General features: G+C 41.5%; 1 protein-coding gene across 8 annotated transcripts; it reads right to left on the bottom strand.

The window, feature by feature from the left end:
• Positions 1 to 15,840: 15,840 nt before the first annotated feature.
• CAMK2D (calcium/calmodulin dependent protein kinase II delta) lies at positions 15,841 to 136,319 on the bottom strand. 8 transcript variants are annotated; one of them, XM_083862461.1, is made up of 22 exons: positions 136,227 to 136,319; positions 135,702 to 135,960; positions 134,988 to 135,082; positions 88,426 to 88,485; positions 68,506 to 68,560; positions 62,227 to 62,292; positions 59,656 to 59,728; positions 54,084 to 54,186; positions 50,424 to 50,507; positions 49,341 to 49,435; positions 48,914 to 49,036; positions 48,202 to 48,285; positions 47,472 to 47,514; positions 43,702 to 43,739; positions 38,290 to 38,349; positions 36,665 to 36,706; positions 34,107 to 34,155; positions 23,461 to 23,536; positions 22,782 to 22,876; positions 21,954 to 22,182; positions 18,416 to 18,464; positions 15,841 to 17,883 (listed from the first exon to the last, which is right to left on the bottom strand). In XM_083862461.1, the coding sequence occupies exons 2-21, from the start codon at positions 135,764 to 135,766 to the stop codon at positions 18,458 to 18,460; spliced, it is 1,542 nt and encodes a 513-aa protein (XP_083718587.1). In that variant the 5' UTR covers positions 135,767 to 135,960; positions 136,227 to 136,319; the 3' UTR covers positions 15,841 to 17,883; positions 18,416 to 18,457. The 8 variants fall into 8 exon arrangements, with proteins under 8 accessions (XP_083718587.1, XP_083718586.1, XP_083718588.1 ...); XM_083862460.1 differs by having other exon boundaries at positions 15,841 to 18,464; XM_083862462.1 differs by lacking the exon at positions 18,416 to 18,464.
• Positions 136,320 to 136,851: the final 532 nt, after the last annotated feature.

Below are 136,851 nucleotides of genomic sequence, written 5' to 3'. Positions count from 1 at the left end.
CTTTCCCAATTGGCTCTCTAACCATGTTGTTATTTCAAGTTCTGTTTAGTTGTGCCAGATCTTGTCCTGTCCCAAATGGAGGTCCCCCTGAGTGTCAACCTTCTGCAGCTCTTCCTGCTTGCCAGCCTTAAAACACTGACCAGTGGAGGGTTCGTCCCACAATCGACGACAGACGCCTGGGTCAACCAGTCGTCTGCATCCACAGCACCATCAAACACGGTCGGCGGTGGCAACGAAAAGCTTGAAGACTGGCTGGACGAACTTTTTGAGAGCTGGGGACTTTCTAAATGGGCAGGGTCAAGAATCAAAGCTGGACTTTTAATTTGGATTGTCCTTGTCTGTATTTTATTTACTTTTATTTTGATTAGACGTGTAATTGTCTGTTTAATTTCCAACACCACTACACCCTCTCAAGTAAGCTAGGTTTTTGTAGTAACAGCTCCCACAAATAGAGAAGATCCAGAAGGAGTCATTCCATCTGAGGAGAGTGACAATCTAAAAGAATGGTCCATTCCTTCAGAGGAATGGCACACCGACCAACAAAGGGACAAGGATCTGTCCTTCGAGTCTGAGTACCCCTCCTCTCGAATGCAGCCCACATCCTTTTAAATAAAAGGAAAGGGGGAGATGTAGTGGTTTTGGTTTTATCAGTTTTATGTATGTATTTGTTCCTCGTTTTAAGTTCTTTTTTATAAGTTATAATGGTTTGCCCCACGTCACCCATATTCCACCCTTATTGGTTTTACCCCAATCCCAGTTATATGTCAGTCATAAGTTATACAGCCCCTGGGTCTTGTCTGTCACTTTGGGGTCTCTCCCAAAAGTCTGGAAAGTTCCAGTAAGGACCCCAAGTGATTGGGCAAGACTTCAGCTGTCTCCCCACCCGAGTTATTGATTTGTTACAATGTGTGTCATTTACCTGGAGAGCCACACCCCCTTGGCCCCTGATTTGTCCCCAGTTAAACTCATCCCTGAGTTCCTCCTCCCAATAAAAGGTGTTGCATTGGGGGGTTTCCCGCTTTCTTTCCCTCGCTTTCCCCCCCCGGCTGCTTCTGCTGAGGGGTGTCTGCTGGGGCAGATACCCTGATGAATAAAGCCAGCAGTTTACCCAGAACAGCCTCCCTCTTTTTTCCTGCTGTTGTTGCTTCACTCCTTCAAGTAAGACAAGAACTCACAGTGGTCGGTGAGGTTCATCCTGCTACCAAGCCGTGCCCTTCACTGTCGAGGTGTCAGGGCCGGCCAAGGCAGAGACAAAACACCTCTTCAGGGCTGCACCCAGCCCTCCCTCCTCCATGCAATGCTACCTTAGCTCCAAGTTGCACAATATCAGGCTGAAGGGAAAGACATCTAAAGAAATATGAATCCCACACACCTAAAGGAGCATTCCTTGAAGTAATGCAAAGTACTGAGTCAGTCCCAGCCTTTCTTGTGCACCAACAGTCTAAGCTATACAATGGAAAACCACTGGTGCTAATCAGCAAGACTGAGCTGATAATATTGAGTATTAATCTGTCATAATCAGCAGTAAGGACAAAATCCCCAACCCTTCCTCATCCACTCACCCCAAACACACAGAGAGTAATACAGAGTCATAAAAATAGGTACTTTCAGATGCTCTATTTTCAGTGCTAAAATACAGCTTAAAGAGCTGGTTGAACCTCTGTGAGGTCAGAAATAACCTCCCAGCTTTCTCTGAGCAGAACTGACCTCACCTCCTATTGAACACCACTAGAGTGCAGCAAACCATCAGTATTTCGTAGAAGAAAGCAGAATAATACTCCCAACAAGGTTTTTGGGGTTTTTTGCAGTCAAATACTATTGGCACAAAACTTCCCATCCGTTATTCCAAATTTTAGAATTCAAAGACCATATGTAATTATTTACACTCAGAGTGCTTCCCTGTTCCCACCCTTCACCTGATCCTAAGGATTGCAGCTGCAAACAAAGAGTCTGTGCTCTGATCTGTCTAGAACCACTGGCTGAAACCCTATGGGCTTGGGGTGTTTAACAGTTTTGGGGATTTTTTTTGTTTCTAGTATTTTCTTCCTAGTCTGTAAAGCTCCCCAAAAGTTTCTTCCTTTTTAAATTCATTTATAGTCACACAAATATGTACTCTGGCCAGCAAATAATGTTTAAAAGAAATTAAAAAATGGAAAAGGTGAACAGTTTCTGCCCTCCTATTTCTACCTTAGCTGACTAAACCCAGAGAAGGTTGTAAAGGTAAGGCACAGGCTGCACCACCTATGGGCTTCAGAAAGTTTTATACCAAACCAAAACTGCTGCAGTTAAACTGTTCAGTGTCTCATCAGCCATGCTGGCAAGCAGGACTTAGAGATGCTGTATTGAAAATTCTCATTGATTGTAAAGTTAAAATACTTTCCAGAGACTTTTTCTGTGGTTTTCTACAACAATAATGGTGCTTATATAGAGTTGCATAAACTGAGAAATACACAGAGACCACTTGCAGTTCAAGTTTGGGAGACCAGGTTACAATTCCACAGATTTGATATTTTCCGCTTTGCTATACAAATTAACAGGCTAATTGTGGGTGAAGACTAAGAACACAGTTCTTAATCTCATTTTCCACAGAGCTATCTTTTATGGAAATACATAGATTCATTAAAAACTCCATATGTAATGTTATGTGCATTACATAACATCCTTTGCTGATAAAAATTCACTCAAATGCTCCTTTTTCCTCACACACCTCTGCAATCCATGATAATCCCATCTTCAGAAAAATAACATCACAACCATTTAAATAACATTTTTAGGTTTTTTTGAGTTTGTTAGAACAAAATTAGAACAGTTAACTAATCAATACAACTAAAAACCAGTACCATATTTTGTTCAGTTGGTATTTCAAGACTCTTATCAAACAAACCATTTGAAAATAAATCAAAAAAGGGAAGGGATGCAACCCCCAGCATCACTTTCTCTGCCCCTATTTCCTCCCTACAAGTGAAAACCCCACTATCACTGCTTAACAGTCACTTCTAACAAATAACTTTTCATCATGTTTTTTGCAGTCTGTGAGTTACTGAACAATGTCAGATTCTTTTCAGTTACAAGGCTGAAATTAGGCAAACATAATACAAACCATAACATATTTTTGGTTATTTATCAGATGGAGGGAGGAACACAACTCCTACAGGACTTCAGTGGTGGAAACTGCAGCATGGCTCATCTGCTTCACCCAGGAGGATTTCAACAGGCCAAAATCCAGCATTTCAACTTTACTGGCAAAGCAAATTATTTGTTCAAACAATAAAACTCACATAAGCACATCTCAGTCACAGGCACACCTGAGAAAATGAGTTAAAAACTTCCATCTGAGCTCAGTTGTGGCTTGATCTCTCCACGGTGGTACCACAATAGCAATGACTGACCTGCCATTGCCAGTTGAGAGATCTTTTCAGTGAACCTCACATAAAACATCACACTTTTATAACCACTCCAACACAATTAAGTATTTCAGCATTTATCAATCCATGAAAAAATCATGAGAAAACAAAATTTAATGTAAAAAGTTATTTTCCACAATGAGTAAGCCACTACTCTTACTCTGATAACAAAGATTGATTTTCACACTCTTGCTTCCTTCTAGTGTGACCAGGATGAACAAGAACATGTATCAATAATCAACAGCAACTAGAGCATTTATATTATTTCTTTAAGCTCTACAAACACTCTAATCAGCACCTTTTAAGAACCACACAAACCTCCAAAAGCTCCATTGCTTTTATCGAAGTGTGGACAGTTCTGAACATACTAAAAACACACCAACAATAAAGTCCTGGCAAATATCCAGCAAAATTCCTAGGAACACTAAACCCCATTAATCTTGTAAACTATGTTTTCATACAAGAGGAATGTTAGCAGCAGCACCTTTGTCACAAAAGGACACCTAATTTCAAGCCTGTGAAAATAAACCAGCACATTTAACTAAGCTGCTCTCACACTGTGACTTGTATATACTTGGAAATTCCCAAAATATGAGACACATCATTTCAACAGAGGCCCATGAGCTCCAATTGAACATCAAGAGCAGCTGTGTCCCAACACAGGTGGGAGCTCGCCTAGCAAACTGATACTTTCTTTTCCAGACATAAAACACACTTTAAAAATTAAAGCCCCTTCCTCACAACACAAGAAGCAAAACAAATCAAACCACATTCACTGGCAGATCCCCTCCAGGTGCTTTTCTTTGCTGTGTAGGACACAAGGCCCCAAACCCCCTCACACACGAGGTCCCTCTCAAACCCTCTTACATGTGATGGCCCCAACCTCCCCTCACAACAAGGCACCCCCTCAAATAAAGCCATGAAAAACCACAACTTCAAGTTTTTACAACAGAGTAACCCCTGCACAACAAGATCAGACCCTTGCTTTCCTACCAGGAGCTCAGATCAGCAGAATGTGAACTCTTAAAAGATCACCCGTGGAACTTCACCAGCTTCTGGCAGCCTTTTCCCCCCACTGCTCTTTGCCCCACCATGTCCCCACACAATGTACAACAAGGCCACTGAGGCTGAGACTCACAGTTTGTAGACCACTCATAGGAAAATCTGCTTATTCCCACCAAGGCCTCAAATTCCACAGCAAATTCCTGGAAGTTTCCCCTCAGAGGAGTACAAAGCAAATCCCAGAGAATGGGTGACCAACTGCCCTCAGGGAAATGAGGCAACTGTGCTCCCTCCTGATGGGAAATGAGGGACACCTGGCACCTTATCTAACATTGCCACACCCAGGTGAAGCCAATCCAATCCTCTAAACGAGGATCAGGGCTAAATCACCTTTAGAGAGCCAATGCAAACCCATCTATAACTCAGCTCATGGTGTGGTTATGTTTAGTCTTCAGAATGGTAAAGGAGAATAATAAAAAATAATGAAAAACCCCACCAAATGCATATACATGTGAAGTTACTGCAGAAAAGGAGTTACGAGAAAGCAGGAGAAGGGCTTTTGGCAGGGCTATGGAGTGACAGAACAAGGAGGAATGGCTTCAAATGGACAGAGAGCAGATTTAGATTGGATATCAGGAAGAAATTGTTCCCTGTGAGGGTGGAGAGGCCCTGGCACAGGTGGTTCAGAGAAGCTATGGCTGCCCCATCCCTGGAAGTGTCCAAGGTCAGGTTACACAAAGCTTGGAGTAGCCCGAGATAATAGGAGGTGTCCCTGCACGTGGCAGAGGGGTTAGACTAGATGAACTTTAGGGTCCTTTCCAAGCCCAAATTCACGTATGGTTCTTTATGAGTCATTTCTAACTAGTGCCACAGGACATATTTACTCTCTGTGTTTTGCTTCCAAGAGCTTTGGGTCATTCACTTTGATATTCAGCAACTCAGCTCCTCTTGGACAGGAGGTTTGTGGCCCTGCTGCAACCATTGTGCCACAGACACCTGCCACCAAAAACAGTTTTCTAGGCACCCATAACAATAACCTTGTTACTGCTGTTGCTATTATTATTACTATTATGATTTCCTCTAGGTAACTATCAGAAATACCAAGTGTGGCTATGGATGTACTACAATTAGGATCATCCAGGAAAAAGTCATCAGGTTATTAATTCAGGAGGGGACTGAGGCAAAGCAAGTGAGGTAGAAGGATGGCAAAACAGAGGCCAAACAATGGGAGAAGGGATAATACAGACCTGGGGCCTGAGCTTGACCACAGCAAATGGAACAGGACAATGAAACAAAACCTGTGTTCCTGACCAAGTAGTCAAACCAGCTCCTATGTCCAGGAGGTCCAGAGGGGAGGGAGGAAGGCAGACAGGATGAATCCCATCCCAGAATGGCAATGGCCAGACAGATGGGTCATGTTATCCTGTGCTACAGCCCATTCCCAGCCAGATGGTAAGTGCCCACTACTTCCCACCACACTCATCCTTCCTCCAGCACATCTAAAGGCTCTGGATTTGGGCTTGTCATTCCAAGCTGTGCTGTCAGGCCCAGCAAGGGGCCTAAAAGGCAGTTTAATTGGTTCAGGCTGGCCACAGATGAGGCCTCCCTCGTGGGCAGAGCAGAGTGCTCTGTCATGGCTGTGTAGTGAGGTGCAGTGCATTCCCACTGCCAGCAGTGGCACATTATCCAAACATTCTCAGTTCCACAGGAAACTGATGAGAAGACAAAGCTTGGGTCCTTGACTGTCTCCTCAAACCATTTCCAATTATCAAGGTGGTTTGGAGTGGCCCCTGAGCTGCAGGGCTCTGCTTAATAGTGCTTTTATTGATAGCCCTTGGCAGGCAGGCATGATTTTCCTTGCTCCCATCTCACCAAAAGCCAGACAGCCCAGAAATATGAGTCTAAATGAATGAGCCATTAGTGCCAGCTGGCCATTTCCAATTGAGTTATATCTTTTCTGTATTATGTTACATTGTTGCCTAGAGGTCTTTGCTTCTGCACTAAATTTCCCGAGCTCACTTATTTTATTATCTGAGTATCATGACTGAATAGTGTACAGCAGGTTTTGTGCATTTATTCCCAACATGCTGAAAAAGAAATTGCCATTTCTCTGAGGCCTTTGCAACAGAGACTCTGAATTACACTTTTTAGATGGTGGCATTTATGGCCTTGCCTGACAATTGAAAGGTATCAGAAAAGGTGTTGCAGATCCTGGACATTAAGTCACTGGAATATTGAATGGTCCTGGTTGGTTTCTGACTGGTCTCCTGGACAGACAGTATTTCAGTGTTGAAGAGAAAGCCCTGTGCAGGGACAAAACTTACAAATAAATCTGTTTCAGAAACAGTAAATGCCTCGTCCCATAGGATGTGGAAATACTTCTGTAGGAGGAGACTGGCAAAATTGCATATGGGAATTCAGACCTGGTTTGATACCGACAGGACCTCTCTATCCCTGACAGCTTTTAAGCTCTAGCCTATATCTGCAACCATCTTCAGCATCATTTTGCTATCAGACTTGAATTATATGCAACAGAATTTTTTTCTCATTACAAATCACAAAGTACAGCTCCAAATTTATACCAAGGACTACATCAGAGTCGAAGTCCCTTCATGTACTAAGCCTGTGCCAAGTCTTTGCACCACTCACGCTCAGCACTTCTTTACCCTCCCCATTCCACTGATTACAGCAAGCATTTTATCTACTTGTTATGATTTCTGATGCTGCCTGAACTGTTACATCCCTCATTAGGAGAATTTTTACACTGTAGGTTGCTACTTGCATAGTCCGTGCACACCTTGAAGTATTGCCCAACTCACAAAAAAATACTGACCCTTAATTGGGAATAGAGATGAAAAACAACCAGGTGGTATTTTTAGGATATGTGAGCAAGAAAAATGCTCAGACTTTCATACCAACTTAGAGAATGTACTTTCACTAGTAATGCTTCTAGTATCATTATATGTGTCTGACAATGGCCAAATGTTAACTGGGTTTATTTCATTTACAATACCTATAAACTGTTGGTGTTATTCTGAAGCTTTCTTCTGCTCATCAGGAGGTAAGATCCTTCACATGGTTAAATGCAGTTCAAAGAAGATATCTGTAGCAGAAGAGGATGACTAAGCCTATGCTGTGTTTATATCATCTCTATACTCTCACCCGGCACGAAATACACGTTTTATTTTTTGACTGCAAAGGAGAATGAAGGGGAAAATTATAGTCCAAACAGGAAATGGAAGACACAATATTTCTCTCTCTCTCTCTTCTCACTCCCATTTTCTCTCTACATAGCTGCTGTTTCATCCCCTGAAACCAAACTCTTATGAGAAGCTGCAGCTCATGCATAAAGAGTATTCCAGAAACTTCTCAAATCCTGAGTTATGAATCAAAAGCATCTCATTCCTCAGTCATCTGACCTACACTGACTCCTGAGAGGAGACAGACTGGCTGGCAACAGTGAATCAAAATCAATGTTTCTCATAAATACAAATATGCATTTTTCTAGGTTGTGCTCAGATTCTTCATCATCACCATCATTGTCACTGACAATAACAAGTGGGTGCTCCAATAACTGATAACAGAAATGAGGAATGACTCCTCTGGGGTTATCTCTGTGTGATGGTGAGACACCTGATCACACCAGACTCTTGCCAAAGTCTGCATTATTTTACAAAAACAAGCAGTTGTGGTCAAACTCATTTGTGCATATCCCAAACTGTGGCTGTACGAGCTGTGCTGTGGACATCTCAAACTGTCAATCATCTCAAAGGGACTTAGACCCTAATAATATTTGCACTGAAAATCCAAGCCTTGTTTAGCTTGTTTCCCATTTGCATCTTTAAATTTGCTTTGAGGAGCCATATGAAAAATAGGCCTTGATGTTCTTCACGTGCTCCCTGAAATGTGATGGAAAGCCTAAACTGGAGACATTTACTTCATGTCATATGTAGGTAAATTCTGTGTCCTGAAAAAAGGATGTAAGTGGAGGGAACTGACTCCAAGAAGTAAAAAATAGACCCAAACTCTATTATCTAGTCCCTTTTCTGAAAGGTAATGAACTCCCAGCACTAACCTCTGAAAGCAGATGCTAATGAAAGGGTGAAGGACAGAAGTTTTTACAATCCTGAACTCCCCTTTTCCATCACAGCTAATTACAAGCTGAGGACACCACTTACCTGACTGGTCATCTCTCTTGTATCAGCACACCGTGTTTTCTGCTCTTGGAACAGAGTGAGATCTCTTTGTAACCGGGGCCAAAGGACAGGATCAGGCAGCAATGGCCTGGGAACAGGTTGTCCAGAGAATAACTGTGGCTGCCCCATCCCTGGAAGTGTTCAAGGCCAGGCTGGATGGGGCCCTGAGAAATCTGGTCTAGTAGAAGGTGTTCTTGTCCATGGTAGGGGGTTGGAACTTTCAGGTACCTTCCAACCCAAACCTTTCTGAGATTCTATTATTCTATGAATAATAGAGATTTTTTGTGCTTGTGGACCTGGAGTGACTAGGAGTGACCTAGGGTGACTTAAACCAGGACAAGTAGCTAGTAGCTCTCAGATATTTTGGTATCATCTCCTAGTACAGGTAGTGGAACTATCTTGGGCTGGTCATTAAATTTCATTTACCCCTTTGTCAGCTCTTAGGTTCAAAAAGGTCACCTCTGCAAAAATATATAACAACACCTTTTGTTGTGTCCCAGACTGTGTGTGTATGCTCGGTAGCATCACATTTGAACCAGTCACTGTAAAACCAAAACCTTGTAGTTGTATCTTCTCCATCATTCATCACCATCTCAAATCTCTCCTTGTCTAACTGCCAGCTCAGAAATATTCATCTAGCATCTAAACATAAGATCAGGTTCCTTCTCCTTTTCTAGGTCAGTATCAGTGGCAAAAATAAAAAAGAAACCCTTATAGCTCTGAGGTTGTCTTTTTCCTGGGAAGGATTTTTGGTGGTTGTACTTTTTTATTTCTTTGCGTTTTTTTCTGAATATACAGAGACAATATAGTGCTAATATTTAACAGCTGTCTTACCTTTGAATTGCTGAGAAATGCAGGGGCCAGGTTTAACAATATAATTAATTAGTGTGACATTCAGAATCCCAGACATTCCTGCTCTGTGAGGACAACAGTGTGTGGCTGCTGCCCCCAGTTCGAGTATTGCCCTCAGAACAGTGTGATGTGCCTTTCATCACATTTGGGAAGTGCTACAGAGTTCCAGGTGCCAGGATGGATATGAACCTGGGTTTTAGAGGGACCTCACCTGGGGCTAGTGCCAGGCAGTAAGCGAGAGCATGAGACTCTTTGAGCTCTCTTTATAATTCTGGCCATAAATCCTTCACAAGCAGCCTGCAATCACTGTCATTCAGAGAAGGAAACTCACTCCTGGACCTAGAAACCCCTGTCATCCACTTTGTGGCCTTGGGCAAATTACGCACTGCCGGGATTTTAGGCTGAAAGCAGGGAGGCGATGACACCGTGAGGAGTAATTAGTTAATGGTTTTAAAGAGGCTCCCAGTCAAACACCAGGGCAGGCAACACTGCTCCCAGGAACACTGCCTATTGTCCCAGGCCCAGTCCAGGGAACGGGGCTCACATAAAAGGGACACACAAAAGAGAAGTGGGAAAAAAAAAAAAAAAAAAAAAAAAAAAAAAAAAAAAAAAAAAAAAAAAAAAAAAAAAAAAAAAAAAAAGAAGATGGGGGAGTAGAGTTTCAGCCATACAAGTAAATGATTCATTCCAAGGAGTGGCACGCATTGCTTTCAATGAGATAAACGCCATGTGGTAAGAACCTGAGGGTTTCACGTGGGAGGAAGATGAGAAGGTCGGGAAGAGAAGGAAAGTGGGGCAGGAGCAGCAGGCAAGGCAAGAGGCGAGCATCCGAATGGAGGGGCACGGAGCAGCAGAGGGGAATTTGGATGAAGCACTGAAAGGAACTAACAGAAGAGAAGCCTCCACCTGCTGTCTCCTCTTACCACCAACATGTTTGGATCTTTGTGCCAGCTACTCCTCCTCAGAGATGAGTAGTGTAAGCTGCTGAGACCTCTTAATGAAAACTGTACTCTTCATCCCCCGGCTCTTCCACTCTCCCAAATATCCCCCTTACATCCTTTTGGCAGGCGGTGTAAGACTCGTGGGATGTAAAGTAGCTCTGCCTTGTCATGTGTGAAAAGCTGGTCTTAACTGGGAAGCTGTTTACAGAAAGGTGTGAATGTGGTGAGACACAAATACTGAGATCCCCATTCAGCTACAGAGAAGAAACACTCTCAGTGCACCTCAGGGTTCCAGCATTGGAAACCCACTGCAAAGGAGGAATCAGCAAAGCACTGGGGCCTTTTAAGCCTCAGTTTTTCTATTTGTTCACATATTGAAATCCTCAAACACATCCATTTGTTTAAGGAAAGAGACTTGTAATGTTTCTCGCTCTCAGCTTTGTGTTAATCAACCCTCAGCATTTTTTAGCCTTTGGGGCACCTTCTCTTGACAGATGCACAGGGAAAGGGATCCTTCCTGCTGTTGTCAGGCAGATTTTGACCATTTTTAAAAAACTGCATCCAAACAAAAATTAGATCCTTCCCTACTTATTTTTCAGTGAAAAAATTGACAAAAATTGTCTCAGATATTCACTCAGTAGTTATGGCACTGACCTTGCACAAGGAACTCATGCTCAGATTCCTGGCCTGAATGCAAAAGAGCAAAACCTCCTACTCACATCTTTCAGATCTCTGTCAGTGGACCAAAATCCAGGCCCTGAAATCAGCCTACTGCTGCTGTGCTTATCTGGCTCAATCACAGAGAATTTAACTATTTAATCGCAGGGCTTTGGTCCCAACAGGAGACTGAAACAGTGCCTCCCTAAACCAGACCCCACAACGATGTGCCAACACCCTCTCAGATGCTGGAAAGTAGTTAATTTTCCCAGATTCTTCAAAATACTTACATGAAGCGTATTTAAGTCTTTAAGAGAAGGTTACTTTGATCATTGTCACAGAACCCTTGAATCCAGAGGTTCTCCAGAGTTTAGAGAGAGGGTGTGCACAGTACCCTCACAAAAAATAGCAGTGAAGGGCTGGAAATGGGAATTACCACATCAGTCTGCAACTGCAGATCGACACTGTATCCTCCAGGCAGCCTGAGGCCACGCAGAGGATCAGAAACAAAGCCTGCAAACAGAAGGCTGGCCATGATACCAATCCCTCTCACTGTGTGTAAAGGTGCTCTACAGTGTCCAAAATCCTGTTCAGAATACCTTTTCAGTAAGATTAAATTTATCTTTGATTAGGTGTGTCTTTGAAAACTCATGGAGAAGAGGAGTAATGGAGGAAGGCCAATGTCACCCCAGTGTTCCAAAAGGGCAGGAGAGGCCAGCAGGCTGTGCTGCCATTCAGCCAGACCTGGACAGGCTGGAGAAGAACTCAGGGAAGCTCAGCTAAACAAGCGTGGGGTCCTGCAGCTCAGACAGAAACACTCCGTGCACCCAGGCAGGTGAGGGTTGACCTGCTGGGAAGGGGCTCTGTGGAGGACAGAGCACTGGCAGGAGCTGTCCAGAGAGGCTGGGGATTCTCCTCTGGACATGTTCAACTCTGCCTGGACATCACCCTGGGCAACCTGCTCTGGGTGAACCTGCTTTTAGCAGGGGGTTGGACTTGATGATCCCCAGAAGTCCCTTCCAACCCCAAACATTCTCTTTGTGATTTAAGGAGTGCTGTCTGTGGGGGTTTCACATGGAGGCTGCTATGAGAGAAGAATGCAAAGCTGTCAATTATTCACTTAGAACATATATTACCTCTCATTAATCTCCTTTCTGACTAATTTCCAAATTACTTTAATAAACAATCTTCCTCATTTACTAAATTATATTACTTAAAGGCAGCTACTTTTGATCAAAGCCAAAAGAATGCCTATATAACAGGGCAAATGTGCATAAGGTTAAATTCCACAGGCCTTCCTGTGTTGGTGAAGGACTGATTTGAATTACTGGAAAAAGAAATGTGCACCTTTACAACTTCTGATTGACTCTATCTTGGCTGGGTGATCCAGTGACTGGATGATTTAGAATTTTGGTAACATAGTGGGATATATTCAAGACTTTTCAAACATACTTGTTGTGTTTGTTTGGGATTTTTTTCATTGTAAAGTCTTGCTTGGAGTTGAGGTATCCACTTCAGAAACTTCATCCATTCATGAAGGTTTTCCGTAACTCCATTTGCTACAATGAACAAGGCAGGTAAATCTTGGCATGGCCCTACTTTTCTGCTTTCCTCTCTAAAGTTTTGTTCAGGAAAAAAAAACAGAAATCACCACTAGTACTTAGGGAGTAGATGTACAGGTGCCTGTTTTGTCTGAGGAACTTACCCAAGTACCTTAGACTGAACTCTTGCTTCTTGCTCTGCTGCTTACCTCTTCTTGGTGGACAGGACCCAGCAATGATTCAATATGATGTTCATTCAGTTGATGAATTGCTCTACACATGACAGAGGTGGGTGCTTGGGAGCACTCTCTTCTCCATCCCTACTAAGGGTTTGGTTTGTGTTTAGGTACCAATGTTCAGCAAAGCCTTTACCAAATGAGTTGTGTGGCTCCCAAAGGCAGGCTCTTACCTCTACTCTCAGGCTGGCTGTTGCTAGCAGGGTCCCTTGGTGTCACTCAAAGTCCTGTGAGTGCCACCACCCTCGGCAGCTGTCCTCTCTGAGAGCCAGCCAGCCCTGGATGCCTCAGCAGGGTGGGAAAAGGAGTGGCGAGGGAGCTGAGGAGTGTCTTTTCCCCAGGGCCGTTGTGTGTGCCATGAGCTCTCTCCCAGTGCAGTGGGCTGTGTATTAATGAATTCATACTCCCCTCTCCCCTGCACCAGCTTACTGACTCCTGGGAGTTACATGACAGTGAGCAGGGAACTCTGTGACAGACACTGTTGCCAGTCCTGTCCTGACACAAAACAGCACCTTTCCATTACGGGCTGACTTACAGGAGAGAAGAGCAAGGCTCTCAGCTGTAGTAAGGTGTGTCAGGTTCCCAATAAATGCTGTGCTGCAATTTAACACAACTTTTCAGAGGGTGGCTACACACACTCAGCCCTTGCTATTCTAAGGAAGCAACCCTATCTCAACCACTTATCACATTTAGCAATTTAACTTTGTTAACTACTCAGAGGTCACTGTGATGAAAAAGGTTATATGGGTCTAATTCCCAATTAGCTCCTAAGATGGGCCAGCCCTGCAGCTGGGTTCTGGCAACACTTCTGTAACACAGAAATGCAGCTCTTCTATCTCTTTGCTTTGGAAATCCTGTATCAGTTTGTCTTTTTTTTTTTTTTTTTTGCACTGATTTTCTCCCCTCCACACTGATTAAATGTTCTCTTTTCCAAACTTAGTAGTCTGCAGTGCCTTTGGCCTGGGCTGAGTCTGGAGAGGAACATGCTGGAACAGGCAGCCCTGACACTGCCATTCTGAGGCATGTGCACACACAGAATTCCTGCCTCCTCCTCCTTTCACATGCACAGTGCCTTGGAAGCAGATCCTGCAGCCTGTCCTGCTCAGCCACAGGGATCTGTTCTAGAAAGGGAGGGGAAGGGAGGGAAGGGTTCTGGTCTACTCTGTGTAGCTCTCCTTTCCTGTGGGGCCTGGAGAGGCTGCAGAATTACTAAGTCTCCCCTTTTGTGAGCATCCAAACCTCCCTATACTCCTCTACAGGGGTGTCAGCCCACAGCTCTCCCTGCAGGAACCAGGGCTTTAGCAGCTGGACCTCGCAGCACTGAACTCCAGTTCACCCACATCTGTCTTTCACCAATAATCTGTAAGGAAGAAAGAAGCTGAAACTCCTGAAGCAATTTGGATCAATTCCTCAATGACTACAGTTAATTTTTTGACTAATGTTGTTTTCTTATGATGGGTTATGTATAAAGTATGACTGCACAAATTTAAGAGAAAGAAAAGCCCTGAGAAGCATGAAGTAATTCTGTTTTCTGAGAGAATAGCCCAAGGAGATGATAAATTACCAATAACTCACTGAAGAAACAGTAAAGTTAATCCTAGACACAAGGAACTCTGGATGTAATACAGAGCCCTAGGAGATGTTCCTTTTCTTCAATGTGTCCTGGGAGGTCATTTTTAGAAAACAGAATCAATCTGATTACTTCAGGTGTATGTACAGGGTATATTCAAGACCCAGGAAATGGTAGTTTTCAGGCCCTGAAATACTGTGCTCCTTACTCAGAGTAAAAAGTGAATAAATTAAAGCACTGGGTTCCCTTCTGTTCAGAACAGCTTCTTCATGTGCACTCCTAAACAGAAAACAGTATTACAAAGCACCAGGAGGCAGCAGATTAAAATATTTGTGCTACAAAGGAACAACCATTAAAAAACCCCAAAGCAGCCCCCAAACCCTTCCCCTCTCCCAAATCTTCAGTCTGATATGGAGGAAATGGGTTCTCCCATGCCCCTGCTGAACATTTTGCTTTATCCACTGATCTCTCTTCTCTGCATACCAGAAATCAGTAGCAATTCTCCTGCTATCAAACAGATTTATGCAGGAGCATGGTTAAAATGGAAACCAAACTGATTTCTGGAACAGCACTCTCTGGAAAAAAAAGAGCAAAAAAGTAAGTAAAATTATATGACAAAATAAAGGATCTTCCAACAGACTGAAGTGCTTTTGCTCCCTCTGGGGTTTACTGAAAAATTCCAACCCCCTGAGCTCTCTCCTGACTCCCTTGTATCCAAAATGCCACCCAAGAAGCACTGGAATTGTGACCAACCCAGGAGAGGCTCTGGCTCCCTGCCACACCAATGCCACTGCTCCAGCTATGCTGTCCTGGCCCTGCTCCAGCTCTGCATTCCCTGACCCAGGAAAGCTGCAAGTTGTTTCCTCTCCTTGGTCCTTTTTTTCTGCCGGTATAAAAGACTGTCCTCAGTTGTGGCTCAGCATGGTTTAAGACAGCTTGAAATCACTACAGACATATATGTAAAGCTTTTAAACTGGTACATTATTTTAAATCCTAATTATATATAGATGTAAATGCATTTCATATTTCTCTATGTATGTTTTTATATTACTATATATATTTTATGGCATTATATAGCATACAATAACTGCTCTTACAGAGTCTTGTGTTACAGGCTGAGCACATATAAGAAACACAGCAAGGAAGCAACAGAAATGTTGGAACTACCTAAAACATTTCTAAATATGGCCCTACAAGCACAAGGTATGTGCACAGTCCACCAAAAGAGCAAAGCATGAGCAATATGCAATTGGCCCTGGGAAAGGCACTTCAGAACCAACCCAAGGACAAACCACAACAACAAACACTTGTATTTTCAAACCAAAAATTCAGCCCCTAAGAAAGTGCATCTGTGCCTCTGGTGTCTTAATTCGAACAGACACTACACATTTTCCACTGCAAAGATCACAATTAATTGGGAAATTAAAATGCAAGCACAATGTCAGCAGAAATCACAAATTTATTAATCCTTAAATATATCAATCATTTACCATTATGGCAAGAAATATGTACACTGTGTCCCATGGTAAACTGCAGTGTTCCAAAATGACAGAAGTGTATAATTCAGTTGTGGCGGAGAGAACAAATCACAATATCCTCACGTCTTGGTGTGGAAGACAAACTTGGTCTACAGTAATACGTCAACACCACATGCTATGTTAGAAGTATAAAAAAACACCCGACACCTAATTTGTTAAATTTAAATACAGTTATGCCACTTATAGCCGCTTCACTAAAAAAAAAAGAAAAAAAAAAAGAAAAAAAAAGAAAAAAAAAAAGAAAAAAAAAAAGAAATTAATGAGAAAAAAAATGAGGCCATTACTTTTTTCACAGATCCCATTGGCAGGTTAATATGGCTCAACACATTTATTGTAGATGCTTACTTTAAATATATATTGTTTAAAATCATGTAGTAATTATCAGAGAAGCTTAAGTCCATTTACCATACATCCACTATTAACAACATCAACATGTTTAAGAACTGCTTCTGATTAGTAATCAACACAGAAAGGTGAAATTATACAAATTAGGAAGCTTTCCCATTTTAAAAAGTTCTGGCTGCCGAGTAGTAAATTTTGGATGGCTAAAAAGGACACTGACTGAGATACCATGCACTGTACAGCGCTGCAGGGAGCAGGAGCCTGCTGCTAACAGAATCATGGGGAGAACAGGAGCAGCCCAGCCCGGGTTTTCCTGGAACAGTGGAAAGGAAGAAACTGAAATTGTTGCGAGGGTGTGTTTTTACAGCAACGTGAGGGAAGGTGAACTAGTCCCTGTTGCAAAGCTGGCGTTGCTCAGAGCCAGCACAGTGTTCCTCCCTGGGCCCAGAGCCGGGACAAACCCATCGGGATCGCCGGCCTCAGCACCGAACGCTGTCAGGGGAGCTTGAGAAACCAAGGGCGGATTGAGGGGAGGAGGGGAGACACAAACCTGTGGTAGAGTGTTCGGGTCCCATGAAAAACCGGTGTCTCCCTAATTCAGTTCCAGAGAAGCAAGAGCAGCAGTGCAATGTAAGTAAACTCTTCATACTTAGCTTTAAGGCCTAATATTTCTCGAGCATATTACCCACACAACTGGTATATACATTAACCCACATAATATATTTTTTAAAGCCTCCTTAAAAAATTTACAGTACATCCTAAAAGCGATAAAAATCTTTCTCTTTCCTTCCATTTTAATCCTCAGAAACTGCCTCTCAATTATCACTTAGTTCCTTACAATTTTTAATTTTGCTTAATCATCCAACAGAACCTTTCAGTTAAGCAAAGTAAGAAAGCGAAAAGGACTCAAAAGGAAAACGGAAGCTGCTGACTCACCAGAACACTGACAGTTAATTCTAGGGTGGCCAAGCCAGCAAATGAGGAGATTTTTCCAGTTTACATAGACTAATAAACTAAGAAGGCTGCAGCTGGTCCAAAGCCAAGATATTAACACTTCCACATTTACCAGTGATTTTGTCCATCTACGATAAAAATCTGTTTTACAGTAATGGAGCTGCCAGCGGAAATCCTAATCATTCCTACCAGAACCAAAGCAAAATCCTGGGACTCAGGAGAAAAGGAGGAGTCAGAAAACAGTTCTTAAAAAAAGAAGGTAAAATATAGTTTTTCTTTTTTTTTTTTCTTTTTTTTTCTTTTTTTTTTTTAAATAAACATGATAGATTTTAAAGTTGCCTGTCAAAACTTGGCATAAATGGAGCAAGTGACAAATGTATTTTGTGTCTACTGCTGTCCGTCCAATATCTCTTTTTGTCTTTTACACCTTGTTATTCTCTATTTGCATGGAACATCACCTTCATTGAAATGTTAACAGTGTACAGATGGAATATACAGCAACGTGGTGCATCACAAATGTGTTACATGAAGAACCTTCACAACTTCATGCACTCAGAAACATGCATGAAGAGAACGGGATGGCCAAGATGGTAATCAACCAGGTGCGTTGGGTACAGAAAATGCAAGAGCGGCACCGCTGATATTTTTAGCTAGGAGGAAGGAGAAAAAAACAAACAGATTTCCATTACTGAGGTAACATCACCATCAGATAGCAACACATGCTCAAGTGTTAGCCAATGCTATTGGAAAAAAACCTCTTCGAGATCATGTAACACGATACTGGGGAAAAAACAAGGGAAAAAACCTCCACTCAGGCAAGGCGTTCTTTTATTTCTCAAACCACTTTACAGATATTTTCCATCTTTACAAGATGCCAGAGAGGCTCTTAAAATAAAAAAGGAAACTGAGGCAAGAAGCCAAAGTGCCTTAAGGGATTCCTTAAGGGAGGGAGGGTGGAATTCAGCCGCGAATCTCTGAGTGTAACTGAACTTCCTCAGCATGGGCATCGCAGGCACTGCCATGGACTGAGGCTCTTGCACAAAGATTGGACCAAGTGACAAGGAAGAATCAGGTGTCATTCACATGCAAGACATGCCAGAGCTGAATGCAGAGAGAAAAGGAAGGGAAAGGAGCTGGAAGCAAGTATGGAGCTAACTGAGGTTGCAGCATCATTTGTATTACCGTAGCATCTAGGGGCTGGAGCCGTGGTGGGATCCCTCTGCGCTAGGCACTGCACAAACACAGAACAAACTCTTTTACTCAGCATTCCTGCTCTCTGGCACTGCGCTTATCAAAGTACAAGAAGCTGTGAGCTGTGATCATGGAGGGAACATAAGCCTCATGGAGGATGAAGTTGGGTTAAGGAGTCACTTTCAGGCCCAGCAGCCCTTTGGCTGCTCATATTGGGCAGGTGGACTCTCTGAGGACAAGCAGACACAGCTCTGCAGAAACACACCAGCACAGGTCCCTAAGAACATGCATAGAGAGCAACCTCCTACCATCACTCCTGTGACTCAGAGAGAAACAGTGGGAGAGAAAGAAACTCAAGTTTGCCTCATCTCACTCACAGCAAAACTACAAATAAAATTTATTTATAAACTAAATACTTTGTGCCCATATTCTTTTTCAAGTAAGTTCTTCACCGCAAGGAAACATTGCCCTATACCTGTAGCTACCAAAGAGCTCAGTTCTATCCTTAGATTTATGCACACTCCTTCCTGTAGTCCTGAAAACAAGGAAGCTACTGTGCTTGCAGCAACTGATTTAACATCATCTAGGATACTGTCTGCAGAAGCAGATTATAGCTATAATCATTTTTGCAACTTTATTAGATTTGAAATCCATCTTCAGACATGATGTGTAAAATACTTTTTTATCATGGAAATGCCATTATTAACTACTGTGCGTTGGTAATAATTAAATAAGTAGCTGCAGACTGCATACACTTCAAATGAAGGAAGGATAAACTAGAACAATATGTTAATTAAGTTTCTTCTCTAGTTTTCCACAATGGAGTTATTGCTGCTCTGACTGGGAAAAGCAAAGGTGAAATTTGAGACAGTGTAAAAATGTTCAGGATGGGTTATGGAAGGTGATTCTAGCTTGGTGCTATATGGGAATCTCCCAGTCAGACTTAAGAAAATAGGGAATAAAGAAAGAATGGCAATGTTTGTGCTGAAAGGGGAGCTATCAGCCTAGAGGAGACTCACTAGACCTGAGCACAAGCAGTAGGAGTGATCTCATGTAGCATACTGACACTTAGGTGGAAGGCACTATAAAAAGAAAAGAAAACAGGAGCATTGTGCAAGGAGAACCAAATAACCTTGGGGGCTGGGTAATCAAAAAATATTACATGGAATAATACGAAGTGCAAAGCTCTGTAAAAGTTTCTATGTATTCACTGGTTGGAAATGAGAGTTGAGGATAAATATGTGTCTGTCTCAGATGTGCTGCAGATGAGTAAAGCGCAAAAATTGTGCCAGAACAGAGCAGGGAAAAGAAAGACACTGGGGAATTAAATAAAGCCCTGACCACAGTTGGACAGAGCATTTCAGAAGAAGCCAAGATAATGGAAAGGCAAACCTCAAACACAAAAAGACAGTAAGGAGATAAGGTAGAAGAAAATGGGGATCCTATCAGACAAAGCCATCTAGGGTAGCACTGGCTGTTTACTCTATAGAAGGAGGTGAGAATGATCTGATCAGCTTTCCTACAAACCAGTTCATGTCTGCACATCTAACCAGTGCAGAAGAACAGTGATGACATAGAAGAACAAAGCATAGACTGAAGATGACTAAATTTTACACTGGAAAATAAGGCTCCTAACCATCACAACAATGATATTTTGGAACAGTGCTAGGAGCAAATCCTCTGAATGAGAGCTAGTTATGGGATTCACGTGATATTCTTGCCAGTGCTACATATGTAGGGCTATGTTGCTAACTCAGGGAGTCTCTCCTTAATCCTCAGTCTGGCCCTAAGGATCTTCTGTGACCCCTTAAACTTGGACACCCATCACAATCCTGAAATCTCCTCTGTCTGACCCCATAGGCTAAAAACACTCAACAATACAGAAACCACCCTGAAACTTCAAAAATATTTCGCCATGGTGATTTTCCTTCTCCTTTCACCCCTGGCAGTCTCAGAAATCCTTATTTTTGTTAGAGAGCACAAGCAGCCACAAAGAGCTTCCTGCAGTACCTCCCCAAAAAACACAGAGGTGAAAAAAGAAAAAAAAAAATCAGAGGAAAAGAATAAATGATTCTCTAGTCCAATTCATGTAATTGTGCTGTAAACACTGACTGTTCAGGGTCTAGTGGGCCAGGTGAACCTGCTTCACTTGGGCTTTCTGGCTCTACACACACCCAGCTCAGATCCCTTGGCAAACACTCCTTTATGAAAACCTCAAAGATTTACCTAACACTGCATTTCAAGGAAGTGTAACTGCTCTTTGAATATTATCTGTTGAAACACTGGCAGTGCAGCTGGAATGTGAGAAACAAAGGACAATGTGGTGCCTGTTCCCACTGGTTTCACATTTTGAAATAAAATAGTTATCACTAAGTAATGAAATTTCTTTTTCCCTAAATAAAAAAATAATACAAAATCATCACCATGGAAGTTTAACACTTCATTCTACCTTATTTCTTACTTCATTGAGTGTTATTTCATATAGGAGAACAGCGTTGCAAGAAGTAAAATATGAGACATGATTAAGTTCAAAGGATGAAATTCAAGCCTTTACCATTCACGCCAGGAAATTCAGCCACTCTCCACATTAAGACACCTGACACAAATGGAACTGTATCCTGTACAGAGGGCTCACAACTGAGCAAAGCAAGGCCTGGACCAGTGCTGCCTATCTGGGAAACCACAAATCAATGAAGTTTGGGCTCATTAGCAAAGGCTGTTGAAGAAGAGAAGCCAACAGCCTGAGCAGAACCTCCTGAGAAGCCGTGACTCTGCCTCATCATGGCAACCACAAGTGTGCTGCCACTAGCCCTGGTGACAATGTGGCTCAAGGAGGGCATGGCAGGGCCCAGATGAACAGCACAGAGAAATGCTGATGGGAGAGATGCGAGGCTGTCCCGTGGGGATGTCGGAACTCCCACAGGGAATACTCAGCAGTTATGGATGTAGAGTGTGGGGAAAGAGATAAGAACATGAGAGGTACTGAGATGGCTCAATTTACAAGGCAAATATGTAAACTGGCTCAAACTCAACTTGCAGTGAACATACCTAGGCCTGAGAAAGTAGAGGTGGCTGGAAATCACACTAAATTTCACTCAAATTTCAGTTTTCCCCAATAGTGACACTTTTAACATGAAACTTTCTGGTTGGCTCTCACAGCTCCATGTATCCTATTGCTTTTTATTTTTCCAGGTTTTCCAGCAATTCTATTCCAGGTTTCCTAATCCTGTTTTGTGTGACTTCCATCAAGCTTTCTCTACACCCAAACACTTTCCTGCTCTTCAAGCTGTCAGTTCAGGGACCCAAGTCAGATCAGTGGGCATCACAGTAGAAAACAACAACCAAAAAAGCGCATCATTTAAAAAATCTTCACACCAATACTGTGCACACCAGTGCGTAGAATACATAACAAACAACCACAAGAAATGACACTACCGGAGGAGGGCTGGCAGTTTTTAAGGCCCAAAGCAGCTACGGGACTACGCGGTGTGCCTAGGAGGTGTGAGCTGGCGCTGGGGCTGTTCCTTACTTGATGGGGACGGTGGGTGAGCCCGAGCGGTGGAAGTGCACGTTCTGCCACTTGCCGTCGCGCCGGTGCCAGACGCGCGTCTCCTCGGACTGCATAGTCTTTGGCATGCCGCTGCCGTCCATGTACTGCGTCAGGCGGATGTAGGCGATGCACGCCGCATCCTCGCCCACCAGGTGCACATGTGGGTTCAGGATGATCGTGTGGATCGGCTTGTTGCTCTTGGACAGAGCTATGAGACACACACACACACAGACACAGGCAGGGGGGCACACACAGGAGAAATCACATTTGCTCTGGGGAAGCCGAAAGAACCCGTGCCGACCCCTTTTACGAACAGAAATCTCAGGCTTAGCAGATACAAACTCATAATGAGGGTTTAATGATAATCACGCCTGACAACTAAAACGCTTTGTAGAATGAGCACAATCACTTATTATACACTATTTAATAAGTAAATGTGTTTAATCCGTATACGGATTAAGTAAAGTGGAGGGCACGACCTGGAGTTTCCCAACATTTGTTTCATTGTTATGTCTAATAACCTTTGTACCTAGTATTTTCAGTTAAGATAATTCAGATCTTAACTCATTCTTTATTTTGACTTTTTAGTTCCAAATACCTGAAACTCTCCTCTGCCCTCTGAGGTGCCCTCTGATGTGTGAATGAGCAGAAGCAGAATGAAAAATACCTATAGCAGAACTCTGAAAAAAATAATACTCCCTTCCCCTGCCCAAGTCAATTAACTCCCAAACCAAAAAGCTCATTAGATGAGAAACACCCAGTCACAAGGATCAGATGAAGACTCAGAGATGAAAAGGGAATATTCACCATTTTCGAAGTAAAACCGGTGGAAGTCCATCCCTTCTACCAGATTACCCAAAGCTTCAGGTTCAAAAGATGTAAGGCCTGGATCACAGATTTTTCTATGGAAAAGAAGAAATTCTGCATGTGGTTATGGATCACAACTTTGAAGAGATAATTTTTAATTGTTCCTTTCATTCCTATTGAACGCTTCATGCCATCACACTGGAAAAGAATAGAACTTAACATGAGGAGAAGGCATGGGGTTCTGGTTTCAGCTCAATTAGTAAATTTGGCAGCTTACTTTAAGTGGACTGCATTTTATATAAATCATGTTCTGACCAAAAAAAGGCCCACAAGGCCCACTTGTTATTACAAGTAGGAATTTTTACTTGAGACTATGAAAACTGTGGCTGTGCAATGCAAGGAGTATTTTTATGGTATTTTTTTATCACATCATTATGTATTGAAGATTTAAATATTTTCTTCTAACTACACTGAAGTTAACCAGCAGCTCCTCTGAAACTGGTGATGTGTGAAGCCAGGGCAAAGCAGCCATGCACATATCTTGTGTTTGGTTGGAGGTATCTGGGAAGGCATTTCAACAGTACATAACTCCAAGCATAGGCACTCACATATAACAATGCATATTTACACAATGTCAAATACCCCAACTCTCCTCACTCCTTCCAACAGGAGCACTTACGTGTAAGCTTCGAAGTCCCCGTTGTTGATGGCTTCAATCAACTGCTCCGTCACCTTGATAATCTCCTGCTTACGAGCTGGGGAGAGATACAAACCCAGTCTTACAGAGGAAGGCAAAGTGGAAGGTGACAGCTGACAGGTATTCTGTCACTCCCCAGCTGGCACAACAGCCATCTCTCTTTCTTTCTACGACCAAAGGACATGATGTTACATTGTTGCTTCACACTGATTTGCCTTCAGCCACTCCTGTATCCACAAGGAAATTAAACACATGTCAAGATCAATCCACTTCCCCAGCACACTTCTAATTATCTTTCCTTCACTGGAGGATCTGCTATTATACAAGTAAAACAAACCAAGCCCCAAAATCTAAAACTTCAAACTCAAGGAAGCTGATTATTGTTCTACAGCCAATCCAGCTGTAGTAGCTCTCTTGTGCAAGCAACAGTTGAAATTCCCCAGCACACTCCCACACGTGGATTTGACCATTAACACAAACATGCCTGGAATATTAAAACCAGAAGTTCCAAGAGAGATCACATTGTTCTTCAAAAGAAAATGCTGGGCAGCACACAGAGAAAGAAACTTTCCAATGCTGTGCTCAAAACTGGCGCTGTAGTGTCAACCTTCTCCTAAGTGCACTCCTAAAGCACTCAGGTGAAAAGGACCAAAATGAAACCAGAAAGGAAAAATGTGATGGAGAAAAATATGGATATAAAGGTCTAGCAAGGCTTTTTGTGAGCAGCCCTTGACTGTTAGCACTCTGGCTAAGAGCATTTCAAGTACAAATTGCCTTATTTTTCTCAAGGACTGTGGAAAGAACAAAGACTTTTAATGAAGAGAGCAGCAATGCCTCCATTATCAACGGTTTAAATAACATGGGCCAGACAATGGACACTGCATGGCATTGCCAGCACCAGCCAAGTGGTGGGATGGCTGAGTCAGAAATAATGGTGCAGTCTTACAGAAGGCTGGCAAAAAGAAATCCAGAACAAGCAGACCTCGTGCAGTGAGGAAATTACCAGTTCTGCATGCAACATCTCACATACACAGAGCTGAGCTAAAGGATTTGATTAAATATCTCAATCAGAGATGAAGAAATTACAGACCATTAAATCAGACAGTGGGAAATGAGGTAAAAAACTCTGATCAGTTGATACATAATCATGAGCTCATGTTAGTGGATAATGTTATAAGCAATTAATATGTCTACAACAGTGCTGTAGTTTCCACACACAAAAGGCACAAAACTGCATGGACATATAATTCACTGTCACTTGGCTCAAGACAGTTGGCAATATTCCCTTTTTCACTAACATCAGTCATGCCTTTGCCGAGTTTTACCATGGTACCTTTGATGTTGAAATACATAAGATATAATTCCATTTCAACTCCAGAAGGGAGAAATTGAACTGTGATGCCTAATTGCTGGTTTTCCTGGGTTTAGTTCCGAAATGAAATTGCCGTGGAACATATGTTTTCATGAAGCTTTCTGACAGAAGCCACCTTATATTACATAATGTGGTTCCAGTGACATTTCTCTGGGCTGTACTAACATCCAGGAGAGCTGTGTCTGCAGATGTATCCATGGGATGTGAAACACATCCATCAGGAAGCTCTAGAGGCCAGCAAAGCCATCAAAGGAGATTACAGCACTTATCACTGGCTCCAATCAATCACTATCCAACTCCAGCACTGGTGTCAGCACTTGTGGAAAGAATTCACAGTTCCCAATGCAGACTGTCAGGAACAGGAATATGTTGCCAAATCATCTGCCTTTCAACTCAATCCTCAATTTTTCTACAAAATTACAAGCACTACATGAAACTATGAAAGCCACTATGCTACTCTCACCTTTCAGCGACACACAATTACACACATATTAGAAAATGATATTTCTCTCTATTCAGTGATCTGATACCCAGTTTCACTGGCAGTGAGCCACAGGGAGACGTGGAGCACAATTCCGAGATCGGAGCCCCAGAACTGATTTATCCTACTGTGCCTCGTTCCTAGCCCTTACTCAATACAAGAACAAGGCAGTGTGAAATACCAGCAGACATCAAAGCCTAATTCAAATACTCAGAAGCCACTGTGATTTTACACAAACCTCCTCCTCATTGTTTTTAGTTTTTATGCCTTCTCATATGGGTATTTGTGCAGGGAGCCAGACTAAAAACAGAGACCAAATGTTTCTGCTTCATTGTCATCAAAGCAGAGGTTTAACCTGAAAGGAAGTAAAGAAGAGAAAGGAGATGGGAAAATCAAAATACAGCAAGTAGAAAATTGGAAGGAGACTGGAAAGCAGCAGAAGAAAAATACAGCTGTGACTTGGTGGCCTCGTGCATCCAGCCAATTCCTTGCACTTACCCTTAGTGCAAAGGATGAAATAGGGAGGGCACTGGAGATAAACTAAGGTGAAATGGTACTGGTAGGAACAGTGTCCTGCTACTGCAGAAAGCATCTGATAGAAATAATTGGCAGTTCTTACAGTGGCAAAAAAATGACCAAATTTTCATTCTGAGTTTGATGGACTCCACATGACATGTGCTCTTCAATAACTCCATTTTTTCATCTAAATACACACTCCAAACTATACAAGGACAACACAAGGCATTACAGAAGAGGCATCTGGCCAGTTCCCATCTGCCAGATAACTGTCACTTACAATCACCATTTGCATTTGACTTTTTCATTATTTATTTTTTTATCCAATAGTAAACTTGGCTTGTATTGAATTCTAGGACAATTAAGCTGTTTGATGTACAGTGGCAATTTCATGCTATTATACTTTTCATTTGATGTGCAGTCAGGACTCCCTAAATAAAACTACAGAAACTAAACTTCCTAAACAAAACTGACAACTGTAATGAGATTCTGGTAAAACTGGTTCAGCTACTTTTTTCAGAGTGTGATGAAAATCAGTTCAAAAAGTAAAGCCTGACCCATCTATAGTTTTTTGGAATATAAGAATGGCTTTCCACAGCATAAAATTATATGTACACAAAGGAAAACTGAACAAAAATACACCTGGTATCTTTAAAACAACTGAGCTGTGAGGGAAGAATACTGTTGACAAGCCAAAGGTGCTGAGCCATTTTCCTGAAAGCCAATAAACAGACTGCAGACACAGCAAACTTGTGTGGAGAGGATGGTGGCTTTGACATTCTTTGCTCAGAGTACAGATGAAGTAAATACATTAGAGAAAAGACCACAGACCTGTTCCTTAAACAGCACCTTTTCCCTTGTAGGGTGAAGGAGTTAAGATAATTAATAGGTGTTTAGCAGTTAAAAAAAAATAAACTTGCTTTGGCAAGTGAGTAGGCATATAACTAATACAAAGGCAGTTCAAACAAAAATATTATGAAGAAGAGCTACGAAAAGACCAAACAATAAGAAAAAGAACAAACAAGAACATTTCCAATCACTGGCTAAAATGTTTTCTTCAGCACTGCTGTAGCACATATGTTAACTTTAAATGAGTCATTAATCTCTAGCTATATTTCACTACCTCTTTTCCCTTGCTCAGCTATAGGGTGAGGGATAATCTTTCAGAATTAAAGAACTCCATTAACACTAAGATCTGAACAACATAAAAACACCATTTAAGCAAAAAGCATCTAACACTATCAATACTTTCAACCTACAAGGAGCAATACCCCAGGTAGTGAAATCAAATATCACAGGAAAACAAAAGTACAAAACAGCAGCAAAACATGTTTTTCCAGCAGAGAACTCTTTTCTTCCCTTCCTGTAGCCCCAAGAAATATTTATAAACTCAGTCTACAAGAATCACAAAGAAATGATGGATATTTTGATTGCAAGAGAATGTGCAGCATAGAAATGACCTGCAGATATGTGAAAGCGAAGCCTTCAGAAATATCTGTACCTGAAACTTCATGTTTTTTGATGCACAAGGAAAGAGCCCTTGTAACTCATTGACCAGCATATTACCCATATTTTTCTTAAAAACTGCCACAATAATAATAAATAATAATTTAAACCACCTTATGCTTCATGCAGATATTGGAACATCGTTCCCCTGCCATCAACCCTTCAGATGCCTGGCTATGTTATCACTGTACTGCAATGCCTAAGCAGAGAAGCACCTTTCCAGAAGAACAAGGTAACCTTGTTCCAGATTTGCACATACACTTGGAGATGATTAAAATGATTTTGCTTCTGACTTGCTCACACGTTGTTTCTCAAGGCAAAAACCCTTGAAATTTTTCACCTGGGTACTCTTAACTATATATCTCGGTACACCTCAGATTGGATTAATCTCACAACATTTTAGATACGTATAAGTACAGACAAATGAGTTTGTTCTCTCAACTCCCCTCCCTTGCAGGCAAGAGAGAGAAATCAGCACTTTCAGGGCACAATTCATCATATCCTAAAATAGATTTTTAAGACAAGTGTGACTCATCTGACCTATTTGCACTGGCTCAAGGGAGTCTAGACAACCAGCTCAAACAGAGATATCTATACTGTGGAGGATGCTTAAATGCAGGGGGACAAATGCTCTCCGTGTTTCTGTTGTTTTAAAACAGTACAGTTGGTATTGAGGTGACAGAGGTCTGCTGAAATGGAAGAGCACAGCAAGGGGAATCTGGCCTCACTTCCCATCTGAACATTGTCCCAACAAACACCAGTTAGATGGAAAGCACACAGCCAGTCAAGTTATTTCTATGATCTGGAAATAACTGAAGTCTGAAAAGAAAGAGGAAGACACTACAAATTTTATCCTGTGTTGTATAACAACTGGCTGTGAGGATGTACCAGATTTCATTCAGCTTTACAGCATGGTCTGTTAACCATCATACCATGTTCTTCCAAATGATTCTCATGACATCAATATTTGAAAATTCTCTGCTGATAATTTTTCTTACAATTCCTGCCACAAATATTCCAATTAAATAATTTCTGAAAAGAAAAGATAAAAGATTGGGTTGCATGAATAAGTGACTCACTGGGCCTCAGATGTACATAAAACCCACCCAGACCATCAGATGACAAGGCATGCTCCAGAGGACTTCTCATTTAAGAAATTTATCAAGATTCAGTGTACAGAACACCAGTGCTTATCTCTTAACCCACACTTAAGCTTTGATATGGACTAAAACATCTGAGTTGTCATCTCACATGTACATCTTTTTCCTAGAGCCTGCTGATTCCAAAGGCTCACTCTGATTCATCGAATTAGGAAATGGATGGATGATCTACAGAATTTTGTTAGGGTTACTTGGTATTTTCCACCTATCTGAAAACTGGTAAGCTTGCTACTGCCCTAAAAAAATTAAATTCTTTAGCTATGTAGGCAAATATCTCAAAAATTATCCCAGAGCTTTTCCACCCTGTACTGACAAAACAGATCCAACAAAATTAATGTGTGTATTTCAATTAATGTTAAGCAACTTGTCACATGCCATACACAGTATATTTTTATTTATATGGAATCAATTATGTCTAAAGATGCTCTCTCTTTATGTGATTGTACTAAAAATTACACTAATATTTATAGAGCGCAGCAAATGTTGGCAAATGTTTATTTTATAATGACAATCACTGACAGTCTCAGATCAAAGCTGCATCATGGTCACTGCACTTACAAGACACTGCACTCTGGTTTCCCAACAGGTTACTTTAATTGTGGAATCTGGCTGCTGTCTCCAGTAATGTTGTCTGAAGTCTTGAGGAGTGAGACATTAACAAGATTTGCTGCTGTGTATATTTTTATTTAAACTGTGCTCCTGCCTAACCACTCAACTAGTTCAGAGAAACAGGATATGTGAGGCCACCAACATTCAGATCTGAAAATGCCAGGCACGTAAAGGATATTGTGTGGATATGCACCGTGGATGGAATAGAGCCTTATGGGACATGTTGCTGATGTGTCAACCCTCTGTGTTATACAGCCCAGATCTCTCCTATTAATTCCTCTCTTTCCCCAGGCCCTGGGCAGTTTGTGCTCACAGTATTTGTACTTCTAGTTTGATAGACACTCACCCATATATTGACAGAGCCTATCTCACTTCTCCTTTAGAATGAAGCTACACTTTTGGCATTACCTGGTGACAACTGTGACTGGAGACAGCCCATCCTCTCTGGGGCTGGCTCCTCTCCTACCTGCATTAGCTGACCCCACCAGAAATTCCACTCCTGTTTAAAATAAGGCCCAGGCCAAATACACACAGCCCATGTTCCCAAGGGCCTGCCTGGATCTCACTTTTATCTGTGAAAATGCCTGTTCTTACCACCAGTGCAAGTGCCCTTACACACACTGGCTGCAGGATCAGAATCTGACAAGCTGAACCCTCATTCCCAGGAAGTCATTCCCTGTTTCAACTCACAAGGTCTCGCCCTTCTAAGGAATTTCTGAAGGATTCCTGAGTTCATTTACAATCTAGAAATGCTCTACTCAGATCTTTTACATTCTACCAACACACTGCCTTTCCACTCTCATATTTTAACACTGGAGATTTCCTTTATGGTCAGTTGGTCACTGATCATTACACATCTCCTGAGCAGAGGAATACATTTCCCAGTTGTCCTATCAATGCTGCAAGTTAACACCTGCCACAGTAGCTTCAAGGCTGGTTTATCAATGGGGATGCTCAAGAAAGGAACTTCACATAATAAATGTAACAGGTAATTAATGCTGAGGGCCTATCCAGGATCCAAGAAAGAGGTGAGGCAAATCTCTCTCCCTAAGTTGAAAACTACTGCAAAGATTATTGCTTCAAGATACAGCTTTCTGAAATACATACATATTTATCCTGCTGTTACAGCTGATGAAAATATTTTTACCATTAATAACAAGAAAAAAATACCCTAAAAAAAATTTACTTTTGTAAAGGCTAAGCACAGGTCATTCCTAGATCAGGCAGATCACAGCATTGACCTTTTTTGAGCTTCTGTCAGATGATGGGGGGGAAGAGGAGAGACAAAGGAGATCATCTGACAGATGAGTCTCTCAACTTACATAGTACAGAGGAAGGAGTGGAGTGGGAGAGCTCAGACTCAAGCGATTGACTCTCTGAGTTTGCATTTCTCATGGACTTGCCCGCTGAATTGATGGAAAGAAACACAACATATGAACAAACAAAGATGAAGAGGTAGAGTGTGATCAGACTCCTCAGCAGGCACTGGCAGCAGGAGCGGCCTCTGGGGCACGGCAAGAGTGGTGACCAGTGGGATGAAGAAGCAATGGAAGAGGAGGAGTGGTGGGTGGAACTCAACCTCTCCATGTCCTCCTCCTTTGTGAAAGCTGTGTGAGAGTCAAGTACATGTGAAGGAAGAAAAAAAGAAGGCCAAAAGAAAAATAATGATAATTTAATTAGAAGCAGCAAGAACTTAGAAAATCTTTGAGCACACAAACAATGTTAATGATGTACTTTCAGGGGCAGTGTGGGTGCCAAAGAAAAGTTGTAAAGGTCATGGGTGTGAATGACTCTGTTCAGATGCCAGTGCAGATTTACCCCTGTATCCGGTACTCAGATACAAAGGGCTTTGAAAGAACTTTGAAAAAAATTGTTCTTAGAAATTTGAACGATTTTTAAGGAATGTACATTCCAAAAGAAATAGTTTAAACTGCTTTCTTTCTAATGTTAAATAAAATTAGGCCAACGGGTATAAAATGAATTACAAATATATTAAATATTTCGAAGCAATGTACTTTCCATTTGTATTAAGTAGCACAGATAAGTCACAATTTGTCAGACCTTTAAGTGTCTTACAACTCAGCAGTTTTCCCCACTGCCAACCATCATTCTTACTAATGCTTTCGTTAATTTGTCTCCAGGGGCAAAAAGACACCGTGAGAAATCCTAATCTTCTGTCCACGGTAAATTTAACAACTCACCTTTCTGAAAATCTGTGGACAAAAATAATGGTGCTATTCCATAGCATTACTTGAAAAAATCAAACCTATACCACAGAGAGGCTGCGCCATAGTTCCAGTCTCATTACTACAGAAAGAAGAAACCTCACAAGCAATCCCAGAAGAAGGCATTGCCTATAGTCCAGTTGTCAGCATGTTCTTCCTGTCCACTCCTGTCATATTTAGGAGGGATCACTGTCATGTAGATAAGCTCATGATTGATGGTTAATGTCAGAAATTATCTTAGCAAGGAACCTGAACTGCAGCTTCAAGTCATTTCAGACTCAAATGATATAATCAGCTTACTGCTTGAGTTATTAAAGCTCACTGTTGTTTGGCAAGCACTATTTCTAGCAAAAGAAATATGTTCCTGAGTAAGAGAAGTAAGTGTATATATAAAGAAGGTAAAGTTACAGATGCTAACATTTCTGGCAGATAAAAAATGAAAAGTAAGCCTGATTTTACTGTTTTCAAGTTAAATACCTGCCTTCAAAAGTGGAAACAGGCTGAGCTTCTGACACCAGAGGAAAATGCTCTATGCATCCCAGAAAGACAGGAGAAGAATTTGATCCTGAGGATACATTGATGATAGGCGATGTAAGACATTTTTAATTCCTTCCTGTCTTAATGAATCCTAACATTCACAACACTTGGCACAGACATGGACGTGAACCTGCTCCCACGGCGCACATGAGAGATGAGCGTGCTGGGCATGCTGTACCCTGTAACAGAGCCATGGGAGCCACACCTCTGCCAAGAGGCAAATCAACACCAGACAAAGCCCTTGATGCAGAGCTGCACATTTTCAGCCCTGGCCCTGGCTGTGCAGTGCAGGCACGGCGCTGGGATACCAGGAGCAGGAATAACGCGCACGGCCTGCATGCCTCTGCAGAGCCACTCCCTGGGAGGTGTGGATCACACTGCAATGCCATAAAACACAAACTAATACTACTGTCCAGTCACAGCCATGGCCCCCTGCTCCTTCCCTGGAAGGACAGAGCCTCTTCCCATGCTGTACTCCATGCTGCAAAGAAAAGCAAAAAGGTTTTAAACATTCTTTATCATCTAAGGTGTAAAACATTCTTTCTACATCCCAAACGTGGTGACGAACACCTTGAGTCATCTTGAGCATACGTGTAAAGAGCTGGAGAATTCTCTCTCCTTTCTCTGAAATCCACTTGTCCCTATCAGCATTTTATCTGCAGTGGCTGTTGCTGACAAGATAACAGCTGTTCTCCTACAAAATATACATTCAGGAGTCAAGTTTGGTGTGGGGGGAAATAATCTTTCCTAAGTGCCTTGCTAGTGCAGGAAGCTTCAGCTTACAATAGGTGCCAGGGTTGCAGGACTCTCTATTCCCTGAATCATTCTACAAATTAGACCCTGGGGGCACTGTTAGCTTTAATTTATAACAAAACAGTATGAACAACAGCCTCCAGAGGAAAGATGGGAAGTGTGAGAGGAATACTAAAAAGTGAAAACCGAGCAAGTTCATGAGCAATTAATAAGAGGGAGATTATATCTGTCCTTTAAAAAAACAGAAAATGAAATCCCTGTACACTGTGCAGAGAAAGACTCAAACAGGATCTTGTTTCTCAGAGCTGTGCTTACTGCAAGATCCCCTTTTCTGGTTTGGGAATACCATATATTGTGGCCATCCAACTTGCCTTTAACTATGATACTGCAGAATCATATAAAAGAATCAGGCAAAGTACTTTCATTGTTGTTCTTTCATATAAGTGTATCCCCCTGAGGTACAATTCTTGTGCTAAGCTTCAGACAGAATTTTCTAAAAATCTTACACTAATAAGACTAGGTTATATCACCACACAGAGGCCCTATAATTAAATGATTCATTTCATAAGCTTAGTTGTTAAACTGCACCAAATAGTTCAAAGGAAGAAATACAAAGTGTTATGATTAAAGGTAAATTACACTGTAATGTATCAATGCATCAGCTGCAGATCCCTATAATTGTTCTCTCCTTGCACACTAACTCAAACCACCACCACTTTGTTGCATCCATTCTCCCTGTTTTATTTTACTATCACCTCTGGCCCATGTTTCACCTGTACATATACCATTGCTGTTTGAGGCCAAGAGCCAATCTTTTTTGTGAATCAGAGATACACAAACCCAGTACTCCCTTTTTCAAACCCTTGCACTTTAAAACAAAATGCTATTAAAGTAGGTATGTGTAACATCACAGCATAATGTTTAGAGAGGGAAAAAATGGAAAAAAAAATATTATCCATGAAGCTACAAAACTAAGTTTATAAAAAAAAGTTTTGATGTCAGTTTTTTAAAGAATAAAAGGAGATTAAAATAAGTGGATGGACAGAACAAAAGAAAAAAATACACTGGCATCTGAACAGTATAAAAAATAAAAATGGTGACATGAAGAAAACCAAAAAAACAAAACCAAACCCAAAACACAAATGCATGCTAAAGATGAACTAACTAAAAGCTACAAAGCACTGACTTAGACTTTTGTAATCGACTTCTATCATTACTGGAACTAATATCTTTGTTAAAAAGCAGTAACTTTATACTCCTACTCCCAAAACATCATGGGAAATGGTGTTTTGGGAACTGAAAAGTTAAAGTTAACTCCGAAACACATCAAAAGTAATTTCTTCTAAAAAAGGAAGAACACAATTCTTTCGTAAGATACATTGGGGGTTTCTGTGTTTAATGGCCTACTGAAATACAACCACGAAACTCACATTACTGCTTCTCCAAACATTTCAAGTGTAAAATCATACCTTTCACATCCTCATCTTCGATGGTCGTGTTGGAACTCTCTGTTGATTCCTGTTGAGAAGTAAATATGAGTTGAATGTACAAAACAAGCCAAGCCTTACTTGCGTGCCTGGGAAAATGACAGGATTAGTTACAGGAGTCATGCAAAGCCTTGAAGCAGGGTGGGATGTCATTCACAAACAAATGGTCACACACTGATTGAGACGTTTCCACCTGAAACGGATGTCAAACATTGCCATTCTCCACAGGAGGGAAAAGAATCACAATTCCTGTACTCTGATGCTTTCAGTTCACAGGAATGTATAGGAAAGTTTTTTTTTCTTTAATATCCAACTGTACGAAGTCCATCTGAAATGTATGAAGTACCTCAGCCAAGTAGGAGAGCTTGCCATTTTAAGCTTAGTGATTAAACCGTTTAAAATAAGTCATTCCATTCCAATTCCACCTTCTAAATATGCAGGATTCTGCAAGCTATAATTTACAACTGATTTCCTGCCCATGTGACTTTTGCAATGTATAATCAAATGATGTCCCACAGTGATCTGAAGCATATTGGATCAGATTATATCTTTTTTATACTGGTTTTCGTGATTTTTTTTTTTTAAGAGATGGAGAATTCATGAATGTATGGTAAGAACTTTGACAAACTAAGGCATTCTTTGCAGCAGTATTCTTCAACCAACCAGCCATGCAGAGGAATGACTCATCTATCAGACAGTTTATTCTTAAGCCATAGCACTTAAAAAGGCAAGGATGTTGTATCTCAGTCTTTCTTAATTATCAGAAACATTAAATATAATGGGCAAATTCAACAGGGCACTGTCAAATCTAACAGCTGCAGAGAGCTGGAAAGTTTTAACTTAGATGGTTGTTCTTATCTCTATAAGATAAAACATTATTTTTTTATATTTGCAACTCAATAACAAAAAATATTATCAGATCTGCTTTTATCTGAGAGACAAGAAAGGACTGGTATTATATTTAATTCTTTAAAGGATTTTGAAATTAAATAATGAAAGGTAAATTTGTCAGTGCCCTTCATTTACTGTATCCTCACAAGGCTGAGCCAAAGGAATGTTCGAGAGGGCTAATGCATTACTCAGACTTTCAAAACCCAAATGTGCATTGACAAGTCAAACTAAAAGAATTAATTCACACACAAACAAAACTGAAGGAGCCACCATGCTGTCCCTGCGCTGGCTGTGTTAGACGTTCCACTCTACACGGCCATACCATGCTCTAGAACTTCAAATATTAGATAAAGTACTTACAAGTGAATAAAAACCTCACACAAATACGAGTTGTAAACACCATGCAAAGCTCACAGGGCAGATGTAGCCTCTAACACTGAAGCATCCACTCCAGTTGCCATACTACGAGGATCAGTCTTTCAGATAAATTTAGGAGGAACTCTCTGCATTAAGCGGTTTGTACCGTTTGGGACATTGAGTATCTTAGTTGCTGAGATTATGTAATAAAATCAAGTAGATGTAGTCACGCCAATATTTTATCTGGGTTTTCTGGGCTTTAGTGGACTTCAGCGATAAAGATCAGCCTGCTGTTCAAACACAGGCCGCTCGTGGCCTGTGGGTTTAAACTTGGGGAGCTGAAGGAGTAATAACATGAAAACACAAGTTCTCTGTTGGACAGGTGCAGGGGACATAAAGGATGGGGACACACAAGCACAACACACACCATCAGCACTTCCATGCTCGAGGAATGTCTGCATGCATTATTTCGTCACTCAGATCCACTCCTTCTCTTATGAAATAACCACAGGGAGTTAAGACTAGATAAATGGGACGTGAATTAAATCAGCACTGCAAACAGTGAAATTCTTGTTGAAGCGTAAATTCTTTTCAGGAAACCTAGGAACATGTGTTATATGTAAATGATGGCATTTCCTGGCCCTTTTCAAGTCCATGCATGAAAAAAACAAAACAAAACACGTTTTAGGGATCAGCTGCCAGACGCAAACATCACAATACATGAGAAAAAGAAAAGAGCATGAAGAAAACATGTAAAAATTCAAAAGACCTCTTTGTCACTTGAAATGTGAAATTTTTTTGGAAACTGCCCAGTGATGTTATGGAAGAAAACCAAAGTCCTGTGCAAAAGACATGTGATGACACAGTGTACAAGCATGCTGAGAAACAGCAGATGGGATAAACTGAAATGACATCTTTGACTGAGGTGATGACTGCACGTAAAACTCGCCGGGATCATCTCACCACGCTCTGAGAACAGCACTCTTAGGTTTCCCTTAGACTGCAGAAGTTTTGGCTGAAATGAGAGAGATGCTCCTGCTCCCCGAGCTGAGCTGCACAGGGCACTGAGCTCTGCCCATTGCTACAGACTCCCCCAAGAGCTTCAGGAGCTCAGAAGCAGCAGGACGCACGCAGCAGATGGACACAGATGAATACAGGCTCAAGAGACACTGGGTGTAACAAATGCAGGAATGAGATTTTCCTTCGCAAATTCTCAGAATGGGTCTATTGTGCTGTGGAATAGTGGATGGAATGTGTGGAAAAGCAAGATGGAGTTGATTCTTTCTGAATACCTTATTTCCATCAGGGTTGTGGATTACTGTAGTTTGGGGCTCCTGAGCAAGAACAAAATAAAGAAAGAAAGAGTTCCCATTGGTAAATACATTTTCACTGGTGTGAGGGAGTGCAAGAAGAGCCAGCTCACAAATGCTGAACATTGACAAGAGTTAAAACAAATGTTAACTGTCGCCAGGGGGTGAAACTGGATGTCTCTAACACAGATTTCCTCAACAGCAAGCCAGCAAAAAAAGGCCATCTCACCTAATGCAGCAGCATGCAGAGACCTTATTCAGGACCGGGGTGTGCAGGGCTTTGAAGCTCTGGGGACCTGCCGAGGCTCTTCTGGATGAGGGCAGGCCAAATGCTCCATGTGCTTTCCTGTCTGAACCTGGACAGGCAGGGCGGCCACAAATCTCAAAGCTTTAATAACCTCTTCTCTTTAATCATGTTTGCTTGTATTAGCATGAAGTGATCAAATCGAAATACAGCAGAAGTGATAAGGATTAAGGATGACTACCTGTGGATTGCCCTCAACTCCTGCCTTGGCAGAACTGCATAAAAGCAAGCGGAAGAGATCTTCGTGCCATTTAAAAGTGTAATTTCCCCAAATCCTTTAACTGAAAAAAAGGTTCAATAATCTCTGAAATGGCAGTTGGCCAGCAAGCTTTCAGCATGGGGCATCGGGCACAGCTCCGTTTGGGAATGGACTGCCATAAACTCCTGCATGCAACCTGCTGGCTCGGCCTTAGGAAGAACTTACAGTATGCCTTAGTGCCAGCTGCTCAAAAAAATTCCAGAGGAAAAATGCTTCCAAATGTGTGTGAACTACCCCATTTTCAAAGTTTTATATGCACATGGGAACCAACAGGGCACAACATGCGGTACTTAGGCACCGGCATTTACATTGGTGAGCCCCGTGACACACAGGTGCCTCAGAAATAAGGCTATTAATAAAAGTGAGACTGCAGTAAACATCCAGGAACATCACTTTGATTTTTAATATGTCCTTAGCAGAGCTTATTAATGACTAATGTCTCCTGCTGATTCACATGGAAGAGAAACAAGCAAAATGTTTAGCTCTAGATGCCTCTTGATCCCAGAGAAGACTTGCAAAGTCCTGCTGAGTTTCAGGAAATATGGAATGAAAATCTGAATAAGGTCTGTTTCATGGCAGCCTAGTAATAATCCTGTTAGCTCTCCTGGATATCAATACTTACACTAAGACAAAGCCAAGAAAAGAATAGAGCCAGTTTTTAAAAATTTTGTTGGTGCAAAAGGTTAGCATTAGAAGGTGGAAACAGTCATCAGGCAAAGAGCTAAGAGCAACACCAAGCACATTCTACTCACTTTCTGGCACAGCATGCAAAAAATTCAGCTACAGTTACAAATGCTACAACTCTACCGCATCCAGCTTCCATTTAACATTTTCTGTCAATAAACACGCTCTAATGGATTTCCTCACAAAAAAAAAGACAGCATAATTCAAACAAAAAGGTTTTCCAAAACCTGTTTTTAGAAAGCAAACAGAGTAAATGCATGAAAAAGCAAAAAAGGGAAAAAAAAAAAAAAAAAAAGGAAGAACAAACAGAAGACAGTCAAAAACTTCCAGATAGCATGAGAAGGAAAATTCCAGGTATACCAGCGCCGGGGTAGGAATATTTTCCTTGGGGCTGGTTACCACGTTGGCTTTGTTGTTTATCTGTAGGTATGCAGAAAACAGAAACAGACAGGCCTTAGAACTCATGGTAGGCACCGTATCTATATCTCCGCACACAAAATCTATAGACAGGTACCGGTATCTATAGATAGATATAGATATGGAAATAAAGAATACAGAAAGATGAACTTAGGAACTTGCAGGAACACTAACACTAGTTCTGGGAGCTGGCTGGCAGCTCCTCCTCATGGGCTGCCAGAGCCCTGCACCAAGGCCTAGATAAGGGACAGATGAGTTGAGCTGAGGCACTTAACAGAGAGCCCATAAGTAGCAGCTAAGCATGTCTAAGAAGAATAAAGAATTAATGCAAGTTGCAACAAAGTCCTAAATAGCCACTGCCATTTCGTGACATGCAATGGTATTAGGTCATTGCACCCAATAGTTCTTTACTTCTAATGAATTACCACTACCATAAATAATATTTAATTATTCGTAGCGCTCCAAGAATCCGTAATTTGTTCTACTGGCTTCTGATTCCACTTTGGAATAACTATGACTGATGCTAGAAAGAGACTGGTCCCCCTTTAGCTTTTTTGGTGCTATTTCTGGCAGAAAGTCATTGGCAGTTTCTGAGTGTTGGTACTGTGACTCAGAAGTGCAAGGTTTTCCACTACAATACCTGTAGTCTCACTCCAGCCATCAGCACCTCTCTGTTTAACTTTACATATAGGTCCTCATGATACTTCTTAAGCTTAGTACAGTGCTACACCTTCTGGCTTTTATCTGTACAAAATATTAATTCAAATTAAACTGCTCAGCAGGAACTTTCAAAGTATCAGATCCTTTAAATCAATTTTTTAATATTAAACTTTTGTTAATACCATGGGGTATGGGAAGAACAGAAATACTAAAAATAATGTAGCGAGCCACTTTTTACATGCACTAAGAAGCAAGATTCAAGTATTGTAAAACTGGTTTGAAAGATGTATTTACATTTTGGTCATGTCTAATTTTAACAAGGGTGGTCCGAAGCACCGTGCAGAACTACTTATATAGATACAGATCATCTGAAAAGACTTTGATCCAAAACATCAAGTTCTACTGAACCTTCCAGTCATAGTATGTAGTAATAAATGTGCAAAGCAAAACCAGAAATGCCTGAAATTGTTTTGTTAATGTATTTTTCTAGAAATGTAATTAATGTTATGGAATGAAAAGAAATGAAATTCCACACTCCATGTCCCACTTTTTGATGATTATTTTACTTCGGGCCAGGTGTGGCAGCTGACTTGTGGATTTCAGGAACTGAGACTACAGGTGAAGTGAATCTTACTTAGGATACATTCAAATTATGAAAATGTCCACAGGATTTGCAGTAATGAATAACAGACTGCAAATTTTCTATGTTTTAGACAGCATTTAACTGGCTTTGAAGAATATAAAGTAGTTTCGTTAATGAGGGAACATTATGTTGACACTAAATGTTATTTAATAATACTTGTGATAGAAACCAATTTCCCGTATAGAATAAAAATAATTTTCTTTGGTTTAAAAGCAAAGTTCACAATGCTCTACAGAAGGAGGATGAGGAGCAGTTATTTTTTAAACAACACTCTTTCAACAGAAATTGTCATTAAGAGAACATACGAGTCATTATTGAGTTGCAAGTGATTACAACTTGACTTACTTATTGTCAAATAAATTTCATTTCTCTGCCCAATTACAGCTGCAAGATGTAGGATTGTCTGAAGTCAGGACAGGGAGAGAACAAACACCTTTGTGCATAGTCTTTCATGGGGAGATCTAAGTATTGGCAAGTATTTTACTTGCTTTGATACTTATGGGATTCTGAGATGAGCAGAACCCTGAACTCCTTACTCAGGAAAAAACTCTAAAGAAAACCCCATTCATTTCAGTAAATGAAAGTTCTACTGGACATCTGTGGAAGAGTGGGAACACAAACAGGGCTGCTTGACAGCAGATTAAACCTTCCAAGCAAGACAAAAATTGCTCACCAAGCTGCCCAACTACAAATTCATATTTTTGTGACAGTGTAGTCATTGAGAGACTACAGTTAAAAAGACCCTAGCAAAAAGCAAATAGACATAAAGGAAAAACAATAGAGAAAGAAATGAAGATTTTGTCAGATTTCATACAGTCCTATTCAGCAGCAGCTTAATACAAAAACTCAAGTGGAATCCCAAATGAGTGCTTTTGGTTGAACACATGAGGAAAACAGGTTAGTGAAAGTTCAGTTCCTATTTTGCCTGAGTAAGGAGAGCAGGCCTGGGTTCATACTCCCTTGGTGGAAGCCTATGAAAATAAATAATATTCATTACAGCTACTGCTGAAAACTGCAGAAAATCTATTCAAAACTTCTTCAGTGAGATATTGAGAATCCAGCATTCATTAGGAACAGAGAGAGAAAATGTGATTCAAAATACAGTTTTTTCTTCCATGTAAACAGAACTTGGTAAAATCCTTTGAAACTTTGAGAGAAAACAGCAATAAGCTGTACATGCTTTCTCTCTCACAGAACAGAGACAATAATCTATGAACACATGGTGAATTTTGCATGTATTTTCAACAGCAAAGGGAAATAATTCCAAAAGTACTGCAATACTGTCATATGAAACAGTTACTTCAAAGTTTATTTGTGCTTAACCAGTGACATTCTGTTTGTTGTGAAGGAGAATGTTTTATTGCTGTATCACTTGCCAAAAGTCACTCTCTGAGGTGTGACAGTAGTGCAGGACAGACACACACACACTCCAAACAGCTGGGCACAACTGTAGAAATCATTATTGGCCTCTTTTCCACAGAATATGAAAATATTTTAACAAATAAGGCCCCTACCTTGGGGCTTTATCTTTCACAGGTTATTTCTGTAACAAAAAGTTAACGCACACCTCAGGTTTGGGATCCTGGCAATAATCACAGTGCACCTTCCCAGTGCCCCTCCTGTGGACGCCGTGGCTCCTGTCACTGGAATGCTGCATCCACCCAAGGAACAGAGGTTTTCCTACATAACTGCACGGCTGCTGGCACCTGAGCAGCAGTTTTTGCTTTCCAAGGAGGGAGGCTTCCCAGTGAAAGGTGTGGATGGAGGCTGCTTGCCTTCTCTCTGCCGGCAGCAGCAGCAGGCAGAGCCCATCCTCACCAGCACCTCAAAGGTCACATCCAGAACCACCATAAACAGCAATAGAGGGAGTTACCATGTACAGTCATGGAGGCCAAATGAACACAAGACTGGAGAGCAGGTTGAGGAGGAAGAATAGTTATTGAGACTGTCAGCTGGGACATCTTGGGACATAGCTCTGATCTGCAAAGGAAGCTGGCTGGGAAACTTTAGAGTAAGAAGGCTGGGAAATTGGCTTTTTTACTCCTGAGCATTTAGCATGGCAACTTGGGCTACAGTGGCTCAATTAATGCAGTACTGAATCACTGTGCAACGTGTTTTGTGTTACATTTTATGGTATTAATACTATTAGCTTTTAAAATAAGGAGGTTTTAAAAATGAAGAGAAGGCTGTTACAAGATTACTATTTTGTTACTATTCTTATTTACTAAGAACAGCTGCATTGGCTGATGTTACATCTACTTTTTTGTTTTTGTATGTCCCCAGGTTAAAAAAAAGTAAAGACTTGCTTGAAAGAATGGCTGAATGATTCACTGTGGATGGCATATAGCAACTGCAGGCTTAAAATTCACAAGGTTGTACTTTAAAGTCTTGCAGTTCTCACAGTATGTTAACAAAGCTAAATGCAACTGTTTGATTTCTAAGTGTGAACGTTTCACAGGAGGAAAAAAAATCTGTCGATAAAGATCCTCACCATCATCTGAACACTCGAACTGGACTTCCTTTTCTGAATTGACCAGTCAGAGAGAAAGGAAAAGAAGAAAACGTGACTGGTTGGATTTGCAGTAGCAATGCATGGAGTACAGTATATTTCTCTTTTGGCTGTTTTTGTTTTTTTTTTTTTTAATAAGAAAAAGCTACAGCTGTTGGAAGAGGTGGAAAAAAGCTACAGAGTATCTCAATAACAGCAACAACAGACTTCCCCAGATTTACATTTATTCTCTTTGCTCCACATGACCATGCAGACTAACAGCAGACACATAACATGTGCTGAAAACCAAAGAACTGAATCCCAGCAGGTGCAATTTAGGCAAAATTTTGGCAACGATTGTTTCCCATATTATAATTGAGATTGCAATAGAACAAATAGCATCGTAGACCTGTAGGAGGAATGATATTTAAAAAGGAAAACTAGTCAGAGGGAGTGATAATAGATAAAATTTATCTATTCCACAATGAAACATGTTCAGGGTTTTCCAGCAATGATAGAATTGTTCCAAATGTGTGCTCCTCCATGTGACTGGCATCTCCATTGCTTGGCAGTGAGAAGCACTGAGATGGTACTGTACTCATTTCTTTGTAGGTCAGGCTTGGGATTTTTTTGATCGGCAAAGTGTGCATATGTCAGACAGCAGGCACAAATATACTGTGAATCTGGTATTTAAGCAAGTATTTATAATGTTTTGTTAAAGTAAGATATTAAGATCAAATAGAAAATTAAAATTCAGCTGAAAGACACCCTTCTGCGTAAATACACAGAGCACAGAAGAATATCTTTTGAATCTTATAATGAAAGCTTGAGGCATTATATTAGTCTTTAAGAGTCCTCTGAGGAAAAAAAAAATACATTTTCTGCAGTGTGGTTTTTCCCCCTGCATTTTTTTCCAAAGTATTTATGCCAAATGTTCATTTGTGAAGCATCTCTCCTCCTGCAGGGTCTGGTGACGTGAGAACAGGAGCTCTAAATCATGTACGAAAGCTGCCAAAATGTTCCCTTCTTAGCAAGGTCTCTTAGCCAGGATGAGCTGATCTGAGACAGTAAACCCCTCAAGTTCTGCCAAATATAGCAAGTACATCTGGCAGAACACACCTCATGTGGAGCCAAGCCTACCCGTATACTTTTGGTCTTCCACAAAATCTAATGCAAAGTCAAGGGGAAACACAGAGGCAACAGAGCTGCACATAAACACTGATGCCTAAAAAGCCCACCACCAAACCATTATTTACAAGTTAACTGATTCTTTTGAGTCATTAATTACATAATCATTCTTCATTAAAAAAGCAAGAAAAAACATTTTCTCCAGTAGTTTTCTACCTTCTGCTTACTTACTGCTGGCTTTTCAAATATGTTTTATTTAATTTCTAAGCTTCACCTACCAACTTCAACCACTCCAAATAGCTAGTGAGAAACACTTAACTAACAGATTCTATGAAGGAAAGAAATAGCAATAATCAATTCTAAAGCCTGGCAGAAGTTACAGGTAGGTGGAGACTAAGAATATATCTTTGAAATGGAAAGCAGGTGTTTAACCTACCTTAACTCCATCCGGCTTTTTCAGTAAACTCTTGGCTGCTGTAAAACGAGACAAATAATTTCAGTGTCAGGTGGTTCCCCTCACGTCACCCAGCTGTGCAGCAAACCCCCAGTGCCTCCCAGCTCCAGGTATGTTCTCAGCTTTTACTTCCTCCTTTTGTTTATCTGAGCACAGGGAATAAAATCTTTAGGAAGCCACCAATTTTTAGGATTATCAAACATCTCTTTTTCCATTGACTACTGCCATAGGTTAACTGTACTTCTACAAGGAGAGAGCTCTTTGGGCAGCAGAGAGGAAATGGAAGCAGGGCAAGTGTAAAAGCAGCAGTTTTGGATAATTCCATTTTCTCACCTGCAATACATTTTTATTTGACACGACTATGAAAACGTATTGTTTGGATGGCAGGGACTCAGAGCAGGTGCCTGCAGTGCCCACTGGTACCTCAGTGATGGCACCAACAGGCACAATCCCCCTCTGGGGACTCCCCCCGTGACAGCATCAGCCTCCTTGCGTGAAAGGGCAGCACAGTTGCGAGGAAGAAAGGAAGGACCATTTGCTAGCGAAAGGCTGTGTCGGAAGGTTACCGCCTGCGAGGCAATAATAACAAATTCTGGGCTTTGCTTCAGCTCCTGATGAAAAAAACATGCTATTTTCTGAATCGTGTTGTATACTGATCAAATTTCTTCAAAATTTTATTTGCCATAACGTTATTCACGTGTCAGGCTTTAAATTCCACCACTGGCATCAAATTGGTCCAATTTACTAAATTTGGAAGGGTAACGTGCAAACAAGCACAGCACAGCTCTGAACCTGAAAACATTCATAGCAGAAATACGTGCTGGCTGACCTACCAAATCCATATAAACTATTCACTAAAGCGTAAATGCTTCATGAATCACTGCCAAAGACTTGAAGAATAATAAATTACACAACAAGCCTGCCGTTATTCTGGTTTTATTGTTGTTTATGGCCCAATCTTCCCATCAGAAAGTGTTCCACAGCTCAGGTTGTAAGAAATTGCCATTCTGGGAGACAGGCCTGATATGGAGCTCCCATCCTTAATGGCATCCTTATCTTAAAAAAATCACCCAAAACCCAAACCAATTGGACCTTGCATGCCCAAGGCTGCTCAGACTGGCTGAGGATACTGGAGTTATTGACTATGTGGTTTACATTTAAAGCTCATTCTTGTAATTGTGGATTATTTTTGAGCTGCATCTGCATTAAGTGCTCATTTTACAGCACAGAAAATGTAAGATCACCTCAGCAACAGTACAGAAATGACTAATGCCCATTATTGTGTAGTTTACATGAAATAAACCCTGGAAAGTGAAGCCAGGTTGATGTTTCTAACTTCACTCCAATCAGCCCTCCAAATGCAGTTTAATAACTGCGGACATCAGCCAACACTACCATTAGAATTCCCACAAGGCCACATCTCACAGCTAAAATGAACAAAATTAAGTTTGCCTGTATTGTGCAGCAGTGCTGCTGCATTTTTATTTGAAGAAACACGTAAGTAAATACTGAAACCAACTTTTTCTCCACATACTTTGGAGATTGGACACTCCCTGCGGCAATGTGTGCTTTCAGGACCTGAGGCAAGAGGGCCTTAGATTTTATATTACCACAAATATTGAGGGGACTCCATTAACTTCATGAATTTATTTAGGGAAAGCAAAGAGAAGGAGATATTTCTGAAACCTAAGGACAAAAAAAACCCTCAGAAGTTAATAGCTTTCAAAGCCTGTTTTATAGACTTACAAAAATATGGCAAAACATAAATTAATTCTTATAGACTGCTCTAGGTCCTTTCTCTAAATTTGCACAGGAAACTTCTGAGTTCTTTTTCTGCTTGATGAACACTTTATGTTCTATGTAAACAATTCAATGAGAGGCAGTAAATGAGGGCACCACAAGCAGCAGCACCAAGTATTCCTTTGGAATGTGCCCAGCACGGGTTACTGTGCACTGCTGTATGTCACAGGACATGTGCCGTGCCTCCGCTGGGTTTGGCCTGCAATGGGTTTTTAATAGTGCCTGCATTCATCTTTCTTTAATCACAGATATTGCACACAAATCTAATATTTAAAGAATTTGCTGGAGCAAAGCAATCAGCACATTCTAAATTAAGCCCACAATGAGAGATTTCTTGCGACTACAAGCGAGAGCTATAAATAAAACCTAAGGCAGTGCTACTAGGCCAGAAAGCAGACTGGAAACAAATGCTTTGTGACAAGATGGAGAAATTAAAGTGATTGAGGACAAACAGCAGTTTGGATTGAGAAGAGAAAAGAGATGTTCCTTTCACGTGATGAGGGTCTTACCTCACAAGAAATATACATTCCACATAAAAGGAAGAAAAAAAAGGAAAATAAAACACTTTTATAACCACATCATTATGGACAAATGACCTTCATAAGCATGCTTTGCAATGAAATACAATGAATAAAGAAACCGAAAAATAAAATGCAGTCAAGAAAAAACATGGGTTGCTATGGTGTAAAACAAGGGACGACAGGTGAACAAATCCAAAAAAAGCCAAACCCCCTTGTTTGCTTTTCATGCTGAAATATTGTTAAAAAACTACTTCAGCTTTTTTGGTTAATGGAAGCTGAATTTGACACTTACATATATTGACAGTGACAGTTGCGAAAAGAGATGAGGAGTCATTTGTTTGTTTGATATTTAACAGTAATTCATTTTTACAAGAAGTGCAGCCTACAGCCTTCCCACCTGCGAAATGAGTTGGCAGACACTGGAATTCATTAAGCACTAACTCAAGGTAATGTAGATAAATGCAGTCCTCTGTGTTTAGGTGTGTATTAGAGAAGGAAACTTAACTAAGAAAGAAATTGTATTTCAAGTACTATGCAAATTAAACAAGTTGTTCTTGCATTCATGATTATGTAATTTTTTTGGATGAGTCAGTGCTTATTATTATTCTAAACATGCCCAGAGCACTATCATGTTTTTGCCTGTACAGTAATTTATGTTACACTCCAATAGTTACATCACAGAGTAGGAGGATATGTAAAATCACTGGTTTTTAAATCTGGTGCTCTAGTTCACTATTCACTGGAAATCTTAAATGGCAAAATGAAAAATTCAACACAGCATTGTTTTTCTGGCAATTCCACTACTTTGGACAATTCTAACTCTGCTAACAGCAATTTTAGCTTTTGCTATTAGAATTTGTTTAGTGTGAGATCTAAATCTCCAGAGTTATCAGGACAAAACTGTTTCATAAAGAGGAAACAACTCTTCTGACATCCAGCTAGGCACTGCTGGGCATTAGAAAGAAAATGGGGACTCATGTTACTACACTTCTTACTCCTTAGCAAAGCAATAAAGAAATAAATGAGTACTGATGTTATTTTTAATACAGGATGCAACAGAATTATGGAATGACATTTCACATATATAAAAATGCATAAGTTCTAAATGTTGTTGGGTGTTACTTGTGCATGTGGAGCTATATGCATAACTTTCATTTTGCTTGCACCAAAATAGGCATGAAAATGCTGCCTGCCTTTGACAGATAACAGTCAAAAAGCAGGGAAAGAGCTCAAATTCTACAGAAAAATCAGATTGTCACCTATAAGAGATTTTTTTTGGCTCCAAGAGAGTAAATTCTTGTTTGCTTCATCACAGGAAATAACATGATATATATCCTACTTGGATGCTCCTGGACAAATCCTAATTAGATCTCAGCCTTCACAGACATCAAAATATAAAGACTGCATTAATCTGGAGCTCAATGAACATACCTGAGAAATTCCTGGTAGCCAGCATTGTTGTCAAAATGGCCCCCTGTGTACACACACATTTTCTCAAATTAGCATCATACTTGTGTAATACTCTGAGTGCCAATACAACACAATACAACAAAAAGGAAAATACCTGGGTAAATGACACCAATTACTGAATTAACCCTGAGAGAATGGATTATCTGTGCACTACCTCTCATACGCCATGTCACAAGTGCATAAATTGTAATTTATTCTTAATTACACACCTATCAACAATCTTGATATCTCAAATATTTACCAACTGTCAGTATGTAATGCACAAGCCAGGAGTATTCAGAGGCAGAGCAATTATTCAAAATATATAAATGAATATGAAAGAGACTTTATTATTGTTCTTAGATTCTTTTTTTAGGGAGGAATAGGAAGTTATTTGTAATGTACACATTAGACAAGTTCATATTCTGTGAAGTTATCATGTCTGGCCAGGAAAAAACAGAGCGTAATTCAGAAAAATAACCTTAAGGATTTTCCTTCAAGAAAATACTTTTAGTATGTCTCAATACAGAGGACTGCCATAGTTTTGAATTAAAAAAAGGAAAGCTAACTTATATTCACTTATTTTGAAAGTTTAAAATCTTCAAGCCAAAAGATGATCTTCTATCAATAGGTCATTTAGGAATAATATTTAGCAAAACTCTGCACAGAGACCATTTGTACTCTGAACACAAGCACAAGATTTCATTCTTACCTTTAGTTTTCTTCTTGCATTGAATTTCTTCAAGCAATCTACAGTCTCTTGTCTGTGCATCATAGAGGCAACAGTAGAACGTTGCTGAAAGAAGAAGAAAAGAATTATTTTAAGGCATCCAGGCAAGTGTTTAGCAGTTTGTTTACTCTACAACACACATATTACAACCCATGGTCTCCAACTTAGGCCTTTAATTTCTATGTTGTCTATCCCATTGTGCACCTTTACTCAGCCTTTTCCATGTGTAAATTCCACTTGAAAAATCATAGTGTGGAATAGGAGGAAAGTCCTGGATGCAGGAAAAGCCAGATAGCTTCTGCTACCTGCAAACTGACTTTTCAGAAGTCCCTTAATTCCCTGCCTGCACATTTCACGCTTATCTGAATGACTTCAGGGAAACGAAAATCTAATTCAAAGTTATTTTCCTGCACTTCCTTCTCATGGAAAATTTAAAGTAACACTGATTTTTGCAGAGAACATTCTGTACAACAGTCAAGACAAAGATAAATTTGCAAAAATCTTACCCCAAGCTGAGATGTCAATATAGACCACTACTGATCTATCTGTGTAATTATAATTTTACAGTTTACACAAACAGGCTGCATGAACAAGAACAGAAGTTATCCTCTCAATACATTCACTATATGCTGAAGCAAACCATAAACTGATTTGTCTGCCAAGTGATTGTGCTGAACCCATGGAAATTACTTACACAGATCCATGGATGCTTTAGCGCTTCTGATGCTGTGATACGTTTCGCTGGGTTGATGGTGAGCATTTTATTGATAAGGTCTTTTGCTTCAGGAGTCACCGTGTCCCATTCTGGTGAGGGGAACTTCAGAAAAAATTACACATGTGTATATTGTCTTGTACAATTTTTACACAATTTAACCTAAAGATCCAGTACTGGATTCAAATAAGAGCTTAAAAATTATAAGGCTCTGCCTTTACCTCATGATCATTTACAAATTACCTAAATCTTAGGACCAACAGCCTCTTGTCTGTTAAACATAATATGATTAGATGATGTTGCAGAATTCATATGGCACCATTTCATCAGTTCTTAACTTTTCCCTCTAGGAAACTCCAGCTTAGAGGCACAATTATAAATAACTGATAAGACAGAGTATGGTACATACATCATAAGCACCAGCCTTGATCTGCTGGTAAAGCCTGTGCTGGTCTTCATCCCAGAAGGGAGGGTATCCCACTAGGAGGATGTACAGAATGACTCCTGCAGAAAATTCACACCAGTGTTAAGGGCTTTCAAGGAACAAGTTCCAGAAATTAGTTTTCCACCCAACAACCATGTAAAACAAAAGGCTCATGAGTATCATCCCAGCTGCCCCTTCATACTGGGGAAAGCAGTAGAAGAGGGGTTGACAAGGTAACCTCTTATGGAAAACAGGCAATAATGAGCATTTGACACAACATCAGATCAGGAACACTGGAAATGTTTATCTAGGTGGAGAAATAACATTCCATAATTCTGTATGTTCTAGGAAAATGCATTTTTTACTTATGGTTTTATCAGGGCTTATACTGGTGTCTGCAAGATGGTGTTATAACTATTCTCATGCAAAGCAAATTTGGGAAACTCCAATTTCTCTGTATTTGGTCAATAGGAAATTGAAAAGACCACCTGCTAGTCTGACAGAGATGATTCCCTGTGACTGAAGAAAAGTGCTTTCATAAATACAACCACATACTAAGTGTGGATAGAAGTGAAATAAGGAAACCAGCCCCTGTTCTCAGCTGGGGAGCTGCCACTTGCCAGTACCTCAGAACACAGTTTTGAGAACTGGATGATAAAGCTCTGTACTCTGTACTCCAGTACAGAAAACATTTAATTCTGCAGTTTATACCTGCAGAGGGGTGTATTGGTCAGACAGAATTTTAGGCTCTTTGTGAACCAAAACTAAATGTCAAGCTCACAGTATGAACTGCTGTGTTTTCTAACTAATTAGGCATCATACACCTGCAGCTGTTCTTTTAATACTCTTCAAAAGTGTGTTGTGAAGACATGGCCAAGAATGCCATGATAACACAACCTGGTAAATAATTAAAAAAAAGAAGCTTGTAGGGTAACAGAAAATCCAATGACCTCTACTAAAAATGAATACTGAATTTTCTGATGCACAATATAATGTACTCTGGATATAATTTCTCACCCTAAGACACTTCGCAGTGGACTGAATATAACTTTCAGAATAACTTCTTACCACATGCCCACATATCCACAGGTTTTCCATAAGGATCTTTGCGTAACACTTCTGGAGAAAGGTATCCTGGAGTTCCAGCAAAGCCTGTCAAAAGACAAGGCAGCTCTGGTCAGAACCTGGATGTGCTCTGCATAAAGCAAGTGATTCTCATCTCGGCCCACAAGACCCAGGACAGCATTTCCCAAGGCATGGACACGAACTACTTCATTTGCCCATTTGTTTTTTATGGCCCATGACCTGAAGGTATTGCTGACATTGTGGGGGACCAACTTAAAGCAGAGGGGCAGCTACTATATCCTGTATATATAAGGAGATATATGTTGCACAAAATTAGAGCGACATCTAACATATTTTTTCCACTGCAGAACTCATTTCTGCCAAGTCATTCCACTTCTGGAAACCCCTTTACAAAAGTTTGCAGGAAGCATCTCTGAAGCAGTCTGGCCTTTAAAATTTATATATTCTTCATCCTTTATTCATTACCAGCAGTGCTGCTCTCTCTGAGCAGAAATGCACAATGTAGGTATAAATATTACTTTTCTTAGGACACTCCAAGGGATAAAAACTTAATGACCACTAACAGTCTGCACAATTTCAGTGAGTATGTCTGCTCTTTCAGGCATCTTTGCCTAAAATAAATGGTTGGGAATTCCTGAGAGGTGAGAATTTGGTGGCTTTCATGAAGGATCACATGCCATTTGTGCAATAGCATCCTGGATTCCACAAAACTCATGAGAGACAGTGATGACATGTAAAGTGTATGTAATGTAAAGTGTACAGCTACAGAAAAAAAGAAGCCTTTGCCCTGCAGTCCTCAATTATTTTGGAGTGGGAGGAGGAAATGAAGGAACACATTCTTTAAATTCTACTGAGAAAAGTGCTAAAATATGGTCATGAAAAAAAAGCTTGTTTTTTTGCAGGCTCCTGATATGGAAGCCATGAATTGTTAAGGAGTACTATCACACAGGAAACACATCTTAACCTCCTTAGAGAAGCTGAAATATAGATGTTTTAAGTGGCTTTAAATAGAGCGCTGTTTCATACCTCTTCTTGGTTGTAGCGCTCATTTTAAAGGGGAAGCAAAGTTACCTTGACTAAAACTTACCACAGCTCAATGAATGTGCATTACTATGCACAACTTGAAAATAAACTTTAAAGCAAAAATAAATATCATACATAGCAAACCTTATCTCTCAATGAAGACACAAAATAGATCTAAAGTGAAATAACTGGTACAGTTTTAGTACACAGAACCACAGAATGGTTTGGATTGCAAAGGACCTTGAAAATCACCTTGTTCCAATGCCCTACCATGGGCAGGGACACCTTCCACTAGACCAGGTTGCTCCAAACCCTGTCCCCAGCCTCGGACACTTCCAGGGATGAGGCAGCAACAGTTTCTCTGGAGAACCCGTGCCAGGGCCTCACCAGCCTCACAGGGAACAATTTTTTCCTATTATCTAATCTAAACCTACTCTATCAGTCTGAAGTGATTCCTACTTGTCCTGTCTCTACATGCTCTAGAAAAACAGTCTCTCCTCAATATCCTGAGTGGTTTAATGCAGCAAACCCAGAAGGGTACACAGCCCTGACTTCAGTAGAAAAAGGAGAACGCATGGAAACAAGTAATTGTCATTTATCAGGTTATTTTGTAACTGCTCAGAGGGACCCTCAAACAAGTGTGAACTTTCCTGAAAAGTGTTGCCACCTGTACTAACACCCTTAGCTAAAGCAACTTGCAAAGCTGGAAACTGTGACTGTGCTGTGTCTGGAAGAGATTGCATCACCTTGTACTCCTACCCCTGCATGATTTCTCTGAGTGTCCAGAGGACCAAGATAAAAATCTGTGCTTTGTTGAGCTCAACCTGCCTGACACCTTCCCTTGCTAAGAGGATGGCAGGTTTTGACTAAACCCTGTAAGGCTTTCTACAAATACACAATGAACAAGTTTGTTTTGCAAACATGCAAACCAGGAAAGTATTCTGTTGTATTTAAACAGGCAGAGTTTGAGCCAGCTTCCTGCTAAGGCACAGCCATGGTTCAAGCAGAAAAGGGACCATCACACCAGAGGACTATACAAGAAAAAATAAAAGAAAAAAGAAAGAAAAGCACACTGATACAGATCTATAATTAGAATCAGAGCATGCCACGAGTCACTAAGTGCTGCAGAATCCAGTAGAAAGGAGAAAAATCTTCTGAAAGAACGTGAAAAAAAGTTCAAAATGCCCAGTCCGTTGCAGTTCATGTTCTGCCCTGTTAGTGCAGTCCTAAAGCTGAAGGCAAGCACCCAGACCACTCTGGACAGGTTTTGCAGAGCAAGTTCCAAAACAGGTACAGAACCCACTCATTGAGCACCACAGCTTTTTTTAAAGAAGGAGCCCCTTTAGACTACTTTCTTTTCATTACCTTGTTGACCTCTCCTTACATACGTATTTTAAAGACATTCTGATCCCTTCTCCCAAGTTCTCATGATGCCATGAGTCTAAACCAAGCATTTCACAAGAACCAAATGACAAAAAAACAAAGTGCAAGATTTCCCAGGGCATTGCAACCTCCTCTGCATCACCTGCAGGTACACTGTGTACTGAAAATATTCCTCAAGTCAACTTCAATCTACTGATGTTTTCTTGAGATGCTTCCTGTTTGCCTGATGCTTTTGTCATTGTAACAAACCACTTGTGTTTTGCCTTGTTTCTGTTCCACTTCTTTTGTACTGGTCGGTTTGTTGATGTGGAAGAGCAATCTCCTCTGTCTTTTGTGGATTACTGAAATCCATTTATAGAAAGGCTGGATTTAAAACAACAGGCTGGCTTAAAAAGCTGCCAACATATGTCCAATGGTACTGCCTGTACATCTACATGTACTTATAGCTGTGAACACTCAACCTCCCAACTCACTGCCCATAAAAATCTTTCTGCTTCTGTTCCAAGCTTACAACCACTTTGTTCCATTTCAAACTGCATTTTCTAGCTACTCTAAGGGAGAATAGGCAGCTGCTATAAATATTTTATTCTGTATTTTTTTTTCCGCCTGGGATTTACAATAAATTTTCCCCATGCTTCACATCTGTTCAAAGAGGGTGGTACGTGAGACACGTGTATCACAATTGTACATGCACTGTTGTTTAAAATTAGCAGTACTAAATACTTTCCACCATTCTCCTTGGGGCATCTATTAACTGTAACAAGCAATCTGTAATTAGTGTCTGGCTACAGCCTCAGGTGCTCAATCCTCCCTATTTTCCCTTTCATTGAAGTCATATTCCAAAGTGCTTCAGAATCAAATTTTCGGGTGTTTCCAGTTGACAGAGACCTGTTCAGACAAAATGTTCTGATGACTGGGCAGGTACACTCAGCAGTATTACCCTACTGTCTTATTCCTCAGTCACCTGAGGGAAACCACCAGTCTCCACCCCAGGGTCTACACCCATATTTCCTGCCTCTAGATACTCAGGAGAAAGTGGGAGAAAAGGGATTGTGGGCACCTAAGTCAAATTTTCAGGCTGACAGAAGCTAGCAGAAGCTAGGAGTCAGGAAACCCAGATTTTCCAGGGTCGAAGAGTAACAGCTTCATGTTTCACTCTGGGGTGAGAGTGGGACAGCTGGGGAGGCTTAACCACTATGCTGAGAAAATGGTGAGGAAAAAATGGTGTTTACTTACCAAACCAAGCCTGTTGCTCTCCCTGGACTTCTATAGCCAATCCAAAGTCTGCCAGTTTTACTGCCGCTCCCTTGGATTTGCTAGCTAGAAGTAAGTTCTCAGGCTTTATTCAGAGAGAGAAAACAATTGAGATGAAAAAATAAGTAAATACATTTTAGACACTTTTGTTTTGTTTGGTTTTTTTTTTGTTATGGTAGTCCAGAAAAGAACAAATACTTAGAGGAGTGAAAAAGAGAAGAAACCCATGAGTTTTTTTCCATGAAATTGCAAAGCTTGCACTTCCCATCCTATCTGGAAAGAACCACCAGGCCTGTAACCAGCCTTCATGAGCTCATGCCAGCAAGACTAAGGACAGTGTGGAGAGAAGGAGAAGAGCCAGAATGGGCATATGGAGCTGTGACACCTATAGGTGTGACAGGACAGGTCAGAGATTCCCAAGAGCTCACTACTGGAAAAATGGGGCAGGAAACTCCCAAAAGACAGGGATTCATTGATGACTAGTCTAGCCCATGCAGTTTGCAGAATCAGGCATCTACAACTGTCAAACAAAAATGTTTTGCATGACATCCCAACAATAACAGCCCTGTGATGGTATTTGCATTTAGAGGGCAGGTGTATTTACATTGCAAATCTTTCAGCAAAACCAGCACACCCACATTTGTGCCTGCAGAGAACCTTTACAAATAACTACGTTAGTTAGTGAAAGTTCCCACTTTGCTTTTTTTTTTTAGGGTATGTTGGTCACATCTGAAATGAAATGCTACAGTACGCTCACAAAATTAAAGGTAAAGGATTTTAACATAGCAATTGTGTTTGCTCTACCGTTCATAATGAATCCTTTGAATTTCAATTAGCAACTACAGCAAATGTAAATTGCCCAAAGACAACTTCATTGTATGAATGTTTGCTTTAAAAATACAACTAAAAAGGCCCTGTAGAAACCAACAGATTATTTCAGAGAACTGGGACCCTCATAGCATTTGCTTGCCATATCTGTCTTTCCAATCCCCATGATTTTTAAAAAAGGTTTTGTTCTACATTTCCAGAGTAACAAAACCTCACTTTCACCAGTATTGCTGTGACTCCTCAGAAGCAATTTCTGCAGTGGCCTGTGACAACGAGCTTCACTATAGCCAGGCTGGTGCTGGGACCCCAATCCTGTGAACTCTTCAGTGTGTATCCCAGGTTCAACCCAGCAGCAATCACATCACTTCCATGGGACTATTTTTGTGATTGCAGTTAATCCCATGCATGTACTGAGGTTGGAAACAATTAAGATCATAAGCCTCTTTCAGCAAAGCCTATCTTTAATACTTGTCAGGGATCCAGCAAAATATGCCTGAGCCTAAGTAAGACCTTGGCCACTGTGATACTTCTGTTAATTAACAGCACAAAGGGCCCTGACAAACTCTTTAGTCTAAAGGTGGTTTTTCTCCTCTTAACAAAGGAACATTTTTTCAGCAACTTACCAACACTGTTTTCTCACTCATCCTTTGTTGCTATGCCATAGATTAGACAATATTAAAAACCTTTCATCAATAGTTACGTGATAAATCTTCCATTTTCACAGTTTTAAAAATTCAGATGAAGAGCCCTCAGAACAAAATATAATCTTTGTATTAACTTAAACTATCAGTAACCACCTCAACTACACTATATGAAACACTGAGTGCATAGCTGAGGACTCTTCTCTAGGTTCATCAACACTGATTTAAGCAATGTCACACTCCTTGCCACTAATTTCAACACACAGTCACAGAGTTCTACAAGGTTTCCTCTCAGAGTGAGAGAAGTTCACAGTAATTAATTCCTGGAATGCTGTTCTTGTATAAACCTCTTAAAGCAATGGATGATCCTATTTGGTTGTGACCTTCAAGCAAGCCAAAAGCAGTGAAAAGCCTCATCCTTTTGGATGGAATACAAGCACTACCCCACCGAGCACATGCCGCTTTCCCAAAAAGTGATTTTGTTCATAACACTGGTTTTGTGTTTTCTGATGCTGGTTTGGTTTTTTGTTGGCTTTTTTGGTTTCTGTTTTCCTCTTGGGAAAAATTGTTATTTTATTCCATTGTATGTCTCTTCTCTGCATAAGTACCACTTTAACAGACGAGTATGTTCCACCAGAATTCCTGATTTACTCCCATAGCAAAGACAAGAGCCTTTTGGGCCATGCCATGTGGGACTGTGTGCTGAGCCAACATGCAGCAGTTGTTTGAGCTGGCCAGAGGTACGTGGGTAATTACCATGCATTAACTGGGAATGAGTGCAATTACTTGGGAAACATTAACAGTGCAGGACTCGCTCCCCGGATTGGGTGGTGTCACCTTGTGTTCCCTGGCAATGGGTGGCAGCCAAGCATGCACAATGGCACTGTCAACTGCTAAAATTACTTACAAATAAATTAACGTGATTGATGCCACACTTTTCCAAAGGTCTTTAATCCTTAAGATACCAAGTATTTAGGGCTTTGTGTATTTTTCCTTGAATATACCTAAAGCAGCCACTCTTTGATGGAAGGTAAGAGGGTTGCAACAAGCTTCACAAAAGCAGGAATGCTACAGCCTGCCAAGAACTGGAATTCCTACCTGGAAGTGCACTTTTACTAGCTGGTAAAGCCAGGTTGCCACTAATAAGTTAATTGATTTCTGGATCTAGGACCCACCACCATTCTGACTTACACTAGTGATTACAAACAGAGCAGCAACAAGCATTTCTGCAGATCATAAGAGGCTGCAAAAGCTCCTGTTTGTTCATTACTAAATCAGCCTAGAAGGAAAGTTAAAGGAAACAAGCTCATCCAAAATCTCCCCACGCCCAAGCACGCCATCATGTTTGGACTGAGTTATCGGAAAAAAAATCCATCAAGTTTTGCAATTTAAGGATCCATGCCAGCCCATAACCACCTTCCACATCTTGCTGTTCTGCTCCTGGTATCTTCTTTTCAGCACATGGTGTTCTGCTCGGATTTCACCAGTCTTTCATTTAATTCTTTGGGTTTTTTGGCTTTTGCCACAGAGCTGTAACTGAAGAAGGATGGTTTTCTGCTTCCTCAAGTTTTCACTTTCCCAAATGAAACTGGGCACTACAGCTTGGTGGAAACACTTTTTCTCACACTGTTTTTTCAATTCATCCGGGATTTGCCAGAATAAGAAATCCACACATGGTCTGGAGCAGGCAACAGCTGGATTTAAGGCGCTCCCAAAGAAAAAGTTGCTTTGTGTGAATGTATGAAAAGTAATAGAAAGCATCCCTTATTCTATCCGCTTGAACAGCTACAATCCTGTTTTTTTCAAGTCCTTTTGATGCTAGAAGCACAGGACTGCATGTATGGTATGGACAGGAACCACTGGAGCAGCTGGACAAATTTGACATCCCTCCATTTAAACTCATTCCATGTTCCCCAGCTGCCACACAAGATTTACAGACTGGACATAGATTTGTCAGTCTGCCATTGTACAACTGTGACACAGGAAAATCCAGAAGTGCAAAATGGGTAGAAAATTTGGGGTCTGCATCTTTGAAACTTCTCCTGCTCTCTGGGCTTTTGGCACAAAACCCTTTGTGTTTCTTTATTACAACAACATAAACTTTATAAAGCCAGATAAGAACAGTTTGTTTGGGAGTGAAGGTTGGCAAGGAAGGCAACGGCATTCTGATTCCAACATTATTACTCATGATAACCACTAGAAACTCTTATCCTAGGAGAAAATTTCTGCTCCCCAGAACTCATTCAGAAAGAAAAATTAAGCCCAAGAATCCATGCCACAAGGGATTATAGTGTGTTTTGCTGCCTTAGCCCACACCATTTTTTCTCTGCCTCACAAAGGATCTGATAGTTCAGACTTCTGTTTGACTTCAAAATAAACTGTCTTCTTTTCCTTGAGGATCATGAAGCTCAAGTGCCCAAAAGGTAAGCTTACTCTGAGTTCTGGAACAGCGTTCTCTCTTGGAGCCTCACAGTAAAAGAAAATGATGCATCTTTCCTTGCCAACATATTTTGAAGGCAGAGAGCAGATGCCTCTAGGCATTTGAGTATGTCCACAGTTAAGAAAGAGGGAATGCTGCCTCAGCACAGTTTTCTATAGAAAGGTTTCTATCCCTATGTTAAAGCTCGTCTGGAAGGAACTGGACTCCTCAGGTGAGTGGGGTGAGAATACTGTAGAAATTCCTGCTTTTTACAGATGTTTTGTAGCCCAGCCATGATCTGGAGGGGAGAGAGGTCTGTGTACCAGTGATCCCAGAGCAGCTGATCTGCTGTCACTAAAATGCATGGCATGCAAAGGCTACTGTGCTTCCCAGAAGCACTCCAAATTCTGCTGATGAGAGATGGGAAGTTGCCCTCATGCCCTGTCCCAAAAGCTCTGGATGACACACAGGAAGACCACATATTCAAGGAACACACGCAGTGCTTGAAAAGCACCTTTTGTTCTTCCTGTACTGCCCAGCGCTGGACAGCCTGGTACTGGCCAGCCTCGAGCAGATTCCCTCTGGTGAGCACAAGCTTGTTCTTGCACGCAGGTGAAGCCAAGTTAAAAATAAATTAAGCAAGGGGAAAAACGAAAAGAGGGAAGCATTTACATTTTGGCTGCTGGTGGCCCTGTGGGGCAGGGATGTTGCTCCGGGAGGGCGGCGGGGCAGCAGCACTCACCTTGAGGTCGCGATGGACCACGCCCATCTGATGGCAGTGCAGCACGGCCTCCAGGATCTGCTGAATGCAATGACTGCATGCAAATACCATGGGCGCCCGTTAGTTCCAGCATCGGCGCGGGGGGCGGCGGCCGAGGGCGAGGCTGCGCTCCCGCCCCGGCCGGCCCTGCCCCGCTCGGAGCGCCACGGCCTCAGCCCCGCGGGGCTGCCCTCAGGGACGGGCGGCGAGGCGGCTGCCTTGCCTTTGCGTGGAAATTAACACCGACGGCTTTTGGAATGATCATTTTTAAAAGGAAAAAATTTTGCCAATAATTCGAGGTCGTATTAAATATTCGGCATCCTCTCTGCTTTTTCCTCCTCGCTTACTCAGAGCCTTCACAGAGGCATTAAAGAACTGCAGAAATGGTTAGAAATGGCAGCGACCATGGAGGTTGTCCCCAGGCCCCCTCCAAGCCAGGTGCTCCGGGTCAATAATTAGCTCCTAGCCGCCTAATTGAGCCGGCAATTAGCGGCACTTGCCTGAGGGCCCGTCACAGCCGAGCGCAGCAGCGGCGGCCGCTGTTCTGCCGCTGCCCCCGGGCCCCAGCACAGCCGTGGCGGTCACATCTGCGGGCTGACATACATCACGGGCAGGGGTCGCCTCCCTGCGCGGGGACAGCCCCGGCACCCGGCACAGCCTGGGCACAATCCAGCGCCTCGGCAAGAGACGGCTCTTGGGCAAGCGTTTCCCCTTTTGCCATGATGTATATTAGGCCTGTAGACTCGCAAACTGGAAAGAGGCTCATGCATTATTGCTTGGACGGGTTGTTCGGAGGGTGAATAGGACAGGCAAGGGAACATCGCAGACACCCCACCCTCTGCCCCTACCCAGCAGAAAGAAACCCCCAAAATTCTTATATCCAATCGATGGGCACCAGATACTGACCTTCAGGTCTCTGTGAACTATGCCATTTAGATGACAATGATTAACACTTTCTAGAATCTGCTGTATACAATGACTGCAAAGATACAAGGGCAAAATGGAAGGGAAAACATTTTAAAGGCACATAATCACATTAAATACAAAATAAAATAAAACTTAAAAGAAAAAGGTAAAGAACAAAACCAATTTTACACCTCTTGACAAGTCTTGATTGCAGTTTGAACTGGAACAATAACATTGCTGAATATAGAGATATTTCCAGCTCCAACACATCCAAAAAACAAAAAACCAAAACCAAACCAAAAGAGACATTTAACGTGGAACACATGATACATATGAGACAGAATCACCAGACTGTATTTTCATTCAGCAGTATGGAAGCTTTTTCCAGTTTCCAAAAACTGCCACAGGAAAAATAAAGTGGAGGAAATAAAACAATTAGTGGCATGTTTTGGTTTTCTTAATTTTTTGTGGTGAAGTTAACATTACAACAAGGGCTGAAACAAGAAAATGGTCAGAAATGAGATGATATACAATAGACAAATGAAACAAAGAAAGTCAAAAGCTAAGGAAAAGCAAAACATTTTTCATTTTGAATTGGTTTCCTTAAAACGATTAGTAGAATAAAGCCAAGCCATTAAAAAAGGTGGCATGCATTTTCATTTAAAATAATGTCCAGCTCTAGTTTAGTTACGAGTCACTCAGGAAGTGAAAATCCACATTAAAAATTTAGACAAATGTTTTAGTTTGGCGCTTTCAGTAACTGAACTAGCACCTATTTTTCCATACCCAGATTTGCAAGTTTTGGCCAGTCTATGATGCCAAAAAGCACAATTAAAATATTATTATTTTAGAGCACTGGGACTTTCTCAGATTTTTTTTGGTACTACAAGAGCTTAGAAATTTTTTTTAAAAGAGTGAGTGATGATAAGTAATACACAGTACTCGAGATGCTGCTCATCCAAAACCTTTTGACCATGGAATTCAGAGGGAATGGTCATAATCAGTAACTGGAGCCCAAGCCTGAAAACCCTTTCTTAGGCAAGTAGTTCACAACTCACTGCACTGTGTGTCTGAGTACAGACTACTGGCGTGAGCAAGGGCTTGCAGGAGCAGACCAGTGTGACAGTCCTGGGAGAGGCATCCACAGAGGACAGGAACTATTGCTAGAGGGATACACATATACACACACTAGATATATTTTATATATTTATAGATATATAAAATATACAAAATACACAGATGCACCATAACTAGGTATTTCACTTATTTGGTCAAATTTTAACAGAAAATATAAAATGTGTATATATATATATAAATATATATATATACACATATATATGTACAGCCCCTTCCAATAGATCATAATTCTGGAACAGGAGACATGATCATTGTAATTTTTTCTTTTAACTCCCAATTACCTTAAAAACACACAAGGACACCATATACTGGCCTTTGGCATCAATATTAGAGTTTTGATTCAATCACAGCAGGAAAAAAACTACTTGAATTTTTTTTTTTAACATAGCTCCTCTTCTCCCACCCCACCTAAACCCTAGTGCTGTTTTCTCTTCTACAGGTTGTTTTGCTATGTGTTGTTATTTATTTAAATGCCTAAGGTATTGATATTTCTACCATTCCTACAGATGCAGTAAGATCTGGAAGTCGAAGCCTCCTAATGTTCAGAGTAACTTCTTGTCTGTTCATTATTATCTTACTACTCTTGTTGGGAATACGTAATTCTTTCTGGTCATCTTCCAATGATCTCCAAATGCAAAGGCATGATTTAAAATCACATGTACTACATACGTATTATTGGGGGAGGTTGTTTGTAAGCACACAGAAACATAAGGATTCTTTACTTCGAGATCAATTTCTGTGAAGAGTGTGGTGGCAGAACATATTTTCTTCAAAATAATTGACCACAATGTTTAGGATTCTTAATTTTATGACAATATTTAAGATTTATTATTATATGAGGACAAACTTGAAATAAATGGCCCTGATACTTTATGCATGCAAATGATGATAATTGTCAACTTATTATTCAAGTTTTTCAACAAGCACTTGCAGAAAATTGCCAGAGATTTTCATATTTGAGCTCAGACTACGAGATGCACAGTATAATTGCTTATTGATGAAACACAACAAAAAATTTCTAATTGGAAAAGGAAATTAGCACTTCTGGACTCTGAACAAAAAGCCATATTCAATGCAAAATTCTTTTAAGACCAACTTATGCTTCAAACTTTGATTGGCAAATGTAAGAATCCATGGATGAGATACTTGAACTGTTATGTCCAGTTTGCAGAGGAAACAACATGTAAAATTTTAATTGAGATCCAATTTCAGCTTTTTTAGATCAGCAAACACCAAGGGTTCCCATGAGTTCTCCACCACACAGTCGTAAGCTCAAACTGCCAAACTCTGCCCTTATTCCAAGTCTAAGGGAACTCCTGGAGAAATTCTAGAGTCTCAGAGACTGTGCTGGGAAACTGATGCCAAACACCAGGATATATTAAAGTAACTATCCTAGAATTATCAAAGGCAACACTAGAAAAACAAATTACTTACCTGGCATCTGCTTCACTATAATACTCCCTTGCAACTATATCTTCAAACAATTCACCTCCAGTGACTCTGTTACAAAAAGCAAGATAGGGGAAAAGAGATTTTGGAAGTGAAAATGTGCACCTTAAATTAACTTGACAGAGAGAAGTCAAAGAGGAGTAAGTGAAATATTTGTACAGAAATACAAGAGGTTTTGCAGCAAGGTGCAGGAACTGGAGTGGAAGGTTTGTCCATCCAAATCATGACATGAATAAAATGGATGTGGTGGAAGTGCAATCATAAACAGAAAACAAAAGGCAAGAAGGGCAGCAGCGTATTGGGCAAGATGCCAGACATCAGTTAAGGTTGTCAAAAGGAAGAAGTAAAAACTATAAGGCTAAAGGGAACTGACCAGTCAGGAAAACTGTGGCTGAAGTTCAGTACAGTTCAGGATAATCTGAATACCACAATATCAGACAAAGGTAAGAAATGCTAAAAAAGGAAAAGGGTCTTTTAGTGTAGGTTACCCAGAGGGGCTGGATTTTTGTGCTGTGGCTAGAAAGAGCACTACTGAGTCAGAGGGGAAGTATTAGGAGAAGCAGGGCACCTTAATCAGTTTAACAGCAGATTTTTCCCAGAAAAAATTCATTTATCTTTGTGGAGAAAGTAGGAATAGCTTAGTTAAAGTGCCACTGAAAATAAGTTAAGTACAAGGGAAGAACTGTATGATCCTGGGGCCAGTAACAGAAGTGGCTGTGCATTGTTGCATACTCAGGAGCTCATTGTACAACCAGTGGTTTAATGGCAGAGTGGTTAAAAACAAATAAAACTGTGCTTTTATATCCCAAAGATCACAGTCTAGAATGAGCCTTGAGCGGGATGATGCCACGATCTTGGACTGCATCTGAAATAGGGTGACAGCAATGTCCTCAAGTACAGCAGTAAAATCTCTCCTCATTTTGTATCAGTTCTGGTCACCCAAACTCAGAAAAGGGAACTGGAAGCACAGCATGAACAGAAAAATTGCTACCAGGCTACCCAGTCCCTCACTCATCAGATCTCCACAGAGAAGAAAACACAGCTTAATTGGGCAAAACAAAGGTTAAGAGGGGTGACAATAAATACTGAAGATGAGCATAAGCCTGAATCTCCCCAGAGGGAAGTTGTAAGGGATACTATTGGTACAATAACACTTGAGAATACCATACCTATGAGTAAATACAAGGTTAAAATCAGGACAAGTTTTCTAGCAATCCCTGTAAGATGAAGATTAATGAGCTTTTCAATCATGTCATAAAACTTGTCTGCCTGTGTCACAACAGGGGACTCAGCACAGGAAGACCCTTCCTGTAATATTTCTCTCCTATAACATAGGCTGACAGACTGGCACAGCTAAATGCAATTGTTCAAATTTACAGCTGCTTTCATAAATAATTCCTAGATGAGAAATCAATATTTGTGTTTCATTACTGGTTATGAATGTGAATATTAGCACATTATATTTCCAATAAATTCCCAAATGTAAAAGCTTGAGTGTGCAACAACATACTTAAAGGTTGAGATGCTTAAAAATCTATACTACAGTGAACACAATTACTATTGAATACAATTAAGTTTATTAGGATTAAAAAATTAAAGGCGAATTGGAATGTTCAGAACTGTAACATTCACTTGCAAACTGCTGTACTAACACTTCATTGAGGAAGCCAGTTTTCAGTCACATTAAATGACGACAGAAATGCCCTGCCCAACCAGCAGCCCTGCTCCTTTCTTGGAGAAGGCCAGTTCAAGAACTTGATTTTCATGGTTTCATTTATATATATTTGGGTTACATCATCTTTTTTCTGAGTTTACACCCTACTGACTCTCAGCATAGAGACTTTCAGGTAACAGAATGGTATTTTGTACAAAAGCCTGCAGTAAAATCTTGAGGAGGTAAAGTAGCTTGTTGCCTAATTTGTATTCTCTTTCTTTTTGTCTTCTACCTTGCAGAGACTGGCTTTGGTTGTTGTAGCACAAAATGTTTGATTGATGCATATTTTGACAGTCTATCATAACTCCTTTTTGCATATATATTTGTCTGCCACAATTCTGGTAAAGAGGAATAATTTTCACTTTGTGATGAATGAAAACACAAAGCATTCTTTGATCTTACTCCTTCCTAAAACACTTATTTTTGATCCAAGCCAAAGAAAGAAAACAAGAATCTTTAGTCATCAAAGTGCCTTTCAGTGGAAGAGAATACCAAATTGATGTTTGTTCTTCTCCAGCATGGGGGGAGGAAAGGGATATGAAATCTTAGTTGCTGACACTAAACATTTGCTTGGTATTCACAACCACTGTTAAACGATGGAAAGATTAAAGCAGGAACAGAGCAGGTGAATTTCACTGACAACGAAACAAGCAATCCCCATGCTCTGTCACTCCAAAGGATACCCTTAGGAACAGCTCTCCCAAAAGAGCCAAATGGCCACAGTGAAGGAAGGCAGGGCAATGCAGGGCACAGGAGAGGACAGAACCCATCTGCATGTTCTGAGCCCTGGGAAAACCACCACAGTTGAGCTCATGGCCTTGGCTCACTGAGTGTCCCCGAGCTCCTGCAGCAATAGAGGTCACAGGTATCACAGTGCAGGACAAGCCTGCAGGTTGCAGGAAGCCACTCACAAACAACTTTGGCCCTTCACATAAAGCCACATGAGCAGGTGCCAAGGTACTATCTCCCCATAGGATGCAAATGGGAATGGATCTCAATGCTTTTCTGAAACAGAGATGGATTTGGATCCTGGGCAGCCACATTTCATGACAGGCCATTCATTATATAAGCTCTAATGACTTTTAGGATACAATCTAAAAGCTGCTGCTTGTATAAATTGCTGTGGTTGTTTTGTGATTTTTCAGAAAAGCATACTAAAGTGGAGACAAATGAAGCACATGGGTTTGTTTACACAGAAGAGGTACAAACAGCGTGTAGAAACACCAAGGCCCTCTGCACCGCTTTGAGAAAAACTGCTGGTTTATGTTTGCAAATATAAGAGAATAATTAAAAGAAACACACAGATTAGCAGAGACAGCTAAGTCAGCTCTTATGATGATCACACTGGCGTGGTTTCGTCCTCGCTTAGACTTATTTCTTCAATTGCCTTCATAATGGAGCTGGGAGGAAGCATTTTACAGTGGCCATAGAATTATTACATTCATCTGTGGCCTTTCTACTTCTGAAATAGAGGCCCAGGCACTTACCTGAGGCAAACACTGTTTTGTAAATTGGGCTATTTTTTTGTATTTTCTGCTTATTCTACACTGTATGCACTTAAAATCCAAAAGCAAGGCCAGGATTCTTAATGTACCAATTGTTGCATCTCATCAAGTGCATTAAAATGGGAGACACTGAAAATAGAGAATCTCATTGACTTGCAGAAGAGAGTCTTCAAGTGCTACAGCTGTTTCCATTCAGATACAGCAATTAATACTGACAGAATTGATTGGATTTGAACTCATCTAACATCATTAACACTGAAGACAGTCTCATTCGTGCTTAGCAACTGAAATGGTCCAACAGACGCAAATCCTGACTGCAGCTGCCTTAACCAATGGGGAAGGGCAGCAAAAACTTCATGAAGCCCATTATTAAATTAATGAAGTTCATTGTTCAATACCCATTTTCCACATGTGTTTCCAGGGACTCCCACTGTCCCATCTGACACCAGAACTGTTCACCCAAATGCACTTCTGTAACACAGTACATTAAACACTCTTTCCTTCTCCAGATAAAAGCAAAGCCCGAGGTATACAACAGAAGCAACAGGCTGCAGACATCTCTATGGCATTTAATCCAAAGAGATTATTAGAAATTCAAAATAGAAAGTAACAATGATTGTTTTTTCCTATCCAGAAAGGGCAGTCCTCTCCTTCACTTATTTACGTGGGATGCAGTCTGAAAGAAATTTCTGAGGAAACAGTCGTAGCAAATCCCACACAATCTGAAAGAAATCATTAAGAAAATGACATGATGGCATGTGTGGGTAGAGTTACAGTGTTACACCACAGTCAGGCTCCTGCTGAATAAAAATTACATAAAGAAAAGCAGGTTCTTGGCCTGTGTGTTCAAGAAGTGCATACAGTACCTTTTTATCATTGCAGCTCTTTTGTGACTTGTCAACAGGGCAGTAACCACATGCTTGTAAAAGGTGAAGTTTCACTAGTAAATAATATTAGTGAGCATTAAAGCAATGCTTTCTTAACCTGAATGTGAAAAATTAACTGTGAACATGCATTCTCAGTAATTTGGCAAAAGTTCCTCAAGAATGCAACCTGTTGCTTCTCCAAAGACAAAGATCAGTCAGCAAAGTCACTGCCTCCACCATTTAGACATTTTCTTTTTGGCAAAAGGAATATTTTTTACAAAACCCTCAAACCACATGGTCAAAACTTAAAAGCTTTATACGTATGTTTGAGGCTGCTCCTCTGTTTGTCCTGAATGGGACTGACAGTGAGTGGAGGAAGTTCTAGCCAAGGCAGAACACTTCCTGTGCAATCTACTGCCAAGGCAGTATCTTTGGGTTAGGCATTAACATTTTATTGCAGAACATAGGCTTCTATTTGCTCCCTTACTATCAAGATCTAGATACTGTTATCTACAACTTTGAAGTTGTTCAAATGTTCTAGTTCACATCACAATCAAAACCCCTTGAGATAAGTCTGGCATTGTATATTAAATTTAAGGCAGACATGGAGTAACTGCAATTATAGTAACCCACAGTTTCTCACAATAGAATAATACAACAACAACAACAACAACAAAATAACCATTGTTTTTTAAAAGAGATATTATCCCTAGAACTAAGAATTCTGCATGCACTTCTTAGAAATATTCTGAATTAAGAAGCTTTTTCCAATTCCACATTGAAAGATTTCCTTTGTAGCCCTTAAGGAAAAAAAAAAAAAGCAAAACAAACACCAGTGCATGTCAGAGAACAAATATGTGTGTTATGGCCTGGAGCCATTTCCAAGCCAACAGTCACAGCACTTACCTGGGACAGACACAAATCACATACAAGCTTCTGTTGAGGCCAGTTAGGATTTGAGTCCTGAATCCCGAATGCTTTCACTGCAGACAGATTATTTAATATTTGTGTATTTCTAGTCTGAAATCTAGTGCTGGAGAAGTTTTTACAGATTTCTTTTAAAAAAAATTAAGTCAGAAAGGAAAACAGAATGTAACCTGAACATAAAAGCACTATTGCTTGTGCGCAGGAAGATTCAGGTTCTAACTTAGCCATGCTGAATGCAAATACTTCCGTTTGTAAGCTTAGAAATGAGCTATTTCCCATTTGTGGGGCAATAAAGTATTCTTATTCTAACCAGCAAAACCATGGGGGGCCTAAGAAAGCTCTTTGGGTAGGTAGGTGGGTGTGTGTTGTCTGTTAAACCATAAACTGCCCTGGAATAATCTACAGTTTAAAGAGATGATTTTACTTAAGTAAGTCTGTTTTGCAATACAATATCTCTCATTCAGGTTTGTCCATATCCAAAACCATAAGCAGTAACTTTTTAAGTGAGTGGAAAAGTTAGTCCATCCCAGGGAAGAATGAGGAAATCAGTTTCTCTTTTCAAGTTAAGAGCCTGAGACACACAGTTCATGCTGTCACCATCCCTGCCTTCCATAAACAGCCTTATCAGGAAAAAAACAAGCTCCATACAGGCCCAGTCACTACATGAACAACTCATGGGACTTAAATTCCTGAAGCAAAATAGGATCTCAGCAGGAAACTTCCTTTCTATATGCTGGGCACTTTACATTCTGAGTGGTGTCAAAATAAAACATTATAAAGAAGTAAGATATCAATCAGGAATGAAAAAGAATCTTTCCCTTTCTAAACTCAGGCTTCCCTTTTTAATGCAACAGTAGAGATTTTCTGTAGAGAAATTACTGTTCCACATGCTTTTCTTATCTCTCTTTTAGACAACTGGCTTGCAGCAAGTATTTTTTTCTTCAAGAATCTATCTTTGCTTCATTTTGACAAGTATCACACAACCTTTACTTACATGCCTACACTTCATATTAAAATCCACTTCACCAGTGGATTTTCACTAGTTTTTATGGAATCCTTACAGTGACCCTTAGAAATGAGTTCTTGCTCATGCAAATGACTAAATACATTCCTGTCCTTCCAGCTGTTTCCAATCTATGTGTCCAGCTCATCGTACCAGAACCATGCATTTATCTTGTGAGCTTGCACTTGCATCTCCAAGTTTGAGCAGCACACCCCCAACATGCTAAACAAATGCAAAACCAATACTTACAAGTCAAAGACTAAGTAATGGAATCCTTCTTCTGATATGCTGTCATGGAGCCGCACTGTGGAAAAGGGGAAGAAAAGATAAACACCAGTCACCTTTTCCATGTCTTTGATGGCTGTTGTTGGTTTGGGGAAGAAGGAGGGGGGGTTATAATTCCACTGCAGAGCTGGGATTGCATCTCTGTGTGCTCTCAGCTGTGGGTTTGGGGCTTAGTTTTAAATTCCCTACCCTCAGAATTACCTTTTCTGTGACTCTTACTTTCCTAATGCCATATGACCTTTTTCTCAGCACTATTACATCTGAGAAGCTGTAAATAAAGCAGGATGGGGAAAATCCCCCCAATTAGTGACAAATTTCAGCAGAGTAACAACCTTCCAGGGCTCGTTAACAGTTTCTCACATGAAAGAGAAGAGCTGAGAAGAGCTGCAAAGAGAGAAATCTCCTGGCCAGTGTAGAGCATCCTAATTAAGCCCCCATGCCATGTTTACAACCCCTCTCAGCGTGCAGATCTAAAGCTTTCCCTGAAAATGTGCTAGCCAGCTGCAGAATCTTCCCTTCCAATTTTAAGAATTCATACCACATCATGGCACAACTATGAATTAAGTCCTGCGGTTTTCCTTAATTACTTTAAATGATATTGCAAATTCCAAAGATAATACAGGAAGCTTTGTCAGTAGCTTGATCCAAATAATTATCACTTATAGAATCAAATTAAAAAATCAGGATACCCTAAAAGTGATCTTTATTCAAAGCTGAGCTCAGGAAGAAAGTGTAAAAGAAAAGAATTTTCAGATCTCCCCAGATGGTAACTTTCTGCATTAATCATTTTTTATACATGACAAATAAACATGACTTTTAAACTTAATAATATTTAGCCTAGAGAAACATCTTGTGTTTACACAATACTGAAGAGAAAACCAGCTCTTGGCTGACTCAGTATGCAGAGCTCGTGATGATTCAGAAGAGCCAAGTAGGTCTAAATCAGAGTTTGTGGTTTTGGCTGGTTCTGTATTTCAGATTACTCCATGTTTTCATGAAGGGCCAGCCAACACCACTCTCCACCTTCCCAAAAAACCCCAAACATGCCCAAATCAGCCTTCTGTCTGCTTGCATTGAAGTGAGCTTTCAATACCCCCAAATGTCTCATCTTTAAAGCAAACCAAATGTGGGATGAGGCACCACGTACCAGCTTAGAAGAGCATCCTCTCATTTCTATCTGAGGACAGAGACACCTGAAACATCTGGCTGCTGGCCACATTGCTTTGTGCAGCAGCATCAGAGATACTACTCATGAAAAGGGACTTAGTACAGACCCTTGGGTATGTCACAGATGCTACAGCACTAAACCTGGGAAATTTGGAGTGCAGCTGGTCTGCTTTGCATCTACATTTACAAAAAAGTTAACAACTCTTTAAGCTTTAATACACAGCAAATGATACCTTTTGGTAGAAAAGTCCTGTTCATGAAATAGACCAGTAAGAACTCAAAGCACGGCTTTTTCAATTCAGAGCAACATTCTCCTCTGCCATATCCCTGTTACCAGGCCAGGATGGCACCAAGGGCAGGGCCCTCTCCAGCTTTGGTGTCTGCCTGAAGCAGGAGGTGCTCTCGCTTTGTCACTTCCTTCTCTAGAAGAGGACTTGGTTCCAAGTGCCTGCAGAACCACGGATCTGTCCCTTTGGACTAGAAAGAGGCTGTTATTTGAGATGATGGACCATGTTTTGCTCAGCCTGGGGAGCCTAATTCCTTGCTAGCCAAATTCGAGTCTGACATGTCTTCAAGGATATCTTCTTCAAGGATCACATTCTTTCTTTTCCTTTCCTTTCCTCCCAAATGTCTGAATCACAGAAGTGAGATGGAACAAATCCTTCTCTGAATCAGGATCATATGCCCCAATTGTCTCTGAAGAGGAAAACAGGCTGAGGCAGCCAGGGAAGAGGAGAGCTGCCTTTTGGCAAGTGCCTGTGTTGGCACGTTTGGTCAATCCAGGCACGTGGTTGTGTGTGTGAAGTGAAAATGCCAAATAAGCGAGGGCAGAGGAGAGCAGTCTGTGCAGACAGGGCTGAGTGCAGAGCAAAGGGTGCACCATGGCCCAGACAGTCTGCCTGCACTCAGCCTGCCATGGGAAAGACAAGGGATGCTGGGGTGACAACTGGAGAAGACACTAAGTTTAAGGGGGGATACACTACAAGAAGTATTTGTGCAGTCACTGCAGACAGATGCAGTTCTTTACACAAACCTCTCAGGCAGGATTCAGGCATGACAAACCAAAAGGCAGCAATTACAGATAGTATTCATCCAATATACTAACTCCTATCAGAAGCTCACACTGCCATTCCTATTTCTCCAGAATCACAAACCATTCATCAGTAGCAACAGTTCCATTTATCTTTTCTGAAAGGATTTCAGTTAGACCAAATCATTATTAACTGCAGATATTTCATCAATGCTGTTATCAACAAACACATGCGAGGCAGAAAGGAAATGGGTAACTCCTTTTCCCCCTGTGGTCACTCTCCACTGCTGGGTTCCAGAGAAGGTGCTCAACAACCTCAGACAAAGTCGTTGCTCCTAAACAAACTCCTTGGAATGCCTGACAGGAACACAGGGAACTTACAGCCTTTCCTTTTGGAGAAATACTGCTTTTCACCTGAAATACTTTTCAATCATCACACTGGAAATACCCTAACAATAAATTTATGGAGAACTCCTATTAGCTTGATTAGCTTCTATTTAGCCATTAGTGTGGGCCAGCTCCAATCTGACTGAAAAGTAAAATTATCTCCTTTAGGTGACTTTTTGTGCTGAACTGCACTATTTTGCGACTATCCCATAGAAAACAGCTTGATAAAATGGCCAAATAACTTTGTGATCTCCTTTTTGAATTTCTGCCTTTAAAGAAAAAATAAATCAAAATACTAGTATTCGACATACTTCCACTGAAAATCAATTTTTTCCAGGCAAGCAGTCAAGTCAAACAGTAGATAGAGAGAAATTATTGATGCCAAAGTTATTTAACCACATTTAAACCTACTGCCTAAAATATTTGTGTGAAACTGCCCATGTGATAATTTTGCTAACTTTGGTATCTGACTTAGTTCATGTTACAAAGACAAATTATTGGAGAGGACTGAACTTCACACCAAAGTTACATTGCTGGTCAGCACAGCAGCTGCACAGATGTGCACCGAGGTGCCAAACTGCCAGAGTGATGCTCCTTGGGGAAATCTCTGTGCAATCCCATTCACTGTGGTTATGAACAGAGCATGGAAAGGGATTAACAGAGTCAACAGTAAAGTCATTCATTTTCCCTTTGGTACTAAAGACTAAGACCTGTGGACCCCAGAAGCAACGATCAGAGGTAACTCTGGACCCTCAGAGGTAACTCTGTGAAGTTTGATGTCTCAAATTAGTGCACCACTAGGAAGTTACAAGGCAAATTCATCAGTAGTAGAAGTTTAAAAGTCACAAAAGCTTATGTCATATTTGCTGAAATATGCAAATTACTTCTTCAAATTTCTGCTTTCCTGCAATGATGAAAAAAGGAACAGGATGCTTTCCCTCCCTGTTCACTTCCAAAAGTGTATTACAGTATTTATGTACACCTTGCATAGAACACTTATTGAAACAAACAAACAAACACCCCAACTCTTTCAAAAATTAATTTAATTACTTAATGGAAGGAACTTCATGGCATAGCTTAATTCAGTTTTGGGTGTTGTATGAACTGGTACCTGCCTGCCAGTAGATATGAGATAAATAGTTGCATTTGAAAATGAAAAGGCAAAATAAATATTGAAAAAAAAAACAACCATCAGTCACTGAAAAGCCATAACCAGACATGTTTTTAGTCATATTTGAACGACTCAATTTTCTATTTCAAACACCTGTCTATTAGCATTTTCTGCTGTCCTGTCTCTGACAAAGAAAGCCTTATGCTCAGCAGAATTGCTTGGCTGAGAAGTGGAAGATCCAGAACTCACATCTCCCTGCCAAGTCACCCTTTGCCACCTTTCCTGTTCTACTGCATAAAGCAAAGTGAGGAGGGACGGAAAATAAAGTTACCACTCCAAACTTTACCAGAAACTCTCGTGGACACCACTGCAGGGGCTTTTACAGCAATACCAAGAACTGAGACCAAAGTCAGCACTCATCCTGCAGCTTTAAATCTGCATCCCAAGGGAAATGTGCTGGGATCCCAAGGTAAACGCAATAAATCTGCATGAAGAATCAGAACTGAGCATGCAACAGTTTGTGACCCACAGCTCAGGAGTGCTACTGTTGGCACTGACCTGCTCCCCTCAAACAAAACATCTTCACTGCAGCCTCACTCTTGTCACCTCAGTGCTCCATGGTGTTCCCACATCCTTTTTGAATGGCTGGTATAAATGGTATAAATAATCTCTGCTGAGCCACCAAACCCCTTAAGTCAGTGGTGCATAAGAGTCACAGCTCTAGCTCCCAGGCAGGGAACTCAGCACAGAATGAAGTCTGTGCTGTCCTCACTGCTCCTTACATTTCCTCTCACACAGCCCTGCTCTGCTGAGACCATGGAAGCCTGGGGCCATCTATAATGAAGTTCATCAGGTACAGTAAAGAGAACTTGGCAAATATTAGTAAGAGCTGTTACCAAAGAGCCTGAAATATTTAGAGGCTAATCTGGAAAGATTAGTACAGTAGCAATGCTCCTGGGCAGCTGCTTTCTGAACAACACTAAACACAAAATAATGTTTTGCATATCTAAGAAAACAATCCTCCCCCATGCTGTCAAACATAGCAGCAGTAAAATGCAACACTTACAGTCATTTAATGACTTTATGTAAGTGAGCAGTGCTGTGTACATCATCAACAGGTGGCCTGTATTCAGCAACAGTGAACCAAAACTATATAACTCCCAAATTCCTTCTAAAGGTAATTTTAATTACAGTTGAAATTCACAATTATTCAGGGCCAAAAGCTTGAGGAAAAAAAAAAAAAATCGTGTTTATCTGCATCTCAAAAATTGGTATAGTAAGAAATTATGAGAAAAATAACTAGAGAATTAATATTTGGAAATACTGCCTTTCCCCCCAAGGCATTGCAATAGCAAGTGTTGAGTACTATGAACAAAATGCCATATATTCCTAAAACACTCATTTGTGAGCAAAACCCACCCCCATCAAGGCCCTCACAACAAACAACTGTATTCTGATTAAATGCAAGCCTACTGCAAGCATGTGAAAAAGTCACTTTGCCAAGTGTTAACATTGGCAGAAGATTCTTGCTACAGAAAAAATGAAAAATTATTTGTCATGGCAGAGAAAAGACCACATTTGCACAGAGACTAAGTGACTCCAGGTACAGATGTCAAAGTAGATGGCCTCAAATTACCAGCTGTTTTGTCATGGAGAGACTCTTGCTTCACTCCTGCTGGGTGAAGACTGACAGCCTTTAAAAAATAGAATTTCCCACATAAAATTAAAGGTACACAAACTCAAGAGGTATTCCAGAACATGAAATTCTGTGTTGGTAGTCCCCAGGGGGAGCAGCTGAGATAACTAATGCTTATCTCTATCCCACAGGCTTCATCAGAGCACCATAACACAGGTGTGTGGGCATTTCTGTGTGCACACGTGCCCAGGGCAGTTCTGTGGAATTGTATCCTGGATCCATGAAGTTAAAAGAAACAGCTGGAGCTACACACCTTTAATTATTCATGTATGAAAACAGCAAAATTGTATGGAGTTGTTGCACAAAAGAACAGGGGACCAAATGTACACCTGCACCTTCATGTCTTCATTTGATATACAACTGTGTCATTTACTGGAAATCTCATGTTTTGGGGTGAGCCAGCTCCTCTTTGCAGCTGAAGGCCTGCTTTTGTGAGTTTAACACGATCTTTTACAAAGCAACAAAAAGCCTTACAAATGTCATCAGATTAGGCCTTATGAGGATAACTGCATGGATTAAAAGCAAGGCTGACACAAATTTTTTGCTATGAGCAAACTGATGTCTCAGCTGCCAGTGTTGATGCTTTAAGCACTAACATTTTTTAACTATTTTTGCATTCATCAGAACATGTAAAAAGAGGAATAAAGACACAAGAATTTCATGGAGTGTTAACTAATAAAAGGACAAGCTATAATACAGAGATGTTACATCAATTAAAATTAACAGGCTCGGGAAACTACACAGTGTACTTCAATGGAGAGAATGCAATTGTCCAATTATCAAAATTACACTTTATTCCTTTTAACATTTACAGTGCTAAAAAACTCTGGGAACAGATTTATATAAATAATATGTAGGGCCTACACATTGACAAAATTGGCTACTGGGGAGTTGTAATCATTAAGTAGGACACAGCCTCCCTTCTTGGCTCTCCTCTCCTAAAATACATTGAAGACAGACATATAAACAATTTATATAATGACCACTCAGAGAAGCATGTATGTTTATTTTTTAAATGCTCCCCTTTCATGAGGGCCAAGCCCCAAGGTATTTAGAGGCATCAGCTTAAGAAAACAAAGTCAGTCTACTTTAAATATTTTAAACAAAAAGGGAAGCAGAAAACTGCAGTCCTGTGGCATGACTCAAGGGGAACCAAAGAAAAGAAACCTCTCACACAGAACCAGGTATGCCCCAAGCAGCCCTAGATGAGGTTTGCAAAGAAATTACCACTGTTTTTAAGGCACCTTTATTTAGTGACAATCACCTTTAGAACACCTAAGCTAAATCTCTAAGTCAGAAGCAGCAATAACTACATTGAAATTTTCCAAAACTTTTCAGTCTTGGCCTTTTTGGCTTTCAGTTTTAAAAGCATTACTTTATCAGAGTAAAGACCATCAAGTAAAACCAAAAGGCAGTAACTGTGGATTCAAGGTAACCTAGTAAAATTCATTTGAAAGTTGATTAGAAGAACTGTGTAGAGAAATAAGAAAATATTAAAAAGTAGCTTTATTGATGTTTATGTCAGATACCGATTACAACTTGAATCCAGTGGTCACTGCTCTATAAATATCCTAACAATAAATTTTTGCAATTAATCCCAACTTTGACCAAGGGAATACTGAAAATGTAGCACTTGCATACAGAGTCATTGGTTTTTGGTCTCTCACTGCTTTAGGTGAACAGGGGCTTCTAAAACAGGTCCTTGAGGCAACTGGAGGCACCTAAAGCACTCTGCCCTTTTCCCCCAGTTATCCTTCAGATCATTATATCACACCTACTCCCAGCGTGATGGAAATGCAGCCCGGCTGAAGAACCAGCTCTCAAGTCTGATGACTGCATTAAATGTCTTGCAAATTCCCCTCTTCCTGACAGAAACTTCGTGAAAATTTATCCTCATTCAATCAGTGAACCACCAACAAACATTTTGCCCCCTCTCTTTCTGAAGGCTGATGGAAATATGACATTCCTGCCTGCTCCTGGGCCCCAGGATGCACAGAGTTTTTCATTTTACTAATAATGAAAAAAAAAAAAAAAAATTCAGGCTAAAAACTGAAAAGAATAAAATAAATCCAAACCCAAACCCAGTACTGACTTAATATAGAAACATTCATTTTGTTAAAGCAAGTACTTTCAAATCTGTGACTAAACAGGAATTTTCTGCTGTAAAGTAGATACATTCTGGAGAAGGTTCTTGGAACAGAAGATGTTTCCAGAACCTATTTGGAAGAGTGTCCTGGTCACTTTGATGGAATATGATCAATAAATTATGGTAAAGAATGTGTTTTTAACAAACTATGAGGAATTTAATAAATGATCATGTAATACCACAGAGCAAGCTGGCCATTTGCTATTTAATGGACTACAATCCTTAATTATTAAGGATTTCCTTTCCCCTAGCTGTGATGCAAATAGCTACAGACAAAATTCCACTTGGCTGTTCCAAAGCACTTAACCACTCTGAGAACCTGAGCAGAACAAAAAGCTGTAACAAATACACTCCCACAAACAAACACTTGTAAACATTTGCAGAAGCCCTTTCCATATGGACTGCATCTGTCAGGAAGAACACGCACACAATTCCTGTGTGACCCAGAGTCTCCATGAAAGTGTCTCTGCCCTGATTTCTGCTGGAACAGCTGACAAGGACCTGCAGGTCAATGAGCCTGTAAAGAATCTGCCAGAGCAGCTTCCCAGGTAAGTAATAAAGGTGCTCACAGAGATGTGCTTTTAGCACATTATTCATCCTAGACAGATGAATAGACAGAACTGCTCTGCAAAGCAGCACTGTAAAGTAAAGAAGGGATACTAACTCTGCCTGCAGAAACAAATCCCTGACACTCATGGATCAAGGAATCCCGTCACTCTGTTTCAGCAACAACAAAGAACCCAAACCATCTTTCCATGAGGCTGAACTTTCCATTTCCTACAATACTTTCCAAACAAGAACATGCATCTGGAGAGAAAACCAAACCAGCAAATTTCACTGCTAAAACATTGCTGTGATGGGGGAGAGAAAACACAAGTGCACTGGAATGGGGCCATCCAACTCCCAGTGCCAACTCTGAATGTGAACCAGAGGGAAAAACCCTCTTTTGTAGGCTCTGCCCTTAAATATATGCTAGACACTGCATTAAATAGGCTGAATGTAGTTTTTCAGCATATACATATCTTCATGTCAAAACTACTGTCCTGCTGATCCCCTGAAAATACAGATGCTCAGAAAAAGTTGCTACTGTGCTTTGGTTTTTCACAAAAACTACATTAGACCTTGTAAACAATAAATAACTTTAAAGTTATAATGTTAATTTTACCTCAAGCTGGAGTAAATAACATTTAAAATGGAAAGTTCATTTTCAAATAAAATTGCTTCTAGGAATTCTTGCCAACCCTTCCTGTGGGAAGACGACAAAAGAATATACAAAGGAACTTTATTTGCTCTTATTTCTTGTAGACTGTGGAGTGAGCATTACAAATACTACTTCTTAAGACCATTGTCTGCAAGAGAAAATTGTTCTAGTTTATGTTATTACGTTGGCATAAAACCAAAGTTTATGCTCTCTTAATTCAGCTTAAAACAAAGCATCAGCTAATTTAAACTGAAACAATTTCCCAGTTTACAGAGCAGTAGGTGGCCACAAAAAAATAGCTACCTCAGTTTAAAAATAAATTAGCCTTTGATTAAGTTGGGGGAGCTTTTATATGCAGACCTAAAATTGTAGTTCCTACGTGGTAAGTGTAACATTAATTACCACCGTGCTGGCAGTGCTCCATTTCCACATTTGGAGTGAGGATCATGCATTGCATTGTCTTTTCTGTCAGAAATCAAATACCCATAAATTACAGAATAAATGCAGTCACATCCCTCAGTGATGTGCTGATAAACATCAGGCAGATCTGAGCTCATTTGCTGAAGACTCCTACAAAACTCAATGAAGCACAACCACCAATTCACTTTTGATGACTGTTTATTTAACTTGGTAACAGGACACCCAAATCATTTATCCTCCACTCCAGGGACTAAGACAGGCCCCAGGCACCTGTGATGGCAATACTAAGTATCACAATATGGCATTTAAATGCCGACTATTTTTCCAAATTAAAAACCTAATTTAAAACCAAAAGAAGTGCTAAGATACCGTGTCTTCCCTCAAAGCAGATCAAGTCTACATCTTCTCTAAATCACTTCTTGATTATGCTCTATATTATTCTAATGCACAGCAGCCCTTGGAGAACAGAAAATGGTTTATTCTGAAGTGATGGCAGCATTTGGCAGGCCATGGACCTACTCCAGCAAAAAATTAGTTCCAGGACAGTAACGTCAACTTCATGGAAAATTCTGTGGAATTAACTATTACTTTCTCATATTATACAGTACCACTGTAAATTCCCCTTCTCCCTTCCTTTACCTGATGGGGCTTTTTATATCTGTACAAACCAAGAAGGCTAAAGCAAATTTTGTAGGACAAGGTCCCCAAATTTTGTGCTACCAGCTTTGAGGATAAAGACCTAGAATGGATGCAACAAGCCTAAAGCATGATTATAATGACATCTCTGTCCTTGGTGCCCTCTTTCACAACCATGAATCCTGAATATTCTGACTGGGAGCAATAGGAGCATCCCAGACACCAGCTCCATCCATACCACTGCAGATTATCCCCTCTTAATTTCTCTATGGTAGCAACAGGGGAAATGCAGGGACTGAGTCTGTTTCACATATTCACAGCAAATGTAAAAAAGCACTGTCTGAAAAGTGCCAAAGAAGAAAAAAGCCAGGTCAGGTAGCTGGTCTCTTGTTTCCATCAGTGTGGTGCTGCCATCCATCCATCAAACCTCGCTGTAACCTGGAGAACCAGATGCCTCCACAATTACTCAAGACAACATTTAAGCAGTAAGTTAATAGAGTGTAAGACAGAGCGACTCCAAGCACCATGCCCAGACAGAGTGTTCCCAAAATGATCCCACTCCATCTCTATCCACTGGGCTGGGCTCAACACCATCTGTATTATTTTCCCAGGGACGTGCCTTTCCCCTCTATCAATTAACTATCACAGTAAGTCACGCTATCACAGCTGAAGACAACTATAAATTACTGTCATTTCCCCAACGTTGCAGGTTCACAAGTGAATGATGATCCCAAATGATTCAAGTGTTTGTTTTACAAAAAGCAGGGAATGCGTGTTGACTTAATAGATGACAAACTTGAGGCTTATGATGAGAAACTGCCATTGTCTTTTAATCACAGTCTCACAATAAATGAAAATTAGAGAGTCCTGTCCTGTGGGACCATTTGTAATTAGCTCAGTGACAACCCACATAAACTTGGATGGAAATGCTGCAGGAGAGAGCTGAAGCCAGTCTGTATCCACAAACCCAGACTACTAGCTGCAGTTGAAAGCTCTTTCTAAATGTTCCTCTCATTTAGCACATCCAGTAACTCCCAAAATACATATATGCTACAGAAGATAGCTGCAAGCCAGTCACTGCAATTATGGTTTTAGATCATCACTCAGGTCCTTCCTGGTGAGATTGCACCATCAAATTCAGCACAACTCCAGCACTAACACCATCCACATCAGACCAAGGAAAAATTGCTGAAACACAATTAAATAACTATCAAGGTCACCTAGTAAATAAATGAACACCAAATCTATTAATTAAACAGCACTACTTGGGTGGTACAATTGCTGAGACACGAGTGCTACTCACTGCTGTGCAGCACAAGGGCAGGAGCTGTGGATTTGGTTACAAGGCAATACCAGAACACCTTCAATGCACAAGTATCAGGAGCAGAGTGTCATGCTTGGCCTAATGTGGCTGGAATGAGAAGCTGGATGCATTTAAAGGAGACAGACATGTAAAGGACAAACTAAAATTAGAAGCACATTCCCATGGGCAGTCCATGAGAATACTAACACTCTGGTGAAGCCACTAAAAAAAGAACTTCCAAATTTGGAAGGTGACTAGGAGGAGAGAGGTATCATTAAACCCCTCTCAACTGAAAAAAAATGCCTGGATCAGCAGTTTTGTAGGAGTAGGAAAGTTGCCGGCGCTGAAATGCGAAAAAGCCCAGCCTGAACTGAGCAATTACGAGCTATTTATCCACTGCCAGTGATGGAGGTTGGTGTTATTTGCAGGGTCAGAGCATTCCCTCCATGCCAGGATGCAGCAGAAAGCAGAGGAGCAGACCAGCATGCATCCTTTGGAATGCCATGGCTTTGACAGATACTCCCAACAACTGTGCAACAAAATCAGGATGAAAAGGGAATTTGTGACTTTTTAAAAGCAAAAGTTTGAAGGAGAGAGGAAAATTCTAAAGGACACTTGAAACACTTGCTACAAGCTAGGGGGGGTAGGGGGATGTCTGTCTGTCTGTCTGTCCGTCTGCCCGGAACTCATGGGTGCTGTGCCCTGGCCCTCAGATACCAGGGGAGATGGGCCAGGCTGGCACCAGCCTCTCACACCCTGCCATGCACAGGGACAAGCAAGGGTGACATCCCAGCAGAGCTATGGACATGCTGGGCCAAGCAGGCAGGCTGAGTCCTGATTTTCCATGTGCTATTTCCAATATATACCCAAGAGACTATAAAATCTCTTACAGAATGGGCATTCCATTAATAAAGATGCAGAAGATGCATATCAAATGCAAAACACAAGCAGAAAAGGGATTTCTGCATTGACATGGCACAAACAAGTTCAGCCTATAAAACGCACTTCCAAATCCACATCTTGGAAGGAAGGAAATCCTGCAGTCCAAAGAGTCAATGTTGCTGTTTACAGCTTTTAGTCAAATTACACTTTCTTTAGAAATGTATGTCACAATATTTAAAAATGAAAGCAAATGCAATTTTAAGAAAAGAACACAAACATCCTGAGAGGGATGCAGCTGTACTAGGGAAGATCCACTTTTCCTTCCAGTACCTGGCTTGCTGATAAGCAGGGAAGATGGAAATAAGTCTTCTCCAGGGTGCAAATGGCAAGACAAGAGGCCACAGACACATGTTGGAGTATGGAAAATCCCAGCTAGGCACAGAGACACATTTATTTATTTATGTGCAGAGGAAGGTGATCAAACACTGGACTGGTGCCTGGAGTGCCTGGGCAATCTCCTTCTCTGCTGAGCCTCCAAACTCAGCAGGATGGCTCAGATTTACTAAATTTACTGAACATGGTTTGAGCAAGAAGTTGGGACTGGATAACTTCCAGAGATCCCTTCCAACCCACATGATTCCATGATCCTTTTTTGCAGAGGGCTGTGTATGTAAGTAAAGCAAGATGTCTGGGCAGATGGGAGTAGCCCCACAGATTGCCTCTCCTAATGCATTTCCTGGCTTGGTATCACCTCTGGAAAAGGAGCAGAGACATTCCAAAGCTCCACAGTGAGCTCCCAAACCACCACTCCTGATTTATGGTTGCAAAGTCAAAACATGACCCACAGTCCAAGGTCAGGAGACCTTCCTTTTGCCTCTTTCTGCTCCCAGCTCACACACCCAGCGTTTTCCCATCCCGCTCCTTCTCTCTGCCTCCGTGTCTGAACAGATCCTGTTCTGCTTTTGCCACAGGGGGAGGGAGGGCTGTAAGGTGGGATGCAGCTCTCAGGTGGCACAGACAGCCCAACAGTGTCTCTCTGGAGGCACCTTTTCCAGAAGCAGGGTGACAGGGTGAAACATTGGGTGACATGACTCACCCGCCATGGGTTAGGAAGCCTGACACTCCAAACAGGCAGATTTAGATTGCCTGGGAAAGAAATGCTGCCTGAATGTACATTCCTTATTTTCTCCAGGGAAAGGGAACAGGCCAAGACAAAAGTGTCCCACAGAGTGGGTTCAGCCCAGAGCCACAAATGCCAAGGCTGGGGCAGGATTATCACAGAAAACACATGACAACAGCTCTACCACCCCTGCAGGAGCTGCTCTGATGTCATCCAGTGATGCCCATCCACATCATCCAATACACTGCAACTGTTTTCAGTTGGGGGTTGGTTCCTCCTCACTCTCAGATCAAGTAAAAGTTCCCAATATTTGGGTATCAATCCAAGAACCAGTGCAGAATTCATCTATTAGACCATCAGCAATGTTGTCTGTAAAAGCAAAGGGAATAGAACTTACAACATCCCCTAAAAATGCTCTAAAAATGTCTGTGCTAGCTTTGCTGAAAGAAAAAGCTTAGTTTAGCTGAAGTAGTAGAGATCTCTGTTTTTGGAGGAAGGAGTCCAGAGGAAAATTACATATTTGTGGTTTAGCTGGGAGTCATGATGTCTATCCGTATGCCTAACACGTGGTTGCAGATTTGTAACAAACAAAGCTTTCAAACAACAAAAAAATGGAAGTTCTGAAAAATCCATCTTGTGTGTGCAGAGAGAGAGAGCAATTCATTTCAGTCGAGCTTATTTCTATGGCTCCTGAAGTCAGCAGTGCAGCCAGTTATGAGACTCTTCATTCCAGGAAACACATATAGAAAGTAAAGCAGAACAAGAGATGAAAATACAAGTGGGAAGTGTGGCAGACACCCAAGCCCTTACCCCCCATAGCAGGATCCTCAAGAGAGGTGTTTAAATTCCACTTCCCGTTTCTGTGGATTCCTCTATTTTACACTTAAAATGACTGCCTGCAAGAGTGGAATGGACTTCAGGGAAAGAAAAAATGTTTAAGAGAATCTGGACACACTATGAAAAGAACTTTCAATGCATTTAAGGAAACACACAAACAGAGGCTTACGCAGGGATGGAAAATGCTTCAAGATCTGGTTCACATTTGATTTATATTGAATCATTACCTATTTTGGTGCAAATTAGGCATGTACTTTCTGAGGCAAAAAATTACAAAACTAGTGGCAAACCTTAGTGAAACCTCATTTCCTCTGTCTATTATGGATACTGCTACAGTTATCAGGGATATTACAGGCAGCAATGCTTCACTTGAGCTAAAATAACCTTGTGCTCCATTAACAGGAAAGAGAATTAATGTAGCATGGAAAAGAGTGGTGTCATTGTCTGCACTCAAAGACATTTTTATGCTCCACAGTAACCCAGAAGAGCGAAACTTAAAGATGCAATGCCACTTTTAGCAGAATAAAAGGATTCTGCTGCAAACAAAAGAGACAAAAGCTGTAACACGGAATAAAGCTGCCTTCCCCCTACTTTGCTGGCACACTCAGATCACATTATCTGATGCTTCATATGACTCATGCTGAAAATCACTGACACGTTGATTAGCAATATATAACTTACAGTCTTTTAACTACTGGGGGGTTTTGATACACCACTCACTTCAGAGACGCCAACAGCTCTACAGAAAGCCCTTCCACACCAAATCCTTACAACAGAAGTGAAAACTTGCAGGCTTTTCCTCTTAAACATCAGCACACATTCACAAGAACCTCACCAACTAAAAGGAATCAGATGCACATCAGTAACACAAACTGCTGAGAAGGAGAAAGTCTGCAGAAAACCCAGCTGCAACAAACCCCACTCTGCCCCCCTGTGTGCTCTTGCCTGGTGCAGTCTAATTCCAGTACATTTAATTTCACAAACAGCAACTGCAAAACCAGCTTCTGTATTCTGTTGTTGCACTTCACTAGTCAGTTACTTGCTGTAGCCACGGCTGACTTCAAACATTCAATCTGTTATTTTATAATACTCATTAAATTGGCTCTTACATTAAATATGAAATCATGTTATATCACTGGTTTATTTGGTTTCTTGATATTTTATTTTAATTCTCTCAAGGACTATGGTTCATCCTATCACGGAAATTGCAAATCTAATTAATTCAACAGAATGGATGAGATTTAAAATTGTTGAAGTGATCAGCTCATCTAAGCAATAAAAATAATTAAAGGAAGTGAGATTCTCTAATGCATCAGTGCCACATTATATAGAGCTTTATATTTATAGAAAAAGTTATATTTATTTATTTATTTATTTGCATAGCTGTAGTTAATACATCCCTGAGGACCATAGTTATTGAGCATAAATTTATATAACTGGGGATTGGTTTGATTTTGACTGCATCAGGAAAGAACTACATATTTACATGAAGTAAAACCTTAAATTAAGCTCAGATAAAAAACTGTGCTGAAGAACTACATCCATTCAACCTGAACAGGCTTGATATTTTACCCTGTGTTTGGCTTATAGAGTGACTTAACTAATACCAGTGGAGCTACTCACAACTGTGCCACAGTAAGACAAATGAGATTCAGAAAGGAGTTACTACATCCACATTTTCTATATATTAACAGTGTTTCTCTTGAGATTCTTGGGAATTTATGAGGTGCCATGCACACACTTGGTGAATATAAACATAAAGGACATATTGTTGTGCATAAAAGACACTCCTCCTATATCTTTAATTACCCTTTGTTCAAAAAGGACAAGGCAATACACTGTTATTTTCCCCCCCCATGAAGATTTAACAGCTTCAATGCTCATGTTTTGTGTTATGGTGGGGAGAGGAAGTAACCCCAAAATGCAGGCTGTTCCCACTTTTCTTGTGGCAAAAGGAGTAAGTAAGCTGGACACCAGCTGAGTGTGGTGAGGAGCAGTGCCAAGTTTGGGTGCTACCAATTTCCTCAGCCATTGATGAGAAGTTCCCAACTCAAGGCATGGAAACGAGCAGACTCCAAATGGACATCGACACACTCATGAAACCAGATTAGGGATTTGTCTTTTCCCGTGTCCCAGCCTATTCTGCATCTAGGCTCCCTCTTGGCCTGCTGCAATTCTGCCTGGAGCAGAGGCCTTGCTGCTGTCAGAGCACACTTGTGGCCGTGCCCCAGCCCCAGCCTGGCCAAGGCAGGACCAGCAGGCACAGCTCAGGCCCAGGGGAGCTGCCTGGCAGTCCCACTTACCTCTAAGTACCCTGACTTACAGAGCCATCCAGGGACAGCCTGGCCTGCTGCCTAAAGGACTTCATTTATCACCTGAAGGGCTGCCACATGTCAGTAAAATCTGCTGCTGCCTTTGGGGAAGGGATGAAGATTGATCAGAGTCAGACTTGAGCCTGATGCTGCTGGCTAATGGAGCCTGCCTGCCTGCCATAGCTTGTACACTGTCTGTAAGGCCCGGGAGGAGGTGACAGGGGCAGGGAATTGTGGGCTGTAGGGAAGTAGGAATGCAAAGCCAGCAGAAGCCCCTCCAGTAGTTACAGAGAGATCTTGACTGTGTAACTCTCATTAGAAAAATATTACCCAAACGCAGCACAAACCCTCTGCAAGAGCAAACTCCACTGGGGAAAAAATCTCCATGTTTTTACCAGGTTTGAATCAGCAGCTTTCCATAACGGGTCGGAGCTTGTATTGTCAGACTAATGCAGATTTTATCATTATTTGGGATCTCATAAACCAAAATCAACAAAGCAGCTGTAAATCAATGCCAAACGTCATAACAAGATGGTGTAACAGTGTTACACCACTGAAAATGTGTAGATTGCAAGACTAGAAATCAGAGTGCTAACAACTAACTTTAAATAAAGTTACAAGAGGACCAAGAAATCAAAGTTTACCAAAGAAGATAAAGGAGAGAAACTGGGAAAATGACAATGGATTTCTTGGTGAAGAGATGGCAACTCAGTAATTTTCTTTCCAAACTTCTAAATTAAAAAATTGGGACAATCAGTAGACATGGAACTGCTGGAAAAGTAACAGTCACAAGATGACAAATCCTGTGCAGGTATGTGCTCAGCAAAGGAGGTAAGCTTTTAATGTAACTCAATGTGCAACCTCACAAAGAAAAAGCACTAGGTCCTCTGAACAGCAAGGCTTCACCAACATTTCCATCCATTTTAAACTCTGTAAAAGCCAACGCTCTACACACTTATGTACAGCCATGTCACCACAGTAAGAACCTGAGAAACACAGCAATGCTGAAAATGACACTAATGCACGAACTCCTGCAGCCCAGGAGCTCTGTTACTACAAGAACATGAGCTGTGTTTGTCTGGAAATTTCCTACTGCAGTGTAGCAGAGGCCAGATTACTCAAGTGTAGTTGGAAGAGGACAAAATACCAGTATTGCCAAAGACTGACAGGGAAGAAAAGACTCTGAGCTCCCTCAAAGTTTGTTCTCAAGGCCTGCAAGTTCAGCTAATGGCTTTTGCCTCATTTTAATTCTCACACAAAATTCAGCAGGGCTCGCTTTCTACTACAGCCATACAAAGAATTGAGGTAAGAAAAGGGAGAAATCACAATGATTATTGGTGAGGAGTAACTGTAAGTGGAAAGGATGAGGAAATTCTGTGGGTTTCAAACAAACTTTCACATATACATTACCTAAGTGGGAAATGGAGATTCAAAAAAGGAGAACAGAAAATACTGTTTGCAATCTACTTTCCTTATTTTTCCTACACCATTCATTAGGCATCTTGACTACAGGCTAGACAGAGAAGAAATCATAGATTTATTTAAAGGATGAATAAAAGAAAGAGATGCTGAAAACCAAACTGAATTAGTTATGTGCAAAGCAGTGTCTGCACAGAAAGGCTCAGCTTTCAGAGATGTACTGGAGCCTTGTTTGTAGAAGTACTGAAACAACTTCTTCAAGGAAGATTTCCCTGACACTTGTTGGCTATAAACATGAATGGTATGGACTGCACAGAAACAGGATCATTTAACATTTGGCCTTTCTTCAACAATATTTAGCTTTCCAAAAATAACTGCCTCATCTTTAAGAAACCACCCAATCAATTACAGTAGATCTCTGCCTTCCTACAGAAACCACTGAAAAACTGAATGGTAACTGAAAAAACCAGTTACCATTTTTTCTTTATTTTTCCTAACTTACACATACTTATTGTCAGAGCTGAGCTCCCTTCCTCTGGCACACTTCCTTTTTCACTCTTAGTGCTTCCCAATGTGATGCTGCTCCCTTTCTCACCAGAGATGACAGTTTAAAAGGGGATGTGACAGTGACCCAAGCATAAGAGCTCCAGTGGAGTGCCGGAAGCACTTGGAATGATTTTAGGGTCATCACTTAGCTGGCTGAAGGCACGGCTGCAGGAGAAGGAATATGATAGAATACGATGCCTCCTGCCAAACCCTGGCATGGTAATTCCAGGTCATGAAAATCCCCTCTCAGACAGACCTAGAACAAGGCAGTTTTTCTGAAACAGGAGCAGAACACTTTGTCCATTATGCCTTGAACTGTGCACCTTGGTGCAGGTGGTGAGGCACAGTGTGTGCAGAGCCCTGCCTGCCTGTCACCAAGGCTGTCACTGCCCATTTGCACTCCAGGCCAAACCTCACAGACACAAACGGTGCATGTGGAACAGCTGCCACAGAGGAGCTGAACTCCTCCCACAGCGCTCCAAGCCACTGACAACTGAACACTTGTGACCACATGGAACCAATTTACACTTTTGTTTCAGCTGACTTCTGTGCATTTCAGCCCTTGCCCTGCATCAGTTCACTGTTGTCTTTTGTTCACTTTCCCTGCCTTGTGGAAGCTCACAAATATGTTCTGGTTCTAGTAAGGCCCAGGTGAGTGGCTCTCAAGCCTGACTACACCATTCATGTAACCACAGCTGCAGAAGGGCTACATTTCCTCCCTAAAAGGACTTATACATTCCCTTATCTCTCACCACTTTACAATGCAAAACCTCTGGTGGGATAAAATAGCACAGATAACACTCCTCTTCCTTCTTAACCAAATTTCTAGGTCAAATCTGTAAGCTTAAGAGGGAAGCTGCAGAAATTTGACATGTCATTTTAAGCTGTGGTACACTTGTTTTCACTTCCTATTCATCACTAAAAGGAAGGAGCTGATTTCATTCCAGGCACCAAACAATTTTATTAGTCTAAAAATGCCTCAGTGGACAGGAAATTCCCACCCTTCTGCAGAAGTCTCAGGTACAGCAAATATTCTTGTGAGAGATACCCCTGGCACATAATTCAGTGTATGAAAAGCTGAAAAACCCAACTACAGTTCTCTTAAGATCAAGGTACCTACCTGTTTACACTATTTCTAAAGCAAGGAGAGAGACACACCCCACCCTCCAAAACAACTTTATTTTTTGCTTTACATGGTTAGAAAACACAATTCTGGAAATAAAAGGAGCAGAGCTTTCTTCATCTCAGAAGGACAGAATCTCAACACAAAATATAGTATAAAATAAGCATCTACCTAAAACCAGCACTAATTATTGACATTGGTCTTTCTCACTGTGCAACAGACACTGTCAGCTGAAATTTTTCTGCAGGTCTCCAAAAACCCTAAACAATCCTGGAAAGAGGCCCTCCTACAAACTGCTCAAACCCCCACAAAGACCTGGCACAGGGAGCTCTCTGATGGCAGAGCAATGGCTCAAGGATGAGAACACTGCATGCTGCTTTAGGTGACCCATCAGGTTATTGCATCCCATAGCAGAATTCATAAACAGCACCACTTTATAAAGAAAGTCTTGCCTGGAGATATTTACACTTCCTTTGTATTTGTAATTTCCATTTCCCCATAATTTTCTAAACTGATGACTAGTGTACAAAACAATGAAATGTTCCTACCAATATTAGGATGCTTCAGGAGGCGACAGATTCTGGCTTCTCTTTCCAGTTTCTGGTGATCTGCATCGAAAGAAAGCAAAACAGTTGCTGTTAGTATGAAGATTAACATAGTTTAGTGTATTTGCTTTAGAGAATCATCTGATGGGATCCTTAAGAAATATCTCCTTTGTTTAGATCCACTAATATTTTCATCCAAACTGTAATATTGAATTGATTATTTTTAACCTTTGGGTAGAGCAGGAGGCTGGAGCTCTGGACTTGTACATCCCTGAGCCATAACAATGTTTCTGGAGATAAAATATTACTGCTTGGGTCAAGCTCTGTTTTCTACAATAAACAACACAAATATTCCAAAACACCAACTCTGGCAAACAGAACTGCTTGAAATGCAAAAAATATGCTTTGTACCTTGAAAATATTAAGAAATGAAAAAGTTTAGAAAAAGTTGCTTTTGATGGCATCTCTAAAGAGTCAAAAATTTAGCATCAGATGTTAAAATTAAACACTTCAATCCTTACTGCAAAGTGTCCAGTTAGATGTGTAGGTTAAAAGAACTATAACAACAGATTTAAAATAAAAGAGAGAAAGCAAACGCCACCTTTAAAATACTCAACACTTCAAGTTTCTTACCACGTGTTTTAAATCTGGAGGAAAGAACAAGAAGAAAAACTTGTTTATTTTTTCTGCAGTTTGTACTTCCTAATATTTGCAGTCAATTCTAAGGACAAGTGAAATGTTTTCACATATGTTAACAGTTCAGATTATTTTAAAATGCTTTTAAGAACTGGGATACTTTTTGAGCTAGTCACTACTTGTCAACTGACCCATCATACTTTCTAAGGCCTCAGAGCCTCCACTTCTTGCATGAGAAAATTTGTCAGCCTAACCCTCTTTACCTTAATGTTTATTAAAAAAAAAAATCAGAAGTTAAAAGTATTAAAAATAATTATAAAACTGCAAGATAAGCTTAAAGCTCTTTTTTAAAAGTTAAACTGTGCCACTGAGGTTTCCCGTTGAGATTTTTGAATTCAGTCCCAGCGGGGCTGAAACATAAGCACAGACAGCTACAGTTACAGCACCCTCGTGTCCAGCAGCTCCGGCTGTAACTTAATCGTGGGCTGAGCTCTTGGCACATTACCCAGAGCAAGCAGAGGGATGATCTGCAAGGCAAACTGAGCTCAGCTGGGGCGAGAACAAAGATGAAAATGTGAACACTGCCTCAAAAGCAAGGAAACAGTCCAGGCGCTATTGGACATTTAGTGTAGGAGCTGTGCCTCTGGTGCACCTCCAGCTCCGCTTTCAAAGGCTGCTCTGTACCACCTCCAGCTGTATTCACAGATGAGCCAGCACAGCCAGAAGCCTGGAAGGTATCTGATAGTCTTCTATGAAGGGCTAAAAACATCCCATGTTAACTTTTCAGGAATAACAGATATAATAAAGAACTTAATCTCCAACCTTGAATACAAAGTATAAACATTTCAAGTTTCTTTGCTCTCAACTGCTATATCACAGCTTCTTGAACTGACACTAGATATGATTAATATTCACCTCTCCTGTCCAGCCATGCCAGTGGGCTCAGGTAACAAATACTAGAGCTGAACACTTTCAGGCATGAGGAGAGGCTAAAATGCTACAGCATGATTTAAGAACAATAACTATTGATTTAAAAGGCACACCTGATATTTTTCAAATCACAGTAAAAACATCTTAGAGATGCTGCTGGATGCACTGCAATGTATGAAGGTAACATCTACACCATCATCAACATAATTATTATTGACTGCATTATATATTCCCAAGTTTTTACTCCAAATTGAACGTGTATATTAATCAACACCAATGAGGGAGGCGTTCCCTGCTGTCACATAAATGAGAACAATGAGCTCTGTGCATTTAACTTCTTCTGCTGTTGGTGTCACAGTAATTGCTATCACACCTGCTGGTGTGACTGCAGTACCTCATACCCTGCACACCCTGCTGTGAGGCAGCACAAAGAGCAGTAAATACTCCCTGAGCCAGGAATTTAAGTGGACAGACATTAAGGTCCAGAAGATGACAGCGGCACTTTTAAAGAAATAGAGTATCCCTTAGTGTTGTTAGAGAAGTAATCCTGCAGTAAGTGTTTGGGGCTGGGACCAAAAAGCAAATTTAACTTCATGTGGTATCCAAGAAAATGACTCTCCCCTAAAACCTGCAGGTTTGCTCTATGAGTTTTAGGAAATACTGTTCCTTCCTCTCTCCACTCAGTTTATTTACAAGTTCTTGTAACTGCAACTGCTGTGCCACCCGTAGCTATTTGTGTTCCCTGCCTCTGCCAGGGCTCGAGTACTGGGAGCTAAAGGTGAATGTCAAAGGGCAGGGCACACCGAAATACTTCCAGCACTCAGCTCCCAGGCATCTGAAGGGGAAGGTGTGCCATGCAGAGTCCACTGGGAGAGAAGGGTCCTGCCTTACAGCCAGGGAAACTACCTAGCAGGCACAAACTCCCCCAAACCCTAAGAAAGTTTGGGATAGCATCTGGTGTCAAATGTTTATGTTACAACACTATCACAGGAAAAGTTCTGGAAAAAATGAACGCAGTAACAGGTGACTTACTGAAATAAAAGAGTTAATTCCTCTCAATTTTACAGCACATAATTCACCAGCTAAAATTCTGTTTACCTGCCAGGTAAACGTGAAACAGGAAAAATTATTATCAGGAACAGGAAGCCAAGCTTGAAAGCCGCACAGATAATAAAAAGGGAACACAGAAGTGCATTTATACTTCTTTCCTTTTCCTCTCTTTTAATTACCTAGACTCAATTACAAACAGGTCTCCAACATTGTCTACTTAAGAAACTGTAATTAAATGAAAAGTACAAGCTCAAAAGGCAGCAAAGCAAATGCAGAAGAAGGAATGCTCTACACATTGGAGGTTATTTTATGAAAGCAAGTCTCCATTAGTGAACAATGGCCTCTACCACAGCAACAGCGTGTTGCCAATATTGGAAAAGGATCACTGCCTGTCAACCACTGATACCATCAAAGGGAAAGCAGCAATGAGAAGAATGCAGGTTTATTAATGGGAAAAGCCTTGCAGCCACCTACAAGTAAGTTAAATCTGACATGGAGCCAAGGAAAATAAAAAAGAAAACAAAAAGATTTAATGCACTGAACTATGGAAATCTCAATCTCTACAATAATGAAATTCTGTGACACCTGAAACAGACAGAATATAGCTGTAGAACTGGGAGTAAGCACAGGGTGTATCAATTTAAAATCTTGAACTAGTCCTCATTCATATGATGACATTCTAATAGACCAAAAGCTAATACTATAATTTATGACACCTGCCTCAGAAAATCAGACTGCCTGCACTGAGTTTCTACTAGGTAGGCAAATAAAATAACTAATTGTTTCAGTAGTATCAGTATTTGCTTTCTTACAAAAGCTTACACACGTAGACTACACACATTTCTTGGATTACATCTGTCCTGGGTTGCAGTGTAGGATGTACACAAAGTATTTATTCTATCACCATCTTCATGAACTGTTGAAACCAGGTGGGCTAGTGTTTTCCCAAGCCCCCTGCCTCTTCTGCTAATGGCCCATTAACGCCTGGCCCATGAGTCACAGGTAACTCCCTCCAGGGGTTATCTCTGTTAATGGGCCATCAAGGACCCATTTCACACTCCTCATCCTATTGTGAGATGCTCTGCCCAGGGGGAGGAGCCAAGCATTCCCACCTGGATATAAGCTGGTATGTGGGACAGTGCAATGGGGCACTTATCCGCTGGATTCCCAGAGGACCAGAGCTACCAGACCTTTCTACAGGATCACTGCTTCAGGAAGAGCACTTCACCTGGACTGCTTCCACCATCCTGCTCAGGTTGTATTCTGACTCTGTCAGTGGTCCTTTGTGTTATTGTATTTATTTTATTTTATTTTTACCTTTTTACCTTTCTTCTTATTAAATTATATGTCTGACTTGGAGCCTCTCATTCGTCTTGCTTTCAAACCACAACAACATCATAACATTTTATAATTAAATACACATAATGTATGTCTTTAATTATGCATTGCATGTCTTAATATATGGAAACATATAATTACTGTCTCCAGCATATACCTCTTCTATTAAAGTGCCATGAATCTTCACCCAAAGTGCTGATCCTGCATGACCACCCAAACTGAGCTTATCATCAGGGCAGAAGTGTGCACGTCTCACCACCTACCAACACAGGTGTGTAAAATGCAAAAGCCTCTAAAGCAAAGAATCCTTCTAAGGAGTATCTGTAGCAACTTTTGTAATTGCTTTTTGTTATTTTGTTATTACAGCTTGGCAGTCCACAGTCAACAATATAAAGGCATTTTCCCAAAGTCCCTTGCATTGTCTTGTCCATTTCTTATTTTTCCCCCAGGACTGACTGGATAGATTACTAGTCAGTATGAGCAAACGGTTTGCTTATCTTTTTGAGGATGGTCTCTACAATCTGCTTCCTGTTCTGTGCAATGCAGTTCAACACTCGTATTTTCCATGTTTTTCTTTACACAACTAAATGAAGAGAAAACAAGGAGCACTAACTTGGAGAGGGCTCTACAGACTGCATTGTAATCCCAGAGCACCTTGATACTGTTACATTCTGCCACGGAAATAGAAAATGACTGCAGAAATTCTGACAACAGAATGCGCAGAGCAAAAACCTTCCCCCTCCACCACCCTGGTTTTGTTAACTTTGCTGACAGCTGTCTAGAGCACAATGTAGTATCCAGGTCTGGTGGAACATAAATATTTGTGATTTAAGGGCATGCTGTGTATAGGAATAATGCTGTAACAGACATTTGCCTTAAGTCGAGGAATGTGGTTTATACACAATCTAACTGCATCAAATGCAGTTTCTAAACTCCCTCTGATGAAGCATTAAGGCTCTGGAAACAGCCCAGTTCTATTTCTTAGACCTGACCATTTCTGTAAGTTGAAGTCACTAGCGGGTGTGCAGGTTGCTGCTGGAATAATTCCCTTCCTAGTGGCTGGTGCTAAGTTCTCATTTAGGATGAGAATCATGTTGATCCCACAGTGATGTTTTAGCTGCTGCTACAAGCAGTGTTTGCACTGAGTCAGCTTCTTCCAGCACCCCACAGACTGGGGCTGAGCTCCTGGAGAGCAGCTCCCCAGAAAGACCTCCTGGTCCAAGAGGCAGCAGTGCCTCAGGGGCCGAGGATGCCAATGGGATCTCAGGGTGCAGGGGCAGAAGCGTGGCCAGCAGGATGAGAGGTGATCTTCCCCCTCTGGGGCCACATTGCAGTCCTGGTTCCAGACCTGGGCTCCCCAGCTCAAGACAAACCAGGAAGGACTGGAGAGGGTTCAGCAGAGGCCACAAAGATGATGAGGGTACTGGGGCACCTCTTATGAGGAAAGGCTGGGGGAACTGGGCTTCTTTAGCCTGGGGAAGAAATGACTGAGAGGGAACCTTACCAATAGAAGCAAATATTGCAAAGGGTGGCTGTCACGAGGATGAGGCCAGACTTTTCCCAGTGGTGCCCAATGACAGGAAAAGGGGCAACAGGCACAAGCTGGAACACATCCCAAGTTCCATCTGAGGAACTTTAGGTCTTTACTGACTCAACTGACTCAATTTACTCAGCGTTCTCCAGGACATCATCCTGTGCAACCTGCTCCAGCTGAAGCTACTTTATCAGGGGACTGGATTAGAGGATTTCCAGAGGTCCTTTCCAATCCCAAACATTCTGTGATAAACTTGGGGGGAAGCTGGCTGGCACCTGCTGCTCAGGAACTGAAAGGGCACTGGTCAGTGAGTAGTTGCATCATGCATCAGTTGTTCTGTATGTTTTAATTCTTTTGTCATCATCCTCCTCCTATTACTTATTCTACTTCTTTTCTTTCCTGTCTTAGTGAACTACCTTTAATACAACCCACAAATCTCAATTTTATTTCTTCTGACGGTGTCTCCAGTCCTCCTACAGGGTGTGGGAGGAGGGAGGGGGTGAGGCTGGGAAGTGTTCAGCTGCCTGTTGGGCCAAACCACACAGTGGGGACCAATAGCATTACTAAGCCCCTGCCTGAGCTGGTTCTCATGAAAGGCAATTTACAGACCTTTAGCAGTTTGCAAACATTCATTTTCAGCCAGTAAGATAAAACAAGAACTGTAACAAGACAGTTACAAGAACAGTAACAAGACTGTTACTCACGTAACAGTCCATCACACAGGTCTTTGAATTTTCCATTACTGAGTTCATGCTACAGCAGGCTCACAGATCAACCTCAGTTACCCCCTCTGCTATTCTCAAAGAAGTAAATACCAGGCAATACAGTCCTTCAATTCCCAAAGCACTTTTTCAAAAGGAAATGCTCCAGCATTCTGTACCTGCTCCTGGGGAGATATTTGAACAGAGTCTTTACTGGTTCCTCCCTTCCTTATATTTATAGCTCGGAATTTGGGCCATTCTTAGAATAAACAGCTACAGACACTGCCAGTGCTCTGACCCAGCCCTCCTAAAGTTTCCCGAGCAGAATCATACGCCAGGTGTTCATTGTTATCCAGGATCTTCTCCATGGATACCCTGCTCCATAATGGGCAGGAGCGTGCAACAACAATAGCACAGCCAATTCTTTTATCAGGCCGTTGGTCAAGAGCATCAACAGAGCAGAAATCAGGGCACTGAGTACGCCTCCAGTTATTTCTGTGGCTGTGTTCCCATACACACTTCTCTTCACTGAGCTGCTGAATTTCAAAATAATATCAAAAAGATAATGATTCAAGATGCTTTGTAAAAGACTGAAACGAACCCCACATCTGTAGAGCTTCAATTCTGCCCCACGGCATTAAGAAAACAAAAGGCACATTTGTACTCAGCTGCAAAGGCTGCCAACAATAACAGTTCTCAGCTGATGTTCCTGCGGGGCTTTCTTTCACTTCCCACCCACTTTCTGTGTTAATATTTCACCCTTCATAGTGTGTGAGAAATTGATAAATGGACACAGAGACCTGATTCCCATCTACAAAGCACAGATTACAGAGGCAGAGGCACTGCAAGTGTCTTTAGGGCACTTTATCAGGCACTTTACTCCTGATTTCTATGGCACCTGCTATGACCAGAAGGTGCAGAGCATTCCTGCATTTGTGCTGCTTTTAGCACTGCTGCTAAAACTGAGGAGCATCTGACTTCAAGTGAGCTGACAAAAGGAGTAAAGACAAAGTGTGACATTAATAGCAAAGCACTGACCCCACATGATTTTCACTTGTTTCCATCATTTCTGTTTAACTAGGTCCATAATGAACAGAGAAGAGATCAACAGGATAGTATGAATGCAAACTGGACTTCACCCAACCACTGGGAACATTTAAACAGTTCCTGAGAGCACACATTCACACACTGCTGAGTTCAAGCTAAGAAACCCTATTTTTTCACCTTTTTAGACTCTTGTTTGCTGTGGATTTAAACAGCCAGTGGGCAAATCACTCACATCACTCTTCTGACTTAGAAAAGCAAGAAAACTATTAGTGGAAGTTTAGAACTGCTGTTATATACATATATTAACTGTTGTTTTTATATAAGGTATGTGCACAATTACATGTAGTAGTTTTATGTCCATTAAATATTTTATTATATAAGCAGCACATCTACTGAAACAGAATGAAGTACTGTAAACTCTTCAATACCAAAGTAAACAGAAAGGGCCTGAGAGCGAGAAGTGTGAATCTGATCACCTGGTCACCTCCATCTGTTTGCCGCCAATCTGCAGCTGACATTTAACTCTGTGCACCCTGTGTCCCATCTTCTCCCTGTCACCTCTCTTGATCTGACCCATCTAGTGCTGCACCTTGCAGCACCTCCCTGTACATCTTTGTGCAAGGCTTACGTTTGCCATAACAGAAAAGCCTGAATGCACTTTTCATGCTGCATCTCCCCCTTGCTGCCTCCTTCTGTCCCTATAGCAGTATGTTTTCCTTTGTGACTCAAACTTGCCAGTTCCTAAAGCTGATGGTCAGCCAAGTCATCCTCAGCCATTCTTCTTCCATCCCTAAATATCTCCTTTGTTTTGCATGCTGGGAGCTCTTCCTTTATTTCACTGCCCTGCTTTCATTTTTGGTTCTTAACTTAAAGCTGCCTGCCCTCTCTCTACCTGTTTAAATTCCGCAGATAAATATGTGAGTGCACTCAGTATTCCTTATTTTCTTTCTAGCTTCTATTTTCTACAGGGCTATTTAAATTTTCTTAGGCTTCTCAGTTCTCTTGGCTCATTTCCTGCAGAAAGTCACAGTTTTCAGGAAACAGTATTTGGAAAAAAGATGTTAGGAATGGACAGTAAATTCAGAAAAATAAATAATATAAGAGGTGCCTGGAACTTGAGGTGTTGACTCACCAGTCTAATGAACACTAAAGCATCTGTTTGCCCTCAAATACTTCACTGGAGAGGGACAGGCTGCAGGATACATTTGACTGCCTTGCTGAACTCCAGTCCTACAGAGCCCATCTTAAACATGTTAAATCCACTAACAACACCATAAATTCTGAGCAGACTTCTGGCTGACAACCACAATTTTGAAGGCACCCTCAAAGTTCTCAAGTGACGCAGCATGAAGAAGAAATACTCATTTTCCTTCCAAATGTTATTAGAACATTATTGTCTAATAACAAAAGAAAAAAAAATGCAGCTTACTCTAAAGTCAAAACACACTGTCAGCTACAGCAATATGTAAACTATAGTAGCAATTTGTTAATTTGAAATAAATTGTGACCTTCTGACTGATGCCAACTTATTTTAATATAAATAAGTAATTATTACAGGTAAGACTGCCGTGATCTGTGACATCCACTTGGCTGGGACAGGCAGAAGTTACTGATTTTGAAGCTGTTGCAAAGAGCAAATTCTGATCTGGGACTGGAGGTTTTCACTTTGGCAACGCTTGTTTTTAGAAATCCTACCAATGATCACCATCTTTTGCCTTAAAGATGTAATTTCTACAAAATGTTGTATTAATTGTTTGTGAGGGAGAAAATTTATATGTTTTTAAATAGAAGATTTCCAGTGAGAATGTTCAGTTTGCTGACAGCTTACGGATGAGAATGTTCAATATTTAATAGAAAGGGAAATTCTATTGTGCAGAAAAGGTCAACAACTTTTATTTCTAATATTTCCTGTAGTCACTGTTACTTTACAACTAAACATTACACATGACTTATCCTACCAGAGACTAAGGGCTTCTTTTATGCAAATCCATTCAAAATCACTGACATTTATCTTAATAAAAGCTCATGGACCTTAACCCCCTAGGAGGAAACAACTGTAAAACTAGAATCAAGTCCAAATAGAACAGAAAACAATGGTTTGGCAGCTCCCATTATGACTCAGAGGAAATTTAAGCAGCACATCAAAGCCAAAGCTTTTCATAACAAGAAGAAACACTAAGAATACATAAGCACATGCCTATGGAGTAGTTCATCAAAAATAACAGTAGGTTGCACTAGTATTATAGGACTAAAGATATGATTGCATTAATAAAAATATCCCAATGTCTAAACCTCAGTCTTAACCAAACAGCAGGTCATAAATAAGGTCAGTATTTCTACATGGCCCATAAAAAGCTTCAACAATAGAAATAATAAGCTCGAAAAGGAGATCCACATTAAGTTGTAACTTGATTGTGTTTTTGCTTTAAAACAAAGAAGTAGATTATGACTAACCCACTGTATTAATGTTTTTTGCTCTGTCAAGTTGCTAAGCCTTTGCTCATAATATAAACAAATCTCCTCCTCAAATACCATGTGCATGAATAACATTTAACCATCTGAAGCTTTATATTACAGCAATCTTTGATACCAGGATACTGATGCCATGACCTCTAAGCTACATGAGTGTGGTCTTTTGCAAGAGGATTGTCCTGACATTATTTTTAGAATCATTTTCTTGCAGAGAAGGAGAGAGTTGCAATTTACCTTGTTTGTAAATCCAATCATTAAAAAGAAGAAACACTAGCCTTGCAAACACACACTTGTAAAAGCTGGTCCCCCAAAGGAGTGTTCTCATTAAAAAACCAATCACAGAGGAGAGCCAGTGTCCATGTGGAAGCCAGTGCTGAGTAGCACTCCTTGGGGCTGGTGTTGGGATTGGTGTTGTTGAACATCCCTGTCAGTGCCGCGGACAATGGGATGGAGCACACCCCGGGCAGCTGCCAGCAGCAGGAGCTGCGTGGTGTGCTTGGCCGCTGGATGGAGGGGATGTCACCTACAGGGACCTCAGCAACCTGGGGAGGTGGCCCTGGGACCCTCAGGAAGGCTCAGCAAGGCCAAATGCACGTTGAACGTGACCTGGCAATGCGCACACGTAGCCTAGAAAGCCAAACACATCCTGCATCCAAGGAAGTGTGGCCAGCAGGTCAAGGGAAGTGACCCTTTGCTCCATTCTTGGGACATCCCACCTGCAGGGCTGTGTCCAGGCCTGGCGGCTCCAAGATAGGATAGGGCCATGCTGGAGTGAGTTGAGGAGGCCATGAAGATGCTCAGAGGGATGGAGCACCTCTGCTCTGGGGCTTGGAGTGTTCAGCCTGGGGAGACCTGAGAACCCCCTTCCATGTCTTGAAGGGCCACAGGAGAGCTGCAGAGGGACTTGGGACAAGAGCCTTGTGTGACAGGACAAAGGGGAAGGGCTTCAAACTAACAGAAGGTAAGAGTAGATCCAGGGATGAAATTCTTCCCTGGGAAGGTGTGAGGCCCTGGCACAGGCTGCCCAGAGAAGCTGCGGCTGCCTTGTCCCTGCAAGTGTTCAAGGCCAGCTTGGATGGGGCTTGGAGCAACCTGGGATAGTGGAAGGTGTCTGTGGCAGGGGTTGGAATGAGATAATTTTCTAGGCCCCTTCCAACCCTAACCATTCTAGGATTCTATGAAATTCTCCAGGTGTTTTGCCTCCTAATTCCTAATTTGTCTAATTCCAGTAAGGCATGCTTAAATAGCTTGTCTGACTCAATAGCTGCATCATTCCTCTTGTTCTACAGACAGTGAATAAAGACGCTCCCAGGCAAGGAAGTCTGAGACTTTTTTCTTCTTTTAATTAAGGCAACGAGAAAATAAACAGGATTTTTATAACCAGCCACAAATAAAAGTTCAAGCAAGTATTAACAGATAGTTAAACTTCAGCTTTTTACAAATTTTGGGGGATTTACTAGGTAAACCAACTCACTCCCTTAAATGTGTGTTTGCCTTAGATTCTGTACTGTGTGCCATACATTATACCCAGAAGATACTGAATATAATCTGTGTATGTAAGACAATCAAAAGGATATATAAGATAACCAAAGGAAGTGTAACTATACAGAATTCCTGCAGAAGATTAAGCCATCATCCAGTGCTGCAGGCAGGAAGTCCCAGGAGGAAAGCCATCCTCCTTAATGGACAGTGGTTGCACAAAACCCGCCTAAAGGGATTTAAGCTTTTCCCCACTATTAAGGGAATTACCACTTGTCTATTTACAGGTGTAGTGTTAGTTCCCAAGCTGCTGGCCTTTTCCCAAGCCACTGAGCTTCTTGAGAAACAGTAGGAAACTTGGTTATCTCTCTGTTGGCAAAACAAACAGGGCAAGCAAATCATTCTGTACCTCAGGAAAGTAACCACCACCCAATAACCCCACCATGCAAAGGAACAGTTGATGCATTCCAGTTTCTCACGGTGTCAGGTTCTTCCCTCTACCACCTGAAGAGCACTGAAAATAGGATCAATATTCTAAAACTCTCAGGGATACAACAAACCTGGCCAGAAAATGAATGTTTATCCCTTTCTGTTAAAAAATAACTCAAGGAAGATATTGTAATATTCCAGAGACTGCAAGTTCTGGCACAGTGACAAATACTAGCTACCTAAGAGGGAAGTACTGGAATATCATTGATATTAGCATTGCACAGTATTTTACTGATGTTATAAAAGAAAACGAGAACATAATCAATATTAATTGGGAAATCATTGAATCTGATTAGCCTGATGACTTACAGAAAATAAGTATGTAAGAACATATTTACAGCAACACGATTTTTCAGTCAGGATTTTTTAAATTCTGATTAGAGATTTTATGGTTGAGGTGTTCTATTGCCAAACCCCAATCACTGATGCAAGCATGGCTTTGAAAAAAAATCACAGCATGGGGCACTGGCTGCAAACACCCATGACAACCCATCCCCCCTCCAAAAAAAAAGGGAGCCCAAATCACAACTAAACCACAAGAACTAAACATAATTCAGAATCAAAGGAAAGAATTTCAATTTACTCAGCAGAAAACCTCTCAACTGCATAGAAGTTACATTAATAAAAAGAAAAATTAAAAGTAATGTTTTGTTCAATTCCTCTTCCCTCTAAATGTCAGCCTCTGGTACTGTCATTGTTTTTCTGGAATCTGCTGAATAACTGAAAAAGTTATTTCATGGAAATACTATGAATTATGGATGTTATGTAGCACTATTATTAAACCACCACATTTAATGTGGTTTCCCTGGTACAGCTCAATGTTCTACTTACCATACGGAATAGCTGAAACTATTGTAGAATGAAAAACTATTGTAGAAAAAACCCTAACCTTTCTCTTTTAAAACTGAGAATGAACAAAAGGAGAGAAATAATCCAGCCTTCAGTTGTGTTATTTAATTAAAACTGCCACTTCTAATTGAATTGCTGACAAAGCACTGGGGAGATAGTCCCACTGCTATACCAAATTTATACAACAGAAGTTCACTACTCATAGGCTGTATTTGCCCACAGTCCTTTCAGCTAATTCCAAGAGCCCACAGCCAGTATGGAACACCTCTTGGAGATGGAAAGGCTTTGTAGTTCAGCACAGTAAAAGGACCACAGCACGTCTTCTTCTACAGCATCCAAGAACTGACACAGAAAGCACTGATGAAAAATGTTGCAGAGAAGCAGTTCTCAGCTTCTTTCCAGTGCAGCTCATCAGTTTCTCATGAGGGTGACTGAGCACTGGCACCAGCTGCCCAGCGAGGTAGGCTGTGCAGCGTCCATCCCCTGAGCTGTACACAAAAAGCCATCTGGACACACTCCTGGGCAGCCTGATTGAGCAGCCAGCCTCCAGAGGTGCCTCCCAGCCTCAGACATGAGTGACTCTGGGAGGCCCCGGCCTGAAGGAATCCCAGATGCTGGATATCCCACACCAGCTGACTGTCATGGACATTTGGCCTCAGTGTCTTCAAGCACAAGTGTGTCAAATGATTGGCACAGTCCTCATTCCTTGAGCAAACAGCTGTAGGCATTTTCCAGAGAGGATTCCAAGGTCTGGACTGGTGTTAAACCAGCTCTCCAATACCCATTTCAAAGGAGGATTACCTGTTTCACACCACCACAGGAACCTGTAAGAGCACACACATTCCTAAAGCCCTCAACTCCTGGCACTCGTGCAACTGAGTAGATGCTTCCCATGTAAAGACCTCAAAGAAGTTTCCTGCTTAGGTAATTGTTATTTTATTACCAGCAGCCTGACTAATCTGCCATGAACTTGGTGCAATAACTGTATGCACCCCGCCCCTTTGCACACCGGGCTGGCCTGCGATTGCTCAGGTAACCAGGCATGAAAGGGCCCATCTGTCAGCTCAGGAGGGCGTCCATCACCACAGACACTCGCTGGCAAGAGCGCCAGGATCAGGCTGATAGCAGAAATACCCTGGATTCCCCAGACTAGGTTGGAGAGGTCAGATTCTGGCACTTAGTCCTGCACCTCCTGAACAGAGCACACAATGATACCTTCCACAGGCAGCTGAGCTGGTTTTTCTCTGGAATCTGCCCCCTTTTTGCTCCTCAGGCAGCTCAAACTTCTGCATGATGACTGTGACGTGCTCCCTTACACTACGGTGAAAGGAGTGAGGGTGCCACGGAGAACACGGCCCTGAAGTGCCCAGCTTTCCCATTCCTCCAGCCTGACTCATCAACTGTACTCCTGATGAGCTGTGCGCAGGGTTACCATGTATGAATACAGCTGCCTCCAGCCTTCACCCACCCAGCTCTCACAGGTGTGACCCTGCGAATAAAGGCCCTGCTCTGCCCGGTGAGCACCTCACACAGCACCCACCACGTCTCAAAGGTACCAGAGAGCTCCAAAATCTTGGTTATCACTGGCAATACCAGCAGCACAATCACCTCTGTCACAAAGTTCACTGTTACCTGCTCGTTCCTGAGTTTAACACTTGCCAAAAGGTAGATTTTTTTTTTTTTTTTTTTAATTATAGAGGAGCTCTTACTCAGAGAAGAGCTAATAGTCACCTCAGTAAACAAAGCCAGAAACTCACACCCTTCCTTGGCAGAGCGCCAGGCACTGTAGTCATTATCTGGGAGAACTCTCACTGATGGAACTGCTCCACAGCACGCACATCATGACTCATGCTGCAAAAACTTGGCTCCTGGAGTTGTTTCCCATCTAATTAAAATTCACTCAAACATCCCACAATCCAGCTTTTCCCATAACAGCATCGGTATCTGTGTCTGCAGCCAAAAGACTATTCAGCACCACAAACTGGCTGTAGAAGTACCAAATACACCTCATGCTGAAAGAGATACCGAAGATCTATTTTGTTGCCTCTTTCCTCGAGGACCCGTTACAGGCAGCCAGAAATTAAGCGGCTGCCTTGTTGGATTTATTTTGTTTTTAAGAATCCATGGAAGCAGCAGCGGTACAGTATAAAAGAAACACATATGAACAAAGTAACTAGTCTAAAAGATTTATTGGACATGGCTTGCTTCAGTTTTTCCTCCCACGGGGTTTGCACAAACTCTTCTGTTGCCTTTTATTTTTAATTGGATGTTTTGAAGCCATGTTTAGCTCGTTTATCTTTATTAGTTTTATTTCTAATGTAACTCTCTGGAGAATTTCCTTTATTGCTACTTCTCTCTTTAAAAGACAGTCCAAAGATGCCAGTGAAGATCTGGTGACCCGTGCAACTACCAGGCACACAAAAGTAAGACAAAATATTACATGAACATTTTTCTCTTGCAAAAAAAAGGTCTCTTGAGTTTGTCTCTAGATGTGACCTCGTGGATCAAACTAAAATCAAAGCCTTTGGCAAGTGGCTACTAAAAGGAAGTTACATTTGAAGTTTCTTAAATATGCACTAAGAATATAAATATGCACTTAAATAACCACTAAGAAATTATGAAAATAGAAGAAGAAAATACTTATTATTATTATTATCTTGGCCTTTGAAAAAAAAAATCCAATCATCATCAGAAATACACAAAAACTAAAAACAAAATTCAAATTAAGAACAAAAAAAACTAAACCAATACTTTTACTAATATTGAAATTTAAAGTCCAAAAGACTTAAGAAAAACCTCCACCTTTAACCCCCAATTTTACTAGACTGTAAATGCTATTCTTTAGATGCTTAAAAATCCAGAGGCAGGAAATCAACTCTTCTATTACTAAAAGTCTTTCATCTGGCACATAGACATTCCTCATCATTTGTGATGTCCAAATTACACTTTTAATTGAATTCTAACTCATTAGCCACTGCTCTATCACCTCAAGGTTTAGAGCACAGTTGCCCTCACTTGTGAGCCCTGGTGTTCCTAGCCAAGCCCCATGGAGTCACGGCCTCAGTGTGAGCTGTAAGAGAAACTCTGCCAGCATTAGAAAATATTCAGGTATTGACACTGCTAATACAAACACTGAGAATTCACCTTTACAAGGGCCATGGAACAACAACAGGAATACCTCTGTCAGGCTTTCTGAGTCCAAGAGAATCCCTGAGAGTGTAAGAGAACAAAGTTTACTGAAAAGACCACTAAAATTTACTGTGCACTTTCACAGCAAATGGGGTTTATGCACACAGAAGTCAACTCTGAGTTTGTGGCGTTTCAGTGTGAAACCAGGAAGGTTCATCACAGACACTGGGCTGTACAAGCTGTCAGCACCAACTGCTTTGCCTTCTGCTCTTGTGTGAACAGCCTGATGTCCTACAGCAGGAAAGAGTCACAATCAACTGAGTTTATAACTTCTTTGGAAATAAAGTTCAGGAAAACATCTGTCTAAGGGACATGAGATCCCAGCTTATCAAGCTAAAACATGGAAATATTAACATATTATCAGCAGTGAGCTAGATAGCAAAAAAGGAAGTTAGACAGGTTTCAGATGCAAGATTTGCATTTTCTTCTTAATTCTCAAGCTGAAAGAGATTTACATTTATGTATCCCATTCCTAGAAATGCCCTTTCCCAGCTACAGGCTATGGCTCTACGTTCACATTTGTGCATTTAGAAAGCCCTGCTCCACATTTGTAAACAATCCTACGTACACATTTAAAAAATTTTAAAAAGTCACCATTGAAAGTACTCTCCTGTTTAAGTGTGCTTCAGTGCATCCCATGGATGCAGGTATGAAGCAGCTGGAGATGTGGAATTTGCAAATATGAAATGGTTGAGCAAGGGTGAAGTGCCAACTTGAACGTCAGAAGCAAAAAGAGTAAAAGCAAACCACAGATGTGTTAAGAGCACAGGGAATATGAACAGATATAAAAAGTACTTGACTGCAGTGCTAAGGCAGCAACCACTGAATGGCTTCTACTTCCTCTGTGCACCTCAGGCTGGAGCAGCCCCAAAAAGCAGGGATTTCCAGGCACTGCAGACTCTGCACCCACTGAAACTGGTTTTTCACCATGTCAGCTGAAATACACCGAGTGCCTGCAGTGAGACACTCCCCAGGATGTAGCACCAGTCTGGTGACTTGCTACTAAAGCCATCCCACAACTTAAGAGTTCACTGATAGCAAATGCCACAAATCCAGTTAGCTGGAATAAAGTACAATCTAAGTCTGTCTCGACCATCTGGTACAGAGAGTTTTCCAGCTTGGGTAAAACTGGGTTTGTTCTTGGGCCAGCTGAAGGTGCTGAGCTGCCCTCAGGAGTCAGGCCTCAGTGCTCACATGATGTGTGTGAGGTACCCTCACCCGTTCTCACAGCACAGTAAATACACACAACAAAACACAATCCTGTGTGAGGAAAGGTCTGTCCAGTAGGAATTTAAACAAGCAACACTTTACTCTCAGGGAAATTAAACCTATAAAAACTCAAGCGAAAACTTAGGTTTAGAAGAAACAGTTGCAAAGCAAAAACGTTTCCATGGCACAAACTACGACCACACTAAGTGGTTCTTTAAAAAATACATTAATTCATGTTGCATTTTTAGCAATGCTGATGTAAATGTAGTTTTGGTAAGTACTATGTCATTTTTTTCCTACTTTTTCATTGTTCTACAATAAAATAAATGCCTTTCCCTAAGCAGTAACTTTTGGAATATATTTTAAACAAGACCACACCACTCATAACACCGGAGTTCCCATACTTGAAACATCTGACTGTAGGACTCAGGACTGTGTCAATTCTGCAACAAAATACGAGATTTCCCAGCTCCAGTGATTTACAAGCCTGAATTCTGAAGCTGAGCTCTTGCAAAGTGCTATTTTACAGCTTCAGGTGTAAGGAAGAAGTGTTTTAAGAAGCTGTCACTCACCATGTGCAGTTTTGGCAACCCATTCAGGATTTAAGAGACATGTTTATTTTTGTCAACTCAGTATCTTCAATAAATTATGAAAATTAGCAGCTTGGAGTGAGTAACAAACTTCTTAAATGTGCAATCACTTTGTCAAAAGGCAAAACAAAAATGTGATAATGAGGCTTGTGTTTGCAGTATATACCCACAGGGACATTTTAATACATTAGAAGGCTAAAATAGAATCACTGAAATATTTCAGCAGGACTTGTAAGGACTCTCAGTTTGAAGAACCAAGCAGATGCCACTAAAATAAAGAATCCAGGGAGATGCATGGTCAGTCCTTACTGAGCTGGAAACACTGCTGCCTTTGAGGGGGCAGGCAGAGCAGTGCCAGCGATGGCACGGGAGGCGAAGCATCCATGACCTGCACCCTCCTCTCACAAATAACTGAACCATTAAACCTCCTGGACTGACCATTTTACCCCACAGCACAGCATTTTAGGCCATTTACAGACATCACAAGCCATCTTTGACACTTAACACCCACTCCTTCTGAAAGAAATTCAACAGTTAATGCCACAAGCGAGGCATGCAAGCCAGTATTACCTGTGGTGAGTATAACCGGGATACATTCCACTGGCAGCATACTAACATAGATGATGCACATTTAAAAAAAAAGTCTAAAAAATGGCACAAGATAACTTGCATTTGCTTGTATCCACGTAGACTTTATTACAAAATTAACATTTTGCTGAAAAGTGATCACAAGAACTCAAAAATCAAATTGCACTACTACCAACAACAAAACGTCAGTGAACAAAATTGGGTCTTTAATTTTATTTCTGTCTGCCAAGAACACCCTCTGTGCAACCGCCTCCTTACAATGCAAGGAATCAGGCCACTGCTGATGCTCATAAGAAATCACAGAGTAGAAATTCTGAACATAATTCCCTGCAGTAAAAGCAGGAGTGAAAAGCATCAGAGAGGCATTACTGCCCCTTGAAATAGGATTCTTGATTAACATGCCACATTCAAATCTGACTAATATTAATCAAATTACCCTCACCAATTTCAGTCGTGCTCAGAGTGAGTTACGAACCTCAAATTTCCCCTGGAGCAATCCAAGTGGTGAACCACTAAGAATAGTTATTCTTCCACGTTTTAAGTACTGAAAGGTGAGATCAGCTCCACACAGATGTGATTTTAAATGCAACCTCTTTCAAGTCCCCACTCTGAATACTCCACTTGAAAAAGTGCCCCTCGTGGCTGTCTGCAATTACTAAACAACCCCTCTCCCTCAGCTGAGCAGGTTAGTCAGCACAGGGACCTGCAGCAGTCCTCAGACAGAGCAGCAGTGCATGACTGGCTGGCTCCACAGCCCGAGTGCGGTCACGAGTGCTGATCAAACATTACCAGGAAACCAGGCACGTCACATGGCCGTGCCTCATTCCACTTGTGTGCCTCACGGCTGCTGGAGCCAGCCGCTCTTCCCTTCCCGGGAATTCCGCTCCACACGTGTGCAGGGTGAACTCCCTGCGCTGCCCCAGGACCCGCACACCGCTGTGGCCCCGCCTCACTGACACACACAGGGGAGGAGAGGTGGGCCCTCTCCTGGGGGTGCTTTACTCCACAAACATGGGCAAGCAGGTGAGAGAAAACAGCAGAGGGTGGTGAAACAGTGCACAGACTTGTAGGACAAGGAATGTCAGGCTGAAAAACTGCAGAAAGACCAGCTTCCCCTCCAGCCCATCTCCACGAAGCAAGAGCAGCAGTTCTGATGCAAGGCCAGAGTCCCCAGCAGCTCCACTGGTCCTGCAAGGCCAAATCAAGGGAGAGGTTTCCCTGCTCTGCTGAACATCTCCCTTTTCCTGTTGGTACACATGGCTACAAAGAGATTTTAGAAATCCCTGAAGCCATGATAGAAGGCAGAGTGAAACAACTTCAGTTCCCATCACAGTCAATACATCAATCCATCACATCAACAGTGGTTTCCAGATACCAGCCAAAGGTGCAGAGACCCACACAGATCCTTGTTCTGTTACTGATAATTCTGTACAACTGAGTTTATCATGTGGAAAAAATATCCACCTATATGGATACTCTGGAATGTGTTTCAGTATTAGGGGAGAGGCAACTGGGAAGACTTGAAGAAGTCAGGCCTTAAGTGAAAACTTCTTAGGCTTCAGATTCTACTTGACCTGAAAACATTGTTTCCAATAAAACAAAAGTAATGACTAAACACATTCCTAGTTTGCTATGACTGGTGAGCTCAGAAGACAGTTGACAAAAAAAGTCTCACAGGTCTCCTAAGAGATTAATGATCAGCTCTACCCAATCAAATTCAAAAATTATTTATAGACTAATCCAAATGCCTGACAACATTCCTCCACCAGGATGTTGAATTACTTCAATATTAGGTGCTTGATTCCTTTCAGTAAATGTACAGTAAATTAAATTTGTAATGCTGTGGTATCAAATCCACTTAAATTCCCAAGTCTATTCACTCTCCAAGGGTGCTGTCACACCTCTGAGTTATCATGATAGGTTTTCTCAAAGATTTTTACTCATGCTACTCTTGTAGGTGTCATTGCCTCTGCACAGCTCCTCTTCCCTGTCCTCCCATACCTCATCCTAAAGAAGAGAAGATAGTTTGCAGCATTTACAACCAAGATGATCTCAGCTTTTTGCCAGCAAGGAAGAAGAAGGGATCCATTCTCCAGATCTGACTCCTATCACTACTGCACCAAGAGTCAGAACACATAACCTGACAGAGACAGCTGTCAGTACATCACATCCTTCAGATGTACAGAACATCTCAGCTCTCAGCCGCCTTGCACAATACAAGATTAGTACAAAGCAGAAACTTCCTGTGTCACATTTTCAACTACAAAGCATTTTCTCAAACAAAAAAATTAGCACCAACAGCAAATTTACAACCAGGTGTGACCTGAAGGTCTCAAGCTGAAATATGAAACAAGACTATTTAGTGTGTGAATTGCTGAGCACACCTTGTATTTTGGCACCTCACTGAAGTAACACCATCTCTTCCAGTAATTTATTAACTTCAGTTAGGAAAGAGAGGGGAAAATAACTGCTCTGGATTGCCTCGGGAATGATACATCTTGAAACATCAGTAACTTCACTACTAAATATTGTTAATTCATAGCATCTGTTAAAACGTTACCTTATAAGAGGCAGTGTGACACAAGTTATGTATCAGAGGTGTGAGAAAGAGATTAAACAGCAAACTGGCACAGCCATCAGCTACAGATTATCAACAGCCACTCTGCTATTTATACCTGGAAGCACTGGGACAGGAGATGAGACTTTTCTTTGATGACATCCAACATTAGCTCTAAAAAACTACAAAATGAACTGCTGAACAGGGATGAGGGATGTTGGGAAAGACGGGACAGGAAGGACTTATGAATATGATTGCATGATAAAAAATACTGCAGATACAAAACCTGTAAGTGAAATAGAAATGGAAGTTTCGAGATGGAAGCCTGGCAGGCAGGAAGACGGTGATTAGCTGACAAAAGGACAAGAATGTTGCCCTTCCACCTTGGCAAAGACATTCAGGAACAAATACATAAGAAAGAAGTCTATAGAGAGTAAAATGACATGGTAATGCAGTAGTTCTTATAAGCTGCATGCAAAGTTTGTAGGTTTTGTATCTCACACTGGTTGGTCAATGTGAATTAGAATATTCAACAAAAAAAAGGATATATTGTATTGTAACAAGAGGATCGCCCTCTTGCCCTCTTGTCCTCGCTTCCCCGCTCTTGTCCACTCATCTCCTCTCCTCTCTCTCACCCCCCCTTGCTCCTGTTTTCTCCCCACGTTTTTCCCTGCTCCTGCCCCGTTTTTACCCCTTAGCTCTCTTCTATATCTCTCTCCCCCCATTCTCTCTTTAGGGCTTTGCTCCAGCCCAGGCTGGTGGCTGAAGGCAAGGCCCGCTTTACCCATGACCCTTGTAATAATAAAGCCACGTGTTTCTAGGACATCTCAGGTGTGCAGAGTTCCTTGTCCCTGCCATCCACGGAGAAAAATCCCTACAGAGGGAGAACCACTCCTAGGAGCTGCAAAGAACTGCAACCGCAGATTAAAAATGAACTTCTCTGCTGACAAAAGCAGGACAGATCCAAGTGCTGTGCAGCACTGGCACCGACCCTCTCTGCAGGCTGGTGGAAATGGGATTGTGACCAGAGCTAGGCCAAGCAGCATCCAACACACTGACATTTTCCAGACAAAAGCCACAGAGAGTCATAAAAAGCTCTCATTTCTCAGTGCATAAAAGATCTGCTGTTCTGACTGCACAGTTCAATCCTTAGCCTGAAGCAGCCGTGATCTGACTGATCTGCATTCAGTTTATCCCTCAGGAAAATGTCCTGGAAGCTTTGTTTGACTCCCAGCAGCAACATCTGCACAAGGGACACTGAACAGAAGACAAGAATGTGGCTGCTACCTGTATTAACTGCAAAGGGCCCAAGAGCTGCCTTCCCTTTGGGAAGTCCTCTTCAACTCCTGCAGGAAAAAATAACACTACTGATCCTCTTTGCATTAGCTGAGGATACTTCCAGGCTACTCAAAAAGTTAATCACTGTGATCACTGACATGAGCTAATGGGAGAATTAAAAACAATTATTTGTTATTTGAATTAAATCAACTAGCAGAATAATATTCTGATCTGCTTTCAGGTAAGGAATCCTTGATCCAAAAGGAAATAAATGGTATATAACTCGGCAAATGGAGTAATTTCCTGTTCTTTTCTCCATCCAGAGTAATGAAACCAAGAATAAATTGGTCCCAAGCTGAAGTTCTCCTGCTGTTCAAGTCTGCTCATCTGAACATCCCTACGCAGTTCTGAACTTCCATATACAACCTGTCCAAGTTCCACAGAGCTAACCCATCTTTGCTCCCATTCTTACTCACTTCAATACTCCTGTGTGCACACACCACTAGAAACAAGGTCTTAAATACTCTTTGTCAATATTTGATTCTCTGGGCTCATTTACTCCATCTAAACAGCAGAGTTGAAACACTTATGACTTCCAAGACCATGAAATTATTTTCCTCCACTATTTTATGAGGTAATAACTCCAGGAATTTTTATGGCTATTGTTTTGGAGGGTCATAATTTTTTTCCACCAAGCTAACCAGTGTTATTGGAAGTGAGAAGAGCAACTGGACACTAAGGAGCATGTCTGCAGCTCATTCCTGTGCACAGCTGGATCCAGGCTGCTGGTTCTGCCAGCATCCAGCTCCAATACAGAAACTGCACCACCTTTGCGTGCAGCAGCTCAGAGATGAGGGAGGGAATCAACTCCAGTACTGAAATTTTGAATTCTTGTGTAGGCTGTCAGCCAAGCAGGCTCTACACTTAAATTTTTATGATGACATGATTTCCCTTATTTAAATAATGTAATGTCAAGGTTTTGGTTAATTTGGCAGCCCTCGTGCAAAACCATTGTCTTTTACCCACTAAACCCACTGCACCAATCAGTATTTGCCTTATTTACAGCATTAATAGTCCTCACTGATAAAGCCCAATGATCTGTGGTTTGATTACACAATGCCAATTGACTGTAAGGTAGGTATGTAACCAGACATTGTTAAACATATGTTTTCTTCACCATCCCCAGCCTATCAGGATACCCCCAAAAGAGGCAAGTTTGGGCATCTTTGTGCCAGCATTGTGCATCAGCACAGTGCACTGTGCCAGCATTTTTAGCATCAGATCTGATGTTTGCTCCACATAAACAGGAGACTACCACAAAGTAACACAAGCTGCCCTTTAGATCCCAGAGTAAGTGAAACAGCTGCAAAACTCCCAATTTAATAGCTCTGCACAATGCAACATCATCAAATGAAACAAATGAGTACTTAAAATTCACATCGATTTAATTCTGCAAGTAATTTATCCGGACAGCATTTCATTCATGTCCCCACTTGACACGTTCACAGCTACTTTAAATACAAACAAGCTCGGAGAAAACACACGGTAGTATTGTTTGCTTTGACGTTGTTAAGCAACAGAGATTTATCAGGTTTCTACCACTAATTAATTGTTCATTCTAACTTAGCAGAATACAAGATCAATGGGTCAAATCCTCCAATAGTTTTAAGCTCGGCATATTAGGCTTTGTTGCCTCTGTCAAAGAGAGCTCTGGCAACTCAAGAAAACCCTACAGTGTGAAGAGACTTCCCTGAGCAGCTGTAGTGGAGGTTTTTCCGTGGAGAAGAAGCAGGGCTCCCCAGAGCACTGTAAGCTCTTGCACGGCAGGAATCCACTGGCAGATGCAAAGGGAAGCATCAGGAGCCTGTGTGAATTGCCCGTGCTGTGCCGTGCCAACACCAGGGCAGAGCACACACCGGAGAAATCCCTTCCCAGCCCCCACCTCTATATTTAACACCGGGAGAGCTCAGGGTGGCAAAGCAGGAGCCAGGCTTTGTTTGCTCTAACAGGAACCCGTTGCACCAACTTAGCAGTAAGCACACAGCAGACCACAGAGCTCATAATCACATCTTCTCTTGACTTTCATAAAAGACTACAATGAATTCATTGAGTACCTTGCATTGGAAGGAACCCAGAAGGATCAGGGAGTTATCCAAAGCCTTGAAACATCCTCAGTGAGCTGCAGAGCTCAGCATGCAGAAGGACACCCAAGCTACCAGCCAGGTGCTGCATCTCAGTGATGTGAATGCATTGTTTCATAGTTCAAGCATAAAATTAAAAATAAATCTTCTTTTCCCCTGAAGTATTTGTTTAGAGGATAATAATGTGAGAGATCAATCACCTCTCACAGAAGATTTAAAGTTCAGTCCTTCACTTATAAATTACTGCAATAAACATGTGTAACTGAAACATGCTCATCTTTTTTAAACCCCATCTTCTACTCCCCTAGCCCCACTTTTATTTTCATCACTACTAAACTACCTCAAAAATTTGAATTTCCAATTTCTCTCTACAGAGAGAATTCCAAGCTACAGTCTGACTGTTTAATGGGCTGGATACCGTGTAGATTACACTTCTATTTCAAGATACATTTTTAATTGCCCACTTGTACCTCAATTTAACATATCTGCAGTTAAGGGTCATGTGTCAATATTTCTGCTTATAGACCAAATTAGACAGTTCAAAGGGTTTAATGGAATGCAGAAATGATTCCAGACTGAACAAAACTGTCCATTGATCAACAACAATGAAATTTTGCTCCTTTATCTCTTTTCTAATGATTCCCAAAATATGAAATAAAAATCTGAATTCTATCTGATTAAAAAAATAATCTGTATTCTGATGGCAATTAAGCACCACACATTCATGCAGTGTAGAAATTTCCAAGTAGTATCTGGTTGTTTGTGAACTAAGGCTTCAGCACATCAGAGTGGTCCAAAGGATGATCACAGAATGGTCACATCTGGCTTTCAGTGCACTGGGCAAGTCTAACCTTGGCCTTGGCAGCCCAAAAGTGCCCCAACAGTTCCTTGTACAGATATTTTACCAGGTACACCAGTTTTTGAACATTATACTCCATGGGCTTTACAATCCCTTCTGATAGCCCATTAAGGCTGATAGATGTCATCCTCTCTCCAAATGGGAGATGAAGAGTGAAGGGAGGGAGCCAGGGAGGGATATGAGAGAGGAGAAAAATAATATCAAAAGCAAATACTCAAATACTTCAAATCTGGATTCAACAGAAGACAACTCAGGTAACAAAAGTACTGGACTGGATCTTGGATGTCACCCAAGGATTCAGACCAAGCTGAAACATGAAGGACTTCCATGGTGAGAAAGCATTTCAAGAGCTGCCAACCAAAAGTGTCCTAAAGAGCAAGTTAACCTTTGATCAGCAAAGCCGTGTCTAACTCACGTTCTCTCTGGCTCTCCAGATGACTCCAGAGATTAGCACATCAGTGAGCAGCCAGTCAAGGGAACATGCTGAGAAGATTTCTCATTAAGGCCAGAAGACTTGCTAAGGCAGCTTTGTTGAAAAGCACATAGTGAACACACAGAAAAAAGGGAAAAAAAATCCAACAAACCCCAGGCCACCTCTAAGCTGGAAGGATGTCTGCTATTCACTTATTCTCTAATAATCATATGATCTCACCAACCAATCTGGTTGCTAGCACTGAATGCACAGCAGTAGGATAAAAATGCCTCAGAAATGTAAATGTAAATTTAATTTATTCAAATTAAAAAAAGAAAATTTCCTGTAGATAACCTGTAAAAAGGAGAAGCCTACAAAGGCTTCAGTCATTCAACAGTAGTGAATATAGTGGCAATGGTCTATTACTGGATATCAGAATCACATAGTTATATACTTACACTGAACATTTAAAGGTATTTACATACCTTTCAATATAAATATTGAATAATGTATTGCTCCTCTGCTTACTAAGTTTGTTTTATATATGGCTGGTCCTTCTTTATGACCTATAAACACAACCTGTCCAAGGGAAGGAAGGGAAGGTAATCACTAGCTTGGAATGAAGGACAGCCTTGGCAGAAATATTGTTCAGTTCCTTCAGGCTAAGCAACATTTTTTCTTTAATATCCAGAAGAATATTAATCAAAAAATACAGCAGCAAGTTTAAAAGGGGTCAAGACCTCATTCTGCCTGGACAGAAAAGAATGTTCTTCCTCAGAACATCTTCAGTTCCTCCATGGTACATGAGAACCACAGTGCTTCCCATTCACCTTCCTCTGTGAGCACTTCACAAAGGTTTTGATTCACAATGTGGCCAAAAGACACCTGAATGTCTTGAGCAAGTTCCTGAATTGTTACTTTTTCTCTAAATGAACTCTTAGTTTTTGGGTTGCAATTCTGGGTTTGTTTTTTTTTTTCCCCCAGCAAAGTTTTTTCCTTTCCTCCCCTTCCACAACAGAAGAGCTTGTTCAGCACATTTCACTGCACTTTTGAAATTTTCAAAGCTTTTCAAATCTCTTCACATCTTGACCTGTTCAGGAAAAGATTCTATTTAACCTAATTATCCCCAAATAACCTTTCTTGTCTGAACCATATCAAAATTTATGAAGTTAGCAAAGTACTTGTCCAGAGATACTCATTCACAAGTATAAACCACACAGAATTATTTTATCCACACTCACAAGTCATTCTTAGAAATTATGCTATTACTCAATGATGTTGTGTCATTCTAAGAGAAATAACTGAGATGAAGGCTGCTTCCTGGCCAGTCAAAAGCTTCATAAACAATCTGCATACTGTAAAGCATGAAAGCCCATTAAATGATTTACCAGGCACCACTGAAGCCTTTCTTACATTAATGCTTTTAAACCAATTTCAGCAGCAATGATGTTTTTGCTTTGGGCAAAAAGACAAGACGTGTTTCCTAGTTCTGCCAGAAAGGTAAGAGCAGTTAGGAAACCCTTCTTTAAAACAGCCTAATATTAACGGCTTAGCAAGTTCTGTAAGAAGAGTTTAAGCACAGAAATAACAGCTGAAGACCCTTCTCCACAGGTTTGTACAAGTGTGCAGTAACTCGTGATGGCTTACAGGCACACTTTGGTGTGGAAAGAAAAGTAGCCTGAATATTTCATGATGAAATGACCATAAGCTACGTGAGAGAGACTTTTCCATGACAAGTGATAATTTCTGCATTTCAGTTAGGTAGCCTTTTCAGAGATTGTTGTTATCTTTTCCACGTGCTTTTCACTGACCATTTGAAAAGCCTTTCTTGAAGGCACAGTCATCTTTTCAAAGAATTTCTTGTGAAGAGATGATACATATATAAACATATGCCAGGTAATTATCGCAGAAAAACATCCTTTCCACGTTACAGTCTGCCTGTTAGCATGAATGGCTTCCTGTGAGTAATTCTGTGCAGCACAAGGCCACTTTCTATCTCTTGAAGATTGATTCCATAGTGTCATGGCAAAGTATCATAAGTAAAGAGAAACAGCTACTATGGCTTCACAGCTTTCCAACATGCAAGTGAAAAAAACCACACTCCCTTTCCAGCCTCGCCTCTTCTGTTTGCTCTTTTCTTCTGCTGCGTGTTCACAAGCCACCTCTGTCCCATGCAGACTGTGGAAATGTAGGAAGAGGGGTGAAAAAAGCCCCGAGGGCCACATTTGTTTCACAAGAAACAAATATACCTTATGAATGGAATTCTAAATGAACACCTTCCAAAAGGTAAAGACTCAGCAGCTGAATTTCCTTAGCAAACCAGCCTGCAGAAGGCTGTGCTGTACAAGAGTGCACCTCAGCCCTGTAAGAAGGTGTGTGTGGTTAATGCCTTACCTATAAATATCTCAAGGGATGGGCTGGGAAGGAGGAGGGCTGTGCAGAGCAGCTAAGGAGCTTATCAGACAGAGATAATCCCTGCCAGGAAGACGCACAGACGCCGGGAAAGGTGAAGGGGCTGTACACGACCCGTATTTCCCTGGGAACACGTGGCACATGCAGCAGGAGCTGTGAGCCCTGTGCCAGACAGTCACCAACAGGAGCTGAGTTTGGCCCTCCCTGCAGGACACCTCTGCAGCCCTTCCACATCTCCCTGCAAAGAGAAACAGCATCCCAGGCAGAAGCACAGCTCCCTGCTCCAAGTATTTTGTAGCAGTTAGGCTGAACAGTATTCCCCACCTCTCCAGAAAAATTCTGCCAGAAGTTATATCACTTCAAGAACACTGGCGAGGCTTTATGGGCATAGGATCCAACAGTCATTTTAAATAGACTATGCCAAACCTCAACCAAATGAGAATAAAAAGTTTGAAAGCATTTCACCTTTCATCACCCTTCCCAACTGTAAAAACAAATACTTAATATTTCCAGTATCAATTTCTCTGGGCTTTTCCACAGAGGTTTTAATAATGATCAAAGCATTTTCATCCTGAGCCTTAAGATGTCAAATATTGCTCTCAGCTATTTTCAATCAACTACCAGCATAAAAATTATTCTGCTTAAATAATGTTTTATTGTGGCATATGAAAATAAAGATCAATAAGTAATGCAGGTTATACAGTATTTGAGACCAGCAGTAGTTCCATTTCTGAAGATAAAAGTACTTTTTAACCAGTTGGGTTTGAAACATTTTAGAGGAAAGCAGAAGCCTACATTTCCTTCTGCCTGTCAATAAAACTCAGCAATGCTAATCCAAAACAAGACATTCTGACCTCAGCCCTAACAAATTTTTGATGCACTTTACATAACAGTGTTTAGAACTGAAGCTTATAGGGATTGCCTTGTTTGTGCCATGTCAGCAGCAAGAGCAAACATTGCTGATTGCACCACTGGAGAAGGCCCTTACCGTGACTCTACCTGAAGCTGCAGCAGCTGAACCAGGCAGGCGGAGGTGCCAACCATCCTCATCTTCCTTGGAATTCCATTAAACACTACACAACAGTTTCAGATCTCTCAGATTGCTGCCCAGAGTTGCCTGCAAAGAATTTCCCCCCCTACATGCCAGAGAGGCAAAAAGTGACAGAGGAGTAAGAGGAAGACGATTGAAACAAACCAGTAACCAGTCTGCAGCTTGCACAGTTCACACTGCAGTACGTAGAAAGGACAGCTGCCCTTTTTTAAGATCCAGGGACAGAAATCTCATTTCATGTGGGTTTTCAAGTAAGGCCACAATCTGGTAAGATATTTAATACTACTGTAAAAAACAGTAGCTGTTCAGTTCTACCATTAATAAATTGCACTCTAGCTTTCCTCACCTCTGGATGTCTATGGCAAACACAAATAATACCCATCATGTCTAAATCACCCCAGTAACTGATCCCTGTGCTATAGAGAGCCACAGATACATAAAATGTCACATTTCACCGAGTGGCTTTATCTGCCCAATCCATGGCATACACTGTGCTCCCAGCACACAGGGGTTTGAGCAGAGCGAGGCAATCACTGAGCAAAGCAAGAAGATCCCTGTTCTGAGTTAGAAATGGATTTGAAATGATGATGTGGCAGACTGTGCACAAGCAGACTTAAGGTACATCCAGTGCCATGGATTATTCACAGGCCACAAGTTACATAATTATCATGCTGAATCAGGATATAAAACATTACGCAATACCAAATTTCACTAATGGTTAAAGTCCTACCACTGAAGTGAGGGTTAAAATGACAGGGTATATCTTTTTGTTAAAGTAACCCTTCTTCCCAAGCCACTACCAACCATCCCATTTGATACAGGAGATATCTCTATTATGAGTATTCTCAGAGATGGGAATAAATTAGCTCTGGTTCTTTACTTCAAAATTACAATTCCTCATTGGAATGCTCTGCACAAATCACTAATCAAATAGCCTGGTAGCAAATACTTCAAAAATCTAAACTCCAAGTACAGTTCAAGAAGTAGCAAGTGTATAGTAACTTGTGGTTGGATATAAACCAGATTTTTTGTGGAGAACTGTCACTTAGGACAATTGTTTTAAATTGTCTTAATACATAAAATAAATCAGATCTTTAATTTCAAATCTACCAACATGACCTCTACAATAAAACAAACATAAACCCAGACCAAAATACTAATTTTCCACCTAAGAGAGCAGCAAAATTTGCACTAAAAAAGCAGCCATCTGAGATTTAATCAAATAATATCCCTGATAAAAACAGAGCTTACACTGGCAAAAAGTTCTCTCCAAGGAAAAGTCAACTGACTGATAAATACGTGTATCGAAGTGGATACAAAGTCCAAGCAAAACCTTCACAGCACTACTGGATCAGGGAAGCACAGTGCATCTGCAGGTGCTGTTTTCAGTCTATCTCACAGGTTCTGTATCAATCGGGGGCTCTGTGCCAAGAGCACTGGCACAACTGTTCTCACACGTCGCAGAGACAAACGTGTCTGACAATTCTCCCCACAGCCCTTGCTGGGATCAGCACAAAGGCTCAGGACAGTTCAGTTCCCCATCCAGCCTGACCCTGCCTGGCTGAGCAGCAGCTTTGCTGTACAGACATCACAGGTTTGACGTGCCCTGCAATCTCCCTATTGCCTCCTGTGGTCCTGGGATAAAGCCCTGACACCACCTCCAGAAACACTTGCTGGGTAACCTCTCCCCACATCAGAAAACACACAGGTAATTGTCACAGCTACAGCCAAGCTCTTCCAGAGGGATGGAAATTGCCATTTTACAGACTGTCACCTGTCAAAATTACAGTGCAGGTTTCCCCCTCATGTTCTGACCAATTTAAACTCTCCTTGGATTCAGCCAAGCTGGTGAAGGGATCACCCTGAGAATCCTGTGCTGGTTTATTTAACACAGGACGCATCTTTACAAACACCTACACAAAATTACTGACACCATTTCAATAATTTCCTCATTTTTTCAAAGACAAAAGACAACTCAATTCAGCCCTCTATACCATAATTTTTTATCACTTTCCCAGGGGCAATTCTTTGGCTCCTGATTCAGCTCCTGATGTTCAAGGGGAATCATGGCAGAAGTACACAAGAGTGAAAAATATAATATGCTAGTTCCTAAAAAAAAAAAAAAAAAAAAAAATCAGAAATCAAAAGTTAAAGGAAACCCTCAGTCTTTTATTGCAATTTCTTTGGCAGAGGGTGCAAGAGATGTGTGCCATTTCAATAGCATTGCCTCCCCATCTGTCCTTAGCACTGTAGTTGTACAAATCCAACCATTTCCCAAGTTATTCTTTAAAGTTAATGCTGCTGAGATGATGAAGCAGAAAAACACAGTTCAGAGGAGGAGTTGTGTCCCGTTTTGATCACACAAGGGTATGAGAGAAAGGCAGCACCAAGTGCTGGTCATGACACTGGTGACAAATGCAGCAGAGACCTGTCACCAGAGGACACAACCACTGCCCTGCCTTTGGCCCTGGCAGACACAGGGGATCAGGCTGAGGCTTAAAAGGTAAAGATCAGATAGAGGAGAACTCACCCTGGATTCTTCTCAGACCCCTCACATTGCCACGCTCCTAAGGCCTCACAGGGTTTTGCTGTGGACGATTTTGAGGGCATTAAAGGCAGTTCTTACCAAGCTGGGCACTCTTCAGCTTTCTAACTACCACCTCTGCAGCAGAGAAAGATGTAACTACAGTTTCTGAATTATCTGTCATGTTCAACCTGTTGTCACCAAACCCTTACCATGATATGTCATTTCTCAAAACACTGAAAGCTTTCCTTTTAGACCTCTTTAGCAGTAAGGGTAGGGTTTTTTTCTTTTGTTGCCAATGGGAAAACCTGTGACATTCAGATAATGACAACAGATGAACACCCAACAAATGAAAAGATGATTTTTTACTTTTTTTTTTAGTTCAACCTATAAACACTGTCAAAGGGCTGCAGATTCTTCAATAAGTTATTTCATCCTACTCAAAATAAAAGATAAAAACCCCCAGCTGATGAAAGCAGGCAATAGAACCACTGCTAATTATTGAGGCCTTTGCACAGTTAACTATAAAGCTAAACTTTCCCTCCAGCTTTAAAAATTGCTTTTCCCCTTTTACAAGCAACCTTTGCCAATTTCCAAGTCAATTAAAGGAAGAACATTACAAGCACTCAAACCAACTCTGAGAACTTGATGACAGGTTTGACAACATTGCTCACTCCTGCGCAGCCGCTCATTTTTATATTAGGCAAGAAAGCTTAGTCATTAAGGAAAACTTCAAGCACATTTGCAATGCTTGTCACTCAACAATCCCCCACAGAATATCAACGTATTTAATGAGAAGCTGGCTGAAGCAGTGGCAGAGCACTTTATTCAGCTGCTTCATAGAAAGTTCCATGAAAATATGGAGAGTCTTCCCACATTCATAAGGTAAATGTATCCTTGTAAATAGGCAATTAGAAGTTAACTGTACTGCAAAGTCTTACTCTGCTCGATATCTTGATGCAAGATTAAGCTACACCTTTATAGTTTACTACTGAGTATTTCTTAGCTGCAAGCACTTTTTCTTCAGCTCTTATGCTAGAGGGATGGGATAACAGGATGCCAGGATAATATTTTCATTTCTTGATAAGGCAAAACTACCAACAAAAACCAAGTTAAAAAGCCATCACACTTTCCCCATAAGACAATCAGGTTTTTGAACTTCCAGTTTTTTATCCTTCAAATTAATCATGAAGTCATCTTCTCTCCTGGTATCCATGAAACTCTCTCTGCCATGCCAATGCTTCTTTTTCTCCCCTCCTCTACCTGGCAGGGGGTCCATGCTCAGATAATGAGCCTCTATTACACCAAGAGATCCCAGCTGGCATCCCACACATATTTGTACATTATTATAATTGAAATTCAGGAAGCTGAACTAAAACTGAAGCAGAATAGATTTCTGGTAGGAGTAGGTAAATGTTACCATGAAAATGAGTGACCTCCAAAAATAGCTTAAATGCTTAAAATATTTTGGTCAAAACATATGCTTCAATTGAATACATCCAAAATCTAAATACATTAAATACGAAACAGTATGCATTTTAAAAGAGGATTTTCTAACTTTTTAACTACAAGAACTTTTTCTACACTGAGTGTTCACATAACACAGAAAAGAAAAACAAGCACATTTCAAGCAAAAGGGACAATATGAAAGAGACAGAGTTTAAAATAGATGACCTTGTAATGAGGTTATGAGGACCCCATCTCAGAGACGGGATGTAGCAACTGCAAAAGGGAAACAGACAAAACCCACCAAAACAAAACAAAAAAAACCAACAAACCTACACATTTGCCACTCAGATGCCTATTCTAGAAACCTTCAGACTGAGAACAATGGTTCTCAAAGCAGGAGCTCTTTAGCAGCCTAACAAAATTGGTGGAGAAAGTGCACAAGGAGGATACATGAATGGCACAGACATGGACATCATGCCCATCCCTCTATGATCCCACCAGAAGTTGCTAAGGATACAGGTATCAGGCTAAACACCACCAGGTTACAGCAGTGGCATTTCCTGAGTGCTGCAAAATAAAGCACATGAGCTTAAACATACTCAGCACAGGCCTCAGACCACATCCACATGCACAGCTTTTGGATGGCTCCTTTACATCCTCTTTTCTGGGCAGAAAAAATATCCATTTTGAAAAAAACTTGGAAGGGCAGGGGAATCCTTCAGGAACATAAACATCAAATGCAAACTCCTGTTTTTTGTGCATCTGTGCCCAGAAGCAGATTTAGTCTCTGAGTACCCAAAACTCACAGTGATAATTTTATCTAGCTACATGTCATGGTTTAAAAAAAAAATAAAAAAATCTGGCTAATATTAGTAGTAACACTGCCAAAGAAGCTGATAATCTCTGCTTAGTAAGACAGTTATTTGGGTTTTGACCTCTTATTTTAGAGCCACTTCCAGTAATTCAGATAGGTGTTGTATATGTCATTCTGACACTGATTTTACGTAACATAATTTAGGGGAAATTTAAAAAATGCTTTTCCAATCACCTTTGAGATTATTCATTAACTCTGTGCTACGAAATACAGATGCAGATGGGTGAACTTCAGGTATCTGAGATTTGTCATATCACTAAGATTTCAGAGGAATGCCATTATAGCATTAGTTCTGCTCTCATTCTCATAATTCCATTTTTTATCTAGAACTTGCATGGTCTGATAAACACTAAAGAGATGTTCAGAATATACATCTGGTTCCATTGATGGTTGCTGTTTAAGTCTGACAATGTAAGTATTGACTTGGTACGATTGCAGAATTCTGTTATTTACTGACTGAGACAGTGCTAATTCTGAATTACCACAGATGCGTTTCACACCTCCAGTTTGGATTTCAACACTGCAAATAAGCTGTTATCTTTTTTTTTCTTTCCCTTTCTGTAAAACTAACTCTTGCAACTTGTAACATGTCCTGCAAGAGAACACTTCTCTCCTTGTGGAGTTCTTCCCTCTGGATGAGGATGATCCAAGTCAAACAGGGTGCAGGGAGAATCTCAACCAAAACACTTAACTAAAAATAAGAGAGATTTTTTTTGTTGTTCTGGTTTATAATCTCTGTAGCATCCGTTTTTCATTGTTCTTTATTAAGATTCATTAAAATCAACATCAAGGGCCATGCTTCCTCTTTAAAAAGTTACATCAGTCTATGAACCTAAGTATTTACAAGAGTAAGGAACTTAATACTCCCCTAATTTAAATACATATCTTCCATATTTATAAAAACACTACTCAATCTTTAAAAAAAGTTTATGCCAAACAGGCAAAGCATGTGCCTTTATGTGGAACTTTTCTGTTTACTACTAGTAATTGTTTTATTTCAAAACCTATTTCAGGTAATTTTTAATAAAAATGTCTATTCTCTGTGTAGGAAAGAAAACCTGACAGATGCAAACCCAGATGCTGATCTCAGGAGCACCCATAGCTGCTGGCACAGCTCAGCACGTAACTTGTCACATTTATGTTATTGCTCAATACCCAACCATGGCTGGTTGATATAAACTCACCTCATTTTCAAGGTCAGATTGTAGAGACTTGGTATCCTTAGAATGAACTTTTCTGCTGGAAAAAACCCCAAACCACATTCCCTGGGTTCGAGACTATAAACCTGGGCCAAGCAGCACCCGAGTGCTCCCAGAACACAGTCACTGGTACCTTCCACAGTTTCCTCACAGAACTGTACAACCACCAGCCACAGCCCAGGGCACCAGGAGCTTGTGCATTTTCCCTGTTCAGGAAGTTCCTGCTGTCCACTGTCACAGCTTTACAAAACATTAGCTGCCTAGAAGCTACAGTTGAGAAACATGAAGGAAAAGGATCTCTAAGATTTAAAAAAAAAAAAAGGCCTTGCAAACCCTCAAAATCTCTCTAGAGCTGGTTAGGTGTTTTTCACACTGTATCATATCAACTGAACCAGTCAACAACAATTAGTAGCATTTTAAAAGTGTTTCAGTTTATTTAGTGTGTGAATCAATAGAACTTTAAACAATGATCTGTCCTGCTCTTAGTGCACTTGCACAGTTTTCTGTTTCTTTGGCCGTCTTGTGGACTAGATGAGCATCTGTGGTTGCAGAGACAAGTCAACACTCAACAGAAATTATTCCCAATTTAGCTTTGTTTCATGGAGCTATTTTCACAGCAGTTTCCACTCAACCTTGCACAGAGGCGACAGTAACAGCAGGCTATAGAAAGCTACTGTGTCAAGAACTGCACAACATTCCTGTGATGGAAAGAAATGGGTTTGGACTCAGGTGTCAATATGCATGATCTGAGAAACTCCACAAAAAACCCTACAGCTACCTACATCTCTGCACATCAGTTACTGCTCGGGTACAGCGAGTCCTCCAAAACAGCACTCCGGGGAATTCTTCCAGACAGGGATCAAAGCTCCTGCAAGGCTCCCATGTTTAGGATGCAGAAACAATGAAAATGAGGCATCTAGGGAGGAGTAAAAATGGAGATTACCAAACTAGCCTTGAAATTGGTAGACACTGGTAGCTGACAGGATACCTAGTGATGAATGGCAAAGCTGAAGTGCAGTTGCTAAATGAGTTCCTTCAGTATCAGCCCCAGAACCAGTCAAATGAATCCAGAAATAAACACTGCAATTCACCAGACAAGACCCTCCCACAAAGACACCAGTGATACTAAAGGTACTCAGACACCTCCCCTAGAAGTTTTTTTCTGGTCAATTCCAATTCCCCACTCCAAACATCCACATATAAATAAGTAAATCAGTTTGTAGGATGCATAAGAAGAATGGCCATAATAATGGCAAGCCTGTCATACAGGAGGAAGCAAAGGGAAGGTGGTTGTTACATAAAATAATAAGATTGTCCTTGATAAATACACTGATGAGAGATGAAGCCTTCTCTGAAGGACAGCCAGGCACAGACAACAAATGCTGTCCATGACTAAATTTGGGCTATAAATCAGAAAAGTCTTTGAAGTAAAAGAGGGCAGTACTAAATTCTGTCTTCAATAAAGCAAAAATCACCAACACACTCACTTCTCCAGTTAATTTTAAGATAGATCCTGATTACTGAATCAGATTATTTATTCTGCTGAAGGACTCAACTTCACCTTGAATGCACTTTAATTTCACTTCCTTATTTTCACTGAAGGTGAGCTCCATGTGATGAATGCTCAGATGTTGTCTCACCCTGCAGAAGTCTGACAGCAGGTAAATGTGAAGTGGAAGGGTTCAGTCTTAGCAGATCTGGTTTTTCTGTTTCATGTAACAAAGAGTAGATCACTGATGACCAAAACACGACTCTGAACTTGACCTTCCTTTGAGCGTTGGTAGAGCGTTCCTTACCCCTCAAAACTATCTAAGCAAGGAAACAGTTTGCAACAGAGGAATCAACCCTATTTAAAAGTGATGGAGGTGAATGAATCCTATTTAAAGAACAAAAACCCCCATTTTTTTCCAAATATTTTGCACTTTTAAGAGTCTAAATGTTGGGATGTAACAGCTGTGAGATTTACATGGCTACAAGAATATAACTGCTTTGAAAAATGCAGACAGATTATTAAATTCTATTAGTTTGAAACTTAAAAAAAATAGATCTGCACCTATCAAAGACTTGAAACACACATAACTTGTGAGTCCTTGTCCTCTTCTTCTGGGTTTCTTTTCAGAGATCGTGAGCCTCCCACCACGAGTCTGCAAGGCTGGGCTGTGTCACTGATCTGGTCCCCAAAAGATCAGTGATACCAAACACGGCTCCAAGCAGAGGGGACTGACCACACATCAGCAACTTCTGCTCTGGGAAAATTAATCTCATTGCATGTTTTGATTAACATGGCAATGAAAGCAATTTATTCCTTCATTTAGAGAGATAACACAAATAAATAAAAATGTAAATACACCAATTCCTGCCCTCATTACAAGTAAAGGCACTCTAATAAGCCGTTCAACATGAATCATTTTCCTACAGCAAACAATCTGCCTTGGCACACACGGGCTCTGCCAGACCTTCTCCATCTCACATGGGCACGTGCACACAGAGCACAGAACCAGGGGTCTCTTCTTGCTCCTCCTTCCCCCCAGAACTGCAGCAGCCAGGAAAGGCCATGGAGTACTACAGGTACAAAAAGAAATGTCACTGGCCTTTGGAAGCTCTTCCATCCAACACCAAAACCTCCTCAGTGCATACCTCCCTATACATCTTACATTTCCCCCACATTAATAGACTATCAGGAGGCTTTGCCTGAAAGAGGGAGCAGCTAGAAAGGTTTTCTCTGAGTGCCAATGATGAATATCATCAAAACACCATGAAAAGATAGAAAAATGTGACAGAAAACGCTTTTTTCTCTCCCCCATTAGGAGCAGAGATACTAAAAATTACTGAAAAGGGAGGGGATTTATGCCATGACCAGCAAGGTATTTAGCCCCATGAGCATTTATCAGTGCAACCCTAATCACAAATTCCTAGCTGCCCATGCTGTGCAATGCAAGGTAGGAAGCCACCTTACACCCAAGCGGGTTTTATTTTAGAAGCAGGAGACTCAGTATAAAAAGCACCAAGATGAGATTTTCATTTTGCAACTACGGCATTTAATAAATAATGGGAAAACATAGTTTTTGAAGGTTTCTGCACTGATCCTTACTTACATCTTGGAGACACTTTATGTTAGTGACACCTTTCTATTAAAAAAAAGGTGCAAAGCAGGTATTCAAGTGTGTTTTCGTGACCAAAGCTCAGCAGCACCTGGAGCTGCCCTGAGGGAACCAAAGGTCATCTGCCCTACAGAACAAAACTCCCTGCAAGGCACCACAGCAGCAGCAGTCTGTCATGTTACAGCTGCATATACATCTTCACTTCCTGCAGGATATGAGCAACATCAGCCAAATCAGTGAGGTTTCAAGAGAAATCTCTGAATTTGGCAAGTACTTACTTTAATGAGCAATAGCCCATTAAAACCATTCCTACAAGAAGTCTCCCAAACCCAAATCACACCTAAGCACTGGCTTCAAAACTGCAATGCAACACAAATAACCTCAAGGCCCCTCTTGGCTCATTAAATCACAAACCTATCTCTCCAAGAGGTTATAATTTAAATGAGAGCTAAGCCTTGGCAAATCCCACCAGATTGTCAAATATGGATTTTATGTAGGAACCCCATCTGTTTGTGCAGCTCCATGAATATGCAACGTGACTGTTGCTGCAACACTTGCACTCACATTGCGGAAAATTTACAAGTAAGCAGTTCCCAACTACAATTAAATCAGGAACAAAGTTCTGAAAACACAGGCAGTGAATTGCTGCCCACAAATAGGAGCTTGGAGGCTCCAAGTTTCCTTTTCTCTCCCCCTCAAGAGATGATGACATCTTCCAGCAGAGGTATGGTACCCTTTGCCCTGGCATGAAGGCTTGTGAAGCTCCCAGCTGGGCAGGGTGCAGTGCTCCCTGGAGTGTGTGCTGTCTGCTCTGTGACCCAGCCAGTGCCAGGAGTGCTGGACAAATTCATTCCCACTTTCCCAGGTGAGGGCACTGTCAGCAGGAGGCCAAGGGGCTGATGTTCAGCAGGGCTGAACCTGCCTGCAGAGCACACACACAGCCCAGAGCCAACCACCATAGCTCTGCACATCCCTCAGTCCGCATCTGGCCAAATCCACACAGCTGCTCCTCAAGCCACCAAACACTCAGGTCACACCTTTTTAAACAGATTCTGAAGTTTTTAATTCTGCACATCATAACCTCTGGCTAAAGATGGCTTTGGGTCAAGTTCTCCATCCAGGGGAAGGTGACTACAACCCTGCTTTCCACAGCAGTGCCAACGGCAGAGTCCAAACTGCTGCACAGTGAGAAGAACCAACTCCCTACAGAGCACAAGTAGGGCAGTGGGAGAGACTCTCCAACCAACAGCCCAAAATGTCTGATTTGGCTGTAACTGAGCAAAAGAAACCCCACAACCAGTTGTGAATATATACAAGCACACTCTATATTCAAATTGAAAGTGACTGCCAAACCTAAATCAATTCTGGTTTTATGGATGCCAGGCAGCTCTCTTGGAAAGAATCAACAGGATTTTAACTTTATACATTTAGTAGTGATAAATTCTTGGTTACTGGTAATTTTTTTTTTTAAAAGCCTCTCATCACAAGATGAAATGCTTCATCTCAACCAGCAAATATCCACAGCATCACATTTCTAATTATTAAGATTTGCTTTGTTACTTTTGAGAGGTTTGGGTTGTTTGTTTTTTTTTAATTAAGCCTGCATGTTCTACTCTCAAATTTTCCTGTGAAATACTTAGAATAACCTGACAAAAGGTCAGGAATTCATGTAACAGAAGTTCCCTCAAACCACCAGGTAGGCAAAGTTCCTGCCGACCAACTAGAACCCATTTAAACCAATAACTGCACAAACATCTCTGTAATAGTTTGCTGAACACATTACCTATCATTCTCTAGGCTGAAAAACCTAATTAGAAAAAACAAATATATGCTGTAGCACCATTTAGGCTTCTCAATTCCCACTAAAGAGGCCTCGGATCAGAAAAGAAGCTCATCAGGGATAAGACATCCATGCAAATTCACAAAAGTTGCCCCTCCCTGGCTTTTCTGAACTGCTTCTGTTCATTGGCATCTAGAAGAACAGATTCAAGAGGAACTAAGTAATCCCTCAGTACAACAGAATACATCCAGCAGCTTCTGATCAGATGCCACAGAAATTACCAGGGCTGTGAACCTTAAAAGTGGGTTCTCTGATTCAAACAACTCCAATGAATTTCAGAACAAGCTGACAACAATCCAGAAAATGACACTGGGTAAGAGCACAACTGTCTCCCTGGAAGAAAATACCAACCCCATGTCACACAGATTCCCCACCCTCCCTGATACCACGCACAAGAAAATTCTTATAATACAAGGATTTAAGGGATGAGGAGTTTGCACAAACATGCACTCTAAAATGTACACAAGCTCAATACATCCAAGGAATAAACAGACAGATTGGACTCCTGCGCCTCTCCACAACAGAGCAGATGTTTCTCCAAATTCAAAGCACAGTTATTTTTAATAAAGAATTAAACAGAAGAAGTGCCACTGTTAAATTAGGGGTTTGTTCTCTAGCAACCTTTCTCAAAGCACAGAGGAAGTTGTATTTCTCACATTATCTCCCAACCCCCCAATATCCTCACAAAGCATTTGACAAATGTGCAGTATATGTGTACAAAGAAAGAAGCTGGACGTATCAAACACCCTGGCCTACATTCTCAGGAGGTCAAATGAAGGACAGATACATGAAAAGCACTACTTTGGCAGTACATACATTTGCAAAGTAAAATATTTCACTGACTTTCATTCCAGTCTCTTAGATCCCCATTTACATTCCCCAATTGCATGAAAGAAAAACCAAAATTCAACCCCCAGACCCGACTGTGGAATCATAGAAATGTGAATAAATACAGCAGAGATGACTTCACATGCCTCTAATCACAACCTGAGAAGGTGCATAAATGTTTAGCATTTGGATCCATACATGCCTAGATATGGCAGGATTTTCACATTTCAATTGCACTGTTTAGTTAGGTTTTGAAATTGGATTTCTGGAGGGTTGGTCTGTGCCTAATCCCAGTCCTTCCAGTAACAAGTGTATTTCTACCTGGCTGTCAGTGAGGTCAGATCCAGGCCTGTGGTTTCCCACAAAACCATGTTTTCTATGTATGGTATGATGTGCAGACAAACAGAACCAACCTACAATAAATGCAGAGTGTTGACCATGGTGTCCATTTTCTTGTTTTTGTATTTGACCCAAATCTTTCATTCAGAAGCACCATCTGAACTCAGCAGAACATGCTCTCTCAGACCAGGAGGAACAGAACACATCCCCAATTCAGTATAGGGACATGGAAGCTCAGGAAAGGTATCCCACTTGTATTCTCCCACATCTTAAGTTCTCCCTTCTCTTCCAACAGAAGCAATGCTCCAAGTGGAGCTGTTCAAATGTGCAGCTGAGTCCTCACTTTGCAGGAAGGGAACACACAGACCAAGAGCACAAATCAGTGCCAAAATGTGTAACTTCTGGCAGAAAGTGGCTGGAGACCAGCAGCCAACTAAGTCCCCAGTAATCCCCTTTCATATGCATTTCCCTCCCTTCCCCTAATGAGCTTGCTGAAACTGAGCTGACAGATGATGCAAACACCTTTTTACTCCCCATGCCCTCCTAAGAGGAATTTCAATCACAATGGAGAGAGTAAATAACTTAAATAACTCTTTTGCAAAAGCTCCAGAAGTGACATTATTGAAATCAGCACAGCATTTGTTATGAATAATTTAACTGCGAACTGCCAGGACATTTCATTTCAAATCTAATTTAACTGTTAGAATAAATTACTATCAGCCAGCACTCATCACAGAGTTTCAAAGTCCTCATTCTCACTGGTATTCAAAAGCTCTTCAAGTTTTCACTAACACCAAAACACAATAAAAGCTAAAACCAAAACAGAATTTAAAGCTCCAAACCTTCACAAAACAGAGCACCTAACAAAAAATCCCTTATGAGGTTTTATTTTTTTTTGATAATGTTCTTCTCCTCCCTACTAGCCTGAGCTGCCTGAATGGAGTCAATTTCAACAGAACCAGGAACCTGCTAAATTACAGTAATTTGCAATTAAACAAGTACTTGCAGATAAATATTCAAATGATTGCGCTGTGTTACAGATGTCAAACCAAAAAGAATGCCATGACTAAGCTGAACACAAACATTGAGCACAAATGTAAAAAAGGCTGACTGCAGGTTAGCAGGTGAGCCTTCCTACATATTAGAGAAAAACGATTTTAAAACACTCATAATGACAAGTAATTAACCAGAGAAACAAGACTACATACAGCAAGGCATGGAAGAAAACCACTAAAATCCCAAGCTTAAATCTTATCCTCACCAAGACAGAATCTGCCTCACTGACAACTAAATGCCCTGAAGGATAGTCCTGTCTGTGTGGGAGTAACGTCACCTGTGCGTAAGGACAGAATCTAGCTTTAAAATACATGTGTTGTAATAAACTGGCACAGGTAAATGTGTGCTTCAGAGATTAACATCTTGAGCTAGATTAGAAAGAATTAGTTTCTCCTCCTATGGCGCACTGGGAGCCTTATTAGAGCTTGCCTTCCTGTACAACATCTGGCACAGACTGACACAAGCTACCTGACTAAAGGAAATGTTAGTCTAGTGACACATCAAAAACGTCTATCTCTGTGTCATGAAAAGCTGTGCTGAAAAACACTCCCCCATACATGGTTCCCATTTCATTCATCTTCCTTGTGTATTTCAAATCACTTTAGGGATCAGGAGGTGCCCTACTTGGAGAGCTTCAGATGCTGAGACACTCTTCCCACAACCCAGTTACTCAATCCTGCACAAAACGCTGCTCCCACAGGGCGGGGTTTGCAGCCTGCACACCCCTCGGGGCTGGCTGCAGGTGGGTGCTGTGGCTCCAGCCCCTCTGGCTGCGCCCTGCACCTGCAGGCACCACGATCTCATAGGAGAGAACAGTAGAAATATTGACAAAGATTGAGGAAGTTTCCTGCTGAGAACGAGAATAAATAACCGGTGACACCTCCAAGGCTTGAAGCTAATGGAAGGGCTGGTTCCTGAAAGCTCATGAGAGCTTTGTCCTGGAGCAGCAATAACCTGCAGTAACTGTCTCATTACTCCTTGTAGCACCAATGCTCATAAACAAAGCGCTGGTATCTCCCAAGGGCTGGCAGGGCCGTGCCCAGTTTTTTCAGGAGCTCCCCAGAAAAGAAAAGGGACAGGGACATCCTCCTCCTCCTCCTCCCAGAGACACCATCACATCACACCAAGGGCACAGGAACTGTCAGCAGCATCACTGGCAACAGGGACACCCAGGGAGACTCTACCAGTGATTCACCTCTTCAGGCATGAGCAGAAAAGCAAACCCTTACCTAATTTTGTTTTTGGAAGACAGAAAATGAGGGCTGAAACTTTTAAGTAAATGGGTCTGTTTATGTGAAATTAATTTGGATAGCTAAAAAGACTCTCAAAAGCTAAAAGACTCTCAAAAGAGAAGGAAAAAGATGTACAGATAAAGGCAAAAAGAAACAGACAACCTGGTCATTATTTGCTATTTGGAACAGACAGGAGAAAAGCAAAGTCACTTCAGAGAAGCTCACTTTTATCTACATGACTTCCTACACATGAAAAACAACACAGACAAGACCAAGCCCTTAGTGAAGGGTAACAAAATCCCTAAGATCCCGTCAGATGAAACCATACAGAACCCAGAACCAGCAAACACATGTTCTTCACTTTATTATTGGTTTTCTGTGTGCTTGTTCGTTGCTGCACCTGCTTTCTACCTTTGCCTACAGGCAAGGCAGAAACACCTTTTTATGCCCTTCCTCTTTTGCAGTCAGCAGCATAATCACCTTGTGCAAGAATATAATCTATTGATAGAAAAGTAGCTGTGGATATTCCAGTAGCTTAGACTCCAGCTGACTAAGAAAGCACCAAGATCAAAACTCTGAAGAGCACCTTAAGAATACTTGAAAAAGAGAATATATGTAATTATAACAAGCAAAAGCATTTTTGCTATACTGACAGAGACTCAAACTGCAAACATTTGTAACTTCTGCTGCTAAAATCAGAAAATCATGGAATTGGAATTCTGTAAGGAACTGATCATCAACTTGAAAGCCCCAAGGTTCCTTCTGCTAGAACAGGAGGTATGGTTTCCTTTTCCCCTCCAAATTCCAGGCAAAGCCCATGCCTCTGCACACAGGCAATAGGCCTGAAATTTCCCTGTGACTATACAAGGAAACTGAGGGGTACACATCTTCACTGCCATTAGGTGGTGACCAGATCAGATTCAGAAAGACCACAGAAAAAAATTGGAAAAACCTCCAATAACAGTTATGGCTGAGATAAAGAGGGGAAGAAAAGACAACTATTGTTCTGACTGGGCTGAAGCAACTTAAACAATTTCTAACTTCAAAACTACTTTAAGGAAGTTTTGCTTAGTCTTGATTCCTCCATATGATATGCTGAAACTGCTCTCATCCAGTGTGGGAAGCAGAAAGGCCCAAATTTGACATTTTATTTGAAAGACTTCAAGGGAAGCAAGCACTAGCCAAGGAACACATTTCCTCTTAACTCTGCTCACAGATGCAGCTGACCCAACAATTTACACTGGAATGGGAATGTCAGTAGGTCTGACACACAGACTTGAATTGCTACCTTCTCACACAGATGGAGCAGAACAAAACTTAGATCTAAAAGCAGCACTTGAATTATAAACTCCTTCCCCAACATCAGCCAGGAGAAAGCATCACAGTTTGAGGCTTTTTCATGATTAGTTTTTTTGCACAAGTGCCATTCAAGTGCACCTTTCTGCAATTAAAAAATTGCCTCAGAAGAATCTAAAGACTTCTCCAAGAAGCTTGCTCTTCAGAAACTGCTTAAGAGATTTCAAAGTGCTAAAACCCAAAACAACCTCCACAAAAGCAATTCAGCAGGTAAAAAACTGAAATTATTTTTGGGATGTCTGAAAACAGAGCTGGAAAGGCACTGCCTGCATTCACAGATAGGCACTACACGTGTTCTGATTCGGAAGGATATTCCACAGCTCAGCTCTGAAGGGTAACCCCTTCCTTTACGGGAAAATCTGTATGAGATTTGCCTCGTTCTGCTTTATGAGCCAAATTCTCCCAAATGTGCTTCCAGCCCTTACCAGAGCACATCAAGGACCAACCTGGTCCTGCAAGAACAAAGCACAACAATCACAGTTTAAAATACAGTGCAATCTAAAGGATGAGTAATTAGAAAAATCCATTTTTTCCTCCTTTATCCCAGCATTCCAGGATTTACCCCATGGCACATTGGTAGTCTGGCTCCTGGCACATGGTTCAGCACCAGTAACCCAGTGATGACCTTGTTATGGCTTCTCACATTGAAAATCACTCACATCTACAACATCACACCCAGTGTGGTGTTTTATTTTAAGCATCAAAATTCAACAGCCACATTAATGTGCTAAACAATATAAAAATCTGTTTAAAGCAAACTTGTGAAAATATTTATCTCAAGTATTATAAATTTCTTAACCCAGCTTCAAGCCTGTAACTGTACAAAAAAAAATTAAATGTAAGTAACCTTTCAAAAATAAAGGAAAAATAATCTCACAGTGAGAGTGAGGGAAAAAAATCAGTGAAAAGTAAATTTTCACACACCTTTGACCAACTGCAAGTAACAACCATTGAAAGATCTTTATTAGAAAGCAGCATGTTATCAGAACTTGCCCTGATGTCCTACACAATATTTTATGTTTAAATGGAATGACTTCAAGGTGCTGTTTAACTGCAGTGGGCCAGAGGCAGAGCAGCCACAAACACATTTCAGCTCTGACTCTGTCCACTTACTCTTTACAAATTCCCATAAAAACCCAGATAACATTGAGAGCCAGCGATCCCTGACACCGGGACACAGGCGCTCCAGCTGGGAATTAACGAGCAATTGACACGGCAGCGCTAAGACTCCCTTTCCACAACAACGGCCCACACGGTGTGTATATTTACCTACAATGTATCATAACAACCCCGCCGCTGCCGCTGACAGGCTGCTGGGAACACACACCACAGGCAAGGCAGAAACAAGCTGTGCAGCAGCCTTGTAACAGCCACACTCCTCACCGCTTCATCGGAGTCACTTTCTCTACAATTGTTAGCTAAAAAACCATGGATTTCTTCCTTATCATAATTTTCCCCTCACAAGAAAGTTTAATCTGAGGTAAAAGTGCACTTTTCCTCATTCACTCATGGTCAGATAGGCCGTAATGCTCATGTTTAAATGCAATGGGAACACAGAATTCAGTGAAGCCATAATGTTTAAAATAACATCTGCAATGGAAACATTATTGGCCATCCTCACACACACACACAGAAAAGCTTGCAAAAAGCTTCTGACAAATTATTTAGATTCCAAAATGAAGAGATTGTATTATGATAGATTTTAGTTTTTGAACGACTTCTCTTGAAATGCTTTACAGCAACCTCTGACTTCTGTGCAGTCAATCCATGAAACATTTAACACAGAAAAAAAAACGGGCACCAAGGGGAAAAAATCAAAGCAACGAAATATTAATTAAAATTGTATTTAAAAATCTGTTAAGACATTCAGCTCTTTTTAACATTTTCTAATGCTTAGCACACGAACACAAGAAACAGGGAGGAGGCACCATAAACACCAGATTAAAATATACCCACCCCTAGCTGAAAGCTTTTTGGTGTTGATAATTTTGGCAGCATACTCTTGTCCTGTGGTGATTTTCATACACCTCCTCACGACGGAGAACGCCCCTCTGGAAACCAAAACCAGGCAAAGTGTCAGTCCAACTGAAACACCCCACTACCATTACCAGCTAACGGGCAGCACCGAGGGGCGTGATGTCGGCAGAATTTAAAAAAAAAAAAAAAAAAAAAAAAGTATTTTCTGACAGGGACGGACGGTCAGCATTGATTTTATTCAGCTGAACAGTGAACTCCGCGGGGTAGAAGCCGTGTGACCAATCCCGCTGGCTGGTTGTCGCGGTGCCCATGTCGGCACAGGGCGGGGGGTCACGGGGCGGCGGTGGCCGAGTCCCCCCTCGGCGGTGACACCGGGGGGGCGACACCCAACATGGCGCTGGGGACTGCGCTTCCCGCCCCGCCGCTGGGAGGCGCCCGCCGCCCCTCACAGACCGAAACCCGCACCCCGCGACAACCTAACAGACAAAAATAACAATAAATAATAATAGCGGCACGGGGGGTGGAGAGCAGCTCCCCGCCACCCGCCCAGAGCCCCTCGCCGCCCCGGGGGCCGTACGGCTGGAGCCCGGGCGCTCTCGGCAGCGCTGAAGGGGCCCCGGGCGCGGCTCCCCAGCGGCTCACGCACCGACCCCCAACAGCCCCCGGTGGCTTCGCCCCCCGTTCTGTCCTTACTTCCCGAGCTCCTCGAAGAGCTGGTACTCGTCGGTGAAGCGTGTGCAGGGGGTCGAGGCCATCATGAGGACGGGCGGCCGCCGGTGGCTCCGGCGGCCGTGGAGGGCGAGGCGGGGACGGCGGCGGGGCTGCGGGGCGAGGCGAGGTGAGGCGAGGCTCCGCGCCGGCTCCTTCTCCTCCTCTTCCCCGCCACCGCCTCCTCTGGTGACGGCGTTGCCTCCGCGCCCTCCTCCGGTCTTCCCTCTCCCCTCCCCTCACCCTTTAGGGAAGCAAACAAACAAATATTTAAATAAATAAGTAAGCAAATAAATATTTAAATAAATACGTCTCCTCCTGGCTCCCTCACGCCCGCCGGGGAAAGCCAGCGGCAAAAGGGAAAGCAAAACCGGGGCGAGGGGCGCGGCACTCCCTCCCCTCCCGCTCTCCGCCGCCTCAGCCCGTCCGCCGGTGCCGTGCCTCCCCCTAGCGACCCCGGCCCGCGACTCCCTGCCGTCGGGGACGGCGCGGCACCCGCGGGAGACTCACACGGGCGGTCGGAGCCCGGGGAGAACCCGCGCCCCGTCCTCCCGGGAGGAACGCCGACCTTGCCCCGGGCGCTGCCCCGGGACGGCGGCGGGAGGCGCCGTGAGGGAAGCGGATGCACCTGCGCGCGCGCCCCCCCCCCTCCCGCCCCGCTCCTTAGTGGCCGCCTGTGACGTCACGCCTAGCCCGAGCGCGAGCGCGCGGCGGGAAGCGCGTGCGGGTGCGCTCGCGGGACCGGGGGCCGTGACGTCGCAGGGGCCCCCGCCGCGTGCGGGGAGGGGACGGGGACACACGTACACACACACACACACACACACACACACACACACACACACACACACAACAGCGGGCGCTTCGTGACGTCACGGCAGCTCCGGCCGCGCGCGGGGAGGGGGACACACATGCACACCCCGGGCACCTCGTGACGTCACGGCGGCCTCGCCGCGTGCGAGGCGGGGGGGCACAGGGGCACAGCGCGCGTGCGCCGGGTCGCGGCCGTCACGGGGCCCGGGGCAGCTGCGGTCGCCCGGACACGGACCCGCCGCCGGGACACCGGCCCCGGGATTGATCCCCCGGGCACGGACCCGCCGGGACGGGGGGGTAAAGCCGCGCCTGCTGCGCAGAGCGC

This window comes from Zosterops lateralis, assembly GCF_965231275.1.
Source record: "Zosterops lateralis genome assembly, chromosome: 5".
NCBI classification, from domain to species: Eukaryota; Metazoa; Chordata; class Aves; order Passeriformes; family Zosteropidae; genus Zosterops; species Zosterops lateralis.
Note: the sequence above shows the minus strand (reverse complement) of the source record. Positions and strands in the feature narration are given on the sequence as shown.

Bases quoted from the DNA above. Each gene is read 5' to 3' on its own strand.
- CAMK2D (XM_083862460.1), bottom strand. From the start codon at position 135,766: ATGATGGCCTCGACCCCCTGCACACGCTTCACCGACGAGTACCAGCTC. The intron at 62,293-68,505 runs GTAAGTATTGGT...TTTTTGTAACAG, and splicing joins CATTACTTAGTCTTTGACTT to AGTCACTGGAGGTGAATTGT. The intron at 38,350-43,701 runs GTAGGTTAAACA...GCATACCTACAG, and splicing joins AAAAGCCGGATGGAGTTAAG to ATAAACAACAAAGCCAACGT.